The sequence below is a fragment of the Aethalodelphis obliquidens genome, unplaced genomic scaffold (genome assembly GCF_003676395.1).
Source record: "Aethalodelphis obliquidens isolate GAN/ISIS:26980383/991018 unplaced genomic scaffold, ASM367639v1 scaffold100, whole genome shotgun sequence".
NCBI lineage: Eukaryota > Metazoa > Chordata > Mammalia > Artiodactyla > Delphinidae > Aethalodelphis > Aethalodelphis obliquidens.
In genome coordinates this window covers 1,583,886-1,725,163 of record NW_020838044.1, presented here as the reverse complement: position 1 = coordinate 1,725,163, position 141,278 = coordinate 1,583,886, and the positions used below count along the sequence as shown (strand labels likewise).

The 141,278-nt window shown below is 47.5% G+C and overlaps 6 protein-coding genes and 1 non-coding gene across 10 annotated transcripts in view; 2 read left to right on the top strand and 5 right to left on the bottom strand.

Moving 5' to 3' along the window:
* The window catches only part of CELSR2 (cadherin EGF LAG seven-pass G-type receptor 2), a 23,615-nt gene extending 9,570 nt beyond the window's left edge, over positions 1-14,045 (bottom strand). The window contains 11 exon segments of the mRNA XM_027096289.1: positions 1-95; positions 361-527; positions 890-1,015; positions 1,178-1,341; positions 1,730-1,887; positions 2,267-2,355; positions 2,531-2,646; positions 3,056-3,278; positions 5,216-5,863; positions 10,273-11,596; positions 11,598-14,045. The exon segment at positions 1-95 is cut by the window's left edge and continues 193 nt beyond it. Of these exon segments, the coding sequence (XP_026952090.1) occupies positions 1-95; positions 361-527; positions 890-1,015; positions 1,178-1,341; positions 1,730-1,887; positions 2,267-2,355; positions 2,531-2,646; positions 3,056-3,278; positions 5,216-5,863; positions 10,273-11,596; positions 11,598-13,568 (5,081 nt within the window). The 5' untranslated portion in view covers positions 13,569-14,045.
* A 10,250-nt stretch (positions 14,046-24,295) lies between these two features.
* SARS1 (seryl-tRNA synthetase 1) lies at positions 24,296-39,731 on the bottom strand. The gene is made up of 11 exons (XM_027096328.1): positions 39,472-39,731; positions 35,448-35,518; positions 33,576-33,656; positions 32,258-32,416; positions 31,146-31,289; positions 30,252-30,407; positions 27,439-27,660; positions 26,347-26,476; positions 25,920-26,077; positions 25,058-25,187; positions 24,296-24,721 (listed from the first exon to the last, which is right to left on the bottom strand). The coding sequence occupies exons 1-11, from the start codon at positions 39,605-39,607 to the stop codon at positions 24,564-24,566; spliced, it is 1,545 nt and encodes a 514-aa protein (XP_026952129.1). The 5' UTR covers positions 39,608-39,731; the 3' UTR covers positions 24,296-24,563.
* A 4,072-nt stretch (positions 39,732-43,803) lies between these two features.
* Positions 43,804-112,874, bottom strand: ELAPOR1 (endosome-lysosome associated apoptosis and autophagy regulator 1). Of its 4 annotated transcripts, XM_027096240.1 has the most exons (22): positions 112,649-112,874; positions 77,739-77,859; positions 75,260-75,452; positions 69,629-69,776; positions 69,078-69,158; positions 68,044-68,149; positions 67,762-67,911; positions 62,089-62,177; positions 58,464-58,641; positions 57,601-57,729; positions 57,102-57,192; positions 55,161-55,266; positions 54,761-54,898; positions 53,505-53,768; positions 52,043-52,216; positions 49,305-49,485; positions 48,906-49,002; positions 48,333-48,434; positions 47,012-47,138; positions 46,756-46,934; positions 46,067-46,232; positions 43,804-45,104 (listed from the first exon to the last, which is right to left on the bottom strand). In XM_027096240.1, exons 1-22 carry the CDS (start codon positions 112,799-112,801, stop codon positions 45,036-45,038), a joined length of 3,042 nt encoding a protein of 1,013 aa, XP_026952041.1. In that variant the 5' UTR covers positions 112,802-112,874; the 3' UTR covers positions 43,804-45,035. The 4 variants fall into 4 exon arrangements, with proteins under 4 accessions (XP_026952041.1, XP_026952044.1, XP_026952042.1 ...); XM_027096243.1 differs by lacking the exon at positions 77,739-77,859 and having other exon boundaries at positions 43,804-45,135; positions 112,649-112,815; XM_027096241.1 differs by lacking the exon at positions 69,629-69,776 and having other exon boundaries at positions 69,078-69,151; positions 75,297-75,452; positions 112,649-112,801.
* Positions 112,875-113,967: 1,093 nt separating this feature from the next.
* Positions 113,968-118,957, top strand: CFAP276 (cilia and flagella associated protein 276). Its single transcript, XM_027096245.1, has 5 exons — positions 113,968-114,160; positions 117,037-117,179; positions 117,676-117,791; positions 118,342-118,469; positions 118,887-118,957. Exons 1-5 carry the CDS (start codon positions 113,968-113,970, stop codon positions 118,955-118,957), a joined length of 651 nt encoding a protein of 216 aa, XP_026952046.1.
* A 1,720-nt stretch (positions 118,958-120,677) lies between these two features.
* On the bottom strand, positions 120,678-121,097 carry LOC113614644 (small Cajal body-specific RNA 2). The gene has a single exon (XR_003430697.1).
* A 1,252-nt stretch (positions 121,098-122,349) lies between these two features.
* TMEM167B (transmembrane protein 167B) lies at positions 122,350-127,607 on the bottom strand. The gene is made up of 3 exons (XM_027096325.1): positions 127,476-127,607; positions 125,413-125,544; positions 122,350-124,857 (listed from the first exon to the last, which is right to left on the bottom strand). Exons 1-3 carry the CDS (start codon positions 127,483-127,485, stop codon positions 124,775-124,777), a joined length of 225 nt encoding a protein of 74 aa, XP_026952126.1. The 5' UTR covers positions 127,486-127,607; the 3' UTR covers positions 122,350-124,774.
* An 8,879-nt stretch (positions 127,608-136,486) lies between these two features.
* TAF13 (TATA-box binding protein associated factor 13) overlaps positions 136,487-141,278 on the top strand; it is a 7,575-nt gene continuing 2,783 nt past the window's right edge. Inside the window, exons 1-3 of the mRNA XM_027096324.1 lie at positions 136,487-136,571; positions 137,295-137,373; positions 141,166-141,263. Coding sequence (XP_026952125.1) covers positions 136,545-136,571; positions 137,295-137,373; positions 141,166-141,263 — 204 coding nt within the window. The 5' untranslated portion in view covers positions 136,487-136,544. The remainder of the gene's footprint in view (positions 136,572-137,294; positions 137,374-141,165; positions 141,264-141,278) is intronic.

Genomic DNA, 141,278 nt, shown 5'->3' with positions numbered 1-141,278 from the left:
CAGTCGCCATCATTGGCCCGGCCTGGCTCCAGCCGGAGAGACGAGGCCTGGAGTCCGGTGCCCTCCACGCTCAGCACCACGTGGCCCTCCTGAAGCTGGCACCAGAAGAAAAGAGGGTCAGCAGACTGCCTTAATGGGCTCTTCTTCCAGCCCACTGTCCTCCTTCCTGGACCACCAAACCCATCCTGCTGCCCAGCTGAGGCCAGAGAGGAAAAGGTATTATTTCCCTTGGGCCCAAGAGATGGCAGCAGTGATCCACCAAACGAACCTAGCTGCCTTTCTTTCCAGGTAAAGGCCCCGCCCAGCCATCTTTGACCAACCCTGGCCAGGGCCCGCCTGCTCCACCCCTCTCTGCATCACCTGCAGGGTGATGGTGCTGCGGCCCCTGGTGACAGCCTGCAGCAGGACGCCGTCGGCCTGGCGTGTGCGGAACATGAGGCTGAGGTGCCAGGGCTGAGAGATGGGCAGCGAGAGGCCATGCCAGGCCACCAGGCTGCTGCCCAGGAAGCGCTGCGGGTTGGCCATTTCTGGGGAGACAGATAAAGGCAGACTCTGAGAGGCGGAGCACCCAAGTGCCCCAGGGGGTATGATGCTCAGCAGGGGCGGCTCCCTGGGAGGCAGGGCACTGTCCCTCCTAGTGCCCACTCTCCACGGCAGCCCCGCCCCCCAGAGCATTCACCTGCCCTGGGCCCGCACCACACTGTGCCCAGGCCTGCCTCTGACTGGGCCCTTTGTCTCCCGTGCTACCCTCTCAAGGCTCTGCCCAGACACGCTTTTCTACCCACAGCCCAGCTCAGCTGGGCCCTGCCCAGTGCCTGCCCGGACCCTGCCAGTGTTCCCAGCAGTGCTGACAGCTCCCAGGCCCCGACCTCTGAGGGCTGCCCCCTACCCTGGGCACAGCTCTTGCCCCCGAAGCCCAGAGGGCACTCGCAGCTGAAGGCATCCCACTGGTTCACACAGGTGCCCCCATTGTGGCAAGTGTTGCTGTCACACACGTTCTTCTTGGCAGAGCAGCCTAGAGTGGAGAGAAGGGCGCTCAGGTGGAGGCTCCCAACAGAAAACCTGTGGCAGTGGCTGGAGGCGGCTCTGAGACCCGCCACGTGCAGGGGTCCCCGCAGCAGGCACACCCCTCCTCTGCGTAGGGCCCCTGGCCTCGCCCCTACCCCAGCCCCCATACCGGGCACGGTGCCGTTGTTGGCAATGAAGTCGGCCATGTCGACATGGCGGCTGTCCACCTGCAGGTTCCTCATGCAGCCCACGAAGTGCCGGGTTCGGACAGGGAAGCTCTCAGGCAGGTCAGGCACCCCGCCCAGCAGCAGGGGCCCTGTCAGGTCCAGAGACCTGGGGGGGCGAAAATGGCTGCGACATGAGGGAGAGTGGGGTGCTTCCGGCTCTTCCTCCTCCCTGAGCCCTGCCGCCAGGCCAGGAGCCCAAGGGGCCCTGCAGAGCAGCCAGGGGAAGGGGAGCCTCAACCTGGAGCTGCTCTCATCTGATACCCGCCCCTCCCCAGACCGCTGCACGAGGCCCGGCTCTAGTCCCCCAGTCTTGCCCGCTCCCGCCTCCCACCCCAGCCCCCACAGAGCGCTAAGCAGGGGCAGAGGGAAGCAAGGCGAGGGATGACCCCCGTCTGAACTGGTCCCCATTTCAGGGCCCCCAAAGGCCCCCCTACAACCCTCCCTCCCTGACTGGCCCACACCTCACCACAGCCCCAGCCCTCTCCCCTGCTTACTTCTTGCTGCCACCCTGGGTGCCCTGGGCAGCGCAGGAGTAGTTGCCCAGCACAGCTCCGAAGCGCAGGGCCACCCCTGTGTCACAGCCATCCACGGTCACCACAGCCACCTTCTGCTCGGATGGGCCCTGCGGGAGCCCTGTCTGACCCAACAGCGGCTGTGGACAGGGAAGGGCGGAGATGGGAAAGAGTGGGCAAGAGCCAATCAGGTCACGGGCCAGGCACTAACTCACCCCCTGTGTGTACACCCTCCCCCACATATACAAACACACATGCACACTGATGTGTGCTCACAGGACTTACGCACTTTACCTTCCTCAGCGTCTACTCAAGTTTCTGCCTACTAGAACAGGAAGGATCTACACCACCCAGCGGAATGGGAATGCCCAGCAAGATGGTAAGTTCCACCCCTCCCTTCCCCCATCTCAGCCAGAAGTGCCATGACCAGCCCCTGGGGAGGCAGCGCCACCCAGGTCTAGGTGAGCTCCTGAGCCAACGACAGAACCCTCCAGCTCCTTGACCGCCTCCCACACCCACCTTATTGTAGTACTTCAGCTGCACTGTGTGCCACTGGCCGTCACTGACCCCTCCGGACACGAACGGGGACACGGTGGTGGTCGACTCCCCTGGGGAAAGGACCCAGGTGAGCTGGGACACCAGATGAGGGCTGGGAATGGGGAGGGGATGCTCATGGTTGGGCTGGGCCCAGATCTGGCTGGGAGAGTGTGTGCCTTGGGGTCAAGGGCTGAGAGACACGGGGCCTCTAGGAGATGGGCAAGGACATGGGGCAAGCGGGATCACCTGCAGAGAAGGTGAGCTGGACCTGCTCCTGGATCACCTCGAGGGCCACAAAGTCATGCTTCTCGTTGAAGCGCCCATTGTACAACAGCAGCCCATCACGCTCCTTGGTGGCAAACCTGAGTAGGAGTGGGCGATGGGGGCACGCAATGGGGCACCCACCTGGATGCCAGCACCCCAGCCACCTAACCAGCCCTGATCCTACTCAGGACTCTCCAGAGGGCTGACTCCTTGGCCGAGGCTATGGGCCATGTGGCTAGAGTGTGGAAGATGAGCCCAAACCAGGACCAGAAGCAGAACCTCGGCATCCTAGCTCCCACCCTTGAGGGTGGGGTGGGAGGAGCGTAGACGGCCCTGGTGGGTGAAGGAGGCCTGCTGGCCAACTGCACAGGCAATTCCAAGTGCAGACCTGGCTCTGCCAACAACCTCTTCTGGGCACTTTTGCTGCCTGACTTCCCACCTCGTCTGCAGAACAGGAGGCACCAGACTCCCCCCCCCGGCCCCTACCCCCAGCACCCAGGAACTCACGAGAGGGCCAGGGTGAAGTGGAAGCGCTGGCGTAGGCCCCGGAAGGTGATGAAGGAGCGGGCGGGGAAGCTGCGCGTGGTCACCTGGCAGAAGGGCTTCTCAAAGTCTCCGGATGGGCAGTCGCACTTGAAGCCGCCCACCAGCAGGTTGACACAGGTGCCCCCATTCTTGCAGACACCCGGGGTGCAACGGCCTGAGCGGGCACTCACCTCACAGTGCTCACCTGGGCAAGAGGTAAGGCAGGTGAGCACCAAGTGCCTGGAGAACTGGGACTCTTTTGCATCGAGTGATCCCTCCGTGGTCTCCTGTGACCCCCATAATACCCCCAAACTCTCCCAGGCATCCCCACTTCCTCTCATGTGCAAACTCAGCCATTCTGTGCTGTGCGTGGCGCACTGGGCTGTTCTCACCACAATCCCATATACGGCTGTCCTGCGAGTTCCCTGAGGCTCCCAGTCCCTTCCATAGCCCTCTTTGGACCTCGAGAGCACAGGTCCACAAGGTCGCTGATTATAAGGGCCAGGTCCTAGCAGCCTTTGGCATCAGGGCTACCACGCAAGCTTAGGGGTGTTCCAGCCCCTTCAGGGGTGAATGCGCATGGAGGGAAGGGCCTGCAGGACAGCATGAGGGCTGCTGCCAACCCCTGCTTCCTCCCTCCCTCCCACTGCTGCTTTTGTCCCTGTCAGGCGCCAAGATCAGTTTCCCTCCCTGGGGATAAGACCAGGCTTCCACTTGGATTTGTCGGAGTTATGGGATGGTGTGGGCAGGAAGCTGGGGACTTTCCAGAAACGGGGCAGGGAACTCCCACCCTGAGCCCTGGGGTCCAGACTGAGGACCTCTGTGCACTTGGGAGATGCTGACAGAGTAGGGAACTGAGCCCTGGGAGCAGACCAGGATTCAATGGAGGAGATGAAAATTCCAACAATATCAGATGGAAAAATCCACCCTTTTCTCTCCCTCCCCATTCCCAGATTCTAGAGATAGGTTCTCAGCTCCAGTGCCTAGTGACAGGCTCTAGTTTCCATGGAAACTGTTGTTCGCCTACTCTAAGCACCCCCCTACCCCATCCTCCTGGACAAAGACTTCCCTCCCCTCCCCCAAGCCCACCCCTCTGCTCCCCACCCGCCCCTCCACCCACAGTAGCAGCTGAGAGGAGTCAAGTCTGGCAAGTTCTGGGCAGGAAGATGCAGCAGGGGTGGCAGTGGGGCTTGCCTACCACTGCTGGCAGAGCCAGTGGGCATAGCTCTGGAGGAGAGGGAGCAAGCCCTAAGGCATCTGGGAAGGAAGGGCCCATGGAGGAGAGAAGGGGATGTCCTGAGGAAAAGCAGGAGCCTGCAGGGAGCACAGGAGCACAAAGCAGAGGCAGTGAGCATCCCAGGGAGAGGCTTGGGACAGGATGTGTAAGGACCCCTGGAAACAGGCCAACAGGGAGGCCTCTTGGTCAGGACGCTGTTTTACACACCTGGGCAAGGGTGGGGCTATTCTGTTCAGGGTCACACACAGGTGCGATAATCTGAAAACCACTATCCCCATACCCAAACCCTCCAGTTTCCCCAGCTCTTCTGTGCCTTCCCCTCAATACCTAGGGAAAAAAGCACTTGCTGCAGCTCAGAAAGGTAACTCACTCACCAGTGGGGAGAGATCAGGTACTAGGCCCAGCCGCATCTCTAATCCAGATGAGACCTGGAGCAAGTCACCTGATCTCAGCGTTCCCTTAAATCACAGCCAACACTTCCTACAGGCCAGGTCTTTACCCGTATTAAATCAGTCCTCACAACCACCTTATCATGTGAATAGATTCATCATCCACTTAAAAAATACTAAGGCACAGAGAGGTTAAGTAACTTGCCCAAGGTCACCCAGCTAGTATTGTCAAAGCTGGGATACAAATGCAAGCCGCTTGGCTCTAGAGCTGACCTCAGTTACACCACCTGGGGGTGGGGGCTGGGTAGGTGGCCGAGAAGAAGGGGTCCCCTCTCTGCCTTCCTCAATAGGTGGTTGTGAAAGAGCAAGTGGGACTTGTGAATGGCCAGTGTACCCTGTACCTTACTCTGGAAAAGAACGAGGCCACCCCTGTCCTTAGCCTGATTGTGCTGGCACCGCGGCGCTAGCCCCCCAGAGCCGCCCCCAGGGGTCCCCCCTCCCTCGGTGAGGGCTCACCGGTGTAGCCATCGCGGCAGAGGCAGGTGTAGCCGCCTTCACGGCTGCGGCAGCGGCCGTGGGAGCCGCAGGGCCGCGAGTAGCAGAGGTCCACCTCCGTCTCGCAGTAGTCGCCCGTGAAGCCAGGCGGGCAGCGGCAGCGCAGCCCCCCGACTGGGTGAATGGGCCGGAAGAGCACGGAGGAGGAGGCGATGAAGGGCGCGGAGGAGTCGAAGCGCAGCACCGACACGCAGCGCATGTAGTTCTCGCAGGGCTCGCGCAGGCAGATGTTGTCGTCGAAGGGCAGCACGCGCTGCGCCGAGATGGCCGTGAGCAGACTGCGGTTGAGGTACAGGCGCTCCTGCAGGTCCTCAGAAGGCAGGAAGGGAGGCCCGCCCCCGGGCCCTGGCGGCTGGCCCACGGACAGGCTCACATTGAGGATGTGGCCGCCTGGGGCGTCTGTGTCCCGCTGCACGTTGAAGACCACCACGTGGTCTGGGGGTGTGGCCAGCGTGGCGGCCACGGCCTGGATGAAGAGACCCAGTAGGGGCGACAGGAAGCGCTCAGGCGACATGTCCTCCAGGCGCAGCGTGATGCTGTGCGTGAGCATCTCGTCGGTAATGATGGTGACGCGCAGTGCGCACTGAGCGGTCACACTGTGCACGCCATCTGCGGAGAGGTGAGACGGTCAGCACCTGGGGAGGGCAGGGTTGCCAAGCCATAGACCTGGCCCCGGGCAGGAGCAGCCGGAGGAGGGAATGAGTGCGGGCTGAAATCCCGCCTGCACACTCTTGCATTGCCTAGTTGCCAACAAAGGGTCCTCTTTTCTAATTGGCATAAAGGTGCCCTAGGAGTTATGTGTACCTCACCTGAGGGAGAGTCAATCCATGACGGCTCAGCCCGCATGGGCACTTAAGGGGATTGATTTTCAGAACTTCTTATTGCATACTTCCCAGAAACCCTCTGTTGTGAAGCACGGACACATCTTTTAATATTTGCGCACCTTTCCCTGCCCAAGCCACAGGTCCTGCTCCCTTATACCAGACCAGGTGCCTTCCCGCACAAGAATCTTATTTCGCCTTTTTCTTACCTTCCTACAGGGCCCAGAGCACCATGAGAGACCCACAGATATAATCCTTCTGCCCCCTCAGCCTCTATTTCTCAACACTACCATAACTCTGACCCTGGCCACGTTCCCCCTCCCCCACTGCAGTAGAGAATGGAGGGTGAACTGGGTCAGTGGGCCACCCAGTCCCCCTCCCACTGAGCCCCACGGCTGCTTGGGCTCAGGCCCGCTATCCCCATGGCAACGCCCCACACAAAGCATTCTTCCCGCCCAACTCTCTGGGCTGCAGAGGGTAGCCTGGGGGGCCCCACCCCAGGAAATCCAGCTGAGCCACCTTACCGGTGGTAGCACCACCCACTGGCCTGATGCTGTGGCGTTCTGGGGGTCAGAGGTGGAAGGGCCTGGGCAGCTCTCCACCCTGAGCCCCAGACAAGAGCCCCAGTGGGCTGACCTCTCCTCCGGCCCTAGGGCCTCTGGCTACTCATCGCCCACTTGGCTAACCGCATTATAGCCGAGTGCCTGCCACACCCCCAGGCCACACACTCACCTATAAACAGCTAAGTACTAACACTCTGGCTTCTGACTCCACCTACACACCCTAAGCCCCGAAATACCATATACACCTGAATGCACAAATACATGGCAATGGATTTTATTTAGCTCAAAATGAAAGCTGGAGGCCAAGGGGAGAGGGAAATGGCTTGGCAGGGCTATAAAGGATATTCATCTTTTTTATTTACTACAATGTCCTACGCATAGTAGGTGTTCAGTAAGATGTTCATGAGAATTTATTTGGTCTCCATAATGAAGAAAGGGCCTTTAAAACACAGCAGGAGGGGCCCGGGTAGCTATTAAAAAGGACACCCTAGCAGGAATGGGACAGGAGTTGGTATTTCGGGGGGGGGGTGGGAGTAGGAAAGGGAGCTGGGAACAGATCCTGCTTCTGTGTCACAGCGACTTGTGGCTAACTGCACTGGCGGCTGGGAAGGCTAAAGCCAGACACCCATCTCAGCCGTGTCCTCGGCCCACTGACACCTGCCCTCCAGCTGCATTGCTTGAGAATGCAAGGCCCGCCTGCTCTCACCAGCAAGCCTGTTTGTCATCACTCACTTGCTCCTCTTTCTCTTGACTTGCTGCTACTGAACAAGCTGTTCCTTCCTACCTGGCCTATCCAGACACCAGCCCACGGCCCTCCTGGTTTTCTAACCCGCTCTAAACTCACCTTTTCCAGGAAGCCTGCCCAGATTTATGACCTCAGGCTCTACTGTTCTCCCTCTTTCAGACCCCCCTGCACTTAGTTATGGAGCTGGCACAGGGCTCTTGTGTACCTGGTGCCGTTATTCCTTGGTGGGATAGTCCCTCCGGGCAGAATGCAGCCCAAGAATCCACACAGAGTACTTCTAACTAATCAGGGAGGGGAGGGGGCAGTCAAGAGAAACCTCACCACCACTCAGCCCTGGGAACAAGCACTCCTCCCTATGTCCCCCCTCCGTCATCCCAGGCTCCGCCTGCGCCCCTTGCCCAGTGTGTCTCTGTTGCTTCCCATCTGGTCCACCATCTGTGGCCACCTGCCCCCTCCGCTATTTTCCCCCATCCCAGCAGTCAACCTACTGCTCTCTGCTGCTTCTTTGTTCCTCTCTCCTGCCTTGACCTGGGTCACCCCTCAGGTGCAAAAGGTAACGGTGGAAACAGGGGTGGGGGGTTGCATTACCTGAGCCAGCCTCCTGGGAAGAAAAGGGGTGGGATGGGCCCTGACTCCAGGAAACCCCACCTGTGTCTAGAACCCAACCTGCCACACCTGGAAAAGTGCCAAGTCCCAGACTGTGGCAGAATCAGACTCCAAGCCCCTCTTCCCCTGGCAGATGTGCCAGTGGGAGTTGTAGGCCTGGAGGGGGTCTGCCACTCTGGGGAATGACCAGGACATGGACAGGAGCTCCTGTGTGTCCTAGCAGGGTAAGGAAGAGGCAAGGAGAATTCAGGCTTCAGGGGAGCCATCCGGCCCAAGCTGGGGCAGCTGCAGCCACAGGGAACAAGAGAGGGGGAAATCAGAGAGGCATAAACACAGAGACCAAACAGGGGCAGACAAAGGCCCAGGAAAAGAGCCAGCAGTGGAGAAAGTGGGAAAGCAGGAGAGAGTCACACAGGAGATGGGGAGAGGGCAATGGAGGGGGCCGTGCAGAAGGGCCCCCAGGGGCAGAGGCGGGAAAGAAAGAAGAGACAAAGAACAAGAGAAGGAAAACAAAGGGGCAGTAGGAGTCAATCCCCCTCACCCCAGCCTCCCTGAACTTTGGGGTTGCCGTGGTGACTGCCTCCAAGGGTCAGGGCTGAGGGGAGAGGGTGGGGCTAGGGCTGGAGGGTCAGCCGAGGCCTCCCCCTCTATTCTAGGGGAGCTGAGGTCTGGGGCTCTGCTCTGGTAGGAGCACGAAGGCTGGGTGGGGCCCCTGCCCATCCCTCTATCACCTAGGGCGGACTGGGGATGGACAGGAGGGAGAGGCCCTTCCTCTCCACTCCTTCCCCCTGCCTCCCAGCACAGAGAAGGACAAGATAGGGGAGCTCCAGCTCCCACTTACTCCTCCTGGAGAGGAACTGAGGCTTCAAGATGCACAGAGCCTTGTCCGTGACCTCTAAAAGCTCATGTGCCCTGGCTCTGATGGCCACCTGAGGAGTAGGGAGGGGAGTCATGAGTCCCCGAAAGGACCATGAGTGGAGGAGGTGGGGAGCTGAAGCCACACCCTGTGTCTTGCACGCCTCTCACTCCCATCCTGGCCCAGACTCCCCAGGGTGGAAGTGAGGCCCGGCAGGCTCTTCTCTTTCTCCCCTCCCTGATGTGTCTGGAGTGAGGGTACCCTGACCCACCCATCCCCAGGGCACAGCTAACAGTGAGCCCTCATGAGGGTCCCAGTTGTTCCCAGGCTTGGGGAAGGGGTTCAGCAACCTGGGGCTGGCCCCCTCCTTGCTGCTGCTCCTGCTGCCCACTCCCTGCAGCTGACAGAAGAGACAGGATGTCGTCCCCACACCAACTCTCCTCCCCCAGCCCTTCTGTCCAGGGAGTCTGCAGGCTGAGCGCTTGGCCAAGCAGCTGGAATGCCCGGCCTAGGTCCCGGCCAGGCTCCCATGCCCCAGGATTCTGTTCTCTCACCACTGGATCAGGGGGCTGTGCCCTCAGAGGCCACCAATCCCCTGGCCCATTGCGGTCCCCACACCCCATCCCCTGAGCCCTGGCTCTCACGGCCTGCGGGGAAGGCCTGGCGTCTGAGAACAGCCAGCCCGTGGGGCAGCAAGGGGACCCAGAAGGCTGCAGCCTGCCCCGGGCTTGCAGCCCCTCCCCCAAGCCGGACCCCGAACCACAACCTCTGACAGTGGGGTCTGTTTGGACAGAGACAATGAGCTGTGGCCTCACTTCCTGTGGGAGCTCTGAAGGGGGAGCCGGGCCAGGCTATTTCTGCCTGGAGGGAAAAGAATGTCCTAGACAAAGTCCCCCTCAGCCGGTCTGCGGCTCAGCCGGGAGCCAGAAGGGGCCCGACTGCAGGGTCCTGACCCCGAAGTGGCAACCCTGTGCCCCCCGGCCTCAGCTCTGTCAGAGGCTGTATGAGATCACAGGGAGACCCCGGTGGGCGGGCGTGAAGGGGCGCTGAACCGCCGGCTTGCCTCTCCTGGCCACGGTCCTCTCCATCCCTCCCCCAGCTCTCCCGGACCCCAGTCCTCCACGCGCCTTTTTTCACAATTCTTGGCAGCCGTCACCAGGGCAGCCTCACAACGCTTCCCCACCACGTCACAGGCTGGTAGGCAGGGGGCGGCCAACCGAAGCAGCCAGGTCTTGCAGCCCGGGGCAGCGGGCAGGGCCAGCACAGCTGCCAGGATGTCTAGGGCTCCTTCCCAAGCTGCTTCTCACCCCTCAACCGCCGGGCCAGTACCGGGGACAGAGGCGGGTCAGCAGTTCCGCCTTGAATGGCTCTCCAGGCCCTCCCCCACGGGCCACCCCCATCCCCATGTCACCTGGGCCCTTCCTTACCTGACACCAGCACGCTCATGATGGCCTCCAGAGGTCGGTTGTTGTCCAGTGCCCGACTCAGCCTCAGCTCGCCCGTGGACGCGTTGAGCAGGACCAGGCTGAGTTCGTTTCCCCGCTCGAAGCTGTAAGTCAGGCTGTCGGAGATGTCAGGGTCGTGGGCAGGCACCCGGCCGATGGCACCCCCGGGGAAGCTGCTCGAGCGGTTGGTGACGTAGTTGTTGAAAAGGATCTCAAAGTTGCCCAGCACCGGTGGGTTGTCATTGCGGTCAAGCAGGCGGACATGCACTGTAGCCCGGCTCACCAGGGGAGCCGACGTGGCCTGGATGACCAGGATGTATTCAGGCCGGTCCTCGTAGTCCAAGTCCACCAGAGCGGTCAGCTCCCCAGAGAAGATGTCCAGCTGGAAGACCTCAGGGATGTTGCCCTCCACGATCTGGTACATGATCTGGGCATTAGTGCCTTCGTCAGGGTCCGTGGCTGTGACGCGGGCCACAGCCAGCCCAATGGGGCTGTTCTCTTCAACAAACACATCAAACTCATCCTGCTCAAAAACAGGTGGATTGTCGTTCACATCCAACACAGCGACCGTCACGTCCATGGGCGTGCGAGCTGGAGGCATCCCCTTGTCCACTGCATATGCCCGCAAGGCGTACTGGGCCACATTTTCACGATCCAGCCTCCGCAGTGTTCGCACAATGCCTGACGTGGACTCTACGATAAAGTCACCATCTCCATCATCGCCTCCTTGGAAGGTGTAGAAGACCCTGCCGTTAAGGCCAGAATCACGGTCAGTGGCCGAGATCTGCAGGACACTGGTGAAGGGGGGCACATCCTCATAGACACTGCCCTGGTAGGAGTCCCGCAGAAACTGAGGGGCATTGTCATTCACATCATTCACCAGGATCTCCAGGTAGGTGGTGTCAGACTTCTGGGGAATGCCATTGTCCCGGGCAGTGATAGCCAGGGTGTAGGACACCTGGTCCTCATAATCCAGCTCGGCCTGGGTGGTGACAGCACCTGTATCTGCATCGATGCGGAACTGAGGGATGCTGTCCTCCATAAAGTAGGTGATGCGGGCATTCTCACCTGTGTCCTCATCTGTGGCACTGATCAGCACCACCGTGGTGCCTGCTGGCCGGTCCTCATTAATATTCACCGTGTAATGAGAGCTCTGAAACACGGGACGATGGGTGTTAGCGTCGGTGACGTTCACCACCACTTGTGCTGTGTCCTGTCGTGTGCCATCGGAGGCAGTAACAGCCAGCACGTACTGCCGCTCCAGCTTGTAGTCCAGCGGCAGGGCGAGGGACACCAGCCCCCCCCCCACTCTGGCTGGTGATGGAGAAGCGGTTTCGGGTGTTGCCGCTGGTGATCTGGTAGGTGATGACACTGTGGGCATCACGGTCCACGGCCGACACCGTCACCACGCTGGTGCCCACGGCCGCATCCTCGTTGAGCCGCACCGTGTACTCTGGTTGGGTAAAGGTCGGGTTATTGTCATTGACATCCAGGATGGTCACGCTGACACTGGCCGAGGCAGTGAGTGCTGGGGTGCCATGGTCGCGGGCTTCTACTCCAAAGCTGTAGAAGTCAACCTCTTCCCGGTCCAGCTCAGCAGCCACGGAGATCCAGCCTGTGCCATTGTTGATGGTGAAGGGGAAGTCATGCCCGACCCCCGCAAGGCGGTATTCCAGGCGGGCATTGTCACCAGCATCAGCATCGATGGCCTGGACATGGAGAACCAGGTAGCCTAAGGGGACACTCTCCAGGACAGTAGCCTGGAAGGGGGTGCTGACGAAGATGGGAGCATTGTCATTGATATCCAGGACCTGCACTGTCACCAAGCCGGAGACGTTGGAGAGAGGGGGGCGGCCGCCATCCTGTGCTCGAACCCGTAGGGTGTATTCCTTGGTCGTCTCATAGTCAAGAGGGCTCACCACGTCCAGAGCCCCAGTCTGGGCATCTAAGTAAAACTGTCCCCGCGCGTTGCCACTCATGATGCTGTAATGCACCAGGGCATTGCTGCCCTTGTCTCTATCCGAGGCTGTGACCCGGAGTACCGGAGCTCCTGGGGTCACGTCCTCCCGCACCTGGACCACATAGCGCTTCTCGCTGAACTGGGGGGCATTGTCATTATCATCCTCCACAGACAGGAAAACAGCAGCTGTGGCACTCCGTGGACCGGGGTCCCGACCCTGATCACTTGCTTCCACTGTCAACTGGTAGGATTCCACCTCTTCCCGATCCACAGGGCCACGGGTTCGTATTACCCCAGAGCGAGGGTCAATCTCAAAGACTTCAGAGGGGCTGCCCCCAGGCCCCTCCAGCAGGCGGTACAGAATATTGGCATTGGGAGGGGCGTCACCATCTGTGGCTCTGACGGTGAGCACCTCATAGCCCACCTCCAGGTTCTCCCTGAGGCTCTCCTTGTACTCCTGCTGCTCAAAAACAGGGTCGTGATCGTTGGTATCAGTCACCAAGATGGTGAGCGTGGCCAGGGCACTGCGTCGGGGCATGCCGTGATCCTGCGCCGTGACTCTGAAGACATGGGTGCTCTTGGTCTCACGATCCAGCTCCTCGGCTGTGGTTACTGCACCGGTTATTGGGTCCAGGGAGAAGAAATGGTTGGAGCGGCTATCGAAGAGGGCATCCATAGTGTACTCAAGCCGACCTGCCTCACCCTCATCTGGGTCGATGGCCCGCAGAGATGCCACAGGGGTACCTGCTGGCTGGTTCTCGGGCACTGTGGCCTGGTAGCTGGGGGGCTGAAACTGGGGGGCTGTATTCACATTCCTCTTCCGACGTCCACCCATGGACGCTTCTGCCGAGCTTTCCCCTGCCCTGAACCCTGGGGTCTGCACCAGCTTACAGGACTGGCATCTCAGCCGTGGGGCCTTTAAGCACAGGTGCTCATGGGGCAGGGCAAGTTTGCCCTGTGGGGAAAGGTGGCCTCCAACGCCCAGAAGACGACAGCTCCAGGGGCAGCCTTCGGGCGCTGGCGGCAAGGGGATGTGGGCCCCGGATTCTGGACACCAGACCCTCAGACCATCATGGTGGGGCACCAGATGGCCAGTCAGTTCCGTCCCCGCATCCCTGCAGCGGCTGGTGTAGAGCCAGAGGTTCGAGGATGAGGCTGGACAGAGCCAGCCCACGGGAGCGCAGGCCCCCGAGGAACCGCGTCCCCCGGGCCCCAGGGAACGACAGGGCCCCACCTGGTCTCCCAGTAGTGGCGGCAGCAGGAGCAGTAGCAGCGGCAGTGGTGTTGGAAGTGGGGCGCGGGCCGCCGGGCTTCGCATCTCTCCCTCTTCCCGGCCGGCCGGGTCAACGGCGGCGGCGGCGGCTCCTCCTCCCGCTCCTGCCCGCCCCGCCGCGCCTCATGCCCAGGCCAGGGCGCCAGTCCCCGGGGGCCTGCTCCTTGATGCCTCACCGGAGCCCGGGCTCCCACCGTTCCCTGAGCCGGGCCCGCGGCCCGGTCACACCGACCACCACGGGCTGGCGCCGCGCCTCCACTGGCACACCCGGCTCTCGCCACCTGCGCCCGCGGACCCCGCGCGCCCTTGGCTCTGCCGGCCCCCAGATCCTCGGAGTGTTCCTCGCTCCCGCGGGATAGCCCACCTGCTCCCGCGGAGCTGCGCACCCGGACCCCGGCCCGGCCCCGGCCGCCCCCGACGGCCCAGCGCCGCCCGCTCGTGCCCCGCGTCCCCGCCGCTGCTGCTGCTGCTGTCGCCGCGGCCCCGGGCCCAGCCCCACGCTCCCTCGCCTCCCAGGCGGGCGGGCGAGCTCTGCAGAGCAGCGGCGGCGGCGGCGGCGGCGGCGGCGGCAGCGGCGGCTCATTACCATAGACCTGCTCGCGCCGCCGCCGCCTTAAAGTGGCGACGCCAGCCGCACCGAAGGAGGTGGGCCCCACCCAGCGCCGTCCTCCGCACCAGTGCTGCAGAATTCAAGCAGTCCAGACCCCCTTCCCCCACCCCAATCCCACCCCAGGCCTGACCCTGGGCCGATGCCACATTCCTACAACAGTCTAGAGAGGAATTAACAATCAGAAGCCAGACAGCAAATGATAATAATGGTGGCAGTACCCTAAGTATGTTTAGAGGTTTTCAAAACCTTCTGAAGGGCTCTGGGAGGCCAAGTGCCCACGTCACGCCACCCAACAAGGCTGGACGCCGCTGGCTGCTGATAGGAGCCCTTGCTGCTGTCCCCTTCACAGGTCTGGGTCAGACTGAGCTAAAACGGCCCTGTTCAATAGTATAAATCCTCCCCCATATGCCCGAGAGACACCCCACTTCCCTGCAAACACACAGTGAGGTCCTGAGCCCACACCTCCCCAGACCCCTCAGCAAAGTTGTGATCTAATCAGGCTGCCCCCTTGGGGTCCAGCTGCAGCATACAGTACAGAATGACCTCAGCCTCAGCTTGGATGCCACCTGGGCTTTTCAGTGGGAGGTAAGCTGGGAATGTCAGAGCAAAAGCCAGCTGGTATAAACATGCTAATATTAGCAGGTTCTGAGGTCCAGAGAGGGTGAAACTTGTACAGGGTCACAAGGCTGGATAGGGGTGGAGCCAAGTTTTAACTCAGGCTTCCTGGGTCCTAGACCAGTGATTCTCACTGCCCCATAGGGCCTCTTGTCTGGAGACATGACCTCTTGCCCCCTGCCTCCTTCTCCATCAACGTCCAGCTGCCACTCCCCTCCTTCTACACACAGCTTTGTGACAGCAAACAGCCCTGCCCAGTGCATGGGGCTCGGGGGGCCTCTTCACAGAGCAGGCCTTCAGACTGGACGTGCCACTTGAAGGGGTGTGGGAGATTCCGGGGCTCCTGGAGGAGGTCAAGGCATGGAAGCTGGACCTTGAAGAAGAGCCAGGCAAGGGAGGTGGAGGATGATTCAAAGGGACTTCCGTCTCTCATACCCCAACCAGGGATCCAGGGCCAACGGTGTGACCAGCGAGGGGCTGGGACTGGTGGTCTGAGGCCTGGCCTGTGGAGGAAGCCAGGGCTTTTCCAGTCCCAGCCCACCACCCTCTAGCTGGGTGACCTTGGTCAAATGCTTGTGCCTCAATTTCCTTTTGTAAAATGAGGGGATCGAATAAGCTCAATAATTTCAAAAATTAATTTAACAGTGGAATCCTTTTTTCAATGAAATCTAAAGTAGAAGCCCAGAATATAAAGCAGATCGAAGTAGTGCTGCTGGGTTGAAGTGGGCATCAGGTCTTGCCACATCCCCACTGCTCCCCAAGGAGCACACCTCTGGGCCCCCTGTGGAGCTTGAGGGTCTGGAGGAACCCAGTTTGAAAAGCATGGGGCCAGATGCTCTCTTCCAACATGGCACTCTGGTCACAGCAGTGTCACTCTCAGTGGGTCACAGCAGGAGAGCTGTGAATCCCCTCTCAGAGGCCCCAGCCCAGGGATCTTCCGTGTGACCACAGAGTGATGCCAAGAATGAGAAATCAGCTTTCTTCTTTCTCCCCAGGGAAAAGGAAAGGAGATGAGCTTTGGTGACAGCAAGAGGGATTCGGGTTAGACTAGACTCCTGGCAATGGTAGTGGACTGGATGAGGAGAAGGAAGTGGGCGGGGGACCCACGACTCAGGGAAGTGCCCTCTTCTCTGACTGAAGATGAACAAGGCCAAGGGCAGCTCCAGACACAGAAGGATGGCTTAAGTGCCCTCCACGGGGCTCTGCCTCTCCGGACTCCCTTTGACTCTGTGGTTTGGGAGGATCTAGGGGCTGCGTAGGCATTTTGCTCTTCAACTAATAGCCATGTGGCGCGGAGAATGCTCGGAAATTATACCATCTGTTAATTATCCTTTGAATTGGGGTTGGGTAATGAGACTTATTTCTGCTGCAGGCCCAAGCCAACGCAGGCAGAAACTGCAGCCCTCCATTCATCTCTCTCCCTTTGTACTAAAATAAGCTTGCTGGGTAGGAGAGCGCAGCAGCCTTGGCTGGAGAACTTGATTCTGGAGCCTAGAGCGGAGGCGGCACGGCTGTGGGAAGCCCCTTTCCCTGCGAAGGGCCTTTCTGCCCAAGGACAGACAGGCTGGGGATGCAAGGAACCCCTCCCTTCATCTCCAGGCACGTTTGGCAGATAGTCCTTCATGGTCTCCCTGCCCTGCCCCCAAGGGGCACAGGACAGAACTGCCTCCCCAGTCCACTCTCCCCTGCTCAGCCGCTTCTCCCTACCAAAAGCAGGACAGAAACTTCCAGGTCTTCTACGCATCATGGTGTCTCAAACTAGGGCTTGTCTTGGTGGTGTCCTCCTTGACCCCCTAGGGGAAGGCCTGCCTATTTCATGGAACTTTCCACCTTAAGGAACCTTTAGATCTCCCTCCCACATGGGAGAAAACCAAGGTGCAGCAAGATCCTGGAGTCTGTTCAAATGGAAATTACTGCTCTTCTAGTCCAAACCTTGGGAGGGAAAGTGACCTGCGGGGAGAGCCCAGGCTGTCCTCCAGTCCCAATGGACTTCCTCACCCATGCTGCTTCCTGAGGGTCCCCCAGGTCTACGGAAAATACACACATGCATAAGATGTGGCTCTCAACTGAACAAGGTAGTGTGGGTGAAGTGCTCCAGGAGCAGCTGAGATAGAAAAGGCTAAAGGAATTCAGAGGAGGGAGCAGTGAAGGTTGAGGAAATCTCAGTCTGCCTCTTGGAGGAGGTAGGACTTGGGTTGCCTCTTGAAGAATCAGGAACTGCATTCCTGGCCAGATGAATTCATCGGCAAACTCCTTTAACCTACAGGCAAAGGGTTTTCTCCAAGGTTACACAGCTAGTAAATGGCAGACCTGGGATTGGAACCCAGGCAATCTGGCTCCAGATTAAGCTCCAGATTATCTGGCTCCAGATAAACTATGAATGAGTGAAATGTGAGTGTCACCGAAGCCAAGACTGGGGTGGGTGTGGGAATTCCCTGGCCATCCAGTGGTTAGGACTCGGTGCTTTCACTACCAGGGTCGGGGTCAATGCCTGGTCGGGGAACTAAGATCCCGAAAGCCGCATCGCATGGCCAAAAAAAAATGAAAAAAGATTGGGGCGGGTGTGTTGTGGCCCAGCACACTGAAGGGCCAGACAGGGCCAGACTGGGAAGAACCAGGTGATCTCTGTCATGGGTAGATCCTTGTGAGCTGAAATTCTGGGACCAATGGCCTGCTTGGAAGGAGAGGTGTGGAGGGAGGCTGCTGGTGGCAGAGGTCGAGGTGACCTTTGGTGGGTGGGCGGGGCAGTTTCTCTGACAGGAGAGAGGTGGGGAGAGGCCCCGGCTGCCGATAAAGGACCACAGGCCAGCAGCCCCGGTGGGGGCACGGGGGGCAGAACCTGCGTGTTCTCCTGTCCACACTCGCCTGCATGCCCATCTGCTGCCCTGCACTTTTCTTCACAGTGCGTGTGTTTCTCAGCCCCCATCTCCATGCCTGGCACAGAGGGGGTGCTCAACCAGAGTTGCATGGATCCTTCGTGAGGTTGCTTCCCCTCCAAACCAGTCGCCATTCAGCCACCTAAGTAATCTTTTAAACTTTTTAAATTAATAAACATTTTTTAGATTGAAAACACACTCCCCCAATTTTTTTTTAAAATTTATTTACTTTTGCTGTGTTGGGTCTTCGTTTCTGTACGAGGGCTTTCTCTAGTTGTGGCAAGCGGGGGCTCCCCCAATTTTTTATTTTAGAAAATATCTAGCATTCAGAAAAATTGCCAAAATGGTACAACATATCCCCCGGATACTCTCCACTCAGGTTCAATCATCGTCAGCACTATGCTTTCTCTCAGTGTTTGGAGAACAAAGTGCAAGCGAGGTGCAAACATCATGGGGCTTCCACCCTCGCCCCCTCAGCGTGCCGTGCCTGAGTCAGAGCCCTAGGGGACCGCTGCCACACCCAGGAACTCGAGTGATGATTCCGGTGTCATCTTATGTCCGGCCTGATACAAATTCCGTCTTGTCCCTCAAAGGTCTTTGATGGCTGTACTTTTAAACCAGAAGTTTATGCATTACATTTGGCCACATGTCGCTTTAGTTTCCTTCCTTCTTTTCTTCCTTCCTTGCTACCTTCCTTCCTTCTTTCTTTTCTGTGATATTGACTGTTTGAAAAGTCCAGGCTAGTTCTCTTGTTGAATGTGCCACATTCTGGATTTTTCCGATTAAAGGACTCCTCCTGGTGTCCTTTGGCGAGTAGTACTGTGAAGTATGAATCTGAGCATATCGCTCTCTTCCTAATAACCCTGCACCGGGCTTTCTGATTGTGCCTTGAATAAAAGCCAACTCCATAGGGGTCCACAAAGCCCTGGATGGCGTGGCCCAGCCCCTTCTTACTCCTCCCCCTTCACTCTGTTCTGGGCACCCTGCCTTCCTTCCAGCTGCTGAATGTGGCAGTCTTAAATATCCCCTCCTTTATGGCACATATTGAAGTTTGTTACTACAGAAAGTATTTATTTGTTAATTTTACTTGGTTAACAGCTGTCTTACCCACTAGCTGTAAGCTCCAGGAGCAGGGAGAACACGTTTGCCTTAAATACCTAGTTAGTATCTAGCATGGCACCTGATACGTAGCAGGCACTCAGTAAATTCTAGTCAAGTGGATGGATGGGTGGATGGATGGATGGATGAAGTGACGAATGGCATAGAGGAGTGACCAGGTGGTCCCTTCATTCCTTGAACCACCATCTGGGAGGCCAGTTGGGTCTGCAGGGTTCTCTTTGGGCGGCCCTGAACTCATTCACATTAATCACAAAACTGTATTCCCAATGCCAGCTGCTGCCAGGAGTTGTAAGCCTGATGTCCCAGCCAAGTTAGACAGATTTTCTTTGGGACTCAAAAGGTGGCATTGGATACCTTAACCCATGATAGTTTCAGCCCGCGGTGCTGGCACTGTTTGCGGAGAGTGGCTCAATAGGCCCAAGCATTCCATACAGATGCACAGTCCATCTAAGATCCAGTTGAGATCATTTTTGGCTCCTGAGCACAGATGGGAAGAGATGGAGCCTGAGATTGAGCTGCGAGGAGCAAATCCCAAAGCAACATCTGTAATAACTTAGTTAAGTTTATCAGAGCAGGCCGAGGAGAGAGCCCTGTCCAGCCCTAGCCATGCTCCAGGCACCGGACTAGGTGTGAGAGGGACACAAATGAACAAGACTCCAGCTCTGGCCTCAAGGAGCAACCAGTCTAACGTGGACAGAGACAAATGCTGTGGTAGAGCCGTATTCATTAATATCTCTGTGTGAGGGTGGAAGAAGTTAGAGAAGGCATTGTAAAGGAGGCGACATTTGAATCACCTTGAAGGGGAAGGAGGAATTCCAGGGACAGGCAGGAGGAGAGGCACTGGAGTAGAGGGAACAGCGTGAGCAGATAAGGAGGGGGCATTGCATGGTCAGTGCTGAGAGAGGTGAGTAGTCCCCTAGGGCTGAAGCAGGGCTCACGGTAGGGAAAAGAAGAGCAGAAGAGACTGCTAATCTGAACTGTGGCCACAGTTTGATGAATCCGGATCTGGCTGAGAAGTCTGGACTTTACTTCCTAGGTTGAGGGAGTCAGCTGAAGCGTTTCGGCGGGGGTGGGGGTGAGGGCATGACGTGGCTGTACCCTCGGCCACAGCGGGGAGGCTGCACCTGAAGGAGGGGCTGGGGTCTGGCAGACGCCAGGAGGCGGTTGTAACAGTCCAGGAGGAGGGGAGTCTGTGCTGCAGCTGAGGACTAGGCTGCCAAGGGGCCAGATCGGGGTGATGAAGAGATTCAGTGTGGCTGCTGGGGAAGAGGAGGGGGTAGTCCAGGGTGACTCCCGGGTATTTGTTTTGGGTGGCTGAATACCCAGAGGAGGGTGGGAGCAGAGGATCAGATAGGGAGTTAGACTTTGGACTTACAGGTTTGGATCCTGGTGAAGATGCTCAGTGTGTGTTGGGGGTGAGTGGGCCAGAACCAGAGATGTGTGAATGAGAGATGATGGATTTGGGATGTAGAGCAGGAGAGCATACAGAGATAGAGCAGCCAGAGGGAAGAGCCCCAGGAATCCAGCATTTCGGGGCAGGCCCTGTCTCCTCGTCCTGCCCACTTCTCTAGCCCCAACTCAACATCCCCCTCACCCTCTGCACTCCAGCTATTCAGGCTTTCTTCCTGCTCCCTCACGCTATTCCCTCAGTCTGGAACATTCTACCTTCCCTCTGAAGGGGTTGGGACTAGGAGGACCCGGAATGTTGATGACGTAGCAGAACCTACGAGTGTCCAGGGTTTATTTTTCTTTGAGGAAAAGGAGCCAGTTGGGATCATAATTTGACAGCAGAGGCTGGATGGCAGAAAGGCTGTTTTAAGATGGGGAAGTGTAAGTAGGTTGGTAGTTGAGGGGAATGGGTGGGGAGGGGAGGCATAGGAGAGGAAGAGAGAGGTTGAAAAGAGAGCTGGCTGAGGAACAGGGACTCAGGAATTCCCAAAGGCGGCGAGATCCAGGGCACAAGTACACAAGGCTGGTTTTGGAGAAAGAGTAAAAAAAAAGAATTTTTTTTCCCCCCTGAGACAAGATGGAAAGAGAGAATGAATGCTAATCTAAATGAGAGCTCAATTCTTCCCTTTCTTTGGGGTTTAATAAAAACAAAGAAAAAGAAGTGTCCTTAAAGGGTCACACCATCTTATCAGTAATTTACACCTCAGTAAAAATAATTCTCCAGACCATTTCTGACAGCAGGCTTGTGTAGGGGGAGTGAAGCCCTGGTCCAAGGAAAGGACCCTACCGCTCTCCAAAATGCAGGGCTCGCCAGCCAACCAATAAGAACAGCGCGAGAGAGGAACTTCCCCTCTAGAAAAAAGGGGTCTTCTCAGAATCTGAGGTTGCTGGGACCCCCTACCTCTGCCCGCAGGTCCGGGGACCCAGAGGTCGAGACTGGCAAGGTGGGCGTCCTGTCTCCTCCTTTCCGCAGACGGGGCGCCGCACTTGCTGGGGTACTGCAATGAGAACCTGCCGGCCGCACGCCCGCCGCCGTTGCGGGGGGGTGTCTCTTAAAAGGGCAACGTCAGAGGCGTCTATGCCAGCACCATCAGGACCTCCCTCCTCGGAGATGCAGGGTGGCGCCCCCTTTTGTGTGTATCTGGGAGGAGCTCTGGGGGAACCCTTTGCTGAGAAGTGGCTGGGGGAGTGGAGCACGCCCGTCATCCTGGCACAGGCTCTGACTTGCAGCATATTTCTCCAGGGTCCGTCCCAGCTCTGCCTGTCAGACTCCTCCTGGGAGTGCAGCCAGGGCTGCCCCAGGCCCCCAGAGGGAGGTATGGCGAGAGGCGGCGTTCTCAGGACCCTGGGTAAACCGGAACCGCTTCAGGGAAGGAAAAGCAGGACGGGTAACACGGAAGGTGTCAGTTCCCAAGCGTGGTTTTCCCCATTGGCGGTACTCGGCTGATAACTAAACTTCCCAGCAGACTGTGAGTTCGGGCAGGCCCCTTGGTCTCATGTTGGGTCCCCACAGTTCCTGGCTCTTTATATATTTCTCTCTAGAAGTCGGCCTTCTAGTTGTCTCTCTCTTGCTAGAAAGGCCTAGTGGCTCCTCTCTCTTGCCTGAAGCACTCAGACCTGAATCTTGGTCCCTGAATTCCTGGGTGTGGGAACCAAGGGTTGGTAAGAGACCCAGGACTCTGACTCACTCCCTGGTGCCCGTGGGGGCTGTTTGCTGAGGTAACCTGGGCAGCTGAGGTTGGAGATGGGGCAAGTCAAGGTGCCAGGGATGAGGGCATCAGCCGTGGGTTGTGGAGGCAACTGCCAGGGTGGAGTCAAGGTTATCTAGGCCCATTCCTGGTACTCAGCTTCCAGGCCAGCCTGCCTATCCTAAACAAGGTTCACATCAGCCCCATCCCACTGCTCCAGGGAGGGAAGGAGCCTGGAGGAAGGCAAGCCACACCTTTCCCAATGTCCGGGAGTTCCTTGAGAGCAAGGACTGTGTCCCATTCTTTCTGTAACCCCTGCTCCTAATCACACCTAGCGCAGGGCAAGCACTCAGTAAATAAGTGCCTATGTGCGTCTCCTGCTCATGTGTTTTCCACCCACAGGGAGGGACCTCAGCCACGGGATCATCCTTTCCTTCACCATTACTATTTTTCTGTCTTGTGGCTTCAAGGAGGTAGAGACTTTCAGCTAACAGACTACTCGGTGCACACAACAGCTATTTTCCGGGCCTCCACTCACTCCTTTTTACAAGCCAGCCCACACACTGGCCAGCCACAGGGAAGGCTGGCATGGGGACCTGGGCTGCTGGCAGCACAGGGCAGGAGGCTCTCTAGACAAACAAGCAGGAGTCCAGGTCCCAGGTGCAGCCAGGTCCAGAAAACTAGGCGGGTGAGAAGAAGGCGGGTCAGCCTGGGGGGGGGGGGGGGGGGGGGGGGGGGGGGGGTGCAGTGCAGGAGCCAGGCCTGGGCCCCCAGGGACTCAGAGCCCCAGCTCCTCCTCCTGCGGCGCTTTCAGGGTCAGAGAAAAGCAGTGCCTCCTGGTGGAAGGTCATGGGCGCCAGCAGCCAAGAGGGTAGGAAGGGGGAGCAGAGGAGGCAGCTGTAGTGACCCCTAAGGCTAGATGGGGGTGTTTGGGGCCACTTGAAAGTTTCTAACCCCAGAGCCCAATGAGCTTTTCAAACAGGGAAGAGCAGTGTGTGGTGGTGACCAAAACCAGCCTCCTGCTCACTGTGTAAACTGCCTTTCTTCAAACCAAATAGCTGAGGCTACAGGAATGTGAGTCATCCTTCCAAGTATATGGGAGCAGCTTGCTCTTTTGTTCTTTGGCCCTGGCTTTGTTATCCCAGAGCTGGGGCACTGGCTAGAGTAGAGGCAGGCTGGTGAGCCTGCCTGGGGCAAAAGGGTCACTGTGGTCACCTTTTCAGGTGCCCCGGTTTTGACAGTAGCAAGATTCACAGGCTCAGCCCAAGCTCCCAGTGGAAAACCAAGCACATGGGCTCTTTCCTGGGTGCTAAGCAAGCTCCAGCAGGCCTGGGGAGGTTGCTGCTTAGGGACTAAGGATGAAATCATGCTCCTAAGTTACAGGCCAGTTCAGAGTCCTGTTCTCATCCTTCCAAAGAAACACAAGCGAGCATCAAGCCCTGCTGAGGAGTCAGGACTCCTGGCTTCCACCCGGCCGTACTTTCTCATCTCCCTTACCCACCTTGTACTCTCTTCCTTATGATGGAAGAGGTATAATCATGTCCCCACCCTCCTGTCTGGGACTGTCACAAAGATAAAAGAGATCCTCTATAGGAAGTATTTTAGACTCCTAGGGGAGAAGCACTAAACTAACAGTTGGTGTTATTAAAAGTGTTTGTAGATTGCAGATGAAAGGCAGCAGGTAAATAAAGAGCCTAAACATCATCCTCCCCAGAGAAAGCGTGAACTGGCTATTGGGGCAACGGTGGAAGCTCCAGAGAAAGGACTAAAACCTTGTTCCCACTAGCCCCCTGCCCTGTGGGCTGTATCGATCCTCTGGAGTTGAGCCACAAGCTGCCAGGCAGTTGGTCTCCCATTTGGGGATGAGTGGAAAGAGAGAAGCAGCTGTGAGTAAGGCCCTGCCCCGTGCTCTTGAATCTAGGGGCTTTTCTGGATTAAATGTAGTCTCATCTACCCTGATGTCTCACCACCTCCTTCCCTCTCCATGGAGCCTTTCCTAGGGAACAGAAGTGCTATGAAACTTTTATTGTTTTGGCCACGCTGTGCGGCAGGTGGGATCTTAGTTGCCCTACCAGGGATCGCAACTGCGCCCCCTGCAGTGGAAATGCAGACTTAACCACTGGACCGCCAGGGAAGTCCCGCTATGAAGCTTTTTATATCAACTCAGGTCTCTAAGCTGGTCTTACCTAACTGCTTTAACAAAGCAGGAGCAAATTTACGAAGGAAGATCCTGCCCTTGCCCTGCAAGCCTGTGTGTCTAAGTCGCAGTTTTCACTTTCCCCTTGAGCCTTTACTAAATCTACCCCTGCCTTCACCTACCTTCTCAAAGGCTCTCTGCTAAATGGAACAACCTGCCTGATACAGCAGGAAAAGCAGAAGTGAATACGGTTCCAGGGAGAACTGTCAGAGACAGGGTTCAAGCCCTGGGCAGAAGACTGAGGAAGAGTCCTGGCCTCCCTCAGAGGTGCTTTATTACATGATTTCATCAGTCATTGGTGATTAGATCCTATGCCCAAGCGAGAAAAGAGGAACACTGCATTGTACAGGGCAGATGGTTCCCCTTTTGGCAATGCAGTCACACGGGGTGGGCGACGGGTGCGTGCTTGGCTTCCCTGCCTGTGGGCAGGCTCTGAGATTGCAGCTAATTGAAATGGAAGCCTGGTAAAGTGGGAGAAAGGAATGTTCAGGAATCAGTGACCTCCATATTCTGCAGCTGGCTTTCCAGGGCAACATCTCTCGCTGCCCCTTTCTTTTTGCTGCCCTCATGCTGCTTCTTCTGCTTCTTCGACGGCTCCTGGTCAATGGGTGCGGGCTTCACAAAGGGGATCAGTTCCTGGAGACCTGAAAGGAAACAGCCAACCAAACTACCCATCATTCCTCAAGAGTCAAAGCCCAGGGACCTCTGGGGAAAGTTACACAAGACAAAGAGGCAGGCACTGCTTTCATTTATTCCTTTTTTTTCCCAGCCTGAATTTTAGCTGCATTTAAATAGAAGCTCATACCGGCACTGGCTACTTTTCAACCTTGCCCCTTGCAATGCCCAGCACCAGAGGACAGGCAGAGTTTTGGGGGCCGTGTATGAACAAGAAAACTTGGTGCATTCTGAAAGGGGCTTACTATTTAGAAGAGCAGGAAGACAGACAAGAGGAGGAAGATGGGCTGGGCTGGGAGCCTCACCTGGTGGCATGAATTCCTTCAATTTCTCAGGCACAAGGATGCCCTTCTCTGTCTGGTAGTTCTCTAGGATGGCACAGATGGTGCGAGTTGTGGCGCACATCGTGGCATTGAGCATGTGGACAAACTCCACCTGCGAGGAGAGGGTCCCCAGAGGGAGCAGTTACACTCAACCCCTAGCTGGGCTTACTGATGACCAGGAACCATCCACTCAGCCAGACTCCCCCAACTGCAACTATCCAAATCCAAATCTAAAATCAAATAAAAAACAGGTTCTACCCATATTAGTGATCTCTAAACCTTTGAATTCTGGTTGGCTTATTAGATAACTTATGGCTTATTAGATAACTCCAGGAAGATTCCTCATGTCTCCATGAGTGACAAGTGGTAGGTCCCAGTATTTTGAGGAGAGTTGGGCCCTTTGAGGGAGGGAAGAGACTACTCAATGGCTTCTCCTTTTAACCCCTTTCAAGTCCCTGACCTGGAAAAGATTAGGGCCTGGAAATTGGGTTTGAAGAGATAAGCTTACAACCCAGACCTTCTTGGGTGAGAAGAGGGGAGACATTGCCTCCAACTTGTTCTGTGTAGACAAATGGGGATTACTCTTTATCTGGAGTTATGGAAAACAAAGCCAAGAAGAGAAAAGCTAGAATTACCTTGTAGAATAGAGCTAGATTCAGGTTTCTATCTAAAAGGACTCAGTCCTGATTCAGTGAAGTCACTTTCAGATTCCCTTTTTGGTCTAGACTGAGAAGCTCAGATTTTCCCATGACGCTGGGAAATAATGTCCTCCAAGGGCTGAGAAATAAGATGGACCTACTCTGAGCTGAAGGCCCTGCTTCCTGCCTCCCCAGGGGCCATCTACCTTGTCCATCATCTTCTTGGTTTGCCCGTATCGGATTCGGAGCCGGCGAGCCTGATAGTCTGTGCAGTTAGAACAGGAGACTAACTCACGGAAGGCTCCTGAGCCCGGAAACCAGGCCTCCAGGTCAAGCTTCTTACTGGCAGCGTGATTCAAAGAACCTGTAAGGAAAAACCCCTAGAATTCATGAAGGAGGGATGGTATTTCAGAAGGCTAACCTTTAGCAAACCCAAAGAATTCTTTAGTTCACATGTTATCCCCAGGAGGGAAATCACGCCCAGATATTCTTATCACCAAGAACTCCCAAGGGAAAAGAGTGTGATATTTTAATTAATGTGGGCAATTAATTGGATTGTAAGCTATTTCTTTGTGTGGCAGTTCAACTGGTCAGGGTGGTGTTTGTGGGATGCAGGAGAGGGAGGCTGATAACCTGAGACAATATTCACGATATGGTAAGGGATCCCCAGAGACTGGTAGAACTCCTCAGCGGTAGTGATCATCTCCTCAAACATCTCCCAGGACTTGTTGTCATGTGGCGATGAGTAGACAAACTGTTCAATCTGCAAAGAGGGACCCAAGGGCACAGTGACAAGGGGACGGGGTGAATAAACTGAAGGCTGAAGTGGGAATTATCCTAGCAATGAAGACCTATTCCTATTCCACTGAGAGTCAGGCGGGGCTGGGGCCCTGGTGAGAGATCGGGGCTGAACTGGACTGGCTGGGGCTGCAGCAAGAACGAATGCTTGTGTAGAGAGCGTCCCACATAACGTGCGGCTACTGTTCTAAGTACTTTCTTTCTTTCTTTTTTTTTTTTTTAACATCTTTATTGGGGTATAATTGCTTTACCATGGTGTGTTACTTTCTGCTTTATAACAAAGTGAATCAGTTATACATATACATATGTTCCCATATCTCTTCCCTCTTGCATCTCCCTCCCTCCCACCCTCCCTATCCCACCCCTCCAGGCGGTCACAAAGCACGGAGCTGATCTCCCTGTGCTATGCGGCTGCTTCCCACTAGCTATCTACCTTACATTTGGTAGTGTATATATGTCCATGCCTCTCTCTCACTTTGTCACAGCTCACCCTTCCCCCTCCCCATATCCTCAAGTCCGTTCTCTAGTAGGTCTGTGTCTTTATTCCTGTCTTACCCCTAGGTTCCGTTCTAAGTACCTTCCACGTGGTAACTGGTTTAATCCTCACAGTAGCCTAATGGGGTAGGTACTACTATTATCTTCCTTTGACAGAGGAGGAAACAGCACAGAGAGGTTAAGCAAATTGTTCAAGGTTACACAGCAGTAAGTGGTAGAGTTGGCCTTAGGACTCAGGCAGCCTGGTTCCAGAGTCCATGCTCTAGCCGCTCCACCATGTGCTTCTCAAGCTTTTCCCTAGAAACCCAGATGGAGGCAACGAGAGGAAAGACTGGAGCTGGGGTAGGCCTGAGCAACACAGATTCTATCTCTTCTATAACAGCCCTGGAGAGATAGAAGGGTCCCATCCCTCACCCTGATCTGCCTACTCACCTTCTCAAACTGATGGACTCGAAAGATGCCACGGGTATCACGGCCGTGGGAGCCCACCTCCTGGCGAAAGCAGGTGGACAGGCCGGCATACTTGATTGGCAAATCCTCTGGCCGAAGCCACTCGTCCCGGTGGAGAGCAGCAATGGGCTGTTCGGAGGTGGCAATCAGATATTTTTCCTCATAGGTGCTGTCATCAGACTTTTCAGTGCCTTTGCCAATCACCTGTCAGAGGAGGGTAATATTTACTAGTTAAGAGTGAGGGAGTAGGACCTCAGCTCAAGCAAGAAATCACAAAGATCACACAAATCACACAGAGAAGATCTGAGTGATGGGAGGACGAATTTTCTTCAATCCCTGCCCAGGAGTGAGCAGGTGATGCTAAAAAGACATGGGAGGGAATGGGTCAGTCCAAAATGGGGTCCCTACTAGAGATCAAAGAAATGCAAATTAAAAGAAGACAAACTATTCTTATACTACTTTTTTTTCCCTTGGCTTCACCATTTGCAGCTTGTGGGATCTCAGTTCCCTGACCAGTACCCAGGCCCCCTGCAGTAGAAGCATGAAGCCCTAACCACTGGACCACCAGGGAATTCCCTCTGATACTATTTTTACTTTATCTAATAAATGAAATACTTATAAATGATGTATAGTGGCCAGTGATGGCAGGTGTGCAATAAAACCTGAGCTGGTAGCAGTATAAATTAATCCACTTGACAAATGTTTGTGAGGCATGTAGTAAGAGCCAACTCCTTTTTGCCAATGCGGGGCAAAAGGAGATAGTCTCTGCTCTCTTGGTGCTTATGGATTGATCTAGGGTTGTAATCCTTGAAGAATCACTTCGGTATTCAGCTGAAGAAAGTAATGGAAAAGAAAAAAAAACTACAGACAGGACAAAGTTCATTGTAACATTACTTACTGATGGCAAAAAAAAGGGAGCCCCCTAAATATTCAACAGGGGAAGAGCTGGGCAGTCTATGTCCATGCCAGGTAATATTATGGAACCACTGATAAACGATGGTTACGAACACCATGTAGCAACACTGAAAAATGCTTCTGATATAATGTGAAGTAAAAAGGCAATCTACATATATTGTGATTAGAAGTATGAGAAAATGATACATGTATAAAAAAAGCTCCCACAAGAATATTAAAAATGACAATTGTAGTAGGTAATGTGAAAGAAGATGATTTCCCCCCACTAATTCCAAATTTTCTGTCATGTGGTATTACTTTAACTAAAAAAAAAAAAAAAAAAAAAAAAAGAGGGGAGGAAACTTCCTCTAGGCCACTGTTTGGAAATGTGGGAAACTACCTTGCTACCTAACAGTGGGAATTTAGCCCCGTGTGAGGCTAGTCACATACAATGTAAAAACAATAGGGCTTGCGGTCTCATATGGTATAGCCACTAGCCATACATGGCTATTTAAAGTCAATGAAAATTTAATTCCTTGGCTTGCATGAGCCACATTTCAACAGCCACGTGTGGCTGGTGGCTGCCACACTGGATAGGACAGATACAAAACATTTCCACTATTGCTGAAAGTTCAGTTGGACAGCCCTGCTCTAGAGAATTAATAAACTGAGGTTATTAGGCAAAAAGTGCCAGCCAAAATTCCTCACTATGGAGACCTGTGATTCTCCCTGCCTATGGCTCCAAGAAGCATCTGGATAAGAGATGGAGAATGCTGCGAACACGCAGAGCACCTGCTACCTAATATTTTTCATAATCCTCCATATAAGCTTCTCCCTGGTGTTACCTGCAGGGCATCCTTCTAAAGTTCTGTCAGTGATTATCCATCCAATCTTGGGAGTTGAGGTGAGAAAAAAAGGGAAAAGATAAAAACAGGTCTCATCTGATAATGCACGAGTTCCTCTCATTAACAGGAAGAAGAGGAGGACCCCAAGGTTGTACCAATGCTCAGTGTTTGCAGAGAGCATTTTGTTTCCCACTGCATCTTGAACTAAAACATACCTTTGAACTCACCAACAGGACCTAGTGGGAAGAAGGTTCTGACTGTTAAACTCATCTCTCTACATAAGATAAATCAGATTAGGCCAGGAGCAGTTGTCTAACTACCCGCTACATGGGTTTTGGGAGGAAACAGCCAATAAGAACAAAGTCGTTCCCCCCTGCCCTGGAACAGGGCTGAAGGAGAGGGACAGGTGAGAAGTGGACTCAGCTGCGATGGGCAGTCGTTAGCAGAGACACTAGAAATCCTGAGTGTTGGGCGTAGACTTCGGGTGGGGGGAGCTACAGCTGATGTTAAAGCTGGTTGATTCAGAATCACCTTCTGCACCTCAACTCAAATCCACTGGCTCTCCCTGAGATGGTTCATGATTGAGAAAGAGCCACAAACTGGAAGCCACATCCATCCAAAGGAAAGTACGTCTCCCCCTGTGGAAGCTTCCAGTCTGGGGTCAGGAGTGGGAGGACACGGGAAGATCAGCCACTTCTACAATTTCCTTTTGTCCAAGCTTAATAATAATATATGACCTTCTTTTCTAAGCTCATGGTGCTAAAGCATGCTCAATTTAGATAGATCACATAAACTATCTGGGGAAAGATAAAATAGGCTCTATGTCTGCACTGTCCAAATGGTAGCCACCAGCCACATGTGACCATTTAAATTAAAATTCATAAAGATTAAAATTTTACTTCCTCAGTTGCACTAGCTGCATTTTAAGTGCTCGATAGCCACAATATAGAACATTTCATCATTGCAGGAAGTTCTGCTGGACAGCATTGCTGTGTCTTTGAAGTTAAACTTCATACCTTTAGGAGTCATTCTGCCACACTGCCTCAGGCTACTCACCTTATAAAGTTCTTCATCAAACTGGCTGAGCTGTGCCACTTCCTGCATGACCTCCTTCCTCATGAAGAAGGGGGTATAAATGGGAGTGTAGCCTCGACTTCCCAATGTGCGAAGAGCATACTGGATGAGTGCCTGTTCCAGGAACACCAGGACCCCCTAAAGGAGCAGACACAGCACTGTGTGAGTGGGTTCTGCTGCCATCACGTTCATCTGCTAGCATTTACCCCCAGAGGCAACTGGGGGCACACAGGAGGCCACAAAGAGCATGGATCCAACAACTGACTCAAGAGACTCTTTCTTAACAGCCATGCACAGCACATCATCTGAAGAGCATTCCCTTTAAGATACCAATCAAGGGAAAAGGACTGTTCACCCAGGATGCGTGGGAGAGTCTTCCTGTGCTAACTCTTAAAACACTGGACTTATTTGTATACGTAGAACATACCAATATGGACAGTGTTTCCAAAACTACTTTACCACGTCCTTCTGGAAGGCTTCCCTGAGCGCATCTGCCCTCTGCCCAGCTAATCTGGGTGTGTTGCCTCCACCTACCCGTTCCTATAGCACCCTGGGCTACTCACACCAGAGCACTTATCACAGAGGGTTTTTGATTCTTTGTTACTTGTCTGACTGTCCAATTACACGGAGCTCCTTAAAGGCACAGACTGTTCTAATTCAGTCAGCAAAACATATTCATTATGGAGGATCACTCAGTGGCTTTTGTTCTAGGGAATCCTGATAAGCACTCTCCTGCCTTAGAAAGAGAATTGCATCTAATTGCCAGTAAGTTTGTAGTAGAAAGGCGGATTTGTGGGCCTTTAAGTGGGTTATGTTTTCTGCAATTTTTTTTCAGTTCTTTCTTTATAACCAACCTCACTGGCTGCCGACTCTTACCTTCAGGAAGTATCCTCGACTCCCAGCCACCACAGCCCCCTTTTCGCCTTCAAAGCCATCTACCATCACCACCAGGTCCACGTGAGAGTACTTCTTCCTGACGGTACAATCACCCCAAATCCTCTCTACTTTGTTGTCGGCGTCCTAAGCAAATGAGACCAGGAGACAAAGATGCAGGAGCTCTGAATTCTACAACCTCCATCTTTCCGAACCCTATTCCAAGAACGAACTAGAGCTTTGTGAAGTCACTGCTTAACTCAAACACTAGGTTTTGGCCCTTGTGTACAGAGACTAGAGAAGGGAATTTGCTAGAGAATCTGCGCTCAATAGAGAAATAATAATTTATAAAGTCCTAGAGGCAATTCTAGCCATGGAACTGAAATCATGATTTTCCAAAAGATCTGTAGTATTCTCTTGTTTTTATACCCGTTTAAATGACTCCTTGAAAATCCTATACAGGGAAAACCCTTCCCTGGACAATCTGCACTGCCTGGGGTACGGAGGGGAATGCAGATTTTTGTTTTTCCAGGCTCTCATTGGTCCAGGGCCACACAAGGGCGGGCTCAGGGCCCTGACCTCTTGAGTCTGCCACCCCAGCCCTCAGTGAGTTTAATGTCCCTTCACCAGGGAATGAATGAAAGAGGCACAGATGGGCCCTGCCACGGCTGGGGTGTCAGGGAACAAAGGCTGGGCTCAGAGCAGCTTTGTGCTGGGGAAGCTCCCACTCGGCAGGAAACTTTTATCATGCAGATTTCCCTTCAACCTGCAGCTTCTCAGCAGGGTGTGGGTGAGGGGTGAGGCTGATCTCGCAGATCCCTCCCACTCCACGAGATGAGCTGCTACCATGGGCAACACGCAATGGAGGACAGCAGCCTGATTTAGAAGAGATTTCCGCACCAGGAGTCTCCACCTACCTGCTGTCTCTGCTACTTCCCAATCAGGCAGGGATCTGACTCTTTCAATTCTCAATTGGTGGGCAGAGCGAATACACAAAGAGCCTGCTTCTATTATACAGAGCGTGCCAGACTTTCACTGTCCTCCTCCCACTCCGCCCCCTTCCCAAAGGAGAGGGGTGACGCAAGGCAGCCGTTCACTGTGGCACCGACGCCTACCTCATCATTGCTGATGGGCACAGAGGGGTGCAGAAGGTTACCAATCTCGCGAAGGTTCTCAAATCGCTCTGCTTCCAGCTTTATCCGCTCGGCATCACACTTCAGGATGGCTTCGTCGATGAGGAGTCGGACTTTTTTGATTTGTGAGACTTTCAGGTTCTGTAGATGAACAAGGCCAAGCCCGTCCAAGGCCACAGCAAGTCAAGGGCAGAGTAGGAAAAAGACTGTTGCCCCAACCTTGTTGGGCTCTAATGATAACTCTTGTAATAGCATTTTAAAAATTGACACTGGAGGCTTTCAAAGAACTGAGATTTATTTCACACAGGGATATATACAGTTTTGCCCGACAAATCCGTTGGCATTTTCTTTCAGGGTGCCTAAGGCAGAGGTGGATCAATTCTGGCCACTCCTCTTGTCCCTGTATATCTCAGGAGTGTTAATACCATAGCTTAACTTGCACTTTCTGATATTCCTGATTAAACCAATTCAGCATGCTATTATATCCTATATGTAACTGTTCTCTAGGAAGATTATAAATTTATTAGGAGCAAGAGACCTTGTCTTAAGCTCATTTTGTATTCCTTATTGCAGGTGTTTCAAACTGTACTCTGATTTCCTGGGGGGACCCTTAGCAGGTAGGGCAGGGCAGGAATAACACCCCAACCTTGCCCTTCAAGCACAGCAACTCTGCTTTTTTGGGTTTATGCTCTTGCTATTGTTGCAGGGTTTTTTTGTTTTTGTTTTTGTTTTTTAAAGATTTTTTTGATGTGGACCATTTTTAAAGTCTTTATTGAATTTATTACAATATTCCTTCTGTTTTATGCTTTTTCAGTTTTTTGCCTGTGAGGCATGTGGGATCTTAGCTCCCCGACCAGGGATCGAACCCTCACCCCCTGCAATGGAAGACAAAGTCTTAACCACTGGACCACCAGGGAAGTCCCTGTGTTGCAGGTTTTAAGAAAGGGTTCAGTGACTAAAAAACTTGAAAATTCCTGCTCTAGGCCCATTGTAGTGAATATTTACTGAATTACAAAAAATTGAAAAATTACTGACTCTGTGGAAATAGAGTTATTAAACCAAACATATTTCAGTTCCTTTTTTCTCTTCTTCCTACTCTTGACTTTTCCATTCCACCTGTCTCCATCTCTGCTGTCTAATACTCAAGTAGTGAGATTAACAAGAGGGGATGGGGACATGTCCCAGCTGCAGAAATTCAAGGATGCCACAGTGCTGTGTGGAGCAGAGCGTCAGGACTTGCTTGTCTAGGAACAAAACTAAAAGAACAGAAATCCTAACCTGGAAAAGGACAATAACTTACAGTTAAAGTGTCTGCAGTGAGGTCATCGAGATTTAATACATCTTCCGGAATGGACTCATCATTTCCCGTTGGCTCTTTTTTCTATGGGAAAGAAAAACAAACAAACAAAAACATAACTAATTATAAAGAAAAATTTCTGACATAGTTTTATAAGTGTACACCAAACTAATATATCATATAAACTAATTACAGAACTTTCTACATAACTTAGTCTCTAAAAGATGCAACGCATGGGAGAAAAATTAGTGAACTGGAAGCAAGAAGTTAACGTTCCAAGTCCCTGTCCTGACACTGTCTAGCTTTCTGATCCTGGACAGACTGATTAACCAATCCAGGTCACGAATCCGGGGCACGAACCCGCGTCCCCTGCATCGGCAGGCGGACTCTCAACCACTGCGCCACCAGGGAAGGCCCCAAGGGAATCCTTTTGTTATGGTCTTTCCAGGTTCAGGTTCCTAAATTTCATAATTTTTTGGTTTATTTTAGAGGTTTACAACTTAAAAATGAGACAGATTGTAGGGTGCATTAACATGTTTTTTTAAAAAAATGATTAAGAGGCTAAGAGCGTATTTTTGAAGAAAGATTAAAAACTAATCTGGTGGGCTTCCCTGGTGGCGCAGTGGTTGAGAGTCCGCCTGCCGATGCAGGGGACACGGGTTCGTGCCCCGGTCCGGGAAGATCCCACATGCCGCGGAGTGGCTGGGCCTGTGAGCCATGGCCGCTGAGCCTGCGCGTCCGGATCCTGTGCTCCGCAACGGGAGAGACCACAACAGTGAGAAGCCCGCGTACTGCAAAAAAAACCCCACCAACCTCCCCCCTCCCCTGCAACAAACTAATCTGGTTACCAAAGTAAAGCTGAGCTGAAACTTAACATTCTTCAAGGACAGGAAGGATATACTGGATGAAGGCCAGTACTACTTGCCATTCACTATTACTCTCAATAGCTAAATAACTACAATGTTCCAGGCACTGTGCCAGGTTTTCTATATTAGAAATTTTCAGTTCTCACAATTGTATTCTAAAGGTTAGTGTCAGAACTGTCATTTCATAGACAAGAAAACTGAGGCTCAGAAGTTAACTTGCCTGAAGTCACATAACCAAGAGTCTAGGATTTGGACTCAATATCTGTGCTCTTTTAAATAAAGAGCACGACTACACTGGGATAAAGAATCTGAAATTTATAACAGGAAAACCTCTCTGGCACTGTAGGTTGAGCTCAAGAAATAACTGGAAAGGATTACTGGTGGAATTCATTTTATTAAGAACAGAACAGACAATGAATGACTTGTACGGCAAGAATCTTATCTTACAACAGACTGAACGTCTGTGTCCCCCAAAATTCATATGTTGAAACCTAATCCCCAATGTGATAGCATTTGGAGGTGGGGTCTTTCAGAGGTGATTAGGTCAGGAGGGCAGAGCCCTCATGTATGTAATTAGTGCCCTTATGAAAGAGACACCAGAGAGCTCCCTGCTCCTTCTGCCATGAGGACACAGCAAGAAGACTATCTATTAACCAGGAAGCAGGCCCTCACCAACCTGCTGGTGCCTTGATCTTGGACTTCCCAGCTTGCAGAACTGTGAGAAATAAATTTCTGCTGTTTATAAGCCACCCAGTCTACAGTATTCTGTTACGGCAGCAAGAACGGACTAAAACATACCTGCAGACAGAAGGTGGACTCACTGATCCTTGAAAATGCCTCTTAGTTCCCTCCCTGCCTTCCTCTCTTTCTTTTTAAAATAACTTTCCCCCTCTGGTAAGAAATCCAGTAGCTCATGGAATTAAACACTACGTTAGAAATTATGAATTAACTAAGAATAAGATTAAATACCTCTGCTCAAGCTCTCAAGGGTATTAGTCAGTTCTCTTACCTTCATTTTCTCTCCAATTGTCTTGCTGCATAGGTTCTTCAGCTTGTTCAAGTTGTCTGCCTGAAATCTGCCTGAAGAATAAAGAACCCAATATACCAAAGATAGGCACATAACTAAGACACCTCATTCCTAATCTTGGCTCCTTAGGACTGATCTCAGCCCAAGGCCAAAATACAGGCAGAGCTAAAGGATCTGCCTCACAAAGTTGTGTTATTCCCCAGCATTTGGTGACAATGAAAAGACCATTCTGGGGCTGAAATTAAAAAGTATCATAACCTGGACGATACCACTGTAGACAGAGTAACACATCTGAGAAAACTGGAAAATACTCATATAACTATAACCTGTTCAATTATCTTAAAATTCACTTAAAGAAACTATGTGGTATGCACCAGGATCTAAAAAAAGGCAGTCAGTCAAGTTTCTATTCCCATGAACTTGGTTGCTACTTCTCTGTGCTAGAAATGGTTAATGTTATTTCCTTTGCTTTGATACAACGCTCATCTGGCAGCCTTGAGAAGAATTCAATTTCTTACACTTTGGTTTCTTTGGGGGAAGACAGTGCACTAATCAGCCTGCATAGGTATTCTGGCCCAAATTAACATCTTGGTGTTGTGATTCATCAGTCTAACCTTGATTTGCAAAAGCTGGACCTCCTGAATCTAAGCTTTAGCAACAATATGGTAAAAATTAAGCTTTGGACAGGTAAAATGATGACTAGAGATGAGACAGCGCCTAGACATGGCTATTCTTTGAAGTTTTGCCAAACTTTAAATTTAAACTAAACTTCAGCACAAACTATATAACTACTTTCTCATTCACTTATTCACACTGATTACAGAGATGGAGAACAGATGAGTGGTTTTACATGTACTCATTTGCATGTGCCTGTAGTTCTGTGTGATATCTCATGTGTAGATCTGTGTAACCACTGCTACACTCAAGATACGGAACTGTTCCATCTCCACAGAGATTCCTTTTGCTATCATCCCTCTGTAGTCCATTACCTTTCCCCTGCCCTGTCTAACCCTTGGCAACTACTAATCTGTTCTCCATCTCTGGAATCAGTGTGAATAAGTGGCTAAAATTAAAAGGACTGCCAATATCAAGGGCAAGGTTGTAGAGCAAATGGAGCTCTTATATATTACTGATGGGAGTATCAATTATTACAACCACTTTGGAAAACTATTAGGTAATATCTACTAAACCTAAACATGTGCCTACTCTATGACCTAGCAATTCCACCCTTAGGTACATACCCAAAAGAAATGAGTGCTTACGTCCACCAAAAGACACAATGTTCCTAGCACATTATTCATAGTACCCTTAAAGTGGTAACAATCTGAAAGTCCATCAATGAAATTGGTTGGTATGTTTACATATATGGAGTACTACACAGCAATGAAAAAGAACCAACCACTGCTACACATAATAACATGGAATAATCTTACAGACATAATTTTGAGACAAAGAAGTCACATGCAAAATTATATACTATATAAGTCCATTTATATGAAGTTCAAAATCAGGCAAAAGTCATTTATGGTGATAGAGGACAAAATACTGTTTTTTTGGAGGAGGGAAGTGACAGTGAAGGGGCATGAGGGAGCCTCCCCGGAGAACTGCAAACGTCTTAGATCTTGATCTGAATGGTGGTCACATGGGTGTATGGCTTTGTAAAATTCATCAAGCTGCACATTAAGATTTGTGCACTTTACTGAACCTACTGAATACATTACATCTCAATAAATTTTAAAAGGTTGTATATAAAAATAATATAAATGCCACAGCAGAAATATATAAGATAGTATATGGATCATATGTCCTAGGTGTGGCCCTGGACTAGCTGAGACTGGGGTCAAAGGAAGCACTTAGAAAGTTTTTCCAATGATAAGGGCCTGGTTTAAGGCATGTGCAATAGGGTTAAGAGGAAGTAACAACTTCAACTGATAATTCCTGTAGTTAGTGGCAGATTTCAAGATACATGGAAATCTACTGACTTTGGAAGTAGTCAAGACAAATGCTTATTATATGCCCAAATGTGTCCTCATTATATTACTCTGAATTAAAAGAAGAAATCACAGTTTGAATCCTTGAAGTTACAAGAGCTGTGGTAAACTCTGATGTGGTGCTCTGACTCCAAGTCATAGCAGATTCCTGTGTTCTACACAGAGCCCTAAACCTTGAAGGTCTACAGACGGACAAATGGGTATAGTTGTAATGGAGGGCCTTTTGAAGCTTGCTGTGTCCTCATTCAGGGAACATGGTCTGATTTCTTAATGTGGCTCTGGGTTGCAGCTAAGGATAGAAGAACCCTAAACTCTGATCAGAGGTTCAGATGTAAAAGAATCTTGAAACAAAATCTGTCAATGTCCACCTTCAGCAGCCAGCAATGGGAAAAATCATTAACTCCCCGTAGCTGCAAAGAGAATACTGGTTAGGGATGTCAAGTAGAAAAGAATCAAATCAATAAATATGTTGAAAATAAACTACATCAACTGCTTTTCATATGGAAGAGCACAGTACCCTGAACACAGAAGATATTCATGACTTCAACAAACCTTTGTCAAGCCCTTAACAAGGACCAGGTGCAGTGCTAGGTACTGGGATTATATGTACACATGTGTATATGTATATCCTGTATCTATATGTATACCCTGGGTACTGACACACAGATGAATAAAACACAACCTTGTCCCTGAAGAATTCATCCCCTCAGCACATATCCACTCCTCAGGTAAAAAACAGAACTTCCCACAGAGGTGTACATTATACCCAAGAGACTAGGTAACACATTCAAAGTCATTTAGCAGCTGGGCAATGGCTAGAGAGAAACAAAAATCTGATACTTCTGACTTCTGACTCAGTAAAACAGTGTCCAGTCTAGTTTTTTCACTCCAATTTAATTTAATTCCATTGCAACTCAAAACTTCAGATTCAGATTCAGGTGGTGGGATCACCACCACACTGGGCTTGACTGTGATGTGCAGAATCAGCAAACAACCTGAGCTAAGCAAATATTCTCCTGGTACCCAATACCAACTCTTCCTTCGACTCTCTCCCTACACGGGTGATACTTATAATATTTAGGAAAATCAACTTTCCTAATATAAATCCATGCTTTTGGACAGCGAATGCCTATGCAGTGCGCTGTCATAAACCTGTCTCTCTGCGGGTGGCAGACCTATTGCATCAGACAAAAAATCACGTGTTTGACAGCATCCGGCCAGTTAGTGACTACTCCAGCTAGCCTAGGCAGAGATTGATAGGCAGAGGGTTCTATGGTTTTATTTAGCCTCATGAAGATGCCCGGTCCAGTTCCAGGATCTAGCCCAACTCTGCCAGTGTGTTCACTGGAAAACTTTAAACAGCCTCAATAATTACAAGATTTTTCTTGCTTCACCGCACCCCTCTGCCCATGTCTGAGCTACTACGTAAGACTATTCTCGGTTCTTAAAAGTTTGCCCACAGTTCAGGGGGATGGCCTTCCCAAAAGCTCCGGGATCACTGTTTTTAGCCAGGAGCGGCCTCCACAGTCCCAAAATGGTTCCAATATGGACGGAGTGAACCTACTGTGCTGCAGATGTGACTCAGTCAGGTTGGAACCTTTGATTCTATCAAGATAGAGGGAGACCACTCTGGCCTTGCTGAAGATGAGAAAAAGACAGGAGGCGACCAAAGATAAGTGCTGGAAAGGAGAAACCCCCCAAACCTCCTCCCTGGCTTTCTTCCGGCTATCCTTGAGGCTGAAGGTTTGACAGCTCTTGATGCGAACGCGCCATGCTCCTTTCCCAGACTCAGAAGCAGCGACCCGCACCCAGCTAGCCAGGAAGGGAGGTCGCAGGGCCCGGACGGAGGAGAAAAGTGGGTCGGTCCGGCCCCCCGGGTGGACAGGGACAGCTTCGGAGCCACCGCAACCTAGGAGGGGGTCTTATGAAGGGTGGAACCTCAGGAGCGGTAACTAGGTCCAAACAACGAAGTTGCGGTTGGCATCCGGGGATACTCCGCGCGTCCCGGTACTTACATCGTCGCCACTCGCTGTCTGCCTTCACCAGCTGGTCCACCAGTCCCGGGTCCTTGAAGCGCTTCTCCTGCGACTCTCGGATGAGGGCTGGGTCCCCTCCTTTATCCACCCGAAACAAATCCAGATCCAGCACCATCGTTCCTTCTCCAGGGCCAACACTAAGAGAAGGGAGGTTAGTCCCACAGCAGCCGCCCTGTTACTGCCGCACTGCACCGGCGCGCTGACAACCCGCCCCCCCTCCCACTTCCCGCGCAGGCGCAACGGGAGCGTGCAGCCCGCCCTCCACTCTGGGCCGGAAGCGGCTGCGTAGGAGGCGGGGCCGCGCAGAGGAGGCCGGGGTGGGTGGGCGTGAGCTCGCTGGATGTGTTCAAGTCAGCCCCACTGGCGGGTTGTGCCTCCTCGTGTGCGTTTTCTCCAGCAGTGCCCGCTTCTCTAGGGGCTCTAATTGCCCCATAGAAGAAAAATGAGTGCCTGTTTCTGTCTCATGTTAAAGGGCATATCTAAGACAAGGCCTGTCAGTATAATCACTGGCTTGGAAGCTGGTACCTCCCATAGATGCCAGTTTCCACCTTACAAGCTTGGGTCCTAAGACTGGACCCTCTCTCTGAACCTCTGCTCTCTTCTCCGTCTTGAGACAAGAGTGTGGCTACATGTTTTAGTCCCCAGATTACCTCAGTTCAAAATACCTGCTCTCCTGCCTCAGAGTTAGGATACCTTTCTTAATCTGATTATTGGGTGAACCAAATTGTCCCTTTATCAACCCTTAAGATCACAGGGTTGGAGAATCTTTTAGAGAGACACTTGAGTAGACTTTTCCAAAGGGAAAATATTTAGGAGATTTGAAGGCAGTTTAAGATATTGAGGTCATGTCTTGTATCTATTTGAAAATTCCTAGAACAAAGATTTCATCATATTTTAATTTTATAATGTTCAGGCCTTTACAGGGAAATATTCTGGTTGATGACTGGAGCCAAAGTTATCCAAGAATCTCCCTGATAACAAGAGCTTATTTGAAGGATTTGGGAATAGGCATACTGTTCCCCATCCTTCCACTTTACCAAGAGTTTAGAGACCCATCCACCATGCCCCAAAGCTAACTGTGCTAAGACCTTGGTCTTCTGCCACTTGCTTGTGCACCTGTCATGAGGATATGGCATTGCTATCCTACTCCCCAACAAGGTTCTGCCAAGCCAATTCTGAGGTGTAGGACAGGGCTAATGACAGTACTGGAGCTGACTAGTAGAGACCCATAGGGAGGCTTAGGAAAGGCATTTGTCTGGGTTTGGACCCCCTAGGTTCCTCTTACCGAGAATGTTAGGTTTAAAACCAGTGGAAAGGGGGACTTCCCTGGCGGTCCAGTGGTCAAGACTCCGTGCTCCCAGTGCAGGGGGTGCGGGTTCAATCCCTAGTGGGGGGAACTAAGATTCCTCATGCGGCACAGCACGGCCAAAAAAAAAAAAAAAAAAGATAAAACCAGTGGAAAGGAAGTGTTGGGAGCTACAGGCTCTGAAGAAAGCATGTAAGAAGACTGTCCTCAAAGGGTTGGCTTCCCTGAAATCTTCTGAGGGCAAGTCTGTGGTGGGAGCTGTCTGCTTCAGTCAATGAAGGCAGTGCCAAAGCGTATTGCTTGCTAAGTTTCAAAACAGTGATGGGTGTTCCTGAGGCTGCAGGGGGCCCAGGCCTAGGGGAGGAGGGCCACTGAGCTAATACTTTAAGGAGGTCATCAGTGTAATTGGAAGGATGGCCTTAAAATTCTGACCTTTCCAAATTTCCTTAGGAATTTTCACCATTAGTTTTATCGTTAGATTACAGACATCTTCCTTTAAAATGCTCATGCTACCTGGTAAGTATAACAAATTAACATAATAGAATGACAGAGCTTATGACTGAGGGACAGTAAAAACTTCAGTGTGGTTAGAGTATAAGGATGTGCAGTTAGGGTTAGTGTGTATGCCATATTACTAAATCTGTTGGAGATGCAGTTTCCTCATTATAGTGGGGCTAGTACCTGCCTCTTGGCCTGTTCTGAGAACCAGGTGAGCAATGTTATGAAAGAACTTAGTCCAGGCTTGACACATAGAAATGCCAAAGTAACGTGAGCTTCCTACTTTCCTTCTTAAGAGTTTCGATTTGATCCTATAAGCAGGGGTGATATTTAAAATATTTAACCACCAGTACAACCCAGGTACCACCCAGTCAAAACAAATTTGGGTCACAACTAATCAGCTGAGGGAATTCGTTTTAGGGGATTAAGTGCCCTCAACTAGAGTGAAGGAAAGCACGGAAGTGGGAAAATCCAGCTGCTCTGGGAAATGGTGGGTCCTTGATGTCCTCTAGGGTTTTATCCACATCTAGTCCATAATAATCCATGTCATACCCAAATAAGCTAATTTTACCTGTCTTTGTAGGCACATTGTTATATGGCTGGCCTCAGTGTCACCCAAGGGAAAACTGAACTGGAACGGAATGGAACTGACGTTCCAAGTGTTTTATGTGTTCTCCTTTTCGATCCTCACCCAATCTTGGGAGGTAAGGCATCATCAGGTGTGTTTTATTATTGTGGAAACTGAGGCTTTGATTGATGGCTGATTCTTCAGCAGGTGGTGAGAGGCTTCTAGCATAGGTCCCTATTGCTCCCAAGTATGCTCTTTTCTCTGTCACTCTGGGGTTCCAGAATCCTTCTCTTCAGTTTAAGCTTCAAGGGCATTTACCACTTCTCACTCACCCATCCAGCCATCCAACCTATGTTCAAGAAAAACAGCTGAAAGATATGCTTTTATTACACAAAAAAGTGTGACATGCGATACCCATCCCCTAACAATCTACGAACTCTTGGAATACAGAGTAAAAAGGAAATCCAACCAGCCTTGATGACACAAAAACTTGATTTCACAAAGCTGAAAAATCCATTACAAAGTCTCTGTTGTATAAATATAGTCAGTCTTATCTTTAATGTAGAGTGAGACCAAAAAAGAAAAAGTTTTGTTGGCATAAGAAATCCCTGTCCTTGAATACACCACAATCTTCGTTTGTACTCCCAGCCAAATACAGGTGACACCTACATGATGAGAGTTACGTGTGTGTTCTCGGACTCTAAGTAACCAAATGGGATTTAAGTATTTTGTCTCCTGAGCCCACACTCCCTCCTCCAATAGCTTGTGCAAAATGTTATAGCCTTAGTTTGCTAAAAGCTTTTCCCATATAAAATAACATGTGTCTATTCTAAATTTGATTGTAGTAATGGGTGTACAATTCTGTGAGTATACTAAAATTTATTGAATTGTACATTTTAAATGAGTGACTTGTATGGTATTTGAATTACACTTCAATAGAGCTATTAAAAAATATCTAACATGTGTCTAAGTTGCTAGGGGAGCAACAGATGACCCCGATAGCATAACTCAGGAGTTCCTGGCAGGATGCAGGGAAGATCTGCAGAAGTCGGTACACTAAGGGGTGTAGAAAGGAGATCCTTAAAATATTATGATTAAGTCAATAGAGTTTGAGTTTGCTCTAGGGGCACTCAGATTCATGATGTCAGAATAAAGAAGTCAGTGGGGTATGTACTTTTTCTGAGTGATTCTAGAATAGTCTAAGAATCTTCCATGGCCTTTGTCACAAAAGAAATTTATTTGGTGGAAAGGCAGTTGCCCGGGGTATTGCTGAGGCTACAGAAAACTTCAGGCTGGAGCTTGGAAGCTGGCTATCTGCATCCACTGGGAGAAATTCCAGCATGGCCACAGGTTCTGAGAGCCTGAGTCCCACAGGAGGAGGGAGAATTTAGATACCAAAGAAAAGCTTCTAGATTTATTGAACCAAAGGGCCTGCCTGTCTTCAGTGATGCGGTTGTTGGCCAGAAGTTACAGCAGGGTTCCAATTCTCACTGACCCTTTTATAAGACAATTGCCAAGGCAGCAGTGGCCAGTCACATCAGCACACCATCATGTGGCAGACAAACCACTTACAAGTGCCATCTCCATTCTTTACCTACCATCTGGTCACCAAATGGTCACTTGAGAAAGGAGACAGGCACAAACCATGGGCAACAGGGCCCTTGAACAAGGATGGTCATTCTAGCCTGACAGTGAGGCAAGGAGAATAGCCATTAGTAGAAAGAAAATTAGTAGAAAGAGAATTTAAACTCTTGCTCCGGTTTTACCATTTCTAGTTACTTAAAGTTCATCAGTTATACTTGTTGTGAAAGTGGAGAAAAGGGGCACAGAGAACATTCACTTTACTCACCTTTCAAAACAGATGCTGCCAGAAGGTGGGGCCGGAAGTCTTTTTAGTTTTTCAGCACACAAAGGAAATGAGAACAGGAGGAAGAGACGGACAGGGGCATGAAAATGCAAGGCTTCCCAGTTTGGTGAATACCTTGTCCAACTCCCCTAGTGTTTCCTCCTTGAAGACTGATCTGGATCTACTCACTGCTGGGGCATGGGCTACAAGTCCATGCCTTTCTTGGCCAGCCTTGAGGTTGTCTATTCTGTGGCTGAATTAAGTTTAGAAGCAGACATCATGGCCACCTCAGGTCCATCCCATTGTGGGCTGACTCTCCAGTAGGGCCCCATTAAAATCTTGACTTCCTTGTGTTCTTTCAAAATACGACACACCTGTTCCCTAATATGGCCCAAGCCTCTAGGAATGGGGCACTCAAGGATGAGGAATTTTCCTCACTGGCAATGTTTGTCATTTCTGGGTAGAAGCAAATAGAGAATAAAGCTAGAACATCTGGGATTGGGGCTTACCTGGTTCCCTTTAGTGTCATAGGGAGATGGTGGGAGGTAAAAAAAAAAAAACCAAAAAAACAAAACAAAATGCAGTGGGTTGTGGGGAGAATAGATCCATCAGGGCTTTCCCCATTTTCTCAAGGAACATTTTCCTTTGGCTCCAGTGAGAATAGTTATAGCTTACTCAAGGAAAGGGAATGAAGTACCCAGTTTAAAAAACAAAATAAAACCTTCCTTTATTGCCTCTTTGTGCTTATCAAGCCCTTTCTTACCCAGGGCTTACTCATCTGGCCCTCAGCCTACCCACTATACCAGTTTGAGTTGGTTATCCAGGAGAGATGAATCCAGGCAACCGTGAAGATGGTTCATCAGGGGATGCCAGTACCCTCCTCACCCAGCCTCTCTCCTAAAGAGATCGTGAGCTGAGGGCATATGATCAGGGAGACTCCCAGCTGCTTGTGCCCTTAAGTAAGAGGACAGGGGAGGGAGTTTCTATACTTAAAAAGAGAGAAATACTTTTGTTCCAGAGCTATAAGAAATATGAGCAGATGAAGCTATGGCTCCAATGGCTGGTCCATTTGGGGAAACAAGATGCAAGCGAGGGAGTAATATATAAACAAAGTGTGGGTATATTTGGCAAGTTTGAGGCAAGCAGAAAGGAGGGTTTGGGTACTCTATAAAAAAACAAAGATCTGAAATTCAAACTTCTTCTGATAAGGCCACAACGAAGAGATTTCCAGCAGTGGGTGTTGCAGGAAACTGGCACCCACATTGTCACAGGCTTGCAAGGTGATGTGCCCAGGTGAGGAGGCAGGTGAGGCAGGGCAGTGCCCCTCACAGGTCCATGTCTGGGCTTCCTGAGGATGTCTTCAGTGGCACCGAGTCAAATCCATCAGGAGTCCTCTGAAAGAGAGATGGTGACGGGAGCTGGCTGCTGCACGTGGGCAAGTTTGGGGAACAAAGGAGGGAAATGGAAAATAGGTGACAGAAGGAGCCCTCATGAAATTCCTGCTTTCAGTGGCTTTGTGGAAACATGGACCTAAGATATCCTCTATTCTTCTTGCTCCCTTCAGCCAGTCAGAGGGTAAGAATTATCTTTAAAACCCCTTGCTCTGCATCTGTGTTGAATTCTAGAAGTTCCAGAAAGACTCAAGCGTCCCAGGATAAATTGTTCTCCCATTAGTTAAAAAAAAAAAAATTCAAGGTCTAAGGAGGCCAAGGGAGTCACCCTGGAAGATCAGCACAAAGGGAATGAGATTCAGCCAAGTAAACACCTCCCCACCTTCCTTTCCCCGCCATCCCTCCCCACCCCATTTGGATGAACTGGTTCAGGGCAGCAGTGAGCTGTGGGCACTGGCAGAGTGGGGCTGCAGAGGGCAGCGGCCCTGGAAGAGTTGCCTGAATGTTCTCTGCTTGCCCCAGGCCCAGGCCCAGACATCCATGGGACAGCACCCTCCAATGGCCAAAGGAGAGCCGCACTTCTATCGGAAGTTGATCCTAGAGATCACCTCTTCCCCTCCCTCCAAAAAAAAAAAAAAAAAAGGAAAAAAATGGCAGGGGGGAGGGGGTCATGAATCTTCTTACAACATGGGTGGTTCAATACTTCTGGAAGTTAAAAGGCCCAAACAGTCCATCCACTGGAGTGCATGTCGGGAGAGAAGCAGCCTTGGGCCCCAGGGGAAAGAGTATTGGTGTGGAAACACAGAAGGCAGAAGCCAGGATTCACAGGGTGGGGGGATAGAATAGTATGGAGGATGGGGAGCAGAGTAGTGGTCCCTGAACAGTGTGGGGTCACTCAGTATCCTAGGACTGGTATCTTCTCCAGCCCTCCAGGCTGACCTCAGTGCACTGGCCAGGCTCCCTACCTTGGAGGTGAATGATCTGATCTTCCCAAAGAGTGACTTCTTGCTGGTGAAGATGAGGTCATCCTCCACATCCTCGCCTTCCATGATGGCACAGCTGTCGGCTGCTGGCAGGTCACAGTCCTTGAGGGTGGCATTCATCACCAGCTTGGAGTATTTGTACTCTAGCCTATGAAACAAGGGGATGGGAAAGACAAGACACCAAAATGTGGAATAAAAGGGAAAGGGAGAAAGGCTGGGCTGTAAAGAGATATTCCCGTACCATGGGTAATGGAACTGAAGCATAGCAAAATGGTGTTGGGCTGGGCATATAACTAAGGAATCCGACTCCCAAGTCAGGGATCTTTTTCCTCAAGTATAGGTGTTTCTGTGATCTCAAAGCTTAATAGAAATAATGGAATTGTAAAGTCATTATTTTTATCATTAATAATAACAAATTAAGAATTCTCTTTGCTTTTCTTTTGAGAATCTAACAGCCCTTCACAGACTGCCATGTGATACCATCCCTGTTTAGGAGTCAGGATAACCAAGGCATACACTGGATAAGTGGCTCAACACATCTCTGGCCAGAGTCACAGGGACTGTGGCCAATGCCAGAGAATAGCCCCATGAACTTATACTCTCAGATATTCTCTTTCCAGCTCAATGATCCAATCCTGGCCATCCCCAAACTGCAATACCCCATCATGTACTTTTGATTCTTTTTCCAAAAGTAACAGGTCAAGACGGTGAGCAGGATAGCAGTGCAGGTGCCTGCAGAGATGCCCACTTTCAGCCAGAAGTCTATCGTTTTGCAGATGGTGACTCTCTGCTCAGGCAGGGAGATGCCACGCGAGCACAGCTTTGGTTCTCGCCACACATAAGTAGTCTTCTATCGGGGAGAAAAACACGGAACTCAGATATCACATTCCCTTGTCTCCTGGGAAGTCCCCAAGCAGAGACACCTACCTGGATCCCGGCCACGCAGCTGCTGACGATAGCGTGGTAGTCAGCAGCTGAGCAGAGTGGGCAAGCGGCCACGCTCTCCCACAGGAAGTGGAAGTTACAGCCATCACAGGTCCCATCGGAGCATGTGCTAGCAGAGCAGAAAGGAGACATGAGCGCACACTCGCAGGACTGCTGGGAAGATCTGGCTGGAGTCCTGGCATCTCATAACTTGCCTGATCTGTCCTCTCCTTGCCAAACTGTTAGCTCCATCAGGATCCTTCCAACTAGTCCTTAACCCAGTATCGCTCTCCGATTTCCCTGATGATAAGAGGCCTTTCTGGCCTTCACCAGGGCTCCCACCCTCTGCCCGTTTGTTTCTGCTGACATCCGATGAGAACCAATGTAAGCTGTCTGAGCTCTAGCATAGCTGCCCAACTAACCCCTCAGAAGCTCCTGTCCAACCCATGGACATGTGACATTTTGCAAAAGTCACATGCAGCTTCCTGCAGAGGGTGGAGGTGGGGGGCAGGGTTCAGGAATGAACTTCAGGTCACTGCTATCTGCAGTGTACTTTACTGTAACGTTTGCAACAAGAATAGTGATCTTACACTTTGACAACACTGCTGGGTCAAAATGTGCTGCTGGGCTCCCCATCTCCCTGATCAGTTGTTGTCTAGGAGCAGCATTTCCCAAACCATCTTCCTCAAGACTGGTACCCCTCAAGATGTTAGTGTTATGTGAAAAAAAGGAAGGTTGGCGGGGGAAGGGTACTGTAATCAAATTAGTTCAGGAGTCCTCAATTTAGTGCACTCAGCTATTAAACTCAGAATAGGGTCTTCCAGCTGTAGAGAGATTCCTAGGATTCCCTAAACCTTTACTAATCCTAATGATAATAGGAAGTAACCACATCTGAGAAAGACATCTGGGGAAGTCCTCAAGTCTCATCATCTCATTTAATTCTCATAACAGCCCCCTGAGGGAATTTATTACTATCCCCATTTTACAAATAAGGAAGAAGAGGCCTAGAGAAGATAAGAACTGTATCCATAACAGAGCTGGTAAGTGGAGGAGGGGAATCGAATCTGGCTCTCAGCCCCAGCAGTTCGTCACTTTGCTAGGCAGCTGCCCCTATAATGGTCTGTGAGTGTGAGGGTAGCTTTGACTCTTCCTTCTGCTCCATTCTTGACATCTAAAGACTGAGGGTTTGGAGCCATGACTGTGTCCCCAAGAACCCATTAATGGATCTCACATGGTTTTCTCTTTTGCTCTTTTGCAGTACTCTTTGTTTGGTTCTTGGGACGTTATGAGGCCAAGGGAGGGAGACTTTGTTACATCCCTTTACCTTGGCAGCGACAGACTTCCAGGAGCAGGTTTCAGCAGACTGCATCTGACGCGGATCGTGGTTGATCTCCCAGAACTGCAGGACTGGGTCACATCATTGGACCTGCAGAGAAAGCAGCCCCCATGGGGGAACGAGTCACTCATCTGTGTCATTGGAGAGCCACTAAGTAAAGTCAACATGGAACGGTTCCCTCACTGGGGAAGTCTGGACTTGGGCTGTGGCCTGACACACAGGAGAGTGTTGGGGTCAGGGAGATCTGGTCAAGGGGAAATGCACTGGTCTAGGAAAGGCTAGCAGATGCACAGCACTGGAGCCTCCCTTAGGCAGGAAGGGTAGTCCGCCACAGGTCATCCAGTATTCCTCCCTGCCACCAGAGGCAGACCTGCCCCAGGAATACCCAAGAAGCTAGGATGGGGAAATCCCAGCCTTTAGTGCTCATTGCTGGGCAGGTCTGCTAGACCTTGGAAGTGGTCTGGCTTGATAAGTAGTAGGTGGCTAGAGAGGGAGGGACACCACAGAGATTGCGGAGGAGCCCTGGGTTTCACTTGCATTAGCCTGGCCTCTCATTTTCACCTATAAAAGAAGATCACGTCCGGTATTCCCAAGGGCTCCGGGTGGAAAAGTTCAGCTGGGGAGGTGATTCCGTCCAGAGTCATATCTGTTGTCACCCCTGCCAAATTAGAGCTCCTAATTAGTCCTCACGAGTAGCATTTAGCTGGCAACCACTTCTGTTCTTTCAATACCTGTCCACATCCCACCTTCCTTCATCTCATCACATCCTTGAGTGGCTCATGAAAGGGCGAAACAAAGGTTTGTCAGTGGCCGCAGGGGCATTTCGTACCCCAGGATGGAATAGGAAAACAGAGGTCAGGAGGTTGGGCCCCTCACCTGGGGCCTTTTACCTCAGAGCCTGGTAGGCTCACTCTCTCTTACAGACATGCTCAGACAGGCGAGAGCAACTGTGTTACTCACCGATAAGCCGATCTGCGAGGCTAACAGGCTGCGAGGACACTCCGGCCTTGTAGCCTGTCACCTCCGGGGGAATGATGACCGCCTGGCACACGTAGGCTGTGATGGATTTGGAGAAACCTGACTCACCCTCAGGAATCCGGAGGTCAGTGACATTGTCGGTGCACACGGACATTTTCTTACCCTGGGCAGGGGGATGTGGGGAGGAAGTAGGAAGGAATGAGTGATCACAGAAGAGCTCCCAGAAGGGAACAGGGAACAGTTTTTCCGTGTCTAAAATTTCAACTTTCTAAGAGTGTGTTGCAGTGGAACGATTCATCCCAGTTCTAATTACAAGACAGATTTTAAAAGATAAAAAGTTAAGAATAAGGACTAGGTGTCCTAGTTTCCGGAACTCTGGTTCAGGGATCCCCAGTCTTTTGTTTCCTTGGAGTCACCTGGGAGCCCTATATAAGCAGTGCTGTGAAGGCGGCAACTGATTTGGAGATCTAATCTACCAGCCCACCCGTTAAGGGCCTTCCTTATCCTAGTCAGTTTTCTAGGCAGATACTGAAATGTGTAACTAATCCCATGAAATTTATCTGGACCTCTGGCCTGCTTCCCATTCCCTTTCTGTGTCTTCCTTGGAGCTGTGATTCTACCATACTTACTTTGGAAGCACCTTCCAGAGTGTCCTGGGGGTTAAAACAGACCCCATAACCAGCCCTCTCCCTGCCTTGAGGTAGGACATCTTAGGATCTACTGGACCCTATTCCATTTGAAAATATTTATTGGGTTTCCCTGGTGGCGCAGTGGTTGAGAGTCCGCCTGCCAATGCAGAGGACATGGGCTTGTGCCCCGGTCCGGGAAGATCCCACATGCCGCGGAGTGGCTGGGCCTGTGAGCCATGGCCGCTGAGCCTGCGTGTCCGGAGCCCGTGCTCCGCAACAGGAGAGGCCACAGCAGTGAGAGGCCCGCGTACCGCAAAATAAATAAATAAATAAAATATTTACCAACAGAAGAAAGATTGTTTCTCTTCCAGTCTTTAACAACCCATACTGTATAGAATAGAACTCTGGAAGATGGAGGGAATTGAAACTCCTTCCTCGAGATTTTGTAATAGAAGAGATATTGAGATACTGTTCCTTTAAAAATTCTTCAAATTTGGGCTTCCCTGGTGGTGCAGTGGTTGAGAATCTGCCTGCCAATGCAGGGGACACGGGTTCAAACCCTGGTCTGGGAAGATCCCACATGCCTTGGAGCAACTGGGCCCGTGAGCCACAGCTACTGAGCCTGCGAGCCTGGAGCCTGTGCTCTGCAACAAGAGAGGCCGCGACAGTGAGAGGCCCACGCACTGCGTTGAAGAGCGGCCCCCCGCTCGCGGCAACTAGAGAAAGCCCTTGCACAGAAATGAAGACCCAACACAGCCAATAAATAAATAATTCTTCAAATTTATGAAATATGAATATATAACATGTTTGCTAATATAAGATCATTTGTTCAATATTTTAAATTTAAGTGGACCAAGCATTTAGAATGTAGGATTTTCAATATGATAAATTTTATTACAAATAGAGCTAAGTTGCTAAATCTGGTATCTCAGTTTATTTTCAAGATTGTAAGAAATAGGTAAAGAACATGAGAACAGAAAGGAACCTTTAGATTATATAAGAATAAGGGAGCAAAGAAAAGAAAACTCACAGACTCCGCAAATTCCCATCTTCTCTCTCCCAACTCACTGACTGAAACTTTTGCTGCATGGGTCTTGCTTTAATCAGTCTCAATTCCTGAGTTATCACTGTCACTTCTGAGGCTTTAACTTCTTCAAAGACTTCTTAAAAACAAGATAGAGACATCTGTCTCTAATCTTTCACAGATTAGTTTATTTCTTGGCATGTTCTCTCTATAAACACAAATCAACTTTTTTGCATGCTGCAGAAGATGGGTAGAAGCTGTGTGGTATAAAGACCTAACTTCCACACACAGTCACAGACTAAATGCTCAAGACGCTTTTTATTTTGCAACATTTGAAATTAACTTTCCAACCGCTAATCCTGGCCTGTTTGTAATTTAGTCAAGTGCAGTGGTGGTATGATTATCCTTTACATTTCTGCCTTTGAATTTTGCATCCAAAATATTTGCAGCAGCCCGAAATGCTGATGGTAACATGTACTGTCAGCAAAGATACATGTAGATGAAATAAAGAGTAATTTATTTTATTCAGCCTCTAGAAAAGGAAAGGCAAGTGTCGTGATTACTGAAGACTGCTTTCTTAAGGAAAAAAAATCTTTCTCCTGCATAGTTTTTTTTTTTTAATTGAAGTATAGTTGATGTATGTGCATAGTTTTTATATAATCATTTTGAGAGAATAAAGGTCAGGGAGGAGTAAATGTACACCTTATTTTATTTTATTTTAATTTTAAAAATTTAAAAAAATTTTTTCGGCTGCACCACACGGCTTGTGGGATTTCAGTTCCCCAACCAAGGATGGAACCCGGGCCCTGGCAGTGAAAGCACGGAGTCCTAACCACTGGACCGCCAGGGAATTCCCTACACCTTATTTTAAACACGTTCGTTTTCCTAAATGTTTATAATCCAGATGATTTGATTTTAGAGGAGAAAGTCCTCAGGGAGAGTAATAATCATTAAAAAACCTTTGAATCTCCTCAGTCCTCTGCGATCTGAACCTCCCGTGTCCTCTGGCCTCTGATCCGCTGGCGCCCCCTTTCCGTTCTCACATGGTCAGTACCTGCACAGCTTACCTGGTTTCCGCAGAGACTGAAGGTAAAGTGGTGGAAATATTTCAGCCCTTTGGAAGTGAAGCTTGGCCCTCCAGCCAGAGAGATGGTGTTTTCCAAAGCCAAGAAGTTGTAGTCAAAAGTCCTGGTCGGAGTGCTGACTGAGAAGGTACAGTCATTGTAGCACAGGGAGTGGATCTGAGGGGAAAGGGGTCCATCAGGCCGGCTGCGCAGGCAGGGCCTTGAGGAGGCTGCACGGAGAGTGGCAGTCTCTCTCCCCAGCCTGGTCCAGCCCACGCAGGGTGAGAGGAGGAAGCATGGATTAGGAGTGGGCATTAAAAGATGCAAAACAGGGGCTAGTGTGGTTTATGTACATCTTGCCATTCAATTATTAGCACATATATGATGTACAAACCCAAACCTCTTATTTTTCAGTAGGTAGTTGGGTCAGATTCTGTAGCCTTGTTCCTATGCCTAGATTATAAAACTCTCTCAAGACACGAGATAGCCCTTCTTACTTTCAAGCAAAAGACAACAAGGTGCTAACTGGAAGAAGGGTGTCCAAGATGGCAGAAGAGAAGCTACAAGCCTGGTCCCCCTCCCCCATTTAAAACTCACTGAACCCCAGATTACTTTTTCCCAGGCTCTCTGTAGGAAACTGAGCCATAAACCCCTTTCTTGCTCATTTTAAGGTCCCCAGGCAGCAGCGGCCTTATACAGCTGTCAATCCCTCCCATGGCAGCAGAGGGAGCCCTGGGGGAGGAATTTTGTGGCAAAAGTCCAGGGTGCCCCAAAGAGGTTGCCAGGGGTCTGCAGAATTGATGCACTTATTGCACAGCTGAACTGAGCAGCATCTGCAGACTGTGTAAACAATGTCTTACAAATGTGTGTCCATGTGGTTGTGATTAGTAAAATTCAAGTTCACTTAAAAGCATTAATGAATAACTAAGAGCTTTTGGTCATAGTATTTTCTTAGATTCAGGAAGTGCATGGGGGAAACAGCACTGCTGCTCCGCTTTAGAAGAAACCCCTGGGAAAGGAGACAGCAATATGCCAATTAACTATATGTCCCAGCAAAGGTGGGTTACCCTCCCCACAAAGAGGAGGCAAATTCCCATGATAACAGGCTGGACTGAAGTAGGCTGAATTTGAGCCACAAGTCCCACTACTCCTTCCCTTCAGGTCTCTGCACAGATGTCAAATAACCCTCTGGACCAGATGGTCACAGATCTCCCTTACCCATCCCCTGAAGATGAGACTCGCTCATGACTGAGGCCCAGACCCTGAAAACCAACCACTACAGCTAAGAAATCTCCATCTATGGTCATAGCCTGGATGGGTGTCCTCTAGGATGCCAACCTGGGCGTATACTAGGGGGGGTGGTCCTTGGGTATTAGCCCCTCAAGAACCCCACCCAGGACCCGGCACCCTCTGAGGTGGCCCATTCAGAGGGCCAAGGTTATGATGTATGGCCAACTGCTGGCACCTTGTTGCTCTTGGTTCCTGGACCGCAGGTCACGCAGGCCTGGGCGCCATAAGGCTGGTGGGCTTTCAGGATTGTGTTAGGGGGGCAGGAGCGGCAGGTTCCTGAATCTCGATCAATATAGTAGCCAGCAGGACAAGAGGTGCAGGAGGAGCCTATGTCAGAGGCTTCCAGGGCACAAGGACGGCAGTAGGAAGCCACGCCATCCATGACATTGGTGACATTGATGGAGTAGATCTTGGCGACATCACTGGTATACTTTCTTCCCTGGAAACAGAGACAAGAGGAGAGTGGGCCAAGTTCTGAGCAGTAGCAATTGAGTGCTCTGGAAATAGTAAGAGTATGACTTAATACTTCTTATCCTGTGATACTTGAGAAAAACCTTTAGAAACATCCTATTCTTTTTACTCACTTAACAGTAACTCTTTATGTACATTTTGTGTCATTTTACAATAAGACTGAACAACTTAAATGACATATAAAAATATTAAGTACCGTGGGGAAATATGCAGTAGATGCTCATATTTTTTAAAAAAGCAGTTTTTTTCCTTATAAAAGAAAAATAGTATTTGTGGAGAAATAAAGACTGTATAGGAGATACTTCATATGTTAACTGGGTTATCTCTGGGTAGTAGGATTATGGGGGATTTTCTTCTTTTTGCTTATTTCTATCTTTTAAGTTTTCTCGCAACGAAACTACATTATTTTGAGTTGAGAAAATACAACAAAACCGGAGTTATTATTATTAAAAACAAGAGCAGGGACTCCCTGGTGGCGCAGTGGTTGAGAGTCCGCCTGCCAATGCAGGGGACGCGGGTTTGTGCCCCGGTCCGAGAAGATCCCACATGCCGCGGAGCGGCTGGGCCCGTGAGCCATGGCCGCTGAGCCTGCACGTCCGGAGCCTGTGCTCCGCAACAGGAGAGGCCACAACAGGGAGAGGCCCGCGTACCGCAAAAAAAAAAAAGAGCAGGACTGAACAGGGTATACCAGGTCAGGAACCACACATGTCCTCAGGGCAGGTCTGCTGAGGAGGGACAGGTAATTTTAAGAGTTTAGAGTGTCATTTTCCCCTGGAAGTCATTTGGCTAAGGCTAGGTGCTCCTCAGGGGCTGGAATAGGCGTTCTTTGCTTGACTCCTTAGGAGTCTTCTAATCCCTGGATTCTGAAGCTCAACCTCATACTTAAGCTAATGCAGGAATCCTTCCAGGTTCAGAGGTCTCTTCTGGGCGCTGAGCATCTGAGTAAGGGGAGGAGCTTACTGTCTCATGAAAAGAGGTTCTCTGGAAGGCCCAGGTGAAGCTCATGGTAGCGTTCTCCTCAATGATGTAGGTATAGGACTGTTTGCCTTTGGAACCTCTCCACGTCTCCACGGGACTGTTGGTCCTAGATTTCATACCCTGAACCCAAGACAGATAAGTGAAGAAGACATGATGGCTGGGTGGCTGGTGGGGAGAGGATGCCCATACCGCTGCCATCCTGGGGGCCATCACAGGGGGTTAGACCCATATTAAACGGTGCAGTCCCTGACAGACAGTCAGGCCCTTCCTCTGTGAAATCACTGTAAGCAAGGGTGTCAGTTATATTGATACCCCGATAGGGCAGAGGGGCCAACACTCCCAGTAGTCCCTGGAAGCCCCAAAGCAGGCAAAGAAAACATACCACCATGAAGTAGAGCTCGCAGTTCACAGAACAGATGGTCTCAAAGACAAACGTGATCCTGGCCACCTCTTTATTCTCTGTGTCTGCCATCACTGACTGTGGAGGTCTGTGGGGCAGAAATCAAAAGTCGGTTCCAGAGGCAGACTATGCTTATTGAAGAGCCCAGATGGCAGCAAAGGGTCTGCTGGGGGACAGGATTAAGTTCTGAGTATGTTGGAAAGAGCATAGACTAAGTCCAATTCTGCCACCCTAGCTGTGTGAACTTGACCTAGACAAACTATAGTTTCCTCATCTGTAAAACGGAGGTAATAATCTTTCTTATTTACCTCCCATCATTGTGGTAAGATCCAAAGGCATAACAGATGTGGAAGTGCTTTGTAAAATGCTGTATAGCCTCACAAGCAGAGTGCGGTCTCCAGACCCACTGAATCAGAATCTGTGCATTAACATGATTCCCAGGTGATTCATATGCACGTTAAAGTTTGAGAATCATCACTATCATAAGATGTCAATTGTCTGCATTCGCTCAGCAGCTCTCTCCCAGGGATAGTGGGGTTTTGCCTGGATCGAATTAGCAGGTACTTCAACTTGTTTCTTTTTTTTTTTTTTTTTTTGCCATACGCGGGCCTCTCACTGTTGTGGCCTCTCCCGCTGCGAAGCACAGCCTCCAGACGCGCAGGCTTAGTGGCCATGGCTCACGGGCCCAGCCGCTCCGTGGTATGTGGGATCTTCCCAGACTGGGGCACGAACCCGTGTCCCCTGCATCGGTAGGCGGACTCTCAACCACTGCGCCACCAGGGAAGCCCTCAACTTGTTTCTTTAACAAGGTTCTCAGGCTGGTCCTTCTTTGGAGAAAGAGACAGCCATGCCCGATGGGTGGGGATGGTGGGGGGGATAAGTGGGGTGAGGAAATGCTTTACTGCTATAATCATATTTGCAAATTGAAAAGTACTTTGGGGAGTGTTACCTCCCAAAAGTCTAAAAAGTTTGCTTACCTCATAAACATGGGATATAGCTGTTCGGCTCTGAGTAATGTAAATTAAGGGAAGGGAAACCTTTTGAGCAGCCGCTGTGGCTGAGCACTGTGCCAGGGATGGAAAGGAGGGAGCTTGAAGGAGGGAATGGAGAAGCCAAATTTGCAACTGGGACGCCGATTCAGTGGTTCCCCCGACCTCTAAAGCACATATAGGCAGAAGAGTTCACTTTGGCTTTGGAAATCCATTTATGGCTTTTCTTTTGGCTTTGGCCATTTGCTTGAATTCTGAGGACCTCCAGTTCCTGGCTCCTCCCTACACAGTGGTGCTAACCGATGGGCTAGAAGAATCATCTCAATCTGAGTTAGTCCAAAATCACAGACTGTCAATCCCTCTTGTTTTACAGACAAGGAGCCTAAAGCCTATAGGGGCACAATGGCTTTCCCAAGTTCACCTAGCCAGTAAGTGGCAAAGCTCAAGTGCCCTATCTCCCAGTCCTGTGTTCTTTGCACCGTACCACCCTGCCTGTATTTTTTTTAATGGCAAACAAATTGCTTATTATCCTAGGTCTTCTTGGGATATGGGGATAAATATGAGAAGAGCAATCCCTCCCAAGCTTCTTGCCCCAAATAAGGATGAACTGTCTATGGGCACCCCTGGCCCTATTTTTTACAGGTTTTTAAAATCTTATCTGATGCTGTGAGGAGGAGGAATTCAAGTAGCATGTGGCCAAATGATGGGAGAAGCTAGACGGGATGAGAGAGCAGTAGGTAATCAGCATGGGCAGCAACTAAGAATGAGTGTCAGCATTCAGGTTAACTTTATCAGACCATAACCATGATCTCCTCTGTTCTGAACTGACGCTTCCACAAGCCAGAAGCCCTCTCCTCTACAACACTCCTAGCTATGTGGGACCTGGATGTGGCCAAGGGTGGTGTGGGCTTCCCTTTAGCTTTGTACTCCTCACCTAAATCCTGGCACAACCAGAGTGAGGATCATGAAGTCATTGTCTGAGGCTCCAACAGCTGTATAAATGTGATCACCAGCCACCTCCCAGCCTGGAAAAGGAGAGGGAAGAGTTAATGCCCAGTGGTCTTGGGTGCAGGGCAAATGTGCACCCAGATGACACTCTGGAAGAGAGAGAACACCGTCCTTTGAGGCATTCAGAATCACCGCCAAACAAACCATGTTACTTCTCTGGCTACTTTGGTCAAAGTCTCTGAAACTCTCAGAGCACGGCCTTTGGAGTATGTACACATTGTTTCTAGTTCTGTTTCTGTCTCTAAAACAAAGGCTTGGCAGAATATATATTATATGCCCATGGGCAGTGGAGCATGCAGGGGAGTGCATGGCACGATTAGCTCATTTTTCTCCAGACATCCCTATTATGAAGAAACGTGAGGTGGGAAGAGCCCCTGTGGCAGTGCATCGAGCTGAAAGCTCACAGTCAGGAGGGAGGCAGTTACCTGTCATGCCCTTGTACTCAAAGTTGATCCCACTGAGGACGGTCGTTTCCATGTTTGTGGGCAGCGTGTTCCACCATTTGTATTCGAATCCCACGGCAGGTTCGGTCCCCGCTGGGCAGTGGCTACAATCTGGGGGAGCCGTAAGATCCACGCATTCAGCAGGAAGGCCACAGCCACCCTTACTGGAGCTGCTGTCACACAGACAAGTGGCAACAGGGGTGGGCAGCCCAACAAGAGGTGGTGCTGAGCACCGTTGCACAGTGACATCAAGCTGACTTGAAAGCATTCTGACAATGTTATTTAACAAACTCAGGGTGTAAACACTGACCCTTCATTATCATATTCCAATTAGGCTACTGGCCCATCAAATTATTCATTTTAAAGCTTAAACATATCCTCTGGTCTGGTACATATAGTTAATATTGTTTGTCACATTGTTATCCTCAAATGCCTTCACATTCATAGGTATACAAAACCCCCCAACTCCCTTTTTGCAGAGTGGCTTACAAATCCTGATTGTGTCAATGTGGCCATCCCAGCTCCCTAAACCTTCTAGGTAGTGTCCCTGCCACATGCTGGAAGCCTCTGATGTGAGGATTGGGTCCCTTCAGGCCTGAGTCACATTCAAAGTTGGAATGAGGAGGAAGGTCGGCAGTTCTCAAGTATGACTCGGACCTACAGACAGGGCCCACCCTGACCTCTCTTCTCCTGAGTATAGACCTCAGAGGTGGCCTGGCCCTTCCTGCCTCCCTTGGAAAGACAGAGCCCGTGTTCAGCTGACACTGGGAGTGCCCACGTGGCCCACCCATGTGGGTGGCGTGGGAAGGGACGCGAGGCAGGGAGTGGGGTGGGGGAGGGGTTACCGGAGCCATTGGAATAAGAGCCATAAGGGCAGGGCTCGCAGGTGCTGCTGTTGGTCTTGAAGAAACCAGGGTTGCAGGGTGGGCAGCGGGTCTTCACGCCAGAGGCGGGCAGCTTCACTGCCCCCTCCAGGTCCTCACTGCAGATTTTCGGCTGGGCCCATTTGTACATGAGCTGTGTCTGCAGAAACAAAGCACGACTCAGCCTTCCTGCGTGGGATTATCTTCAGGAATTTACCTTGAGAGTGGGGGGATTCTGGGCTCCAGTGAAAGCTCCACCACGGTGGGGCACTTTGTTTTGGTCACCGATATACCCCAGGCCCGTCGCCTAGCGCCTGGTACATGGTCATGCTCAATAAATATCTGCTGAATGCATGTTGACTGAATGAAGAGGGATAGACCTAATGAGGACTCGTGTGTCGGATGGAATGGGGGGACCAGTTGCCTCCAGAGAAAGCTCTGATTCCAGTGTAGAATCTTATTCCTACCAATGTCACAGGAAAAGCCGCCGGTGAAAATCCCAGAACACGAAAAGGCATGGAGTAGAGGTGGCTTATGTAACCTCTGGGGAGAAGAGAGGTTGGCTGAGGTGCCCCAGTTTGTCTTCCAAGTGTTTTCTTTGCTTTTTCACTTATTCAGTAGGCATCTATAGCAAGTCTAATAGATCTATGTGACTCAGAGACGAAGGACGTGGCCCCTGCCCTCAAGGAGCTCACCGTCTAGCAAGGGCACCAAGCATATAATAACAATCCCCATGGGGGTATGGACACTACGTTCTCTGGGACATCCAGGCAAGAGGAACGATGTTGGTTAAAGAACACAAACTTCCAGTTATAAGATCAGTAAGTTCTGGGTATCTAAGGTACAGGTGATTAGAGTTAATAATACTGTATTATACACTTGAGAGCTGCTGAGAGAGTAGATATTAAACATTCTCACCACAGAAAAGAAATGGTAATTATGTGACCTGATGGAGCTGTTAGCTAGCTCTATGGTGGTCATCATCTTGCAGTATGTAAGTGTATAAAATCAATACATTGTACACCTTAAACTTACACGATGTTATGTGTCGGTTATATCTCAAAAAAACCAGGGGAAAAAGGCAAGAGGAACGGCCAGCCACCAAGTCAGTGAACAAGAGAAGCATTGTATCTGTCACTTATTAGGGTCGTCCCTAGTCTTTTGATGGAGAAATTGGATAGAGAAGAGGAGATGAATTACAGGAGGGCTTGGTGAATCAGGGGTGAGGTTGGGCAGTGTGAAGCTTCCCGTGTGGCCCTCGGGCAAGTCAGAAACAAAAGGATTGCATTGAGGTGATGATGCAAATGCTCTGTGTAGCATACCATACATGTGAAAAGGTGGGTGAATAAAGCATCGGTCCATTTTATTAAGGATAAGAAATGACAGGGTCTTAAAAGGGTCCCGTGCTGCCTGCATTGAAGGTGAGCCCTGAGACAGACAACTCTTCTCCCTGCTCAGCTCAGCCTTTCTCCCTGTGAAGAGCAGCCAGTGACCAGAGACCTGGACTAGTGCTCTAAACTTATCTCAGCTGGCTTGTCTCCTTGAGTCTCATAGAGAGAAAGGTCTGGGGAGCTGGTAGACTGACTTAGGCCATCTCCTGGAGCAGCACACTCAGCAGCCCTAGGGGATCGGCCATCCTGGTCCCTGAGAAAGCACTGAGGCACAGCAAAGGCCATAATAGGAGTCCCTTGATTTTAAAATACAGCTTAGAAAACAAAATCCCAAGCAGAACCAGTGTGGGCCCGAGGGCTGAGGCTTCTGTAAAGCACTCCTGGTGACTGCATATCCCTGGGCACTCCTCACCGTGTATACTCCAGGGCTCCTCCCTGAGCTGTGCTTTGGCGGGGCTGCAAGGTGCGAGCACTGGCTCTGGCCCCACTCAGCATCTAAGGACCCTCAAGGTGATCAGGGGAGGGCAGGCACCCAGGCTTGCAGGCATCAGAGCACACTACGGATCTAGAATGCCTTGGTCTAAGCCGGGAGGGGAAAGAGTGGGGCAGAAGGAAGCAAAGACAGCCACAATCGGCCACATGTGATGCCCTGGAGGGAGAAGAGGGGCAGGATTGTCCTCATTTAATCAGTGGGTCAACTGAGGCCAAGGAAATGACAGTAATTTTTACAAGGTCCTGCAGAACACCAGACACTACAGAACGGGGTCTAAGGTGCAACTGACAAGATATGTCATTTCGCCTGGCTGCTAGGGAAGGGGATTTTGCTCGAAACATGAGGGTGGGGTGGGGCAGTGCGGGGGCAGTAAGAGATGACTATAGAAACAATCACCGTAAAGGATTGGACTTTATCCCATGCTTAATTAGCAAAAAGAGGATTTGGCCAGCGAGCCAGCCAGGAAACATTTATACATCCTAATAGCCAAGCATATGCTTAGCGCTGAATGATGCAGAATTCCCCACTCCTATTTCCTGAGAGGCTCTGATTTAGGGATATAGGCAGCAGTTCATTCAGAATGTCTAATCTGAGACAGATCCCTCCACTTGTGCCCTTGAGCCCTCCCTGCTCATTTACTGTTGTTCCTCGAAGTCATCCGGCACACACCTGCCCCCTCTACACCTGCTGTGTGCCCCCTGCCTGGAGAGCTCCCCTTCACCTCACTCAGATCTCTGCTCAAATGTCACCTCCTCAGAGAGGTCATCCTTACCCTCTCTAAAATAGCCCTGTCATTCTTTATCTCCCAATCCTGTTTTATGTTTTTCTTCCTACCACATACCACTATCAGACGTATTACTATACACCCATTTGTTGTCTGTCTGTTGTCTCTCCCTCCACTTGCTCCCCAACAGGAATTAAGCTCCACGAGAGTACACGTTCCCTTGGTTTTGTGAGCTGCTGCACACCTAGCGCCCAGCACGGTGGCTGGTTGTACATGTGAACAAATGACCTCCTCTGAAATGCCTTCCCTGCTCGCCACCCCCCATCCTGGTCAGTCCTCTTCTGGGTTCCCCCAGTGCCCTGCACACCGTCAGGCTCATCTTCCTTGTCCCTGCCCTCCCCCACAGGACTGTGAGCCTCTGAGGGCAGGAGCCCTTCTCGCTCAGCTCTGATTCCCCAGCTGGAGCACAGTGCCAGGCACAACAGCTGATGCTCAAAAAATGCCTGTTGACTCAATGGCAGAGCAGACTACAAAGGAAAGTCTTTCTGAGGCAGAAAGCCTGGGGGCAAAGAGGGAGCCAGCAGAGACGCAACAAGTCAGGCCATTCTCCAGTGAGCCAGGAAGTAGGAATCATCCTCTTTGCCAGCCCACAAGAGCAGCGCCGAGGGGACAAGTCTGATGAGTTCCGTGAAGAGATAAGTACTCGTGGACAGGCAGCCATTGCCCCGGGGGTGAAGCAAATGGAAGAAACCGAGGAAAAGAAAATGAAGGTGTTTTTCGAAACAGAGCCTATGTGAATAAGCAGCAGAACAAATGTGGCAAAAACAGCTTCTGACCTGAAAATAAATGAGGTCATCTCGTTTTACTTCCCCACTGGCCCCAGGGTCACTGCAGAGGGCTGTGGGGTTTTCTGGGGTGCCAGCTTCACTGGCCGCTGGAGGTCCGGATCTGGCAAAGCCCAAGGAGCAGGCAAAGGGGCCCCATGACCGTACTACCCACCTCTCCACTGGCATCACAGGCCGTGTGAGTGTAGAAGTAATCTTTGTCTGTGCAGGCTGGCCGCACTCTGCAGGTGGAGGATCCTTTTTCTAAATGGCAGATGCAAGGACAAATATTTGAAGTTAAAAAAGCAGAGCTCTTGACCACTTGCTTACGATGCTATAACGCCCAAGACCTTGGGGCGAGGCACAACACAGACATTGCAGAAAGTAGACAGTCCTGCACACCCACCTTCCCTTTGCCTGAGCAGCAACATTTTCGGTCCCTAAATCCCTGCTCAGATACACCCTTTGCGCCTCTCCCTGGTGCTGATGAGAAACCACTGGGCCTGCCCTATGGAGCAGGGCATGGAGAGGTGGACTGGCCAAAGGACCAGCAAGGAGGGAGGTAGCCAGAAGGAGCATCTTGCAGGTTTACCACCAATTCCCTGGAACTCGCCATCTTCCAGGTGCCTCAGAACCCTGACTGTGCAGGTGTTTTTTCTACTCCTGAAGGGTTGAAGCAAAACATAGGAAAGCTAGGACAGTGCTTCATCCTCTTACTCCAATTCTGTCTCTGAATTGTCTCTTAATATACGCCTAGAATGAAGGGCTTCCACCTCTGTATTTCCCCTTCTCCATGCAACGATCCGGCTGCGCCAGGTCTTAGTTGTGGCATGTTTAATTGCAGCATGCGAGCTTCTTAGTTGCAGAATGCAAACTCGTAGTTGTGGCATGAGAACTTGTAGTTGTGGCATGAGAACTCGTAGTTGCGGCATGAGAACTCATAGTTGTGGCATGCATGTGGGCTCTAGTTCCGCGACCAGGGATCGAACCCAGACCCCCAGCATTGGGAGTGTGGAGTCTTATCCACTGCACCACCAGGCAAGCCCTTCTATATATTCTTCTTATATCTAGGTTAGTTCTGCTTTAACCCTATGAACCCCTGGATAGCAAGAACTATTTCAACGAATCCCTCTTTAAAGCAATGGATTTCATCTTTTTTGAATTACAAACCCTTTTGAGAATTTGAAAAAAAGACCTGTTTCCTGTATCCTGTAAAATATACATACTCCATGCAAATAATTTTTTTTTAATTTCCAGGAGATCTACTTTCTCCAGAATAAAACCCATTGCTTTACAGAGTGCCAGTACAATACTGCTTACTACTACTGTCACCACTATTTCTAATGTGACTACTGTGTTACCTGCAGCTAAGCAGGTGACAATGGTGAGACCTCTTCTCTCTATTACCTGACAGGCAGTTTGGTAGAATGGAATGAGATTTTTAAGTCAGACAGATCTGGGTTTGGATCCTGCTTAATCATTTAGTAGCTGCATCACTTTCGGCAAGTTACTTAACCTCTCTGAGCCTTTGTGCTCTCACCTGTAGAGCAGGAAGAATAACATCTTCTTACTGGAGCTGGCACATACCTGACACATTGTAAGTAAGAATTTGCTAAGTGCTGGTAACTATTATCACCTGGGTTTGTGGGAATTATTTTTATTTGGTAGCTGTCATGGGATTTTTAATAAGGATTAGAAGTCCCCTTTCTCTTCCAGTTAAGGCTTATTTCTCAACTGGTCCCTTCTTCTTCCCAAGGCACCAAATGAGTTGCTAGATCGGAGAATCTCCTAGTTACCGCCTTGTTGGCCTGCATTGGGGAGTTCCCTCAATCACACATTTCCATGCCTCTTCTGTCCCCATCTTAATTAGCCTGGGCAAGAGGGAACTACTGGCTGAGAAACAGCTGGGGTCTTCTCAGCTCATTTACTTGGTTAACAAACAAAGGCCTATTTCAACATAGAGGGATCCAGGGACTCCTGGTTTTGACAGACTTGGCCAGGAGAAATTTGGGGGGAGATGCTGAAAATAAGCCAGTTCCCAGGCCCTTGCATACTAGATCTAGCAAATTGCAAGTTACGTGTTAGAAAGTGCATTCCACACAGGGACCTCTCTCTGCTTGTCAAATATTTGTTCAACCTGACACCCCAGCTCTGGGTTTCAGCAAAAAGGGTCCAGCTGTTTACACACTGACAACTTCTAAACTGGTTTTAATAAATGATTAACGCAAATGCTGAGCCAGACCTCACTTTCCCAGCTCAGGTTTCATCAAGGTGTTGAAACTGGAGACTAGTCACGTTCGAAGGATTGGCCTAGATATTTGTTGAGAAAATGAAAAGTGATGCCTGTAGGACTGGCCCTGGGTAAAACTGTTTGTAGATAAAGTTTATCTTGGGGGCTCCACCTGCTCTTTCTGCACCTTCCTCCTCCTTTCCGTATCTTCCCCCTGCCTCCGGAAATACAACCTTCTCGTTGTGATCCTTTTTATCCAAGGAAAACATTTCCCCTGAAGATTTCAGTACCGAATGAACCCAATGCCCAGCTCCGACACCACCACAGACTCTGGGCAAATCCCTTAACCTCTGTGAGCTTCTCCTAATTCATTTGTAAATCGGGAAATCACCCCTTCACTATGCTACGAGTAATGAGAAAATGTTTTGTAAACTGTAAAGTACTGTACAAGTGACTTATTATTGTTACCTATGCCCAGAGTGGTTTCACACCACAAGAAGACTGCTGGGACAGGCCTTAATGTAAATGAATAAATAAAATCAGTGCTTACTACATGCCAGACACTGTTCTAAATCTTTACCTGTTTTAATCCGTGCACACAATGATGCTATGAGGTAGATACAATTATTGTCATTCCCATTCTAGAGATGAGAAAACTGAGGCACAGACAAGTGATTTGCCCAAGGTGGCGCAGCTAGGAAGTGGTGGAGCAAGTATTTGAACCTCAGTGACTTTGTTCTGGAGTCCATGCCCTTAAACCCTGTGCTGTTCTATTAGGAAATGAATCCCTAGTATTAAACATAACACAAAGGAATTAATCCTAATCATCAAATTTAATCTCTCAATGAGAAAGATGCTTTCAGTCAAGCCTTTGTCCCTGACATCCTCATGCGCATGAGCTCCTCGTTAGTCTAGGTCCTGGATACGGGCAATGGCACCTGATGCAAAATCTTTTGACTGTAGCTTCTGCCTCCAGCTCTTCCTTTCCTCATCCATTTTCCAAATGGCAACCAGAATGGTCTTTCAAAGGCACAAGCCAGATCATGTCATTCCCAGTTTTACATTCTTTAATGGCTTCAAACGCTGATAGGATCAAATCCCAATTCTGTAGCAATGGCACAGAAGGGTTTAACAGTAATCTGTTCCCTGCCCACCTCTTAGCCTTGGATGCTAATTCTAAGTAAACTCCAGCAATGCTGAGTTACTCCCGGATCCCTGAGCCTTCTGGCCTTGGCTCACACTTCTTCCAGAATATCCTGCCCCCATCAAATCACCAACTCATCTTTCAAGATAGCTTATCTTTCAAGACCACAGCTAGTGCAGCCTTTCCTCCCTCCCCAGAGAGGACTGACCACTTCCCCCTTTTGCTTCCACCGCACACTACACTCAGTACTCCTATCCTAGCACCTCCTGTACCGTGGAGTTATTACACTTGGTGTTTCTATAACCACATTTCCACTTTTGACACAAGCTGGAGGGCAGCACCAGCTGTAACCTTAGCATCAAGTCCAAGCCCTGGCACCCAGTGGCCACTCAGAATATATTTACAAATGAATGACTAAATGGTCACAGGGCCTCCTGCCACTCCCTTTATGTACATTCCATCATAGGCTCTCATCAGACTCTCTCTGCATTTTCCCAGTCTCCCACTGACCCTGTATTCTGGAACAATCAAGTCCCAAAGAAATGTGATACTCTTTGTATCCCAAGCTGAACATATTCTTCATAGTAAAATCTCACTTTCCATTTAAAGAGGTGGATGGAGAAATCAGTGGCAAAAGGAGAATAGACTCCCAAGAATTCAGACTCCCAAACTAATACCTTCCTAACCGCTCTCTGGATAGAAATCAATTTACATAGCATTGATCAAAACACTCTGTAGGCAGTTCTTCTAGAACCACCTTGCCATTTAAACCCTGTACCGCAGCGGGGCTGGAAAGGGAGCTGGAGAAAAAGACTAACAAAGGCCGCTATTGATAGAGCAGGGAAGAGGAATACGAAATTCAAGTGGAAAAACGGGAATTTAGACTTATAGGTAAAAACTTCCCCCAAGATCTAAAAATCTATGTTCTTGCTGAAAGCTACACTCATTTGGCAAGATCTGTGTAGATAAAGAGAACTTCTATTTTAGGAATGGTGTAGAAATAAGCAGCTCACAAGGTCAGTGGCGGGTCTCGGCTGAGCAAACACGTACTGTGATGCCTGTGTGAAGGGTGGGTGTGTCTGTGTAGGGATGGGCGTGTCTGATTAAGAGAGGGCCTTGAGCCGGGTTTGTATATAGTTCTGTGTAAAAAAGGAAAAATGGAATAGTTATGGGCATTTGCAGGGGAAGGGAGGGGACTCTTTCTCTCTCCCTACCTGTTTGTTTCAGAACCTGTCTTGGAGATTGGTTGCTGTGCCAGTCATTGCACTGTCTAAGCACAGGGCCCTCTGGGGACACTACCCATCTTATATCAGAGCCCTGGTGCTGTCGAGATCCTCTCAAATAACCAGGTCCCGTTCTCAAAGTTGGGCTGTTTTAGGAAATTATCCAGGGACTGCAGAAATAGGCTGCTTCCCACTGTCCTCTTATTTTCCCTTAGAGCAGTGGTTTTCCAACTGTGTTCCAAGGATCCCTGGATTTCCTGACAAGGCCTGCTTTGAATTCAATGGATGCTTTGAATTCAGTGGATGAAAGATTATAGCTTCTTGCTATCAAAATGTTTTGAGTAACAATACGACCTCATGGGGCTTCCCTGGTGGCACAGTGGTTGAGACTCTGCCTGCCAATGCAGGGGACACGGGTTCGAGCCCTGGTCTGGGAAGGTCCCACATGCCGCGGAGCAACTAGGCCCGTGAGCCACAACTACTGAGCCTGCGCATCTGGAGCTTGTGCTCTGCAACAAGAGAGGCCACGATAGTGAGAGGCCCGCGCACCGCGATGAAGAGTGGTCCCCGCTCGCCGCAACTAGAGAAAGCCCTCACACAGAAACGAAGACCCAATACAGCCAAAAATAAAATAAATAAATAAATAAAATTAAAAAAAAAAAAACAATATGACTTCATGGCTCTTCTAAATTAACTTTGATAATAATTGTTATAAATTAAAATGTATAAATTTATGCCTCTTTTATCTACTGTATATATTATTTATAATTCCAATCTTAATTAAGGTTTCATTAAAAAACGATTGCAACCCCTTTCCATAGCTTTCCTAATTCCTCTAATTCTGAGCTGCTTTTGCTTTTTGCCGTGGTGCCCTGCACTTTTTGCTATCTAATACACTATATAATTTACTATATATTTATTATTTAGTTATTATAGTTATTATGTATGCCATTTACATTCCAGAATGTAAATTCCATGAAGACAGGGACCCTTGTCTATTTTCTTCACTGAAGTATTCCAAACACCTAGAGTAAAGGCCTGGCAGATAGTAGAGGCCTGATAAATACTTACTGAATGATTTCATTTCAAGAGTGATTGGCGGATTAGGTGGGCTCTTCCAGGGCCCAGAAAGCAAGTGCTTAAGAAGAATTGTCTTCAGCTTGGCCAAAAGGATGGTTCCACTTCCTGTCTGTCCCTGTGTATATGTTGGTACCCCCCCCACCAAACTCTTCCCGCCCTCAGAAACATCACCTGAATATTTGTCAGGGTCACACTGGTGGCAAGAAGTCTCTCCCTTATTGGAATAAGAGTTAGCTGGGCAAAGTTTGCAGCAAGAGGAACCCTTCTGGTCTGCGTATGTGCCTGGTTTGCAGGGGAAGCATTCTGAAGTGTAGGCCACTCCTAGGGAGGACGAACAACATAGGAAAGCAAGAATTGAGCCTAGAGACTGAACGACCTGAGGACTAACCCACACCCTCCCTGCTGAAGTCAGCATCAGACCCCAGACCCAACCCCATTCTCTGTTCTCTGTACCTGTTATGGCGATGTTTCTCACCAGCACAGGCTTAGAAACTTTGGACCACACTGAGAAAGCTGTGGTTCTCCAGTAGAGGACGTTATTGCCTCGATTTAGTTCGACCTAAAAACCACAAACAGGAGTTAGTTCAGTCACAGAGACAGGTATTGCTAATCCATTGCATTAGCCTCCTGTTGGGATCCCCCCTCTTGCAGTCTGCATGGCAGTGCCTATTCTGCTCCTCTCCCTCAACTTCCTCAGTGTTGCCCTTCCTCCCAGCTCCTCTCTCCTTCTTATTTTCTTTTTATAAATTTATTATTTATTTTTGGCTGCATCGGGTCTTCGTTGCTGTGTACGGGCTTTCTCTAGTTGCGGTGAGCAGGGGCTACTCTTCGTTGTGGTGCGCGGGCTTCTCATTGCGGTGGCTTCTCTTGTTGCACAGCACGGACTGTAGGCGTGCGGGCTTCAGTAGCTGTGGCTCACGGGCTCTAGAGCGCAGGCTCAGTAGTTGCGGCGCACGAGCTCAGTTGCCCCATGGCATGTGGGATCTTCCCGGACCAGGGATTGAACCCGGTGCCCTGCATTGGCAGGTGGATTCTTAACCACTGCGTCACCAGGGGAGCCCTCCTCTCTCCTTCTAAGGCTCCTCTTACAACCCTCTCATGCCCTCTCCCACTTCTCCTTCAGTCACATATACCATGAGCATTTCTATGTTGAGACCAATGAAGGGACCTGAGGGTACTGACAACAGGGTGGCTGAAACTCCCTCATTCTTCTCTGGTTGTATTTATCCATGCCCCAGCCCCAGAAGACTGGGCCTTTAAAGCCGGAAAGCTGCTGGTCCTTGGGGTCAAGCCAGAGGAGCAAGTCAGTTCACATCCACATTATGTCAACTCAAGAGGGGAGAAACTATAGCATCCTCATGTTGTCAGACAACTGCCCTCTAGGGAGAGAAGAGTGGAGGCCCAGATGGGGAGGACGCACTCTTTGGAGGAAAGGCCCTTGGTCCCTTTTCTGGAATCTCCAGGGAGAAGGCTGTTCTGATACTCACACTGTGCAATTCCCATCCTTTCTCTGTGGTTTTCATCCACCTCGAGTCATCTGCATTGGGCTGGCACTGGTCATTCTGAACCTGAGGCAGCAGGAATTTGAGATCAGGGTCTCTCAGCTTTCTAAGGAAACGAATTGCTTACCCCATGATGCCCCAGCCCTTCAGAGGGCCCTTCTTATGGGAGAAGGACTGAGTTCAGAAGTCATGAGATTTGAAGTATGGCAGGAGCTAGTTACACACACAAGATGTCAGTACGTGGACACTAAAGAAATTATGTGTTAACTCAGAGCTGTTACGTGCTGTTTTCATGTCTGAACAGGGCAGAACACCTACGAATCTCCCAGACTCTATCTACTCTTCCCCCCAGGGTCCTTTGACTTCTGCCTTTCTCTTTGCCTTTTGAAGCCTCAGCTCACTTTGACCACAGTTCTCTCCAGAGGGAAGACAACTGTGAAAACTTCCCGAGCAGGACTATGCGTGTGATTCCTGTAAATGAATGTGAGCCTCGGAGGGCCTTTACCTCCCACCTTCCCCCTCAGCCAGGGGCTTACAAAAAACTCGAAGATGATGCTGGAGTCTGGGTAGTAGTATTCAAAGTTAACAGTGCCAGACTGCTTCAGGTTCACGGCGTACATCAGCGTGGCCGTGCACTCATCCGTGTTGGAGGAGATATAGTCACCCAGAGGAACCCACTTGGACCTGTGAGGGAACAGGAGCCAAGTTCACAGTCAGGAGCCCAGCCCACCAGAGCTTGTGCGATATGCAAGTCTCATGTCCTGCTAGGTCTCTGCAGAATTCCAGACTTGTGATTCACAAGTGGAAGCTTACACCTGAAAATGCTCAGTGAAGAATGACCTCCAAGTCAAGGAGCCTGGCGGTACAGCCAAGAGGAGGACAGGTAGGTGTACCTCCACATTATGCAGAGCTATCCAGAAGATAGACGGCAGGTAAGGTTGTGGATAGGGGGAGGTAGATAATATTTATTGGTTGCTTACTAGCTCCCAGATGATGAACTACATATGCTACATTCATGATTCCTTTCTATCAGTAAGAGGAAATGCAATTTTGTCCCCATTTAAGGGATGACACAACGGAGGCTTTTTGAGTGCCTTGCCCAGTATAACACAGCCAGCAAGTGACAGGGCTGAGATTCAAACCCAGGTTTGCCAAACTCAAAGCTCTCAAAGAAAGTTAGTAGATAAAGCTATTCTTCAGAACTCAGAAGTCCATCCAATCTAATCCACCCATTTTTTTGGTTTTGGTTTTTGTTTTGAAATGTCCACTTTTAGATGCTACTAGGACCTGGTTTTTATGGGAAGAGGGAAGGGAGAAGGCATGTTGATTTTGTTTTCTAAATACCTCTACTGTGTCTACTCTACCCAAGGGCTCTTCCTTCTCCTCCCCGCATGTCCCTCAGCTCTGAATCAGCCCCAACTCGCCTCCCTGCATCCAGTCCTGCTTCCTCCAATCCCTTCTCCACAGTGTGGCTGGAGAGAGACTCCAGAACAAAAATCTGATCCTGTCACTTCCCTGCTTGAAACTCTGACTCCCTGTTGCCCTTAGGATGGGGTACGAACTCCTCACCCACTCTCTATGCTCCAGCCCTACAGCATTTCTTTCAATTCTTCTGCCAAACTTTCTCTCACCTCTGGGTCTTCCCACACACTGTTCTCTCTTCCTGGAACAAACTTCCTCCTCCCTCCATCTATTTAATTCCTACTCGTGTCTTAGAGCAAACGTCACCTAATCTGAGAAGTCCTCCTTGACTCCTTTACCTGCCTCTGCTACGTGTGCCCTCAGCTCTCACAGTTCCCTTTCTCATAATCACAGTCCTCCTGTATTTCATTTAAACATGTTATGAAATATTTAAGACCCGCCACGCTGCTTATGAAATGCAACACAGCAGAAGTGTTGGTGTACCCCTGGCTAATCTCAACCCCCTCCGCATCACACACACCTTTCCCCACTGTCAAGTAATCACTTTCCTGAATTTGGTGCTTGACGTCCCCATGTGGTTCTCTGCCCTTCACTAATTATGTATGTATTTCTAAACAATACACTGTATGACAGCATTTTGCACGTTTTTATATCTTACGTGCTCACGGATTCTGAAACTTGCTTTTTTTCCCTCAACACGTATAATGATTGTGGGATTCCTCCATATCTATAGTCACACGTGAATAACAGCTCTTCTTTCACTTTTACCAGTATATAAGATTGCTTTCTGTGGTTCGCCCATATTTATTCATGCATTACTTGTTGACGGACATCTAGATTGTTTCCAGTTTTTTGCTATTGTGCGCACTCTTGTTAGGAACATTCTCGCACGTCTCCTTCTAGGCATATTTGAGTGGAAAGTCTGGGGGTAGAACTGCTGGGTCACAGGGTATGTGAACCTCCAACTTTACCAGCTATGGCCACGTTGTGCTCCAGAGTGGCTGCCGGCAGCTACACCCACCCGCAGCGAAAGACAGCTGTTCTGGCTCCACAACCCGCCCCCCCTCCCACATCTGGAACGATCAGACGTTAAAATTGTTGCCAATATGATACGGTAGGACAGAGTGTCTCAGTGGGCTTTAAATCTTAGTTCCTTAACTATAAGTGAGGTTGAGCATCTTTTCTTAGTTTATTTGCAGTTTGGCTTCCTCTTCGGGTCATACTTGAATTCTTCTTGAATTGCTTGTCTTCCTGCCTGGCTCATCGATGCTGTGAGGGCAGAGACCAAACTTAACTTGCTCACTTCTGTGTCCCTAGCGCTAAGCCCTGGACCTGGCACATAAGAGGGACTCAGGGCATTAAACAGCTGAATGTGGGAAATGGGTGATCAAAGACAATCCCACTATTTCACTGCTGTGCCTGAGACCAGCCCAGGTCTCCAGTGATTAATAATGGTCAGTTCAGGGGACCTCAGATTAGTCCACTGTTTTCCCCCTGTGTTTGTCAGAATAACATGGTACTTCCAGCTCTTCAACAGTTAGTGTTATTCTCAAATGGAAGCATATCCAAAATACCTAAGCTGAGCTCATCCAAGATACCCAGCTAACCTAACGGTACTGATTTCTCCTTGTTAAAAGAGACAGCACTTAAAGCTGATGTGCTCCACAGCATCAGCTATAAATAACTCCTGAAGGTGGATGAATAATTCAAAGGATGCCATAAGTGGATTTCATTTGCAAAATGCGTCACAATTCTGACTTTTGTCAGAGCTGTCCCCGGTGAAGATCGTTTCACGTTCAATGTTAACATGTCTTGATTGATTTCTAATGCCAGGCATCGCTCCGAATCTTTACAAGTATCATTTCGTTTCATCCTTACCACGGCCTCTAAGAAGAGTACTATTTTTATCACTGGTTCTTAGAATGAGGACACCAAGGCATGGAAGAGATTAGGAACCTGCCCCCGGTCATTTAGCTGTGATCTGCTTATACCTGCTTTGTTTTGCCGTGGCCCTGGGGAAAAGGGAGGCAAGTTTTCAAAGAGGAATTCTCACATGGTGGCCACCCAGACACACTGCCGAGCTCACACTGGGTAGCACTGTTTATAAATTCAGGTTAGAAAGAAGAAACTGTACAGGAAAGCTTAGAGGCTTCCAAAGTTTGAGACCCTTTTTAATGCTTTCTCTCATTCTTGTTTCACCTTCACAGTATTTGGTGTTCTGTTCTTCTCCGTGAACGTACAGCATCCTTTCCACGACTCCCTTTTCACTCTTATTCCCTTTTGCTTATCCCAGTTTTGGATCTGAGGACTGTTTCCATCACTTTAGTCCTGAGACATTTACCCAGGAACCAAGGATGACCCCCTGAAGGCTCAGGAACCTGCCATGGAAACTCCATTCAGTTGGCCTGTTGTGTTTTCAATTATTTATTTTGTGTCTGCTTTGTGCCAGGTGTTAGATACTGGAGACACAGCAAAGCACAAGACAGCCCTGACCCCCTCCCTCTTGGAGCTTGCATTCTATTTCTAGTGGAGGAGACAGAAACTTATCACGCAGTTAATAACATAGTAATAACTATGGTAAGTGCCATAAGGAGAAATACAAGATGATGTATGTGTGTGTAACAGGGGCCTGTGGGGTCAGGGATGGCTTCTTTGAGGCAGTCACTTTTAGGCAGAGACCCCAGGGTGAAGCAGGAGTCAGTTGGGGGAAGAGTTGGAGAAGAGTGTGTTAAAGGCGCCAGGAGGGCGGGAGCATGGTGGCCAGCTGGCTGGAGCTCTATAAGCAGGAGGAGAGGCACTGGAGAGAGGCTGGAAGAAGGGGCAGGGGGCAGAGGCCCTGCAGGCTGTGACAACGTATTGGATTTTATTCCAGTGGGAATCCACAGAATCCAGAGTTTTGAGCAGCAACGTACTGTGATTGGGCTTGTGTTTAAGAAGATCAGTCTGGCTGCTGAGGGGACGGTGGCCTGCAGGAAGCTGGGGGTGGAAGCGGAGACCAGCTGGGAGGCGCTAGAGGCAGAGCAGGTGGGAGGCGCCACTGGCGGGGGTTAGTTTGGGGGCAGTGGGCTTGGATTCAGGTAAATACACAGTCGAGCAGGAAAGCCAGACACTTGGTGACGTGATAGCCGCTGTTATTGCCTTTCTGGGGCACGGTGGGGAAATCACAAACCCTCTCTAGGTGGCCATTTCCTCTCCATCTCTCCTTTCTCCCCCTCCCGGGAATGTCGTGGGATGCCTTAAGATCCAGGCCCTGAAGCAGTCTGTGCTGTGGAAACATCCGGCCTCGCTGAGAGAGAATGATTTCTGGACTTTCACTGCTTCCCCAGACAGGGAGAAAACCCTGCTTGCACACGCGTGGCGACTGACCGACTGAGCCAGGCCTGTGCCTTGTCCAGGGTCAGTCACGTTCTCTGTTAGGACTAAAATGGGGGTTGATTGTCTTGAACCCACACATGCCCTCTCCTTCCAGCTTGAATCCTCTCCAGCTTTATCTCTGCTGCCAACATTGTCATGCTAATGATTTTGACTCACAATATTGAACTCTGAAACAACATTAAAATTGGACTGTTAGAGGCCTCCTGCCTGGCTCACACAATGGTGCTTCTAGGAGATTTAAGTATAGGAATGGGAGACATTGTTCCCAACTTTAGAAATCCAGGTGTAATACAATTAATCCTTTTTTTTATCATTTTGATTGCTGGGTATAAGAGAAACTTTCATGTACTTTTCTCCTGTATTCTTTGTCAATATTTAACAGAGAGCAGTGGACGATTACCTTTTACATCTATGCATCCCCCAACTTTTCCTCTCTAGGACTGGATATTGCCTTGCGTGCACTAAATGTTATTTGAAGGTGGCAGCATGGGGCAGTGGAAAGCTTGGACCGGGTGTGAATTCCAGTCTCCCCAGTTGTAAGTTAGGTAATGAAGGACAAGTCACTGACTCTCACTGAGCCTCCAGTTCCTCATCTGTGAAATGGGAACAATAATACCTATTTCACTGTCACAAGGGTTCTTGTGAGGATTAGAGAAAATAATATACGTAAAGCATCCAGAATAGTGCCTGAACTATAGAAGGCACATCATTTAATTCCAGGGATAGGATACTCCCATCCCGGGAATTAAATATGCAGAGATTTGATAAGGATCGCTCACCCGTTCTGTAAGCACCCTGGGCTGAGCCTTTCAATTACTGAAAAGATTTCCTTCTGAGCTGGAGAATTCTCTGGTCATCAGGATCTCAAAGGGTTTGGAAGATCTCAGCCGTCACTGACCAAAGCTCTGGTCCCACTTTATCCTCCCAAACCCATAAACTCAGACCAGTTTTAGAAGCTAGCGCCAAAGCCAGGAGGATACCCAAGGCTTTGCACGTGGTGTTGCAATCAAGTTGAGGAAGTTTATTGGCTGATCCAAAATTCCACAGTGGAATCCAGTTGGATTTTGTTTTAAAGGGACGGGGCCATTTAACCCTTGTTGATCTTATCCACCTGTCTCTATTTCACCGTGTTTTTCACCTGTCACAAATACCTGTCAGTCGCTGGTAAGCTTAGGTCAGTAAGGCTGGGCTGATGTGGATGTCATGTCCAGCAGTCCAGTGGGGACCTGCTCTAGCCCTCACCCCGAGGAGCAGGAGAGGAGGCTGTGAAGTGCTCCCTGCAGCCCCTTCCCCAATATGGGGAGCAGGGAGGTAAGGGGGGCGTGGGGCTATGGGGGTGGGCGTGGAGTGTGGGGAGAGGGGCGACTCACGAAGTGCAGTTCTCAGTGGAATCTGTGGTGCTGTCCTCGATCTCCATGTTGGTTGAGAGGCTGGCAAAGCCATGGGGCAGCCCGTCCCACTCGTCAAAACGGATGCCTGTGCCAAGGGAGTAGCGGCCCTCAGCACACGGCTTACACGACTGGTCCTTCATGTCCAGAAACTCCCCGGCTTTGCAAGAGAAGGCTGGAACACAGAGCGGGGACAAGGGTGGGTGGTGAGGCTGCCGCCATGCAGGAGAAGTGGGTGGGTTGTGTGCATCCTAGGGGGAGGAGCAGAGGATGGAGACCTGGGAGCTTCCCCCACTAAGATGGGGAGCCATGGCGCATCTTGTGTGATTCCACTTCCGTGGACTGTCCAGAATAGGCAAACCCAGAGAGACAGAATGAAGATTTGTGGCACCAGGGACTTGGGGGGAGGGGGCATGGGGAGAGATTGCTAATGGATAGGTTTCGTTTTGGGGTGATGAAAATGTTCTGCAGTTAGATAGTGGTGATAGTTATGCAACTGTGTGAATATTTTAAAGCCACTGAGCTTTATAACTTACGGGGTGAATCTTCTGATGTCAATTATATCTCAATAAAGCTGTTATTTTATTCTATCTATCTGTTTATTTATTTATTTATTGGCCACACCACACGGCTTAAAGGATCTTAATTCCCTGACGGGGGATTGAACCTGGGCCACGGCGGTGAAAATGCCGAGTCCTAACCACTGGACTGTCAGGGAATTCCCAAAGCTTAAAATTTAAAAAAAAAAAAGATTTAGGGCCTTGTTGCAGGACTTTGGGTTTGTCCCTGTCAGTCTCGTTTCCTAAGGGGTCTAAGGGGAAGCCTCAGCCATTCTGAGAGCTCTCCAGTGAAGAGCATGGTCTCTCGTGCTGACCCCTCTGAATGGCACCTAGCCCTTCAGCCTTGAACTTCCCCCTTGAGTTTCTGGCCTCTGTCTTCTCCTTTCTGGTCCCACTGCCACTGTACTAGTTGGGATTCTTGTGACCTGTTAGTTCAACCATTGCAATGTCCTCCTAACTAGTTCCCTGTTTCTTGTCTTTGCTCATTCGGTGGTCAGAAGTATCTTTCTAAAACACTCATATGTACTATTATTTCTGTTATTTAAAAAATAATCAGGCACCATCCCCACTTTGGGTTATAGAATTAAGCTCTCAGCCTGGCATTCAAATTCTTCCCCAGTTTTCCCCCAACCTAACTTTCCGGCTTGATCTCCCACTACAGACCTTTCTCCACCCTACTCCCATCCATCCCCTCCCTGTGTTGCCTCCACCCCAGCCCAGCTCTTCTCTGAATGTGTCTGATGTTCTCCCACCCCCAAGCTTTTGCTCGAGTGGTTCTCCCAGCGGTTCCTGATCCCTAAGTATCCATAACTCCCATTCTTTTCACCTCATACAACACATCATATTGATGTGTGCCTCCCACTAGGCTCTGAGCTCCTCTAGGGACGGTGGCTCAGCGACTGGCACAGATATAGCAGGGGCTACATAAAGGTTTGCTGAAAAAAATGAATGGATGAACGGGTGTCTGCTCCTTCCACCAGACTGTACGCTTCTGAAGGCGGAGACTGTGCCTTATTTATCTTTGTGGTTCACATAGCAGGTGCACGTAGTGCTCAAGAACGCTGGCCAAGTTTACCGAAGATGCCTCATTTGTTTCCATGAGTCACACCTCAGTTCTACTCAGATCTTAGCAATATCCATTCATGGATTTAACAAGTACTTATTTGCTCACCTACTGAACCAGGCACTAGGCTAAGCTTGTTTTAGATTTTAAATGCCCTCAACCTCCTTTCCAAATTTTCAAGTATTCCTTGATTCTAGTTCCTGATTTTTATTGTTATCCACTGCCCGCCTTTGCATTTCTAAAAAGAACAGCTCAGGGGGAATAGCTGCCAGTGGTAGCAAAGTTGTAGCTGCAGAGTCCCAGAGGTGGGGTGGGAGCTGCAGGGAAGTCACTGCCTTTCCGGCTGCACGGTCAGCTCCACAGTCAGGGAAGATTCTTGTTCCCTGAAGTAATGCCCAGTGCATTTTAAAGGTCTGTCTCTGCAGAAAGTCATCTTCTCTGGCTTCTTTTTCAAGAACGACTGCAAATCACAATCTTTCCTAAATGAGTGACTGTGGCTAGTGAGTGTAGGTTGGAGAGAAATGCACAGCCAAAAAAAGAATATGTATGCAAACAGAGAAAATATCTAAGTGGCACACAGCCGGAATTATTTTTACTTTATACCCTCATGGGATTTAAATCTGAAAATAAAACAAAAGTAAATTGAAATACCCAGTTTGCATCCACGAAATAACACTTCTGCACCAAATCTCAAGAGGTTTGGGGATGAGGACTGACCGGTGGGAGGGGGGCGGGGCGAGATCTGATTCCTTAAGGCAGCCACACTGTCAGGAAGTGCCTAACTTGGATGGCAGGAGGCTTGGGGCAGAGGCCAAAGCTGAGAGGCAGGGCTGCTTACAGCACTCGGTGCCCTTGACGGGGTCAGGGAGGCTGGTGCACAGGCCCGGGGTATGCGGCACGGCGACCCTCCACCTGGAACCCAAGCTGTCACACGCAGTGTACTCGTAGTGGTACTCAGACTGCAGATGAGAGAAGAGTGGGGAAAATGTGCATTAGTAGCGGTCAAACATTAACAGCTTCCTACCCACTTCCTGTCCAGCACGATGGCTACTGACACTCATCATCACAGTAACGGGCCCTGGGACCCCGGCAGGAAACAAGGCATCATGGAACCAAATGATTGTTATCAAACACGTACAGGAGCTACGGTTATTGGATCATTCCTCTCCACTGGCCATGGTCTAGTCCCTAGAAACCCCCCCCCCTTTTTTTTTTTTAATGACTCTCTTTGCGGTTATGTATAAATGTCCTGATAGGCCAGAGGAATGTGAGAAGGTAACCAAAGAACAGGCTACAAACAGGTGGAATTTTTCTTGTCCCAAACTGCAGAATTTATGAGCAGGGACAGGTCCATGAAAAATTTACAAAGGATTGTGACAAAAGCTGTATTTCTGTTTCCCTGATTTCCTTGCATTCTTCATGCTCTCTCCTTTTCTCCAGAAAAACTATGAATTCGCACCTCGAATTTTATGAAAATGTCACATTTAGCCCAGGCAGGTGATGGGGTCTCATCACATGAGCCTATTCATGCCTAATTTCTCTGTGCAATGGAAACTCACAGCTCAGTTGCTTTACCTGAACTAAGAATAAACTGAATAACAACAACAAAACTGCCAAATCAAGCATTAAATAAAACAGCAAGAGCCACAACAAAAATCACAGAAAGCACTACTTGGGAAAAAGAAAGCACAATAAACGTGCCAAATACTCTTCAACATTTCTTCCTCTTTTAAATCTCATAATAAACAACAGTCCATAGAATTAACGTGAATTTGGGCTTCCCTGGTGGCGCAGTGGTTGAGAGTCCGCCTGCCGATGCAGGGGACACGGGTTCGTGCCCCGGTCCCGGAAGATCCCACATGCCACGGAGCGGCTGGGCCCGTGAGCCATGGCCGCTGAGCCTGCGCGTCCAGAGCCTGTGCTCCGCGACGGGAGAGGCCACAGCAGTGAGAGGCCCGCGAACCACAAAAAAAAAAAAGAAAAAAACCTATAAGAATTAATGTGAATTGGGTTCTGATAAGCATTTTACAATCCTTACTTACCAAAAACTATATTCAAGCCCTGAAGTACTTTGTATTACTGTATCCATAAGAAAAATAGAATTAATGTCCCCCTTCTACCCATATGAAAGGATGATTGCATAATATATAAATGCAAGGAGCTGGGGCTAAAACTGAGACAGTTTGAAGTTGGCTAACCTAAGAATGTATCAGAACCAAAAAAAGAAATCTTTACTTTTCCGAGGGGTTAAATAGACTGCCTTTCATCTCTTCTAAGATGCATATTTCTTTCACATTTTAACATCTGTGAAATCAAGTTGTGGCTTATAACTGACACAATTAAGGAAGCATCGTGTCATGTTTTAACTGATGGAGTTTTTCCTTTCTTCTTGGTACATAAAAAACAGTTCTGTTTCTCCTGTGCTAGCTTGGCTTCTCGCGGCTTCCATGGAACCGTAGACACACTAGGGGTTCCCTGTACCTTATGCTATTCACTCCAGGCCCATCTACTAAGCATAGGCTTTCTTTTGGTCTTAGAAGCAGTGTTATTTCAGATTTGTGGAAATACAGTAAACATGTTGTTTCTTGATTTGTAGTTTCAGAAACTTAGGGTGCTGAGAGAACAATTGTGGAGCTCCATTTTTATTGTCTTCTATTATAAATATTTACCAAATATATATTGTCTGCCCAGCACTTAGAGGTACTAGATGTTGTGTCCAGTGTGGCTCAGGACAGCAACGCATAAACTGGGCACTTTCATCCAGAGGGAGCAGATGCGGAGTAGGAGGAGGAGTTGGGGGAATTGTGAGCCTAACTTTTTTTTTTTTTTTTTTTTTTTGCGGTACGCGGGCCTCTCACTGTTGTGGCCTCTCCCGTTGCGGAGCACAGGCTCCGGAGGCGCAGGCTCAGCGGCTATGGCTCACGGGCCCAGCCACTCCGTGGCACGTGGGATCTTCCCGGACCGGGGCACGAACCCGTGTCCCCTGCATCGGCAGGCGGACTCTCAACCACTGTGCCACCAGGGAAGCCCGAGCCTAACTTTTGATGAGAAGCTTTGGCTTTAGATTAGATGTCAGTGTCATCTAGGAAAGAAAGAACATCTGCGAGGGAATTCTTTGTGCCCTTGAGCTACCATCACTCTGTATCTACTTTTCCTCTTAATTCCATTCTTTTCTTCATCCCAGAGGACTCTGAGGATAAATAAGGCAACTACACATATATCAATTCAGGTCTAAAAATGATACTCTCCAAAGTGTTTTGCTGCAAGAAAGAGGGGTAAAATCCACAGCATGTAAATTAAATGGAGAACTGAGTGAATCAGGCAGAATGGATTCAATGTTCTGTCCGCGAACGTAATTATGCCTGTCATCTGCACAGTGCTTTTACATTCCCAAACACCATCTTATTTGATCTTTAAACTCCCAGAAGGCAAGCAGAGCAGGGGGCGTTTCCTCCATTGCACAGATGAGTAAACACTCTCCAATGGGGTGAAATGGCTTGTCCAAGGTCACACAGCTGGTAAGTCACTGAGCTAGAACTCAGGCTTTGCTACCAGGAATCTTCCACCCTCGTAAGTCCCATCAAACACAAACTCACACTGGGAGCAATTTAACAGCCAAATCTAAAAATTAAGCAAGGCAGTGTTGGTTGTCTGCCAGCAACCAGGCTCGCTTCTGAGGCCTGAGAAGTGGTGTTAAAACATCTAATCTGGGGCTTCCCTGGTAGCGCAGTGGTTGAGCGTCCGCCTGCTGATGCAGGGGACATGGGTTCGTGCCCCGGTCCGGGAGGATCCCACATGCCGCGGAGCGGCTGGGCCCGTGAGCCATGGCCGCTGAGCCTGCGCATCTGGAGCCTGTGCTCCGCAACGGGAGAGGCCACAACAGTCAAAGGCCCGCGTACCGCAAAAACAAACAAACAAACAAAAAACACCTAATCTGTTCGAGCAGATCATTTCAGTCACTCTGACTGCATTTGGCCTCTCGGAGACACATGGGCCAAGCCTGCTTCTCTTTGCATCGTCTTTCATTTGGTGTCCCCTGGGTCCCGCCCTGGTGGGAGGTTTGCCGGGAAAATGCTGGTTCCGAACCTTAGAAAGTTTCCCTTTCAATATGTGCTACTTTCCTTCATGTCACTTGGGGATATTTACACCACCCAATGTGGCTGGCTCTGCTGCAGCTGTTTCAAACCTGAACTATACTTTGCGATCTCACCATCCAAGACATAGGCTTAGACAGACAGTTAAATCAGAGACATAACTGGCAGCGCTCCTCAATTATATTCAGAGTTCTGTGAACAAATCAATTCCCCCACAGTACCTCAGTTTAACCAGTGATCTGTCTTTGAGAGCATACAGTCTGCATAATATACAGATTCACAAAGGAGACACACGAATAGATTTAATTCGTATGTCCAGCATACAATTCCTTGTTCTCCCCATTCACAAAGATATGACACAAATCACAATTTTGAATGGGGCACAGGAAGCAGTGGCTGCTGCCTGTTCATCGAGGAAAGAAGGGAAGGGTTTGAAAACGAGGGGTGGGCATCTTACTTAATCTGCCCTCCCCTAAGTCACCCAGCCACATGTGATGCTCCCAGGGAACACAAGAAATTAGAGGGAAAACCCCCAAAGCTGGCATCTGCTTTGCCAAATATTGGTAACGCTGATCTTTCAGCTCCAGAAGAAGGATTCACTCAGACCCACAAGGTTTGGGGTCCTTGCTGTCTGGGTAATGAGTGGACTGCTGAAATGAAAACATAATCACCAAGCCAGGATGGTGCCTGGATGCAAATGTGTGCTTCTTTCCACCTTTCCCCCTTCTTTCAAATAACATGTCTTAGTTTTTTAGATGATTGTCCAAGTAATAGATTAGAGACTAGAGATTGGTATCACCGGTCTACAGATTAAGTGCTAGAGAGGCATGTGGTCGCTATCTACTGTGGAAGATGCACAAGGTGTAAGCTGATGAGCTGGTGCCAAAGGGATGTGGTCCACGGCACAGGTGGTGCTTGGCTTCTTTGGCACATGCACTAAGTAAATAGGCGAGCTAGAAGGGATTCCACACCCCATCACCACATGGGGCTCAACTTCTCTCAGCCACAGCTGCCTCATCTGGAAAATGGGGACACACAAGTACCTGCCTCTCCAGAAAGCTGCCCCTCAGAGTGTGAGTAAAGTTGAAATCTAGCTCAAGTTCTTCATGCTAGGCAGTGTGCCCAGAAAGGGGGTGCCTTTTTCCCATGGGTAGTAGGTTGGTTGTGATCATAAATAAGATGATACAGGTCAAGCACTTACAGCAGTAGGTTTTTCAATCTTCAAAACATCTTAATGGAGTAGGTATTATTATTTTGCCATTTTACTGATGGGAAAACTGAGGCGGGCGTCAAGAGGTGAAGTTACCTGCTCAAGGCCACATAGCCTGGAGATTGCCAAGCTAGAACCGAACCCAGGCAATCTGAGTCCGTAGCCTGTGTTCCAGGCTGCTGGTGTTTGAGGGCAGCCTGTGTGGGCTATCACACTCAGTGAAAGTGTGTCTGGGGCCCGGCACTGACACTCAAGCTGCTGAAAACTTTGCAACAAAGGCCAAGGCATCAAAACCTTTGTGAACAGGGCCCAAAGGGGAAACAGTCAAGCCTGGCGCTATGTGGAATGGGAAGGCTGAAAGGCACTTAAACCTGGTTGGAGGACCTCCCCGTCAGGGACGCCTGCGGTTCTTGCCTGCCCACTATCCACAGCTCCCTTCCATGCAGCAGAGCCTCTTTGGAGGATACATCCCTTCCTTATTCTATTCCATCTAGGCGGCATCGTCAGAAGAGGTGGCCATCTGTCCTCTGCCAAGGCATGGACACACGGCCCACACAAAGCAAATCAGAGGCTCTCTCCGGGTAAGCAGGAGATGGGACGAGGGGGTGAGGCCACTTCGCCGTGAGTAGGGACCTGAAGTCATTGGGAACTCAGGGAAGGACGAGGCAGGAAAGTGGGCTAGCTGGGGATAAGCCCCTCCTTACTTCTCAGCTCTACCTAGGGCTGGCATTGGTGCCCCTCCCCAGCCAAAATCCACAGCAGTCATAAAGCTGAAAATTATGCCAGGTGAAATAAGCCAGCCACAAACGAACAAATGCTGTCTGATTCCGCGTATGTGAGGCGCAGAGTAGTCAAGTTCAGGAAAAGAGAAAGCAGAACAGTGGGTGCCAGGGGCTGGGCGCCCGAGTACAGAGTTTCAGTTTTGTAAGATGAAAATAATTCTGTTGATGGATGGTGGCGACGCTAGCACAACAATGTGAATGTCCTTAATGCCCGAACCGTACACTTAAAAATGATTAGGATGGTACATTTTATGTTATGTGTATTTTATCACAATTTTTAAAAAAAGTTATGCTACAGGAACATGCCCAATCTCTGACTTATCCTAATAAGTCCCCCAGAGAGTAGAAGCAGGATCATCTGGTAGTCTAAATTTAAGAAATATCCCCCAAATAAGATTACGTATGTCAGCTAATTGGATGGCCAAGTTCAAGAGGGAGGAGTGGAGGAAGGAGTGGAAGACAACAGATGGAGTGGACATCATGACAGTCTCCCTGGAGATGCCCATGGTCGTTCCCTGATGCTTATGTGTTTGCCATTGACAACTCTTTGAAGCATTGCATTGCAGGTGTGCAAATAAATATTAATGCTAAAAACTACTTTTTTTCAAACATTCTGCTCTTTTGGAATTAAAATGTTTAAATTCTGGAAATACTGTTAACTTGGAACCTGTCAGGTCTTCTATGTTCTAGGAAAATGGTGTTCACTCATTCCATGTTCAACAAGTGTTTACTGAGGGCCTATTGTGTGCTAGGTTCTGGTGAAGCAGTGTTGTCTGAGACAAAGTCACAGCTCTCAAGCAGCGTAGATGTGTATGAGGCGGGGAATGTGGGGCAGGGATGCACTGGGGAGGAGACAGACTATAAACACTTATGCACGTGCTAATTTCCAGTATTCCACTGTTCTCTACAATTATTTGTCATTGTACACTCTTGCTGGCCCCACTTTCTCCAGAGAAGGAATGTTGAAGCGCTAAAATGATGGTATTTGTAGGTGGAGCCTTTGGGAGATAATTTAGTCATGAGGGTGGAGCTCCCATGAAGGGAGTAGTGCCCTTAGAAGAAGCGAAGCAGAGCTAGCCCTCTCTCAGGCCTGGAAAGGATATAGCATGAAGACGGCTGTCTGCAAACCAGCAAGAATGCTCTCACCCGATACCGGATCTGCCAGCACCTTGATCTTGGACTTCCCAGAACTGTGAACTTTCCAGAGCTGTGAGAAATAAACTGTTCACATTTTAAGCCACCCAGTCTATCGTATTCGGTTTTAGCAGTCCAAACAGATGAAGACAGTGTCTAGGGACTCTGGCAAAGACCGCAACATGTCTCTGACTCCAGCTTGACACGAACCATTGAACCACACTGTTTCTTTTTCAACTCATGATGGTTTGAAAGTCATGACAAGCCAGACCTGACAAAAAGATAGCCTAGCTGCCTAGAAGTAACCTCTGCCACAGCAGAGAAGACAGAGATGGCCAGCTACGACTGTCCGAGGGAGAAGCACTGGTGATTGGGTGGCAGTGAGGTCTAGAGTTTCAGTGGCCTTCTTCCTGCCAGGGCATTTCTCCAGCCCAGCTGGCCAAGGACACTGGCAACGGGTGGCCCAGACTGACTGGAGAGTCCAAGGGCTGCTTCCCAAACAGGGCCTCCAGTTGTTAACATTGTGGGTATGGCACAGGCTGCAAAGCTCCTGGGGCCATGAGGGCTCAGTGAGCTGCTAAAACAAGCAGTCAGAGAGACTAAGAACAAATGGCTTAGTTGGGCATTCGACACTCTGGGCCTCGGTCTTCTCATTTGTAAAATGAGGAAGTTGGATTTAGGCGGTTTCTAGCTTCTAAGATTCCTTCCAGTTCCAATACCTCATTATGTTATGGTTGGTGTGTGCATGGAAATCTGTTCTTTCCACCTTTTCCCCTCTTCCTTCAAAATGGCACTTCTGGGCTTCCCTGGTGGCGCAGTGGTTGAGAGTCCACCTGCCGATGCAGGGGACACGGGTTCGTGCCCCGGGCCGGGAAGATCCCACATGCCGCGGAGCGGCTGGGCCCGTAAGCCATGGCTGCTGAGCCTGCGCGTCCGGAGCCTGTGCTCCGCAACGGGAGAGGCCACAACAGTGAGAGGCCCGCGTACAGCAAAAAAAAAAAAAAAAAAAAAAAAAAAAGGCACTTCTCAGTTTTTAAAATAATTATCAAAGTAATAAATGTTAATTGTAGAAGAGCTGAAAATACAGGCTAGAATTAAAAAGGGAATTAAAGTCTGCCATAAGCCTACCAAGCAGAGATCACTAGTTGTAACGTTTTATTGTATTTCTTTTCAAATTCATTTTCTATACATGCATATGCATTTTAAAAAACAAAATGAAGGGGCTTCCCTGGCGGCACAGTGGTTGAGAATCTGCCTGCCAGTGCAGGGGTCACGGGTTTGATCCCTGGTCAGGGAAGATCCCACATGCCGCGGAGCAACTAAGCCTGTGTGCCACAACTACTGAGCCTGTGCTCTAGAGCCCGTGAGCCACAACTGTTGAGCCCACGTGCCACAACTACTGAAGCCGCACGCCTAGAGCCCGTGCTCCACAGCAAAAGAAGCCACTGAAATGAGAAGCCCGCGCACTGCAACGAAGACCCAACACAGCCTAAAATAAATAAATAAAAAACAAAATGAAGATCATATGGTATGTGGTTTCTTCTTCTGACTTTTTTTTACATTTTAGGTCACAAGCACTCTCCTGTGTCTTTAAGGTTGCACCATAATTTCCCTAACCATTTTCCTGTTGTCAGACATTGAGTTTTGTCCAATTTTTCCTTATTTTAAATAGCACTACAATGAAGCTTTATGTGTATCTCTGATTATTTCCTTTGGAGAGATTCCCAGAAGTGGGATTACTAGGGTAAAGAGTATGAGTTTCTTTAAGATTCTTGATCGGGGAGGATATTTCTAAGAGAAAACAGACATTTCTAAGTCTTTTTTATTTCTTCACTTTTTACTACAATAAATTTCAAATATATTTTAATTTTTTAATAAATTTATTTATTTATTTTTGGCTGCGTTGGGTCTTCATTGCCGTGCGCGGGCTTCTCATTACGGTGGCTTCTCTTGTGAAGCACGGGCTCTAGGCGCATGGACTTCTTGTGGCATGCAGGCTCAGTAGTTGTGGCGCACAGGCTTAGTTGCTCCATGGCATGTGGGATCTTCCCGGACCAGGACTCGAACCCGTGTCCCCTGCATTGGCAGGCAGACTCTTAACCACTGTGCCACCAGGGAAGTCCCTCAAATATATATTTTAAAAAGACAGAATATGATGACCCCTATGTCCCCATCACCCAGCCTCCATACTTATCAGTTTCTGCCATTCTTGCTCATCTACCTCTACGCAGTCCTCATTTACTTCTATCCACTCCTCCCCACTCGAAGTTGTTATTTTTTCTAGGTTTTTTTTTTTATTTTTAGCAAAAATTTATATACATTGAAATGCACAAATCTTAACTTGTTCAGTTTGGATAAATGGCTACACTTGAGTAAAACAAAGAATCACCGCCCAGAGAGACTGCTGGGGAGAGCGGTAACCCCTCGGCCACCGCCCCCCACAGACAGAACAGACAGAGCCAAGCAGAGTCTCAGATCCTGAGTCTTAGAGTCACCAAGCCAGTGCTGCACAAAGTCACAGCCACCAAGGAAGCAGGCGAGCAACACAACTTGGGTTTGTCTTGGCTGGGACAGGGCCTGCGTCAAGAAACAGGTTCTTAAGTAAACCCGGCTTCTGACTAGAGGTCTTGGGGTCTGGAGGAGGCCCCCTCCTGCTCTTCCCCCAGCTGCAGGCTCAGCCCCGTCTCCTCTCACCATCCCTGAAGGGCAGATCCTTTGGGGAGAATGTCAATATGGGGGCCGGGTGCACCAGGCAAACACCTGAGCTGGTACAGTGGGGCCAGTAGGTATTTGTTGGTTCAGCTGCAGATGCCACTTTGCTTGGAAAGCCTCTGACCTAGACGGGAGCAGATCCCATTAAACAATCCTGACTGTCAAGGAGAGACCAGCCCTTCGCTGGGAGGGAGGAGTGAGCTCTACTTAGCACAGAACACGGAAGACCACGGTGAAATGTCAGAATTTGAACATCACGGCCCCAGAGAGACTTTCTCTGTGGCCTAGCCCTAGCTGGATGGTTTCCCAAACTCCTGTTCTTCGTTCTTTTGGCTTCAGAGTGTCCTCACTCAGGTTTTGGGTGGATGGTCCACTGAGGCTCAGAGACACAGTGACCTTGACCTCTCAGGACCTTTCCTATTGTTCGCTAGCCATCAGACTGGAGAGACTCCCTCTTTCCTCCCTTCTCTCCCTCCCTCCTTCCCACCCTTTTAAGACTGCTAACTCAGTAGCAGTGTCTCCTGGGCCCTAAAGGCCTAGACATACCAGCCCTCAACCTCTGGTGCCTACATCTGTCTGATTATCACAACCGTCTGGAGATCACATTAAAAATACAGATTCCTGGGCTCTACCTCCAAGATTCTGATTCCCCACTAGATCTTTTTCTCCTTCCGCCCTCTTTCAAAACTCATTCTTCTATGCCTCAAGACTTAAATATTTATCCCATTTGGAAGCAAATCATATAAATACATCTCACACAAGACAGGGACCTTTAATCTAGGATCCTGGACCACTTTCCCCATAAAACCAGATACAGAATTTTAGGTATATGCATTTTTCTGGGCACTGTTTTCATCAGATCCTCTAAGGAGTCTATTATCCATCCCCTCACACACAGGAAAATCATTGAAATCTATAATAATGCGTTCTTAATTTTTAAATGGCTTAATATTTTTACCCCACAACAGGCTGTTCACTTTTTAACAGGGGGCTGAAATATTTTAACCCAGGCACTTTCAAATTCTGGTCCAGAGTCTAGGGGTTTAGAAAGCCAGACCCTTCAAAGGGGAGTGGGGATTCCCCACTTTAATGGAGCAAGGTTGTTTTTAAAAATCTGTTTAACATGCTAGTCTTCTCAGTTTAGGTTTTGTTTGAATCGGAAGTTCCACACTCGGGCTTCCCTGGTGGCACAGTGGTTGAGAGTCCGCCTGCCGATGCAGGGGACGTGGGTTCGTGCCCCGGTCCGGGAGGATCCCACATGCCGTGGAGCGGCTGGGCCCGTGAGCCATGGCCGCTGAGCCTGCGCGTCCAGAGCCTGTGCTCCGCAACGGGAGAGGCCACAACAGTGAGAGGCCCGCGTACCGCCAAAAAAAAAAAAAAAGTTCCACACTCAGAAAAAGTTTAACACCAATCTTTACTTGAAAGAGAAAATCCCTAAAGGTGAAATTGCAGGCATGAGGCAGAATCACAGAGTTAAGGATGCCTTTTTGGCCTTCTCTTAATCCCCCTACATAGTCAGTTGTTACCTCTACCTACAAGCGATGCCCCCTCTCTCCCAGAGCAGGCACCAGCTGACACACCTCAAGCAGGCTGACCCCTGCCAGCTGTCCTCAATCTGTGTGCTGTTGCCTAGCAACACGGTGTCAGGAGCCCTAGAGATCTCAGGAGTATGGGGGAGCCCTGGTCTTACATTGCCCCTTCTTTCACATTTTCTATTCTACTCTGGAATTCCAGATTCCATTCTGATCAAATACAGCAGAGATGGTGCTTGGTGTCCCCAGCAGGACCTGCCCTGCTGGTTTGGCCGTGGACACAACACACAAAGCAGATACGGGGTCTCTACACCCAGCTGGGGCAGTTTGTGGCACCGTGCTCTGGGCCAGACAGGCCTCTGACCCTGAGGTCTAACCTGTCTGTAACTAAGCTGCTTGTCCATTTTGGGCACAGTCTTGGTTGGGGGCTCTTAAGGAGACAGGACTGGTACCGTGATAACAGCTGCCGCTAATGAGGGCTTATGACCACCCATGTGCCAGGCTCTGGACTGGGCACTTTACATGCATCTTCCCTTTAGTCCCACAAGCCTCCCTGCTATTATCCCTACTTCCCTGACCTCCCTGTTTACAGTTGTAATCCACTCCCCTCAGTCCCACTGATCCTCAAATCTTGAATGACCTTTTTTCCATAGCACGTATCACCTTCAAACACACTTTATAACTTAGTTATTCATTATATTTATTGTCTATTTCTGCCCCTGCCCTCACTGCAGATGAGATGTAAGCTCCAGAAGAACAGGGATCTTTGTTTTTGCTCACTGATGCAGCCAAAGAGCTCAGAAGAGTGCCTGACACACAATAGCTATCAATAAGTATTTGTTAACAAGGTCCTACTGTCTAGCACAGGGAACTATATTCAATATCCTGTGATAAACCACAATGGAAAAGAATATGAAAAAGAATACATAGATATGTGTAAATAGTCACTTTGCTGTACAGAAACTAAACACAACATTGTAAATCAACATACTTCAATAAAATTTAAAAAAATAAAATAAATGATAAATATAAAACAATAAGTATTTGTTGAGCGACTGAATGGTGAGCAAAGGCATGACTTGAGAGTAGCTCTGGAGCTGTGCAGACACTCCAGATTACAGCCAAAAGATCTAGACTCTCATCTTGGCCTGACACCCCCAAACTATATGATTATGGGCCCATTATTAAATCTCCATGTACCTCAGTTCCCTCCCCCATAGAACAGGGGTGCTAACACTCTGCTAAGATGATTAACAGATTCCTTCCCCCTAAACTGACTAACATCAAACTATCAAGACAATTAGGAGATTAGGTTCAGGAATGCTCTTTGTAAACTGGTTAAAGAAGAAGAAGAAGCCAGCTACTGGTTAAAGAAGAGAGGGCATGTGGAGGGGTCACCCAGGTCCTTCTCTCCTCTTTCTGGCAATAGGACAGGGAGAAAGGAGCCAGGTGACATTTCTGGCCTAACGGCAAAGATGACAGCAGCAGTTCGATCCTCCTAGTTTCCCCTGATGTTTACCACCCACGCTGACTCACCCTCTTCTCTGATCCTAGTCTACTCATACATATGAAACAACATCTGTCCTTTTTCCCCCAGCAACTCCCCCAAAGCTAATCTCTCCAGGAGAAAGCCTGGTCGTTGACATTTATGACACTCGGTAACAGCGGCCAGTCCGTCAGGTGCAGAGGGCTTTTCATATTGCTTGTAAATATCCCTAGGATTGAAATGGCTTTGTAGCCAGGAAACAAAATGTCCCCTTATAAATTCTAATCCCTTTCTGATAGGTGAGAGTTTGGTACACACATCTGTCTACAAGGCAGGGCTTTATGAGATTGTATTTCAAAGATGTGCCTTTCTTGGTTTTTAATGAGATCAAAATGTTCCATTAAATGTTTTCACCTAGGCTTTTAATCATGCCTGAAAGAAACAGGCCATCTAGGTCCTGGCTTATGCAAAACTCTCCAAGGATAGCTTAGTGTTTGGACGTGTTAGCTGTTTAGGGTGGAGAGCTTGAACCTGGAGGACAGACTTCTAGCCTAGAGAACCAAGTCAACAGACAAGGCTTCTGTAACTCCAAAGGAACAAATATACGTGAGCAGCTGCAACACCACGATCTCCTAGTACACTGTTTTTCAAACTGGGGTTTAAGAGTCGTCAAACGCTTACTCATTAGCGGTCACTCACCATCTTCCCAGCCCCTGGATACCACAAAGCTACTTTCTGTCTTTATGGATTTGCCTATTCTAGACATTTCATATAAATGGAATCCTACAATATGTGGCTGTTTCCATCTGGCTTCTTCTACCTAGCGTATTGTTTTCAAGGTTCACCCATGTTGTAGGATGCATCAGTACTTAATATTATGGCTCATGAATGTTCCATTGTATGGATGTACCACATTTTATTTATCCATTCATCAGTTGATGGACATTTGGGTTGTTTCTATTTGGGGGCTATTATTAATAATGCTATTATGAATATTCACATGCAAGTTTTTGTGTGAACATATGTTTTCAATCTCTTGGGAATATACTTCGCAGTGGAGTTGCTGGGTCAAAAGGTAACTCTATGCCTAACTTTTTGATGAACTACCGAACTGTCTTCCACAGTGGTTGCACCATTTAATATTCCCCCCAGCAATGTATGAAGGTTTCAATTTCTCCACATCCTTGTCAACACCTGTTATTATCTGTCTTTATGGCAGCACCAGTGGTTCACTTTATCTCTCTTTTTTAAAAAATTTATTTATTTATTTATTTTTGGCTGCGTTGGGTCTTCATTGCTGTACGCGGGTTTTCCCTAGTTGTGGAGAGCGGGGGCTACTCTTTGCTGTGGTGCACAGGCTTCTCATTGCGGTGGCTTCTCTTGTACGTGGGCTTCAGTAGTTGTGGCTTGCAGGCTCTAGAGCGCAGGCTCAGTAGTTGTGGTGTACTGGCTTAGCTGCTCTGCGGCATGTGGGATCTTCCTGGACCTGGGCTTGAACCCGTGTCCCCTGCACTGGATTCTCAACCACTACGCCACAGGGAAGCCCGACTTTATCTCTTAAATGGATCCTCCACTACCGCCTGACAGAATCCTCTGTTTCCATCAGGGCCACATGCAGCTGTGGACTAGAGTTCACTTGTCTGAGTTGGCAAGAGCTGACTGTGCTCATCTCTTCCCAACTCCATGCTCAATGACACCGATAGCTTAAAATTGGCTATGATGCAAGTATCCACACCATGGAAATCAGCAAACATTAAAAAGTCGAACTTCCCTTCCCCTCCCTAAAGAGCCAGTTGTTAAACGTTTATCAGTACATCACTAACAGCATCCACTTACTCCAAACTCCATAGCTTTCTTTGACTTGCTCTTTTCTTCAGCTTGCAAATCCACCCTTCTCCCTACACATCCTCTAGTTCAATTAAAATCCTAGTCTTCTCTAAGGTTCAGTTGAACTCTCTTATATGTAGAGTTTCAATTGCCTTCATGGACTGATGATTCCAAGTTTCTATCTGGAGCTCAGCCCTTACACTTGAGCTCCCAGTCCTTATCTAGTGTAACTGCCTGATGTGCCTCAAGCACATCAGATCCAACATTTAAAATAGTTCTCGGGCTTCCCTGGTGTCGCAGTGGTTGAGAGTCCGCCTGCCGATGCAGGGGACACGGGTTCGTGCCCCGGTCCGGGCAGATCCCATATGCCGCGGAGCGGCTGGGCCCGTGAGCCATGGCCGCTGAGCCTGCGCGTCCGGAGCCTGTGCTCCGCAACGGGAGAGGCCCGTGTATAGCAAAAAAAAAAAAAAAGTTCTCAACTGCTCTCCCCACTGCTGTTCTGTATCTAACTGAATGGTGCCATCATCCACTTTGTGATGGCGATACTGGTCTTCAGGGGTTTTTGAAATTAATTTTTATTGGAGTACAGTTGATTTACAATGTTGTGTTAGTTCCTGCTGTACAGCAAAGTGAATCAGTTATATATATATATATATATATATATCCACTCTTTTTAAGGTTCATTTCCCATATAGGTCATTGCAGAGTATTGAGCAGAGTTCCCTGTGCTATACAGCAGGTTCTTATTCGTTATCTATTTTATGTATAGCAGTATGTATATGTCAATCCCAATCTCCCTATTTATCCCTCCCCACCTTTCCTCCTTGGTAACTGTAAGTTTGTTTTCTACATCTGTGACTCTATTTCTGTTTTGTAAATAAGTTCACCTGTACCTTTTTTTTAGATTCCACATATAAGCGATATCACATGATATTTGTCCTTCTCTGTCTGACTTACTTCACTCAGTATGACAATCTCTAGGTCCATCCTTGTCACTGCAAATGGCATTATTTCATTCTTTTTTATGGCTGAGTAATATTCCATTGTATATATGTGCCACATCTTCTTTATCCATTCATCTGTTGATGGACACTTAGGTTGCTTCCGTGTCCTGGCTATTGTAAATAGAGCTGCATTGAACATTGTGGTACATAACTCTTTTTGAACTATGGTTTTCTCAGGGTATATGTCCAGTAGTGGGATGGCTGGGTCATATGGTAGTTCTAGATTTAGTTTTTTAAGGAACCTCCATACCGTTCTCCACAGTGGCTGTATCAATTTACATTCCCACCAACAGTGCAAGAGGCTTCCCTTTTCTCCACACCCTCTCCAGCATCTATTGTGTGTAGATTTTTTGATGATGGCTGTTCTGACCAGTGTGAGGTGATATCTCATTGTAGTTTTGACACTGCTACATTTAGCACCTCTTCAAGCCAGGAACCATGTCTTTGACACCTTTCTCTCTTAGGTCCTGTGTATAATCACTGAGACCCTATCTATTTTCTGCCTCCAAAATATCTCTTGCATCAGTCTCCCACCTGCACTGCTACTAATGAAGACAAAACAGTGACTTCTTGCCTAGAGGAGCCTTCTCATTGTTCTCCCGGGCTTTGCTCCCTCCTCTCCTCCAAGACACTCTACAGGCTACAGCCAGAGTGACCCATCTGAAATGCAAATCAGATTGAATCACTGCCCCACTGTTGCCCTCAGGGTTGGCACCAGACTCCTCGCAAGGTCTACAAGTGCCTTCAGGCACTTCCCTGGCAGTCCAGTGTTTAAGACTCTGCGCTTCCAATGCAAGGGGTGTGGGTTCGATCCCTGGTCGAGGAACTAAGATCTCACATGCCATGTGGTGCGGCCCAAAATATATAAATAAATAAATAAAAATAAATAAATACAAGTGCCTTTACTCCCTGGCCCCTGCTTACTTCTCCAGCCATCTGTCGGTTTATTCCTTCTGTATGCCCAAGGCCATAACACTTTGAGATGGTGCCTTTTTACCTCAAAGTAATTCAACTAAAAATATGCACTAAGAATATGGTGAGGGGATACAGATATGATCAAGGCAGTCCTGGCATTTATAGGGACCACTGTGTACAGCTGAATAGGTTGTACACTGCACAATCCCAGAGAGTGCTATTCACATAATAGTCTACTAAGGTACTAGTGTATAAAACACATACAACAAAGTAAGAATATTCTAAATATATACAGAAGCATAATATCAGGGAGAAAGTGACAGTTGAGAAATAACATGCTTTAAGAATCTAAAAAAGAAGTGATTTCTTTAATGCTTCCTAGCTATCTTTTTACCTCCAATCCATGTCTATAATCTCCTGGTTTATAATATCTGGCATTCGGTCCCATTCTGAATAATTAAAATTAATTTAAAGGAACCCTGCATGATACCTTGCTTTTGTGACCAGCATGTTGCTCCATGAGCATTCTCTTGCCCCTGATTTTATTCTCCTAGAGAGAGAAGCCTATGGTCAGTGCTGCCATCATGTCTTCTGTGTGCCACCAGGGCTACAGGCTGCCCCAGGAGTGCAAACTAACTTCAGGAGTAAGTCTGAAGGCAGCAGGGATCACTTCCTGGCAGGAGAACTAGGTGGTGGGGGACAAGGGTGGGAGGGACATTTACTTTTGATTCTGTACCCCTTTAAACTTTTTGAATTGATTACCATGTGGGTGAATTACCTGCTAAAAAAAATTTAATCAAGTTTGCTTTTTCTTAAGCAATGCCTCCCTTAGAGGAAAGTGGTTTTGTTTTGTTTTGTTTTGTTTTGTTTTGTCAGTATTCTTAGAGCTGGCAGTGGAGGCTGAAGCCATATTTTACCACCTGGGCTGGAGCTGACATTGTCATTGTGTTTCTCTTACCCATGGGAATACGTTCTTTAGAGGAAAAATTAGGAAATCAGGAAGTCTCAGCCTGCTGGTGGAGGGAGGGTGACAGGAACAGTTTCTTTTATTATGTTTGACGTCTTATCTGTGTCTCACCCAGGGATCTTATCAGCTATGGGCACTGATGAGGGTGATGTGTGGATGCAAGAACCAGAGAGGCTGAGTAGACACCTGGGCAGGTGCCTCTTGTCCTGTAAAATGAAAACTGTGCTGGTGACTGGTGTAGCTGTGGATGTATTGTTTGCAAAAGTTGTGAATAAAAATCCCAGACTCTTCTCTGAGACAGTCTCATCCTAGGTCATTGCCACGTGTCACCAACAGAGATTCTGACCCAGCCTCCTGTCATCACTGGGGAAACTGGAGATGGGTGAGCGGAGAATCAGCTCTAGAACGCCTGGCCTCCTCTGTTCAACCTGATCCTAAAAGCAAACAAAATGTTGGCTCTTGCTTAAGCAGACTTGGCTGCAGCCCGGGGTCCAGATCTGGGGGCAGGAGTAGCTGAAATTGTGCTGGGGCAGGTGGTTTTAGAAATGACTCCCAGCAGCTGACCAAGTTTCTGCACCAGCAGACTCCAGTCCCTGTCCCATAAAGCGGCAATCTAGTCATCCTGGGCCTCAGTTAACTTAATTTTCATTCTAGAAATAGCTAAGAAATCAGACAAGTCTGTACACATGTGAAGGAGAGAACGCAGATCTTTCTCGTGTGCCCTTTATACGATTTGAATTGCTTATCATGTGGCTGTATTACCTGTTCAAAAAAATAAATTTAAAAATAAAATATTTTTTAGGGCTTCCCTGGTGGCGCAGTGGTTGAGTGTGTCCGCCTGCCGATGCAGGGGACACGGGTTCGTGCCCTGGTCTGGGAAGATCCCACATGCCGCGGAGCGGCTGGGCCCGTGAGCCATGGCCGCTGAGCCTGCGCGTCCGGAGCCTGTGCTCCGCAAAGGGAGAGGCCACAACAGTGAGAGGCCCACGTACCGAAAAAAAAAAAAAAAAAAAAAAAACTATATATATATATTTTTTTAATGTATCACCCTGCCTTTGTCACTTATTTCTTCAGAGTGGCCTGGGTTTACAACTGATCTCCAAAATAAAAGAGTCAGAAGAGAGCATTGTACTGTCTCTTCCGACCCCATAGAATCCCCTGCCTAACCCTCTTCACCCCTCCAGTCCCACATGAAGCACCCTTTCCTAGGCCTTCAAGAAACAGTCTCGATCCTTCTAGAAGGTGAGACCTCCATCCTTCACACCACTCATGGCGTGATGATCATCAACTGCCTTGCTCTGTTGTTACTTCTCAGTTCACCTGGTCCCAAAGATGGTAAATTCTCTGACTCATATTTCTGTGTCACAACCCCTAAATGAATAACTGTGCTTTGCCTGCAACAGACACTCCCCAGGCATTTTGGAAAATGTCATATTATTGTAGATTGAAGTGAGGTCTACTAATCTAAACTCCAACCTGGTGCAGACATCCCTGAGTGACCTGATGGATGGTAGAGAGGTTGGACAACTGAGAGATTCAACAGATCTAGAGGCAGAGGAGTGTACTCTTCAGATTATTTAGCAGTAATTATACCTACACTAAAATCTTTTTTTATTTTTTAAATTTAATTTAAAATCTTTTAATTATCAGCATGTTTATATAAAAATTCAAATAACAGAGAGATGTATGGATAAAAAGTAAATGTCCTCCTTCACCTCTCCTCACTGCACCCATGAATGATGTCATATTAACCATCACAGGACCTGCATCAATCTGCTAGGGCTACTGTAACAAGGTACCACAAACTGGGTGGCTGAAACAACAGAAATCTACTCTTTCACAGTTCTGGAGGCTAGAACTCGGAAATCAAGGTGTCAGCAGGGTTGATCCCTTCCAAAGCTGTGAGGGAGAATCTGTTCCACACCTCTCCAGCTAGCAGTCCTTGGCGTTCCTAGGTTTGCAGCAGCATAACTCCAATCTTCACGTGGCATTTTCCCTGTGTATGTCTGAGTCCAAAATTCTCCTTTTTATAAGGACACCAGTCATATTGGATTGGGGCCCACCCTAATGACTTCATCTGAACTTGACTACATCTGCAAAGACCCTATTTCCAAATAAGTCACATTCTGCTCTAAGGTACACATGAATTTTTGGAGGGCACGATTCAACCCATAACAGTGCCCATACCTCAGATTTTCCATCTAGACAAGGAAAGACTCATAGCTCTAAGTTCCATGCTGTGAAATTTGAGAAATTTCCCTTTTGGGACCAAAAAAAAAAAAAAAAAAAGTAAAAGCAGAATTATGTTGCCTCCTTCGAGAGAAATAAAATTAATCCTTATTATGCATCTTTCATGGTCCTCAAACTTCGCAAATTTCATCTCTTTAGTCTTCACAACCACCCAAAATTCCTTGACATCAAAGACTGTCCCATCCATTGTCATATCCCCACTGTGTAGCTTAGAACTTGGTGCTGCAACAGTTATAAAACAAATATTTTTTTGAGTCAATGAACTCTGTGGGGTTGATGTTATTTCCTCCATTTTAAGGATGAAGAACTCAGTGCAGAGATGCTCAGACACATGTCCCAAAGTCACACAGCTGGTAAGGAAGCTGCAGGTTTGGAACTCAAGCCCAAGCCTGCCTTTCTTCAAAGTGCATGTCATTTCCATTATACTTAAGCCAATGGTTCTCGAAGTATGTTCGCAGGACCAGCAGCCCCAGCAGTGCCTGGGAACTTGTTAGAAATGCAAAGGGTTCCCCTGGTGGTGCAGTGGTTAAGAATCCGCCTGCCAGTGCAGGGGACACGGGTTCGAGCCCTGGTCCGGGAAGATCCCACGTGCCACAGAGCAACTAAGCCCGTGTGCCACAACTACTGAGTCCACGTGCCACAACTACTGAAGCCTGTGCACCTAGAGCCTGTGCTCCGCAACAAGAGAAGCCACCGCAATGAGAAGCCCGCGCACTGCAGAGTAGTCCCCGCTTGCTGCAACTAGAGAAAGCCCGTGTGCAGCAACGAAGACCCAACACAGCCAAAAATTTTTTTAAAAATTAAATAAATAAATAAATAAATAAATAAATAAATATAATAAATAAAAAGTTGCAAGTTACCCATGCTGTATGAAAAAAAAGTTAAAAAAAATACAAATTCTTAGGCCTCTTCACCGATCCACTGAATCAGAACCTCTTGGATGGGGCCAGCATTCTGGGTTTTAGCAAGCCCTCCAGGTGACCCCAGCAGTTTGGCAGCCCCTGTGCTAAACCGGGAAGCAACTGGGAGAAGTTGAGAGTGGGTGTGACCTTAGAGACTGGCTTGGTCTTTTTTTTTTTTTTTTTTTTTTTTGAGTTGCCTATGCAGTTCCAGGATTTCCAGAAACCTTACCTTCTATTCCAACCATTGTTATTTTTTGATGCTGAAAAATTACATTACCGCACTATTTTCAGAAAGGAGGGAGGAAAGAGAGATAAGAGTGCCCAGAGGTAAGTATTCAAATCTGAACTCTTTCTTCCAGTTTCTTTCCTCTGCTGCAAATAATGAGACACCCTGGGAGAAGCTCAGATGAAAACACCATGAGAACTCTCAAGTTCAGCTTCAGCTTCACCCAGAAAAGAACACTGACAGTCCTCTCGAGGATAAAGTTGGCAAGATGCTTTGAGAGCTGCCAAAGGGCTTCCAAGGTGAATGAAGTAATTGAAGGTGGAATGAACTCAGCTCTGCAGAATTTCATCCACACAATCATGAAAGAAGAGACCAGAGCAGCAGGTGCAGCAGCCGGCTGAGCAGATATCCATTTCTTATCTGTAAACCAACAGGGCACGGTCATAAATCTTAAGCCAGCTGTTCACTGGATGGAGGGTTGGGACTCAGGAACCGTTTGCAAGAATGACCTGTTTCTTAAAGAATGGCACTTTTCTTCCCGAGGATCTGGATGGCAGAAGAGGGTGGCAGCTAGATGGCAGCTGGAGGGGAGAGGCCTGGAGCCCTGTGAGGTGAAGGCTTGCGTAAGGCCCAAACCAGGGTTCTGCCACTGGGCTCAGCCTGGAGAAGGTTAGGAGGCTTTGCAGCTTAAAGCAAGAGGAGGGAACTGTGCCGCTGACTCGCCAGCAATGTTCTCCTTTGGGAAACTGTAATATTGTCCATTGTCAAAAGGGGAGGTGGGGCTGGGGGAAGGGGAGCTGGAAGAAAGAACAGGATCTAAAGCAGAATGCTCAACTTCAAGCCATTTGCCTATGTTCACTTTCTTGGGTGTCTTCTACAAGATAGAAAAATGAAATGCTCCTTTACACGCGACCAAAATTGGTCTCAGCATTCCTCTTGCCCCTTCCACGTCCTCCACCCACAGCCAGGCACCTGACAGTGCCAGAGGCTCTGGCAACCACCATACACAGTCATTTCCAAAGGCTCCCCTGGGGCAGCCTGGGCCACCATCACTGGGAACAGAGTCCACATCACCACCTCTTGCTTTGCCAAAGTAGAAATGGCCTGAGTCCAAGAGTGAAATTTGGTGTTAGAAATTAAGGCAGGATGCCATTCTCTCTAATTTTCAGGAAGACCTCAGATGATGCTCCTGTTTTTTCAGCAGCCACAGGAGGAAATAGGACAAACCTTCCCATTTCTTTATTTTTATACCTACTGATAAACTGCCTCGTTTTTTTCTCCCACTCTGAGCTGTGCCAACTTCTATAATGGTTAACAGATGGTAATTAAACATCAAGTTCCCGGCTATTTCAATTTGAGACCAAAGGAAATTGGTTTTAAAACTAAGATTCTTGGGACTTCCCTGGTGGTGCAGTGGTTAAGAATCCACCTGCCAATGCAGGGGACAAGGGTTCAATCCCTGGTCCGGGAAGACCCCACATGCCGCAGGGCCAGTAAGCCCGTGGGCCACTAAGCCCGTGCACTGCAACTACTGAGGCTGTGCGCCACAACTACTGAGCCCACGAGCTGCAACTACTGAAGCCCACGTGCCTACAGCCACCACAATGAGAAGCCCATGCACCTCAACGTTTGCCACTAGAGAAAGCCCGTGCACAGCAACGAAGACAAAATAATAAATAAATATTTTTTAATTATTAAAAAAAAAGATAAATAAAAACTAACATCCTCATTCCCTCTCTCTCTCTCTCTCTCTCTCTATATATATATATATATATATATATGATTTATATTTCAGATATAAATACAGCTATATATATATATATATGTAACTATAAGTTCTCTATAAACAATGCCTGGCACATAGTAGGTCTGTGATAAAATTTGTTGAAAGACAATTAATTGAGTGAATGAGTTCATACATACATACACATTGGCTTCTCTCGTTCAATTTATTTCAGTTTTCCAAAGCATGTATCTAAGCATATAACCACGCTGCTCAAAAAACTTCTCCAGTGGGTTCAGAATCAAGTTCAATCTTTCTCCTTAACACAGTCTATTCTATAAGAGCCTCCAAGACTGGCCTCAATCCACCTTCCCATACCCTTTCCTCTCCCCTCCACTAAAGCCACCCTGGACAACCTGAAATTCCCCCATACAAGCCCTGCATATTCCCATCTCCTGGCCTCAAATGTCTTTCCCTGGTGACCTGCCCAAAATCTACTCTATACTGGGGTGAGGACTAAGCTTTGAGACAGGCCCTCAGATGCTACCAGTATACCCCCAAAGCCTTCTCTGATTTCTTCAATTTCCCTCTTATAGTGCAAACCAAAAGCCCTTTGTTTATATTCAATTTTATATAAGTGCATTCTATTTATGGACATAATCCCTCTCCCCCACTAAACTGTAAACTCCTTGAGGGCAAGCATTGGGCCAATTCATTCCACATTTGCATCTGCAAGCACAGTGCCTGACACATTTGGAGTGCTCAAAATAATTACTGTATTAATAAGTAATAATAATAACATGGAGATTTAGGAACATCAAATTCAGGAAAACTAGTCCAACAGTTAATGGAATGGATGATTTCATGATACACTGTGATGTGGTGGTTTTAAAATATGTCCACATAGTCTCTGATGTTTCTCCCTTCAAGAGGAAGATAGAGCTTAATTCTCCTCCCCCGAGTGTAGGCTGGACTCAGTGACTTGCTTCTAATAAACAGAATATGGCAAAAGTGATGGTGTGTGACTTTTGATATTAAGTTATAAATGGTGTTGTGGCTTCTTCCTTGCTCTCTCTGATTCCCCGCTCTGGAGGAAGCTGGCTGCCTTGTCATAAGGACACTCAAGCAGCCCTCTGGAGGGACCCATATGCGAGGAACAGACTCCTGACAATAGCCACACGAGTGACCCATCTTGGAAGCTGATCCTCAAGTTCTAAACAAGCTCTTGGGTGACTGCAACCCTGGCCAACATCCTTTTTTTTCCTTTTTTAATTTTTGGCTGTGTTGGGTCTTTGTTGCTGCACAACGGCTTTCTCTAGTTGCAGCGAGCGGGGGCTACTTTTGGTTGTGGTGCGCGGGCTTCTCATTGCGGTGGCTTCTCTTGTTGCGGAGCACGGGCTCTAGGTGCACGGGCTTCAGTAGTCGTGGTTCGCGGGCTCTAGAGGGCAGGCTCAGTAGTTGTGGTGCACAGGCTTAGTTGCTCTGTGGCATGTGAGATCTTCCCGGACCAGGGATCGAAACCGTGTCCCCTGCATTGGCAGGCGGATTCTTAACCACTGCGCCACCAGGGAAGTCCCCTGGCCGAAATCTTGCTGGTAACCTCATAAAGACTCTGAGCCAGAATCACCCGGCTAAGCTCCTCCTAAATTCCTGACCCACAGAAACTGTGAGAAAAAATTTTTGTTATTTTAAATCACTAAATTTTAGGGTAATTTATTATAAGGCTATTGCCTAATAGATAATAGATAACAATCCATTCCCCCCAAAAAGGTACAGTTTTTCATTCTTGTTGGACCAAAGGAGATTCCTGATTTTACAAGGTTAATAACTCTGTGTTAAAATACTGATACGCTCTTCTCTTCACCTGATACACCCTATTACATCTTCAGTTCTTACCTAATTTTACCACCTCTTTAAGGCCCTGCTTGACTCTCTCACTTCTTCCGCAAAGTTCTCTTTAACCACTCCAGCCCACACTGAAATAATTTTTCTGTTTATACTTTGGCACTTGATAACTATAATTGCTCCCACCTATGGAGTCCTTACTATGTGCCAGTGTACCAGGCTGAAGAGTGTCCCTCCAAAATTTGTGTCTACCCGAAGCCACAGAATGTATAATCTTATTTGGAAATAGGGTCTTTGTAGATGTAATCAGCTAAGATGAGGTCGTCCTGGATTAGGGTGGGCCCTCAATTCAACGACTGGTGTCCTTATAAGGAAGCCATGTGAAGACACAGAGAGACACACAGGGAGAAAGCCGTGTGACAAGGCAGGCAGAGTTTGGAGAGATGCAGCTGCAAAGACAAGACACGCCAAGGATTGCTGGCAACCACCAGAAGCTGGAAAGGGGCAAGGCAAGATTCTCCCCTAGAGCTGTCAGAGACAGCGTGGCACTGCCGACTTTCTGATTTCAGACTTCTAGCCTCCAGAACCGTGAGAGAATAAATTTCTGCCACTTTAAAACACCCAGCATGTGGTACTTTGTTACCGCAGCCCTAGCAAACTAACACAGCTAGTTAATGTTCCCATCTTCTTCCTCATTCCTCATTTTCACGACAATCCTTCAAATTAAATATGATAAGCTCATTTGGTAAATGAGTCCCACAGCCAGGAGCACTTCACCTGGGCTATGAACATGTGCTCTGCCCACTGCCCCTTCCTATCTGGCCTCACTGCATCAGGCACTTGATCTCTATTTGTAACTGCTTGTCCTTTGAAAGGCTGTACGTGCATCAGTGTTAGTTTCTTGTATATAATTCTTCTGTGTCTCTTTCAGTCCATTATGTTCAATAAAACTTGATGAATGAATTATTTTAAATTTCAGTGGATTAAGAAAATTAAATAAAAGAGAAAAGAATAAGTATTTGGTGCAGAAAACATAACAGTAGCCCACAATCTAGAGGAAATCTGTCACTAATGTTTTCAGACTGTGAGTACTGTGATGATACCTGCTTTCTGGGACCAGGTATCAGTATGGACAGTATTGTGAATATTCCTAAGAGAGACAAAAAACAGAAAGGGCATAGGGTAGAGGAAGTAAATGTCAGAAATAATGACATTTATAATAGGTAACCAGTTATGCTGCTTAACAATTACAAATTTAAAAGAATACTTTTTGCCCCAATGATATGGCTTAACTCTAGAAATAGTGAGCTTCTCATTACCCAGGGTAAAAAGTTTTTGTTTTTGTTTTTGTTTTGGCCTCGCTGCGTGGCTTGCAGGATTTTAGTTCCCAGACCAGGGACTGAACCCCAGCCATAGCAGTGAAAGCGCTGAGTTCTAACCACTGGACGGCCAGGGAACTCCCAAAAGTATTCCTTTTTAAACATTTGTAATTGCTAGGCAACCTAACGCACCTGAGGATAGGCACCCGCTCCGCTATGTTAGGGAGCTGGTGAAGATGCCTTAGGTGTGAATGATCACTGAGACCCACCCTAACACCAGCACTTTACAAGGTCGCAATTTTATATCTAAATGACCTAGATTGCACCAACCTGTTGATCTCCTTGCATCCTCTGAAGATCTCCTTGGTCCTCAGTTTCTGCAAGTATCAAATTAAGATTTATACCTGAAACTAGCACAATACTGTCAATCAACTATAATTCAATTTTAAAAAGAGTTTCATAAATTTGGGATGATAGCAATCTAAGGTTTTTAAAAACCTTAAATTTTCAGTTTTTGAAAATTAAAAGGATGTCTCCTCTTGCAGAGAAGCTCCTGAGAATCTATCTGCATCCTCCCAGTGGTATCACCTTTATCTGCTCATACTCATTCACGTCCCTGCCCTTCAGCTACTCATCATCTAACGTAAGAATGTATAAGCAATTCCTGCATCAAAGACAACCAAGTGCACTGGCCACTATCACACATTCCTCAGAAATCATACATGGCCTGTCTCTACATGGGAGAAATAAGCTGGTGAATATAAGAATCAGGGGGTAGCCTTTTAGACAGTCCAGGACTAAAAGTCTCTATGTTCTTTTTAAAATCTGACTTTCCCCCCCGCCCCACCATAGTTCTTTGTTTTCTTCTCATGTCCTGCTAACCTGTTATTTATTTTATATTTGGACACAGCTCCTTCTTTTCTTTTACAGATGATTTACACAGCTGAATTAATATTTGTAAATGGAGGTTCTGGCCCTAATCTTTTAAAATTTCTTTACAAGGAAAATTAAGTTGATCCATTAACTCAAACTGTATGGAGCATCTAGTCTGTGTGTAGCACAGTGCTTGACATGCTGACTTTTCTCAAGTGCTATCCTGAGTCAGAACCGTCCTTAAAATTCTTGTAAGCATGGTTCTCCTAAGGAAAAGTCAGATGAACAGATATAACTGATGCTCCCTTTATCTTTTCTCTTAGTGGCTTACTAGCCACCCTTTTATTGTCATATGTTTCCAGTTTCCATTGGAGACTGAAGTCATCAATTTCAAGCAGAAAGCTAGCCAATTTCAGTTTCCTTTCTAGTTCAGAAACAGCTTTATTGTTCCGCATGGGGTGAGAAGAAGGATGCTCCAATTAGCATGCAGGCTTATTAAAGTCCATATATTTTTTTGCCTTTTATTTTGTATCATCAGTAAGAATCAGACCTGGACAATCACATTCTGGGCCTATGAAACTCAATTTATTTATTTTGTCACTCAGCATAGTTCTCTGGGTCTTTTTTTTACATGCCTTTCATGGTACATGACAAATCAAAGAAGAAAAATAGGTGATAACCTCATATTAGGCTTCTCAGACTTCAAGGAATTTGAAAAGTGGAGAGCCTAGGAAGTACGATAAATATATTTTCTTTCAGCAGCTGTCAAGCGCTAACTATAATTATCTGTTCTGTGCTTTATCTGCTATGACATAGAAGGAAAGTTTAAGAAGAAGTGTGACAAATGGCCCAATTTTTATCACTTACCAGAGGGACAGTACAGACTGAGGAAAAGCTACGAGTTTGCCCAACTTCTTTTCAGAAAATTTGGCAGAATTAACATCAGGCCCGGCTGCCCTGCCTGGGACAAGCTGGCAGCTTGGTAAGGCTGACAGGCTCTCCGGAAGGGCCCTCCAGGTCTCTATGATTCCCGGGTGAGAGTAAACTGACTGCCACCCTCACAGCCAAAGCCTCCCTCCTCCTCCATTGACTGCAGTTGGAGAAAACTAATGCTCTTTGAAAATCCATGCTGCTTGGGACGTCCCTGGCGGTCCAGTGGTTAAGACTCTGCCCTCCCAATACAGGGGACCCGGGTTCAATTCCTGGTCAGGGAACTAGATCCCTCACGCCACAACTAAAAGATCCCGCGTGCGGCAACTAAAGATCCTATGTGCCGCAACGAAGATCTCACTTGCCATAACTAAGGCCCGGCACAGCCAAATAAATAAATAAATATTAAAAAAGAAAAGAGGGCTTCCCTGGTGGCGCAGTGGTTGAGAGTCCTCCTGGCGATGCAGAGAACATGGGTTCGTGCCCCGGTCCGGGAAGATCCCACATGCTGCAGAGCGGCTGGGCCCGTGAGCCATGGCCGCTGAGCCTGCGCATCCAGAGCCTGTGCTCCACAACAGGAGAGGCCACAACAGTGAGAGGCCCGCGTACCACAAAAAAAAAAAAAAAGAAAATCCATGCTACCAACTTGACACACATCAATCAAAATGTTAAACACTTAGACTCTTTGACCCACTATTTCTATTTTTAAAAATTTGTCTGCAGATAGACTCAAACAAGTATGCATCAGTATGTACTCCTGTAGGAGGATATTCACTGCAGCAATGTTACCATATAAGCGGCTGGAATCAACCTATTCATCAAGTTTCTGTTTCAATAAATCACAGTACACACATATAATGAATCGCAGTGGAGCTATAGTGATGAAAACAATAAAATACAGAATAGGACAAATATTTTGATCTGATTTGTACAGGAAGGGCAAAAGAATACACGGATGTGCTTGTATAGGCAAAAAACATTTCAAGAAGAATATATTTAAGCAAGTGTTGACAGAGGTTAGCCTTTGGGGATTTGCAGGTGGTAGGGAAAATTTGTACTTTTCAGCTTATACCCTCTGCCTAGTTTGGATTGTTAACATGGACAGGCAGGAAATACGGTAGTTAAGAGCTCAGCTGCCTGAGTTCCTGCTCCTTTACCAGCCAAGTAACCCTGGGCAGGCTAATCTCTCTTTGCCTTAGTTTCATCATCTATAAAATGGGGATTCATTCAGGGCAATTTTTGAGTATCTACTATATCTACTATATGACAGGCAATGGAAATATAGAAATGAATAAAACATACAAGAATACCTGCCCTCCGCAGTGGTTAAGAATCCGTCTGCCAATGCAGGGGACAAGGGTTCGATCCCTGGTCCGGGAAGATCCCTGGTCTGGGAAGATCCCACATGTCGCGGAGTAACTAAGCCCATGCGCCACAACTACTGAAGCCCATGCACCTAGAGCCCGTGCTCCGTAACAAAGAGAAGCCACAGCAATGAGAAGCCCTAGCACTGCAATGAAGAGTAGGCCCCGCTCGCCACAACTAAAGCAGCATCAAAGACCCAACACAGCCAAACATAAATAAATAAATAAATAAATGTATAAAAAAGAAAAAAAGAACAGTACCAAAAAAAAGAATACCTGCCCTCGTAGACTTCACAATCTTGTCAAAAGAGATAGACAATTAAAATATACATATATATGTATGTATATGCACACATATGTACATATGTAAAATATATGTCAGATAGTAAAGAGTGCTATGGAGAAAAATAAAACAGGAAAGAGGAGAGGTAATGGTGTGGGGTGGGATATTAATAGGACCTACCTCATAGAGTAACTGTGGGAACTGAGTTAATGCATGTTGGTCACGTAGAACACTCAATAAATATGAATTATTATTATTGCTATGAGCATATATTACTTTAGCATGTAAAAGTGAATGATAATTTTGTTTTGTTTTGTTTTGTTTGCGGTATGTGGGCCTCTCACCGTTGTGACCTCTTCCGTTGCAGAGCACAGGCTCCGGACGCGCAGGCCCAGCCGCCATGGCTCACGGGCCCAGCCGCTTCGCGGCCTGTGGGATCTTCCCGGACCGGGGCACGAACCCGCGTCCCCTGCATCGGCAGGCGGACTCTCAACCACTGCGCCACCAGGGAAGCCCCTAAATGATAATTTTTAAACAAACCCATGCCCCCAGGAACCTTTGACTAAAATCTCACCTCTTTCTTTAGTAGTTTCTGAAACTTCAAAATGGGGATATACTTTTTCATTTATGAGTATAAAATCATGTGGTCCAGCCACACTGGCCTTCTCCCCATCCCCTAAAGCACCAGACTCTTTGTTGTCTGCAAGCTCGTCTGCACATTTTCACCCACCAAACTCCTCCACATCCTCAGCTCGCCGCTTAAACTCACTCCTCAGAGAGTCCTGCTCCAACCTCCCTGATCTAAGTCAGATCTCCTCTCATAATCTCTCAGCCTATCTTTCCCTTTTCTCTCATAGCACTCAACCAAATGCATAGGTCAGCTGGGGTGGTTATTTATGAATATCTACTTTGCTTTTCAAGCCAAAAGAACTCCTTCCCAGTGACCACCTAGGTGGGGAAATGTGAAAGAGAGGAGAGGGGAAGCCAGGCATAGCATGGGTGGGCAGAGTTCTCACTCCAGTTTAGGTGGAGGGGGAAGCAGCTGAGAAGGGATTCAGAATAAGAATGATCTGTAGGGATTTTTATATTGTTTGCTATAGAATGAGCAAGCATTTTACTTCTCAGTCACAGTAAGAGCATCCCAAAACACTCTGAGGTCACTTAGGAGCCATAGATGGGATCCTCCTTGAAACACACAGGGTCTTTCCACTATGAGCCAAGCAAGAATGAAGGGGTGTGTGTGTGTGTGTGTGTGTGTGTGTGTGTGTGTGTGTGTTGTCTAGTGATTTATCAAAATTTGAAAGGATTGATGGTTGGTTTGTTTTAATTTATTTTTGGCTGTGTTGGGTTTTTGTTGCAGTGCACGGGCTTCTCATTGTGGTGGCTCTTCTTGCTGCGGAGCATGGGCTCTAGGCGTGCGAGCTTCAGTAGTTGTGGCACGTGGGCTCAGTAGCTGTGGCTTGTGGGCTCTAGAGCACAGGCTCAGTAGTTGTGGCGCACAGGCTTAGTTGCTCCGCGGCATGTGGGATCTTCCTGGACCAGGGCTCGAACCTGTGTCCCCTGCATTGGCAGGTGGATTCTTAACCACTGCACCACCAGGGAAGCCCATGATTGATAGTTTTGCCAAGGATGTGAGGAAACGTGCAAAGCTGATGGGAAGCAAAATTGATGCAATTTCTCCAAAAGAGGATCTCATAATATGGAACAATATAAAATATATGTGACTTTTGATCAAGGAATCCCCATTTCTAGAAATATAACTTAAGGAGTTAACTGAATGATCTTACTCTCTCATCCAACAATTCTATTTCTAGGAATTTATTCCAAGGAAGTAATGACAGATGTGTTGGAAAGAATATGCAAAAAGAGGCTCATCTTAGCATTGTTTATAATAGTCAAAAATTAGAAACATATGTTAACATATGTTTCTAACATATATGTTCAATGATGGGGGATTGGTTAAATAAATTTCATCAGTGGAATATTATTAATCTATTACATTAATTTATTAAGGGCCCACAATGTGCCAGATATTATTTTGGGTGTTGGAGACACAGCATTAAATGAAACACAAAAAGCCCTGCCTTCGTGGAGCTTACGTGTTAGTGGGAAAAGACTGAACTAAGTAAAATAAATTAAATATAGAGCATGTTAGAAAGTGGTAGGTTCTCTGGAGAAAATAAAACAGAAAATGGGATAGGAAGTGGGAAGACATTTCAACAAAAACTTGAAGGGGATTAAGAAATAAGCTGCACATCCTGGGAAAGAGCCTTCCAAGCAGAGAAGATAGCAATTGCCAAGACCCTGAGGGGACAGGTTACCCCACAGTTCTGAGAAAGAGTGAGGAGGCTGGTGTGACTGCAGAGGAGGAGGTGAGGATTGTACATACAGCCTTGTAGGCCCGTGTAAGGAGCTGGTTTCTACTTTGAGACAGGAAGCCTTTGGAAGGTTTTGAGCAGAGGAGGGGCAATATCTGTCTTATTTTCAGTAGGTTTACTCTGGCTGAGCACTAGACAATATGTGGGCAAGGTGGAAGCAACAACTAGGATCCAGTGCAGCCAAATAAATAAATAAATATTAAAAAAAAAAAAAAGAAGAAGAAGGTGAGAAGGGGTGGGTCTAGTGTGGATGGTCAAAGCGAAAGGGTTGACATTAGGGATTAGTCAGGATAGGTAGTTCATTCCGTTCCTCATTAAAATGGTGTTATGCAAGGCCATCTAATGACTTAGAATGATGTTCTATTACGTTTTCTAAAAGCATATTTACTGAGCACTTACTCTATGCTCTGCATTTTGCAAAGCACTTTAAGCATTATCTTGCCTAATTCTCCCAGTGATCCACCTGACTCCTTCAATCAGTAGCCAAATCCTCTAACTTCTACCTTCGGCATGTTTTTCTCATATCCAAGCCTTTCTATTTATCCCACTGCCACCATCCCAGTGCAGTCCCTTTGTTAACCTCCTCCTTGACCTCTGTAAGATCTTTTGAACTGGTCTTCTCGCCCCCATCTCTCTGCTCTCACCTTTTGGCCTATCTCAACTTAGTTACTTCATATTCATGCTAATCCACTACCTCTGCTAAGAATCCTTCAGAGATTCTCCACTTAGTTTCCCACTTTCCAATCTTGATTTCTATGGTACCCCACACCTACTCCACATTTCAGCCACGTGGTCTACTTGCAATTGTCAGGATCTTTTCCTTGGTCTCCTTTCTCTATCTAGAAATCATGCTCCCCTCATCTCTGCCTGTTGAAATTCTGCTGATTATTCCAGAAGCAGGTCAAGTGTCAACTGTTCAAATATGTTTTCTTCTTTTCCTATCAACTCTATATTATATGCCATTCCCGCATTGCTTACCACATGTTAACATTATGTCATCATTTGTACGTCATTATTTGTGGACTTATCTTTTCTGCCTACCAATATTTCTGAAGCCCCTATGACATGTCAAGGATATATACTAGGCATTTTACATGTGTTATCCAATTTAATTGAATCCTCACAATAGCCTTGTGAGATAGGTGTTACCATCCCCATTTTACAGATCAGGAATCTGAAGCTGTCAGAAGTTAATTAACTTGCTCAAAGTAGCATCCTTACTAAGTGGCAGAGTCATCATTCCTTCACCAAATTTTATTCTAATCCATGTCTGCCAGATTCCTAAGCCCTCTGGGCTTTTCAACACAGATTGGGATGTCCCTTTGGGGGCTATTAGCACTGAAGCCTCAGGGCAATACCTATCTGGGAAAGGCAGTTTTCTCTTCCTCTCTCATTTGATTTAGATTCGTTGTGCTATAGAAAATGCTCCTTTGGCTCTCAGTCAGCACTTAGCCTGGGCTAGCACAGACTAAAGAAATGATTCATGAAGACAAACGCCACACAGGATGTTTAGTTCCACCGGTGACCCTGATTATTGTAAAACTGTGAAAGGAACGCCAAGCCCCAGCACACGTTTAGCAATCTAGAACTCCCAGCTCTCTGCCTCCTCAGTTTAGGCTTTACCCTAAACCTCTTTGTTCCCTGATTCGATCCAGACGGATGCCTCAGATTTCAGAAACAAGGCAGGAACAGCATTGTTGTCATGAGGGTCAGCCTTGGCCGATAAGACTCCCTGCCGTTAATACCCAGCAAAGACGCACGAGAAATTCACATGAAGAGTAAGAACAGGGAAGGGTTAGTCTACCCTGAATTGTTTTTTTTCACCATTTAGGACTGGAAGCCCCTAAAACTTATTGGGTCAATTCATACTGCCAAACAAAGAATATTATAATAATGGGTTTATTCTCTTCCTTATTGTTTTGGAGTCGAGGGTGTTCAGCAGCCACTGTTTGCTCAAGAAGAGTGTAAACAGGACTTGCTGACGCCCGTGGCCAACATAGATGACTCTTAAGCCACTTTCACTCCGGCATGGGGTGTGGATCTAATGGTAAAGAAGCTGAATGGGAAAGAGAGTTAGATAACCCTAATTTGTGTTTTATTTGTATTTTCTCTTTCAGTCCTCAAAGCAATCTTTTTTGAGGTAGGTGTTATTGAAATACCAATTCTACAGATCCAAAACCTGCGTGGTAAGTAACAGGCAGGGACTGGAACCCTGGTATGTTGAGTTCCACAGCTTTCCACTGCCCTCAGCTTATGCTCTGTGGCAAGGCCTTTTGCTTAGGCAAATGCCAATCATTTAAAAAGGACTAAAGGCAAAATTTCTACACAAGTTAGAGCTCTCAAGTATCAATATTCTTCCCTCCCTCCCAAGCAAGATGATACAAAGTGTTTAATTTCTTAACCGGCTCGTATTTTCCATAGTGGACAAACATATCAACAAGAAGTGGTAGTTGAACGGTAAGATTGTTACCTTCCACACAGGGGGAGTCCTATGTTGGATTCTTAGGCAAGTGAGTTTGCTTGATGGAACTCACTTGGTTGGTTAGACCACAGGCCACCAAGGCCAGTAAGCAACACTTACTGACAAAATCATCCTGTTCCCAGCCATCTTTAAAACAGGTCATACAGTGACTGGGTGAAAATGTGGATGGCCCAGGGCAGGACACTGCTGGTACTGATACAAGTTACAAAAATTTCCACTGACTGGGGTCACTTGTTCATATTCATGAATGAAGTGAAGTATCTTTATTCACACAAAAATTCTCTTCTCTCTTCCCACCCCCCTCACTTCTTCATGATCTGTTTTGTCATAGATGGTCTAATGGTTAGAATACCGTCATAATAATACATTTCCATATGGGACGGGGTTATGGTTGCTAATCACTAGTTAACCATGACAACTTATAAATAATATTTCAACCTCTCAAAACCTTAGCCAAGTATGACATTTCAGATTAATTGTACAGGGCTAGACTCAACGTATTACAAAGTCTTTCATATTTCACGTAGATAACAACTTTATTTGCCTTCTGCCATGAAGTTCTTGTAAATATGTTATTGCTGCGTCTGCCATATGGTTTTTAAAAAGTTACTCAGAACACAACCAATTATTGTTATTTCAATACCATAGAAACTACTGAGTTTTGTTACTCCTTTTTTGTATCCCTCCAAAAGAATGTTCAAAGGCATTTTTGGTTGGAAGACATTCACTACTTATTCTCTGAATTATGTTGGCAACATTTTAGAAACACCTTGAAAAAGACTTACGACATATGTCAGCAAAAGTCCAGAGAAGGAAAGTAGAGATTGGCTGAAAGTGAGATACTACAGAACTCAAAGTCTGGCCAAAGGTGGGTCATGCACTGTCAGGTACACTAAAGAAAGCACACCGGGGGAGGCAAACTATAAACAGGATCCACATTTAGCAGCCCACAAGGAAACTGGATGTTTAATACCAAGGGAAGAGAGGTGATGGGATCCTTCAGTCCCCCTTGCAGACCTCCCATTTTCATACTTTCTTGAAGCCATGATAAAATCACAAGGATTCCCACTTCGATCCATTATTTTCCGTTGGCCTTCCAAACTCCTTTCTTACCCCACTTCTCCCTTTTCCCACTTTCTATTTTGCCCCTCTGTACATAATCTTTTGTTTTCAACCACTTTTAAGGTAATTTCATCCCAGCTGGGAAACAACCCATGTCTTCTCCTTCCCTCATTCCCAAGTCCAGGCACTCAGGTCCCTCCTGAGGTCCTTGGAGCTGGGACCTTTCCCCTGAGCTCAGCAGCCCAAGCTGTGAGGCTGATCTGTTTCGTGAGTCCTCCAGTGGGCTGGCTTCTCCATGACGCCAGTCTACTCCTCTTCCTCCCCCACCCCCCATCCCCAAAGAAACCTAAACTCCGTGGCTTCTGAAACTGTCTTGCGTGGGTCCCAAGATCCCTGCCGAGATCCAAGATTTTCTGACCTAAGTGGGGTCGGGTCGGGAGGAGAGTACCTCTTTGCAGGCGTGAAGCTCCGGTCCCGCTCCCTGAGTCACCTGGAAGGTGGTCCCAACCCAGAGCAGCAGCCGCAGAAGCCGGAGTGTGCGCGGCTCGGTTCTTCCCCTGCCCCTGGCAGAGGGATGGAGGCTGTGCCCAGGCTCAGCCATAGTGTTGTTCTGAGCGAGCGGCAGCAGCGGTTCAGGTGCTGCGGCTGCAGCTACTGCTGGAAGAAGGCGGAAAAAAAGGGGAGGGAGGTTCACAGGGGGGAGGATGCAAGGGGCTGGGCCCGCTTCAGTCACCTCCCTGCGGCTACGCCTAGGCAGCCCATCCTTCCTCCTCCCTCCTTCCTCTTCTTCTCCTCCTACCCACGTCGCCTTGGCAACCGCCTCCTCGTTCCCTCCGCGCGGGTGGGGCACCGGACCACTAGCTCCTCTGCAGCTCACCTGCCGGTCGCCATGGCAGCCGCCGCCACTGGCGCGCGCGGCGTGGGAAGCGAGTGCCCAGGGTCTGCAACCGTCCCAACAGGCGCTCACAGGGCTCGTGTAAGGAACGCGGTGGAAACAACCTCCAAGCCATCGCCACCAAATTCATTATTTCGTAGCCATCGGCTACTTATGAACACCTCTAATTTTGCAGACGTGGCGTTCTATATATACTTATTAAGCACCTCCTATGTGTGAAGCGATAGTAAAATGATTGAGATGCCGTCTCTTCTCCAGAGCTTATAGCCTGGAAGAGTGGCCCCGGCACGTGTCACCTACTCTAACAGCCTCTTCTGGAGATCTTACTTCCACCTCGCCAAATCCATCTGTGCCTTTACAACCGGCGCTATGCTAAGCCCTGAGACTCCTTTAAGCAAGGAGAGTTTGCCTTAGCCGGCAATTTTCCAAGCACGACACCTGGACTCTTCCGTCTCTTGACATCCCCATTCTCTCATCGCTTTGAGAAATCCTTTGGTTAGATGCCAGGAGGAAGGACATTTCTGGGCCACCTTTTAGGAATACTTTCTTTAACTGAAGTCTTTTGCAGAAGACCTGTTCGGCGTTTTTCACCGAAGTCTCAGGAGTGCCAATCCAGGGCTCCCCGGTACACTCAGCGGCGCTTTCCCTCTGCGTTCCCAGTAGCTTCTTCCCGAGGGGCCTCCCGCGTTGGACCGCCAGGTGGCGCCATTCTCGGAGGGAATTCGCCTCAGTCATAGACGGCGGGGTAGTTGCCTGGCAACTGAAATTGGGCGTGCCAAACAATTGGGACCCCGGCTCCTCCGCGTGCAAGATTGTGAGCGGCTGCGCGGGCCTCTCATCACTCTTAAGAGTGTCTCGCTCGGCATTTTACCATGCCTCTCACCCGAGACCCTTTCCAGCATCCTACGTTGGAAAACGATGATTCCTACTTGGGAAAACTGCGGGCTTCCAAGGTACTGAGGTTTCTTGCGCAGATTCCCAGTAGGGTCGACCGCACTCTTCTTTCTGTCGGCGCGACAGGAAGAGATGGTAACTTAAAGGACTATGGTGAGGACACTGAGTCAGGTACCGGAGAAGTCTGTTCTCTGCCTTCCTCCATGTCCCCATATTCAGGTCTGCCAACATTTCACAGGTGCTTTTGAGCAGAGGCAAGTGGAGTTCTAGTCCAGAGGAACAAGAGGCACTCACAGCCCTAAGCAATGATTGCCAAAATGGGGCTTACCCAGGCCCAGGTTCCACTTTTCTCGTAGAAGTATTTGAGATGTTTGAAGTGGTGAAAAATAAGGTGAACTAAATGGTAATTGTGGCTTAATAACAAAATCAAAGCACTCCCTTTTGTTTATTCAACATTTATTATTTACTGTATGCCGGGCGCTCTGCTAAAAACTGAGGTTGTATAGACACATTAGATTAGCTCCTGTTCTCAGGGAAATCTAGTATAAAAGCCAGACTGACAACAGCAACAGCAAAAGTGCTTGCACAGCAGCACATGTGTTGTGACAGTTATATGTGGTTTCTCATGGGAAACAGGAGCTTAAAGGAAAACCTCCCAGAGCAGGTGAGTTTTGACATTCAAATATGAGTCAGCTGGACCAGGGGAGGGAGGAGGTGGAATGTAAGTTAGGAGGAAGGAAACAGGAACCAGACATTCAAGGCAAAGGGAGCAGCAGGTGCACATACATGGAGAGGAGGATGAGGGTGGCCTCTTTGGGACCAAAGAGTCCAAAGTGGCTGAAGCGTTGGTGTGAAATGGAGCAGTGGAGAGGGTGGAAGCTGGAGAGGTGACCCTCCTGGGGTGGGTGTGCTGTGTACAGCATGCTAGTGAGCTAGGTTTTCATCCTGGGGAATCATCTCAGGACTGTAAGTACTGCAGTGGCATACTAGATGGGTGTTGTAGAAAGCACAAGTGGCAGCGGATTGGACAGGATGTTAGTGCGACAAGAGGGATCAGCTACGAGGCTGGTGCAGCGATCTCCAGGAGGAGTAACGGATGTACAGCAGTGATGCAGGGGATGGCGGTAAGATGCAAAGGGCAGGACTGATGGGACTTTGTGGCTGACTGGACATGGGTTCAAGAGAGTGGATGAGTCAGGGAGAGCTTTCTGAGGGCTTACCTGATACCATTTACTGAATGAGGCATCCAGGGAAAGCAAGTTTGGGGAGAAAGATGTTGAGATCAGTTATGTAGCTGTTGTTTTCGTGGTGCCTGTGGGACATTTCCATAGAGATGAAGAGTAGGCAACCTGGTTGAGAGCTGTGGGTTGAAAATGTCTGGAAGCCACAGTATTCATCTGGTGGTTGAAGGTATAGGAGAGAATGAACTCATCCAGTGAATGTGAGAGTCAGAAAGGCAGAGACAACCCCCCTGGAGAATACCACTAAGGGACAGAGAGAGAAAGCAGAGCTGAGAAGGAAGCTGAGAAGTAATAGCCAGAGGTAGGAGGAGAACCCGGAGGATCTGGACCCACATAGGATGGAGAGAACATTTCGTGGAATCAGAGTCGTGGTGCAGAAACCGCAGAGGTCAGAAGGTCAGGACTGGAAAGGATCCACCTGACCTAGCCACAAATGTCAGTGGTCACCAGCAAGAGTAGTTTCAGTGGGTGCTTGAGGCAGAGGCCAGACAGCAGTGGGCAGAAGAGGGAATGGGAACGGGGAGGAAGTGGAGGTGGCAAGTGTTGACTCTTTAAGAAGGCTGGCTCGGTAGGAAAGGTCATGGAGTGGGTAGCTAGACAGTGACGAAGGAATGAGGAGAAGCTGGGTACAGGGGCTGGCAGGATAGCACAGGGCCCTAAAGCACCAGGAAGGGCTGGGTTCAGGGAAGGGTGATTCTTGAATAAAAGGGACTTCCCTTTCTCTGAGATGGAAGGAAAATGGATGTGAAGATGGCACTCACGCTCGACAGGCTCGACTTTCTCAGTGAAAGACCGTCTCAGCCTTCTGCTTATAGAGGCTTATGCAGCCTTCGAGGAATGGGAAGAGAGCTGCCTGTGCTTGCATCATATGTATTTGTAGTTTTCCCATTTCCTTTTTCATCTTTCTTGGTGACAGTATACTGCCTGGTTCACACCACTCAATTAATGCCTAATTGAGCTGAGTCACACAGCACTGTGTTATATACAGGGGAGGAGGAGGGTTCCTACATCCAATAGGTTGAACGAGATTTCTACTAGGTTGTAGTTGTACTCACTGGAACTCAGTCATTGATTCAATCAATATTTCATTTTAGAACACCATGTGTTAGGTCGCTGTGCTAGGCACTGGGGATACAGTGGTGAATAGTATGGCATTTTACATGTAATGAAGAAATCAGCTGTGTGCTTTTCATATTCGTACTTGTGGGGTTTTAATTAGAGGACTGAACATCCAATGAACTTTTTGACATTCCTGCAGACACAATGACCCTTCCCTGCTTACTGAAATTTTCTCACCTGCCTAGACACTGCTCTCTCCTGATTCTCTTGTCTCTGACTGCTCCCACCACCACCCCCATTATAATACTGTGCAGTCCTCATGAACCGCCTCTTCCTTGTTGGTCAGACGCCTTTTTGCAGGCTTCAACCACCACTTCAGGGGGATGACCCCCAGATCTCTACTACTTGTTCTGAGCTCTCCTCCAACAACTGTACACCTCCAATTTCCTACCTGTTAATTGCATTAGGATATCTTCTCTCTTCTTCAAGCTCAGGACTTCTAAACCTGAGCTCATCTTGCCTCTCTGCTCCCCACCCTTCACCTCCTGTCCCACTTCACCCCTTTCCCTGTATTCCTGGCCCATTTCTGTCAGTTCTGAGATTGAAAACTTAGGAAGATCAGAAGCCTGGGAGTCTTGCCCCATTTCATTCTTCTCTTTTAGATGTTTGCGATTCAGTTAAAATGGGATGGGATAAGGGGATGGATGTCACTGACGCTATCACATCAGCAAGGCCTCTGGTAACCAGGGGTCGATGTGGTTTCTCTTTTGCAGAAACTGCCATATAAGAACCCAACTCACCTTGCTCAGCAACAGGAACCCTGGTGTCGACTCAGCTCAACTCCCACAATCACGTCCATGAGGCAGGCTGTTTATTTTTTTGATCCTGAGGTACTAGCATTGAAATGCTATTTCTCCTTATATCCACTTAGGACTAATTAATATCCTTTTTGACAGGTAGTCTGTCCCTGACTACCTTAGCATCTTTATCTTGTCCCCAATCCAAGATCCTGCCAAATCTAAAACCAAATACCAACTTATCAACTTCCTCTGGGAAGTCAGAAGGCTTGGGTTTTGCTGCAGTTGATTATCTGGAGCAAATCATTCTCTCACCAGACTTCTCATTATAACCATGAATGAGGTAAGGCCCGTTAAGCTCAAGTCCAGCTCCCCACTCCTTAGACCTAACCATGAGACAATTCTTTATGGACAAGAGTTAAGAAGTCATCATGTATAGTAATTTGGTAAGTAGGGAGTTGGTGGATCTCAGGCCCAGAAAGGGTTCACTCTGCTTTGGGGCAAGAGTAGAGCCCAACAGAACCCGACTAGAGCAGGTGCAAATGTGGCAAGTTAATCCTGGGAGTGGCGGGGTTGGCTTCCTCCGCAGATACCGAAGGATGATCTGGATTTCCGATTAGCAGCCTTGTACAACCACCACACAGGGACGTTCAAGAGCAAAAGTGAGACACTGATACACCAGGAGACCATTCAGGATGCCCATGGGTAAGTGGTGGAGGCGGAGCCTCTCCCTAAGTACAATGCCAATCAAGTAAGGTAAAGTGTCATCTGGGAAATAACAATCAATAGGTTCTTGTTTCTATAGATTTCTGTTATTTTTTACTTCTGTAATACAAGTTCTGTTTTTTTATTTTCTAAAATGAACAGAGATCTTCCAGGATTGTGCTCATCTGTAGCACAAAATCTTTGGTTCATTCCAGAGGGTAAAAAGGGCCTTCAGCTGCTTTATTTTTATTTTTATTTTTTTGCGGTACACGGGCCTCTTACTGTTGTGGCCTCTCCCGTTGCGGAGCACAGGCTCCAGACACGCAGGCTCAGCAGCCATGGCTTACGAACCCAGCCGCTCCGCGGCATGTGGGATCTTCGCAGACCGGGGCACGAACCCGTGTCCCCTGCATCAGCAGGCAGACTGTCAACCACTGCGCCACCAGGGAAGCCTCAGATGCTTTAAGGTTGCATGCAACTCTTTCCCTCCTTACCTTTCTTCTCCTGATTGATTTCACTCTCCCGTGTTCTTCCCCACACCATCTTCTAGAATCAAGATCCAATTCTCTGGAGAATCTTTATCCCCTCCCCAGCCACCCGCCATCACTTCCCAAGCTAACATCAGACACTGGATCAACCCTAAGAAGGAGTCTATTCACAGCATCCAGGGATCCATAGGTAAGGGTCAGAAGACTGAGGGGTGGGAGGCAGATGGATGGTGCAAGAGTTTTTCTAAATGGTCACAGGAATCAGGGGGTTGAGGTGATTGGCTATTAGGGAACATCAGGGATAACTGAGAGTCTGGCACATATCAGACTAAAACCAGGGGACATGCTGACTGTAGAGCTAGGAAATGAATTCAGTTTTTCAGAGCCACTACCTCAGCCTTAGGTCTAGCGGACAAAAATTTTCAGCAAAGGGCAGAAACCGGGGAGTGAAAGACCTATAGCTACCTCCCATCAGTCCTCTATATGCCAGTTTCCTCAGCTGTTAGAACCTTCTCCATTGTCCCCATAAATGTATGGGCGACAAGTTCCCAGAAAAGGCAAAGGATCTGAAATTCACAGCCCACTCCCTCTTCTCTTGTCTCCACAGTGTCCCCTCACACTGCAGCCAGCAATGGAGGATATTCCCGAAAGACTGATGGTGGCTTCTTCTCCACCTAAGTGTTGACGGGCCCCTGGACTAATTAATCATAGTGGAACATCCTGCCGCCCATCTCCATGAAATAGATTTGTGTAAGATGAAGCCTGGAGTATCTGTTACCCATGGACTACCAGTTGCCACATGACTACTCTTAAAATATGGAAGTTTCTCAACTTCTAGAAACTAATCCTGTTGGGCATATTTGCAACTCGGAAAGTCATCTTGCTGAAAAGATACAGATTTAGGACAGAACAGCACTGTTTTTGGCAGGAGACAGGTATTCACGTTTTGTGAACTGGAGTCATTCGAACCATATCCATTCAACATTTCTTGCAAACTTTTTTTTTTTTTTGTGGTATGTGGGCCTCTCACTGTTGCGGCCCCTCCCGTTGCAGAGCACAGGCTCCGGACGCACAGGCTCAGCGGCCATGGCTCACGGGGCCTAGCTGCTCCGCGGCACATTGGAGCCTCCCAGACCGGGGCACGAACCCGTGTCCCCTGCATTGGCAGGCGGACTCTCAACCACTGCGGCACCAGGGAAGACCCTCTTGCAAACTTTATGTGTCAGGTACTGAGCTAAGTGTCGGGAAAGCAAGAATGGACATAGTCCATTCTCTTGAGCTTACAAACACTAATTTTAGTAGCTCTTTGTGGCATTAACACTTATGCTGAGGTCACGCTTAACAGATTTCAGACCTTCTGGATTTAGTCATTTGCTGAGCTCTACTTTTCCATGAGGGCTCCATCTCCCTGGCTCCTTGCCATTGTTTATTCTCTTAACTCTGCTACTGTCTCCTTGCCTGGGAGTCAATTCTCTTTTCTTTGCCTTGATTTGTGCTGTGATATATAGCCCCCTATTCTTGGAAACAGCGTTCAACAACCTGATCCTAGGGTCTGAAGGTACCTAAAAACTGATACAGTAATGTGGTTTCTAAAATTACAAGCCACTCACAGGAGCCTGCTGTTAAAATGAGCAAGAAATGGCAGACCTTTTCGAATATTGTACACTAAGTTCCCATTTCTAAGATTGGACAGCATATGCATTGTTGAATAAATCAGATATGAAAGGGCTTCTTCCTGGTACTCAGGTGCAGGGTCAATACCACCAAACTATTACAGCCCCTCTTCCACCGAGATACTCCAATCGGTGCATAGTGTTTGCTGCCCAGTGGCAATATTTTCAGTTCTCTTTATTTAGAATAGCTGAAAGTGGCAGAGTGGGTGACTTTCTGGGATAATCACCTCATGTGGGTTGATACTGAACATCAAAAAATTTATTACTGCGATCCATGCATGGAGGCTTTAAATAATATAGGTTCCTAGACAAGCCCCCCCCCCCCCCCCCCCCCCCCGCTAATTCTAATTCAGTAAATCCGGTGCGGGTCCCTGGAATCTGAATTCTTATAAGGTCTCCAAGTTCTCTTACAGATACATACACGTATACAGACATGCATATATACATATATCCCTTCGCGGCAGGCGCTGTATAGTGCCTTTAGACCGGGGGCACCAGTGTTGGTTCCATACAAAAGAGTCATTATGACAAGTCGGGTCTAAAGAAAAAAAGGGAGGCGGCTACAAAACTGCAGGGGGGAACAAGGCCTCCATATCCTTTCAGCTCCCGCTCCCGCGGGCGAGGCGACGGCTCATTCTACCTCCGTCCGCCAGCGCCCGGGGCCCGCAGCCGACCGTTGACACGTTAGCCTCAACGCCACGGGCGGCCGTGCCCTGGGCCCGGGCTCAGATCAGAATCGCCTCGATAATCAGTGGTCCAGGACAAGCCCAGCCTCATCTATCTGATCAATTCATCACTTCTGAGCGCCGGGCCTCATAGGACCAGATCCGGGACCTCCGGGACCGCGGCGTTGCCACCGCCCAAGGGGCCTCGCTGCACAGCGCCCCGAGGAAGGGGCTTCGCAGGAGGGGAGCTTTTCATTTCGGGTTGGTCCGGCGGGGCGGGAGTCACAACCCGATCAAATAAGATCAAGGTGTAGGCCGGGGGAGGGGCACGGGGGCGGGCGCACGCACTCGCCTTGCACGCACCACGCGCGCACTCACACATTCTCGCGTCCACTCACACACACAGCCCGCAGGCGCCTTCCACACACCTCGCCACACTTCTGACCAGCCTCACCCCATGCCGCTCTCCCTCCGGTGAAAGAGCGGAAGTACGCAAGCTCCTTTAAAGCCTTCCGCCCCTCCTCCGCCCCGGAGGGTTCTGGGAGGAACAACCGAGCACAGGCCCTCGCCGAGTGCGCACTTTCCTGCCCCCACGTGGCTCGGAGGGGAACCAAGGGCCCAGGTAAAGGCGGGACAAATTCCCACAATATTGAATCGTGATTGTCCTTGGATCTCTGTGCAGCTACACATTTATATCCATATCTGTAGTTTTTCTTTGATCTTTGATCCAAGTTCTGGATATAAGATGATTCAATCTCAAGAGACCTCTAGGTGAATGATTTCTTTCCCAGGGAGAAGGCAAATTCTGGTCATTACCAACATCAGCTTCCCTAGGAGCTCCTTCTCCCTTGGGAGAAGGCAAACATCATTTTACCAAAGGGAAAGGTAAGAATAGATTACTTAAGTCCAAGGACTAGGTAGTTAGAATATAGTAACTATATATACTACTAATATACTACCTAATATACACTAGCTAGTAGTATAAGTAAAGGTAGGAAGACATATCCCTGTCCCCACAGAGCCCTCTTGCTACCCAGAACTTGCTGTCGCAGTCATATTGCTGAATCTTCATTTACTTTCATATCCGCTAAAATAAATCTTTCAAGAATGAGTGTAAGAAAAAAAAAAGGAACAATTATGTAAGTTAGAATTAGCTCCTTTCACATCACAAAGCACAATTTGAATGTCTCAGTTCCTTCTTTTTCCTTTTTCAAGAAATACATATGTGAGGGGGGAAGACAAATCAGAATTTTGTTATCATTTGTACTTGTGCCAGTCCCACCATGTACTTGGAATAAACAAATTGGGGAAAAGTGTCCATTGTATGTACCAGAAGCCCAAGGATTTTCTAGGTATGTGGCTGGGTAACCTGATAACCTCATTTCACTGAAGAAGTTTATGGCTTGTAATGGCAGTTGATACTTTTAATAGCTTTGGTAGGTAAAATGTATTGGAGAATGTTATCTACATTGTTTAATACACCTCAAAATGTGTGTGTGTGTGTGTGTGTGTGTATATATATATATATATATATATATATAATTAGTTCCCTCAAAGATATACCCTCATAGATTCTGAACTATATCATACATTCAGTGACCATCACAAGGGGTTAACAGGATTGATGATATTCACTAATATAAACTAAAAAGGTATACTATGGGCAGAACCCAGGGGAATATTGAACAAAGTTCAATAATTCAGCATGCATGTGACAAAATGGACAAAAACAGTAGGGAAAGAAACTTTATTTTCAAGGATTTGTGCAGACAATGGTGAATAAAAAGTCTTATTTCAACTATAAAAAGCTGACTTCATTCCACCCTGGCATACAGGGTTTATGGTTACGCCAGTTTGAATCTGAGGCAATACTGCTATCCCCCTTCTTCCACCCCTAAAAGACTCCCTTAGAGGAACAACTTCCTACAATTTTCAGTCAAAAATATATGACACATCAACCAAAGTGATGAATTAAACAAGTTTCTGCTTATCTAAAGTCAAGAAATGAAACAAGCTGTGTATTTGTTTCTTGCTGTAAATTACCTTCACTCTGTGTACTTTTTGGTACATTCTGGTATGAAAACATCTCAAAATATAACAGTTCAAGAGCTTAGGTCAAGATGACCCACCCAGGAGGCTGTAAAAATTGATCTGAACTGTGAAATGGGACTAGTTTAAAATATGAAGCAGCTCTAAACACCAAGCTTAGAGATATTAGCCCTATTAGGAAACAAAAGTCATTAAAGTTACAAAATAACAAGTGCAAAACATGCTGAACCTGTATTTCCAGAGAGTGACATTACCGTTGGCCAACAGGTTCCAAACTCACACCCACAAGGTGTAACTCTTCTTTCTGTTCCACTAGCCTTCCTTTCTCTTGTGTGAAAGATCCTCAGAAATGACAATGAAAAATATATGAATCATTGAAATTTACCCTGTGGACCAATTCCTGAAGAGACAACAGCCATAACTCTGAGATGATTAGACATGTAGTGTTTACTTGATGACTTTCTATACTTCTAGGAACCATCAAAGCACTAAACTGAATGTTTCAGAACCTAAACTTCCTAGCAGCTTTTGTTCTTTTGGAATAAGACAAAAGACAATTTACTGCCACACTGGGGTCAACCACAGCCAACTTGTCCACAGTCAAGTTTACTTTAGTGAATAATTCCACTGGTAGACCTATGTCTCTGCTTGCTCTTTACAATAGTTTAATTTTAGACCAATTCTTTTTTTTTTTAATAGAGAAGTTCTAGGCTTCAGAAATGCAACAGTTGATCCTTTTGCAGATAAAAGGAGGAGGGAATGGAGAAGTCTTCACTTCAAATGTAGAGTCATCTAAAATGATTTGTTCAGGAGTTCCCATACTCCATGGAAAAGCCCATCAATCTCAATTGCGAACCTCTGCTTTCCTTTACTTTAGAAAACACTCTCATTTTATTCATGGATTCTATGAACTGTTCAAACATGCCTATGAATGCCATCAACTTCTCTCATTCAAATTTCCCATGTTCTTATAATTTCCAAGAGACAGCTAAATACTACAATATGAAGAAAATTAAAAGTGGGCCAAGAAACACAAGTAATCGACTGAAAATTGCCATAACCCAGATTTAAACAAAGAATAAGTTTGTATGTTGGTTAACATGACAGAACTTCCATCTAACATCACAATAAATTCTAGGTGACTTTACTAGTATATGAATTAATATACTAGATTTATTTATTTCTTCTACCCCAACTGCAAATTATTTCTTCAATAGTTTCTCTTTCCCCTAGTGGTGGCATTTAAAACTGAGTAACAGTATTTAGCACTCAGTAATTTAGAAAATATTTAAAAAGCTTTAGGAAAATAGCAACAGTTTCAATATACCATTTGAGGGGGTGAAGTTTCCTTTTGGGAATACTGGTGAATAGAACATTGTTTCTTGTCTAAGTTACTCCTTTCTGGTCTCATCACAGACAATTTCCAAATCTTATGTAGGCCCAGATTCTCTTGGCAAAACTCTCTGGCTACCAGCACACAGCACAGCTATTTCGTCTGTTCTCTTTTTGCAGTGAGGATCATGCCTCTCTCTTATGTTCCCAGACGGGTATATGAAAGATAAATTTCCAAAGCCAAAAAATTCCTTGGCATTGTTTAACTCCTATTTCCCACCCAGCCTCCCCACCCCAGCCTCCCAGCCCCCTGCAATTTGCCAAATCCAAATCAAACACTAAAAAAAAAGTCAAGTCTTGAAAATTATCTCTCCTTCCAAGAAGTTTGAATACAGCTTATATCCTCCCCTAATGAGCCTCAGTGTGAAAAGTTCCTGATGAGGGGCTGAAGCACAAAATAGGTGACAGATTTTTAAGCAGGAGGTATGTAATCGTATCACTGAGGGGTGTAATTCATCTGGACATTATATGCTCTCTGCTGAGGACTGATTTACACACAGGTCAAAGGAAGCTGGCTTTCTGTAGTCCCCTGAAGCATAAATAATGTTTGTAACCACGAGGAGTTTTCCCCACATAAGGTAGGGGCAGATGCTGTGGTGTCATCCTGGGGACTTTGATGATTTTAGCTGAACTCTCCTACGCTGGGCCCAGGCTCCTGACAGGCTCTTCACCTTCGTCCCCTTGGTTGGTAGTTGATGAAATGGATGCTTTGGAATTCATTTTATAAACAGGACGTAGAAGGCCATTACAACGCAGGCGATTGCTACAGCAGCATGCAGCCTAGTTCCAATCACAGCAGCTAGCAGGAAAAAATAAAACGAGAAAAGAAGTCAAACCCTGCCCTTCATATAAGTCCTCACTTTCAAGATTTGAAATCTCTAGTCACAGACAACGAGACCTATCAAGGGTCTCAAGAACCCACCCAGGAATGTATTTAAATACTACCCTTAAGCCCTAGGTTCTAGATGAATATACTGTTAGTTTATATTTTGCCTTATTTTGAAAAAAGATCTAGGTAAGTAGGATTCCAGATGAAGATGCCCAAAATAAAAAGTAAAAAAGCATCTGAGTTAATAAAATCAATACTTAAAAGAGACTCCAATAAATTCTTTCCAGAAATTCAGAAAAAAAATTTTCACTGGGAAAATATTCCTTCCAACAACTCTAGTCCAATTAAAATTGTTTAATTTATATAGTTTTACTCCATGGAGAATACTAAAATTACCTTGGAGCTAAAATAAACAATTATGTAAAAGTTGAACCACATACAATTCCAGCCTATCCCACCCCCACCTTGCAGCACCTCACTGTCCAGAGATGGCAATCTCCTCTCCCTGAACAGATATGATCTTACCTTTGTAAAACACACCCCAAACTCCCTTCTTCTCTGAGAGCAGCCAGCTTTTGAGACGAGGTACTTTCTTGAAGTAGGCACAGGTGCAAACAAAGAGCAAACCAAACACCAGAATCCCATCCAAGGAGTACACTGTTACAGAAAGAGAAAAAAACCTTTGGTGCTAATCCAGTTTGGGACAGGTGATCCCCCTGGAGAACAGAATGTGATAAAATATCAAGATGATAATCTCAACTGCAGTGCCAGCCCTGACAAGAGGAAGCCAAGGTCCCAGGACTAACAAGGTTACCTTTCTGTTCCCCCAAATCACTTGTAGACAACCCCCTTACAAAGATTTCACTGCCCCCTTCCCTCTCCTTTCAAGAAGTATAAATTCTGAGAAGAGTGCATCACTTTATGTGGAATCAGCCTACCAGGAATGGCCAGTGTTGGCATTAGGTTGAGAGAGGCATAAGAATCCTTCGAGCCTGAGCTGAGAGAATGAAACATGTTCTTCCTATAAATCACTCATGTGATAAAGGAGAGGTAGATATTTGGCCAAGTCTCTCAGATCTGCATCTGTTGGTGAAGAATATGTTAAGGCAAAAGTAAAGCTTAATGGAAATTGCAAGAGTTAGAATCCATATGACTACAATTTTCCTATGCTTATCTTACACTTCACGCATGATACTCTACTTACAAACCAAATTTCTGCCTGAGTTAACAGATTCTTGAAAACAAACAAGCAATAAAAGATCTGAGGCTTCAACAAGGTGGAACAATTGTGGGGGAAAAAAGCTTTGAACAATTAGTTCTATTTCTTACATTTGTAAACCAAACTATGTCTTGTAAGCGCAAAGAATCACCTAAGTAGAAAAAAAAATCAGACCACAAAAGGGGAAAGGATGACTAAAACTTACTTATTAATTACTATGTGTCCAACTGCTCTCTTATTTCTCAGTTCAGATTATTTCTTCCTCCGGGTGATGTCCCTTCTTGTACTGTGCCTACTAACCTCAGACCTCTGACTGCCCAGGAAGCTCCAAAAGGATATTTTACACAACTGGCATCTGCCAGTTCTGGGCCACTCCATCTCCTTCTCTCCCTCCAGTAAAACTATCTCACAACTAGATGTCACACAGGAAAGGGTCCAGTAAATTAATACATACACCAAGTTTTATGATGAACAATACGTGCTAGTCTTTTCTCCCGTAAGTTTTTGCAAAGCCAAAAGTCACAAGGAAGTGAAATTTGAAACTTTAGTACCAGGCTTATGAAGAAGGTACTTTTGAGAAATGCTGTCCTATGCCCTTCAAATCATACTGCCTAAGAGGTCTTGTCATCTTTTTTCCTGTAAGATCGACTCTAAAGACCACAAAGTCATCGTTTCCTGCCCTTCCCTGGAATTCAGAAATCATGTCTATAAAATGTTTGAAGACGCCTGGAAAATTAGGTCAGATAAACAGGGTGGCAACTGCCACATCATCTTTGGAAAAGGCAGTATCTAAATCCAACCCCTGCAACACTAGCCACGGTCTCCAGATGGGATCGCCCAGGCAAGACTTTAGAATCAAACACGAGAAAGCTTCCCGACATTTTAACAAAACAACGAGAACTTTTTTTTTAGGATCTACATTCACCCCCGCCCCCCCACAAAGTATGGGGTTTAAAATCCTGTGTGATTCATCGATCATCCCAACGAGCCTACTATCCAATAAAGTTTGAGAACACAGAGAGCTGTGAGGAGGCTCCTCTTTTTCCTGCTGCTAAAGCAATAGTTCAACTGGGACTGGCCTCGCGAAGTGGCTTGTAAGGGTCAGAACGAACTTCTAGGAAGGGAGAAGGGCACAGTGTGGGAACCAAGAACTACGGGTGTGGGCACAAGAGGCACTGGGGGTTCTATACGGGCACGGAACGGGGGAACCCCCGGAGGAGTATAGGGGACAGGAGTTGGGGCACCGAGAGGCCAAAGGGGGACTGGGCTGGGAGGGGGCGGGGAGAACGGCCACGTCAGTCCCGGCTCCGCCCGCCAGGTTTCCACTCGCACTGCACTCCCATCCTCGGCTCTGAGCAATAGTTCTCACCGTTCGTCATGGCGGCTGGGCCCGGGCCTGGAGTTGGGGTCCGGGGGTCAGCGGTGATAGCGGCAAAGGCGGGGGAACCCAGCTCCCGCTTGACACTTCCCGATCCGGGCCGCGGCGACGGGCAGGCGCCGTAGTACGCAGGTGCAAGGGCAGAGAGACGAGCGCAGAACGCAATCAGGCGTGGCTAGCAGATTGCCGAGCTAGGTACCTGCGTGGATGGAGCTCGCGTGAGTGGAGCTCGCGTGAGTAGGTGTGTGTAAGAAGAAAGCTAAGAAAGCTATCCGGGAGGCTTCCTACGTGGCCATGGTAACCAATCTTTTCTGGGTGCCCCTTTAGTTAGTGTTGGGGTGTAACCTGACCTGCTCGAGTTGTTGTGTTTGAAAAGGTAAAGGCTTGCAATTTTGTTTTTTTTTAAATAAATTTATTTTATTTATTTATGGCTGGTTGGGTCTTCGTTGCTGTGCACAGACTTTCTCTAGTTGTGGTGAATGGGGGCTATTCTTCGCTGCAGTGCGTGGGCTTCTCATTGCGGTGGCTTCTCTTGCTGTGGAGCACAGGCTCTAGGCACACGGGCTTCAGTAGTTGTGGCACACAGGCTCAGTAGTTGTGGAGCACGGGCTTAGTTGCTCCGCGGCATGGGGGATCTTCCCGGACCAGGGCTCGAACCCATGTCCTCTGCATTGGCAGGAGGATTCTTAACCACTGCGCCACCAGTGAAGTCCAAGGCTTGCAGTTTTGCACTTTGTTTTCCGCTATGGCGGCAGCTCTGTTTGTGTGTGTGCGTTTGGTGTGTCTGTGAGGAGCAGCCCACCTGCAACAGAGGCCTCCGTCTCAAGCTTCCACGTAAGAGAACTCGGACAATAGGGGTCTAGAGGCCGTCCCTGCGGCCTCCGGAACTGCAGAGGATCTTTCTTACTCCTTATGGAAATCTGGATAGTGAGGCTGTGCCTGAACTTTCAAATGAAATTAGGAACGCTGTAACAAAAACAAGTCGCAAATTTCATATGCTAAAGCTACACGTTGTCGGGAAACGCTTAGGTAATTGCCTATTTGTATGAATTTTTCTTTAAACTATCAGGATAGTCTCGATTGACTCCTGTATTTAGTTAAAGTGGGGTCACCTCGGCCACTTTAACTAGGAAACGGCGATATCGGGATAGCCCTTCTCACAACACTTTCACAACTTGACGATACCTTCAGTTTAATGGTGGCCCAGGATGGAGGAGACAAAGCAGCAGATCCCATTTTGTACATTGAAATTCTTAATTGCACACAGCTTGACCTGCTTTATTAGAGTCCGGGCTAAAGTGCAACTGAGTCGTCCGAGGCTGAAACTGTAAAGTTACTAGTCCGCAGTTGTTGTCAGGTCCTAAAGGGACCCTCTGCCCCTCTTGCTATAGTGCCATCTGCTGGCTGTGGCCTGCTTGGTTACGCAGAAGAAAAGCTACCAAAGCCTCCTAGGAGCTGGAGTAGAAAGGCAAGCCAACAAAAGTCTGATGCAGGACAGACTCCTTGTGAAAATGTGCTTAAATGCAGAAACAAACAAAAAACCAGGGAAGACATACAGGACAAAATAAGACAAAGCAAATAAATGTGTGCAAATACATACACAGACGAATCTCCCTGCCCAAAAGAACTGCTAAGGACTACTCAAAAACAAAACAAGACAATAAAAAATCCCTAATTGTCTTTGCCTTTGAACTTTTCATCAATAGTTATCTAAAACAGTATCAGCACTAGTATCATCACTGGCAACTGTTAGTTCCCTACACCAAAGCTGGATAAAAGCCCCAAGATACTCTAACCAGGTCCTAAACAAATTCATGTTCCCTAATTTAGACTGAATCATGTAGCTCATCTTCATCTAAAAAAATTCTCCTTTCTTACATACTATGGAACTGTGCTATCCTCCCTGACCCGCACTTCGTTGTTCTCTTTACCCAGGCTCTTTTTCCACGTAAACATAGACGTTCCTAAGATACCCTCACCCACTTTTTCTCATTATTAACCCTTACTTGGTGACCTATCATGTCCCCTGGCTTCAACTACCACCTCTACGAAGAGTTTTGTTTTGGTTTTGTTTCTGGCGAAGTGGCCGAGCCCTCCGCAGTGAAAGGGCGGAGTCCTAACCACTTGACCGCCAGGGAATTCCCCGTGCAGAGGTCTTAAGTTGATGTCCTACCCAAGCTCCAGTCCTACATTTCTAGCAGATGTTCTTCTGACATTTGAAATGTTTAAAACAAAACTCACCCCCTTCTGATTTCCCTGTTTCTATGGTTAATAGTCCTTTTCCCCTAATCACTGAATTTAGAATTTGTAAATTATCTTCGAATCGATTAACTCCTTTTTCTCCAAAATGTTGTTCCAATTGCCCCCTTTTCATTTCTACATCCATCACTTTAGTAATTTTACCATTTCAGTCTTCAAGCATCAATTAAATCCTCACAACAGTGAAAAGTTATTTTTTTAAAACTGAATTATGCCTCAATTTATTCATTGTTTTATTTCTTCTATTTTTTGGTTGCATTGGGTATTCGTTGCTGCGTGGGGGCTTTTCTCTCTAGTTGCAGTGAGGGGGGGTGGCTACTCTTCGTTGCAGTATGTGGCCTTCTCATTGCGGTGGCTTCTCGTTGCAGAGCACGGGCTCTAGAGCACGGGCTCAGTAGTTGTGGCTCGCGAGCTTAGTTGCTCTGCAGCATGTGGTATCTTCCCAGACCAGGGATCGAACTGGTGTCCCCTGCATTAGCAGGTGGATTCTTTTTTTTTTTTTTTTTTTGCGGTACGCGGGCCTCTCACTGTTGTGGCCTCTCCCATTGCAGAGCACAGGCTCCGGACGCACAGGCTCAGCGGCCACGGCTCACGGGCCCAGCTGCTCTGCCGCATGTGGGATCTTCCCGGACCGGGGCACGAACCCGTGTCCCCTGCATCGGCAGGCGGACTCTCAACCACTGGCAGGTGGATTCTTAACCACTGCGCCACCGGGGAAGTCCAGTGAAAACTTACTTTTCTATAACATTTTTACTTTGTAAGGTGAACACACACACCTTGTCATATCTTATTTAATCCTTACAACTGCCTTATCACCCCTATTTTAGAGGTAATCTAAGGTTTAGGGTAAGGACTAACCAGTATCAGACTTGAACAATAATTCTGGTCTTCTGAACTCAGAACTAAAACATTTTGCTCCTTTGTTTCCTTTAACAGCAGCGACTGTCTGCTGAACATATGTTTAACTCCTTACCCTGCTATTCAAGGCCTTCCAGCAGAATTTTTCACTGTTCCCATAGGCAGACTTCAAGCTTCAGCTGCGAAAACACTGTTCAGTGTTCTTCAAATGTACTCTTTGCTTTCACATTTTGCTCATGCCCTCCTCTTTTGGAGATAACTTTGTCTCCTCGTCTTTTCACTGGATGGAAACCACTCCAATTGTGTCATGCTCTGAAAGATAAGTCTTTCGTCCCCTGTCACTCTCGGAGTTTAAGAATAAAGATATCACAGTTGAAGAACTGGGAAGAGTAATTAGTTTTCTACTTATTATTTCAAAGGACAGTGATAGTCCACAGTATCTTACTGTTTCTTCTTTTTCCATGTGTCTATCTCTCTTTCTTCTTCCTACTCTTTCTTCCCATTTTTACATTTATTTCCTTCCTTCTTTCTCCTTCCACTGTATTTTTTCATTTCCAGGTTTTAAAAAGTATTTTACCAGGAATTCCCTGGCGGTCCAGTGGTTAGGACTCTGCGCTTTCACTGCCAAGGGCAAGGGGAGCCGGGTGCCGTGGCCAAAAAAAAATATTTTTTTTTACCTTTTTTATTGATTAAAGTGAATCTCACCAGATTTTTATTTCAAAACTAGTTATACCAAGAATTTCATATTTTTTAAATTTATATTTTGCTTTCTTTCTGTAAAATTGAGTCATAACGGTTGCTCCTTTGTAGGGTTGTTGAAGGATTAAATAAATTACTATTTACAACAATATCTGGCATGAAGTAAGTGCTCCATAAATCTTAGCTTTCACTGTTGTTGTTCATTTGTTTAAAAAATATTTACACACTTTGCTAAATTTTGCAGGCGTAGAGGCAAAAAATGAGTCCCTGACCTCAGGGTACAAACTATATTGGCGAAGATAGATGAATAAACACATTTTAGTAGAGCACAGGCATTGTATGTGTAAAGACATTATCTTTGATCTTCACAACTGTTTTGCAGAATGGTTTTTTGGTGAGAAATCTGAGGCTCAAAGAAGGCACATGGGTGAGATCACAGAGCTAGTCTGTCTGACTTCAAAGCTCCCTTCCCCTTGTTATCACACTGCCTCAAATTAGGATTCTGTCCATTGATATTGATCTTTGATGATTTTGTTCCAAGCATTAGTGTTTCTGTTGTCCTGAAAAGCCCCAAAGCCTCACGCCAAAGCCTGGGTCACTGTCTCTCACAGCCCAAATGCAAGGGATAAATAGAGCCCCACTGCATGGGGACTCAATTCAGACAGTCCTTCCTCAGTTCATTTCAGCCTCCACTGGAGGACGGGCAGTTGTTGCCAAACGCCTGTCAGTCAAGAACAGTTGCCCGTTTGTTAGGGTTGTTGCAGTCCCTGTGGCAAACACTAATCAGTCATGGGGACCATGACTATGGGATTGTGGTTTAACCAAAGAGTAAGTTCAGTGCCAAAGGCACAGCTTGCAACAATAGCTTCATTGAATTACAACATATTTGAAAAGGGATGTCAAACAAGCATTAATTTATGCTACAAATATTTGTTCCGGGAGTCTGAGGAATGTGCTAGCCTTTGGGAGCTCAAAGGTGAATAAGAAACAGACTCTTTTCTTAGTAAGTTTTAAGATTTAGTGTACGAGACAAGCTGTGTGTATAAGTAATCAGAAAATACATTAGAAAGAAGTGTTGAAGGAAAATGAAAAGTAAGTGCTGGTGGGAGTATAAGGGAGAAAGTGCCTTCAGCTGGAGCACTCAGGGAAGGCTTGATGGAGGGGCAGACGTGTTAGCTGGGCCTGAAAGACATGTAGCATTTCAACAGAAAAGAAAGGTATCCTAGTGGGAAAGGAGTAGTGTAACCATAGGCTTGAAGATGGTATAAGTTTGGGGCACAGCCCACTTTCCCCTTCCTCTTTCACTGCCTAACTCCATTCATCTCTCAGGTCTCAGCTCAAATGTTATTTGCACAAGGAAGTCTTCTCTGACCTTCTTGGGTCCCCTTTCCCCATCATAATCTTCCAAAGCATACAATATCTATTTTATTCATGTCTCCCTGCTACATTGTAAGGTTCATGAACCCTGAACTGTGTATTTATGTTATCATTTTATCAACAGTCCCATAGTAAGTGATGTTCAGGTGCTTGATAAATATTTGTTGCATGAATAATTGAAAGTGGCCTTGTGGAACTGGATTATAGAGTTCATGAAGGTAATGCTGAAAAGTAACTTATTGTAGTAGGTATTTATTGAGAAAAATCCATATATAAGTGGACCTACACAGTTCAAACCTATGTTGTTCAAGAGTCAACTGTATATTCTTCCCTTCCTCCTCCCTCACTTCCTCTTCATTTTTCTTCTTTTATCTTTTTCTGCCTCTTGGACCATTTCTTCTCTCTCTGTCCCGTGATGTACTGTTTCTGAGGATCTGCCCGTTGCCTCCCTTCTCTCACTTTTGTTTCTGTGCAGTGTTTAAACTATTGCCCCCGCATTGATGTCTCCCATGCCATTTTCTCTAGTCCTGATTTCTCTGGATTTCCAGACCTGCACCTCCATCTGTCTACGGGACACCTCTAGACTCTCACACTCAGACTGAACTCATTTCCTTCCCTCCCCAGTTGCTTTTCCATTTTACTTTCCAATTCATATTAATAGCATTCCATCTGGATATAAACCTCTCTCTCCATAGCTCTCAGATTCATTCAGACACAAAGTCCTGTGATTTCTGGTCCTAAAATGCCTTTGTCTTAATTCATGTTCTAATCAGCTCTCATCCTAGGTGGTCTCCCTGCTGAAGTGATTTTTTATTTTAAAGATGGGTCATGTGACTCTTCTGCTTAAAGCCCTCCCAGGCACTCTGCACTTTGAATGAAGTTCAGTCTCTGAAGAGAATATTCAAGGCCTTTCACAAACTCAAACTCCAGTTTCATTCCAGCCTCATTTTCTGCATCTCCACCCAACAAACTTGACTCTGGCAACCCAACTGAAACATCTTCTAGAAGCACACCATGACTTTTCACTCTCTGGGCTTTATTTCTGCTCTGCTCACAACACTGATTTTTTTTTCCTTTACGTTTTGGATCTCAGGCTCAGAATGTTGAATTATTCACACTCCACAGTTCATGCCATACTATTGTAATTGACCCTTCCCAAGTCCTTCACTTGTTATGTATCTTATGCATTCTCTTTATCCCTATTCTTACGTCTCCTACCCTGTAACCTTCCTAATGTATTTGATGTCTATGCTTTTTTTATACGTTCCTGTAAAATATGTATTTTTTGTGTGTATATGTGTTTAATATACATAAACGGTCTTTTGTTATAGATCTCATATTTCTTACTTTTTAAATTTAGCCCTCTGTTTCTAAGCTCTATCCATGTTGCTAGTCTATTGCTTCTGATTGTTGTATAGTACACCTTGGTGTACATCCAGCACATTTTACCTATCCATTCCCCTGATAATGGACACTGTGAATATTTTATACCTGATTCCCTGGACAAGGCCAGTGTTTCATTACTACCTAACATAGCAGTTCTCAACCCTTTCAGACCCAACAAACTTCCTTAAATAACAAATATGTCTCCTTTATTATTCTGAAATGAAATTCACAAATAATATAACCTACTATGGTAGGCAGCCTCTCAGATAGCCCCCAGTGATGTCTGCCTCCTGGTATTCTCATCCTTGTGTAATCCCCTCCTCTTGAGGGTGGGCTGCATTTATTGATTTCTGGTGAATAGCATAGGGCAAAAATGATGGGATGTCACTTCCAAGGTTAGGTTACCAAAAAAAATGTGTTCTTGGGTGTTCTTCCTGGTTCTCTCCCTCACCTGCTCTGAGAGAAGCCAGCTGCCCTAGGAAGTTGACATGGCAAGGAATGGAGGGAGGTCTCTGACAATAGCCAGTGAAGAACTGAGGCCCTTAATGTAACCTGAAGTAGCTGAATCCTGCTGACAACAACATGAGTGATTTTGGAAGCAGATCCTTCCCCATCAACACTTCAGATCAGACTGAGGCCCAACCAACACCCTGACTGCAACATAAGGGACCTTGAACCAGAGGCATCCAGCTAAACTGTGCCCAGATTCCTCACAGAAACTGTGTGATAAATGTTCATTGTTTTAAACCACTAAGTTTTGAGATAATTTGTTTCAAAGTAATAATAACTAACCTAACTACCCATGTAACTATAAAATATAATGTCCTAACTATAATGTAAAGTAAAATAAAGACAGTAAATTATAATAATATGTGTTTCAATATGTAAATGCTCAGGTATGACTACACTAGTGGGTATAATGATTTCAGATGCTTGCACCTATATGTATATGCAAGCATATGTATATGCTTGCACCGTGAATGCAGGAGCTAAAATGCAGACTGATTCCAGTGAGTTTTGGCTATCCAAACTATTACAACTGATACAGCCTTTCATGACATTGTTTCCTGAAATGTTTCACAGCTCTTGATAAGTTGCAAATAAAACAAAGAACTATATCTCTCCAATTTCAGGGTAGTTACTGTTTGGGGGGAAAACTCTCAGCTTTTTCCTTCCCGTGTATCTTTCTCCTTTACTTTTACACTGAACGCTTCACTTATGACACTTCTCATGACCAAACGTTTACCAGTTTATTAAAGGGTATGGTAAAGGATACAGATGAAGAGACACATAGGGCAAGGTCTGAGAGGATCCTGAGCACAGAGCTTCTGCCTCCATGAAGTTGGGGGTGCATCACCCTCCAGGTAAGCGGATGTGCCCCCCAACCTGAACGCTCTCTGAACCTCCTACTATTGGAATTAGTAGGCAATACAGGGCAATTGTTATGCCTTGTATAGGCATGATTAATTACTAACTCCATTTCTAGTTTCTCTCCCCGCTCTGGAGAGGGCTGAAAATTCCAAGCTTCTAATCATGGCTTGGTTTTTCTGGTGACCCAGCCAGAAGCCATCCAGGAGCCCACCCAGAGTTGCCTCATTAGAACAAAAGATGCCCTAGTGTTCTTATCACTTAGCAAATTACAAGGGTTTTAGGAGCTCTGTGCCAGGAAGAGGGGTGGGGTGGGTGAGCAGAGACCAATACATACACTTTCTACTATCTCACAGTTGCGTTCCTAGAAAATTCAATGTACCTTAAAAGCATAGGAAAATGCTTTGTGTTTATATGTTAACAAAGTTATGTTCTAGGCCCAGCTAATTATGAACAGATTTTTCACTCACAGGAATGTTTAGCAGGACATTCAGAAATAGTCTATTGTGGAACAATCTTTCCCTGGTGACATCATCTCTTGCATTGCAGAACACCTTATATCCCTAGCTTTAACCTTCTAATGTCCCTGGTTTTCCCAAGCACTGTTCTGATTAAAAAAACAACAAACAAAACTACAAAAATTAAATCCTCAGTCTAAGGGGAGATAACATTCCCTTGAGAACTGGTAGCGAAGTACAATATCCCCAATAACGAATAAGCTTGGCAATAAATCATAGTGGTACTCTAAGTTGTTGAAATTGTTTACACCCCTGGCTAGCCCCTCAATGATCCAAAGCTTCGCAGTCCCGAATAAGGAAGCGGTGATCTGATACGCAGAAGCAAGTTCAAGGAGACAGCGAGATACACGGCACCTAGCCAGTGATTTCCTTTTCGTTGCTAATTTTTAATTCCTTCTTGCCAAGACGTCACCCTTCCCTCCCTTAGTACTGCTGTGGTTTCACCGCTGGGCGGGACGCGCACGCTCCACTTCCGCAGGCGGGTTTCCAACTAGGCCCCGCCCCACCTCCTCGCGTCACCGGAAGTGAGGCCGCGGAAGTAGTAAAACCTGCTCCATGGGAGCCGGGCGCGCCCTGGAGGTGGTTGGCTGCTGGGATGGCAGATGAAGAAGAAGACCCCACGGTGAGTGACCGCCTCTGTTCCAACCCACTTTTTTATTCACTCCCTCGGGCACCGTAGCGGAGGCCGAGAATCGGGTTTGTTTTCCTTAGTGAATTCAGCCGAGAGAATCGGGGACTTCACCCCGTGCTAGGCTTTTTCTTCCGATTAGTCGTAGGACGCGGGGCAGGAAGAGTAGGAGGGTGGTCCCCTGCCCTTTGCTTTTGGTCCATATTTGCCAGACACCCTTTGAAACACCTAGAGAATCATCAGAGGACAAAGCTAGTATTTGTTCTCTGTGAGCAAAGTTATTTAACTTTGAGCCTCGGTTTTCATGTCATAAAATAGGCTTAAGTCTCACTTGAGGAAAGTTCTTAGCACTGTGTAAGCAATGCTTAGTAAATACTAGTTTTGCTTACTTTTATTCAATATCAACTCTTTTAATAGTAAAACTGTCTAGAAATAGGCCAACTTTGTTGGTTAAAAAAAAGAATGTATGGTCGTTGGAACTGCTCCAGGAGAGGCAGTACAGTTGTTGTGGACATTGTAGAAGCCATTCCTGTGTGAGTCTGAAGTTGGATAGGATAGTTGTAAGGCCCCTAAAATGCTAAGGTTTCATGGTTTTTTGCTGCTTGCTTTATTTAGGCTTTCTGGCATGACATCAGTGTTGAAGATGGAAAAAAATGTTAATTATTAAAAAGTCAAAAGCAGTGCTTGACGTATCTATATATACATTTTAACTTCTAGTTTGAGGAAGAAAGTGAAGAAATTGGAGGAGGTGCAGAAGGTGGACAGGGTAAAAGAAAGAGACTTTTTTCTAAAGAATGTAAGTAGTATTTGACAATGATTTTTTATAGATAAAAACTTCTGGGTATGTCGGTTCAAAGTAGATTTATTGTTCTGAATGTGTTTCCTTGTAGGGACAATATTCTCAGACTTGTGCATAAATTCTGTTTAACCTGTGAATCACAGATAGTAATAACCCTAACCCCAGTTTATGTATTTATATATATGCGTGTATACACACACACACATACACACACACCCATACTTTTTTTTTTTTTTTTTTTTTTAAGTAAAGAGATGTGATCAGTGTTTCAGTTCAGGGCCTAAGAACATACCTCCGTTACCTCCCCTGTCCCTTACCTTTCAGCAGTAGGAGCAGGGACTCCTTTGACTGTAAGCCAAAGGTTCTTTTGGATCCTGGAACAGGTGCTGAGGGTAGGAATTAAGTTGGGGCTTTGGACTAAGGCAATGGACAAGGCAGGAAGATGATGAACAATGTGAGGCAGTCCAGTGGCATAGAGATTATAAGGTTTTGGTTGTCTAGTCTGTTCCCTCAGTAGACCTTTTGTGGCAGCAGCAAGGAGAGCTGCTGCTACTACTGATGTTCAAGGTCAGCCCCTTTAAGGCACCGTGAGAAAGTGCTCTCCATCTCCCAGTCCTGAGAAGGCGACACATCACCTGATTTATTTATGCTAGTTCCGATGTAAGCAGTTCCCAAATGCTCTTGAAACTACAGAGTCAATATGTGGGGTTTTTTTTTTGCCATTCAAATCCCTTCCTATATCTCAATTTCTCACCTTAAGTTTACCACTACTTATTCCATCTCTGATGTTATTTACTCCATTTGTACGTGGTTTTACCTAAGTCGGCATAAGAAGGGGATTCCTACACCAGAGCATCCCAGAGTGATGACAAGAATTTGGAATCTTCACAGCCTTTTCCTTGTCTTACCTGAATCTTCCTATGACTTACTGACCAAGATCTGTTCTCCTAGACCTTCTTTTTAAAAAAAAATTTTTGCTAATATAACACAAAATTTCAAAGCATTCACTTTTATTTGTTTATGTCTTTACAGACCCTTTAACCAAATGCAGTTCACATACTTCCTGTCTAATATGATTTTGCTTTTCCAGTGAAGTATATTTCCCTACTGATGAATTCTCCCCATCAGAATGTTAATGACAAGGTATCTCCCTCAAAATATTTAAGGAAAAATATTAAGTTTACAGTGGAGAATCCTGGCAGACATTACTTTAGCCAAGTGATCAAAGTTAATAAGATCACCAGTAATATATGTTGACATTACATACCCCTGATATGACGCATTAAGAGGTACATCATCACTGTGATTCCCTTTCTAGTAATGCATAACCATAACCTAATCATGAGAAAACATCAGACAAACCCAAACTGAGGGACATTCTACAAGATAACTGACCAGTATTCTTCAGAAGTGTCAAGGTTATAAAAGACAAGGAAGGGCTTCCCTGGTGGCGCAGTGGTTAAGAATCCACCTGGTAATGCAGGGGACATGGGTTCGAGCCCTGGTTTGGGAAGAACCCATATGCTGCAGAGCAACTAAGCCCGTGCGCCACAACTACTGAGCCTGCGCTCTAGAGCCCACGAGCCACAACTACTGAAGCCCGCACGCCTAGAGCCCGTGCTCCTCAACAAGAGACGCCACTGCAGTGAGAAGCCTGTGCACCACAACAAACAGAGACCCCCACTCACCACAACTAGAGAAATCCCGTGCGCAGCAACGAAAACCCAACGCAGCCAAAAATAAATAAATAAATATATAAATTAAAAAAAAAAAAGACAAGGAAAGTCTGAGGAACTGTCACAGAACAGAGGAAACTAGGGAGGCATGACAACTAAATATTGTGGGATCCTGAAACAGAAAAGGTACACTAGTGGAAGAACTGGTACAATCTGAATAAGTTACGTATTTGTACCAGTGTTAATTTCTTAGTTTTGAGAAATGTCTTTGGTTGTGTAAGATGTTAACATAAGGGGAAGCTGGATATAGGAATTCGGGAACATTGTGCTGTTTTTGCAACTCTTCTCTAAGTCTGAAATTATCTAAAAAAACAAACAAAAAAAAAGCAAACAAAAATTTCAGAATCCAAAAAACACAGAGGGGAGAAAATATTGGCTCCTGTGTTTGTTTTCTCCCTCCTGTATCTGGACCTAAAAGCTTTTGCCAGAATAAACCCTAGGGGCACTTCTCTATCCTAGTCTGACTTCTAGGTCACCTGTTTCTTTTCTTCCGCAGGCCTGGTCTACTGTCTTCTTAGTTCTGCCTGCTTTTGCTTCTCCTAAATGGAAATTATTCTTAACGTACTCATTCCTACTTTTAGAAGTGTTCTAGGAGTTCGTTCCATTTATTTCTTTATTTCTTTATTTAATTTTTTTTTTTTGCGGTACGCAGGCCTCTCACTGTTGTGGCCTCTCCCGTTGTGGAGCACAGGCTCCGGACGCACAGGCTCAGCGGCCATGGCTCACAGGCCCAGCCACTCCGCGGCATGTGGGATCTTCCCGGACCGGGGAACGAACCCGTGTCCCCTGCATCGGCAGGCGGACTCCCAACCACTGTGCCACCAGGGAAGCCCCGTTCCTTTTTTTTAAATGTAAAACTTAAATACAATAAATTGCACTAGTCTTCATTGAACAGCTTGATGAATTTTCCATATATACATATACTTGTAACCACCAGTCAGATCAAGATACAAAACATTTCTAACATATGACAGAGTTTCTTAGTATTTCTATACCCCTTTGAGAATCTGCTAAGAGTTGATTCTTCTTCCCAGAAAAATGCACACACAAATAAGGTATAAAATTTTTACATGTAATTTCAGTAGGGTTCCAGGACTTCTCAAAACTTGTCCATGGACTGATTGGGAGTTTATAGGCTATAGCATAAGAATCCATATGGATCTCATCTGCCCTAAATTACCAAGAAGTGTAATAGTGTTGTGGGTAGGAGTATAGACTCTGGAGCCAGATCATCTGGGTTCAAATTCAAGTTCCATCTCACTATCTGTGTGACCTTGGGTAAATCACTTAAACTCTATGCCTCAATTTTCTCATCTATGTAGAAAGGGGATAATAGTAGTTTCTACTTCAGAGGATTGTCCTGAGGATTAAATGCGCTTACAACAGTGCCTGGCATGTAGTAAGGGCTATATAAGTTTTAGCTATTAGCAGTTATTTTCATTACTCTGTAGACTTTTCTTCTCTTTTGCATTTCCTATGGTTCCTTCAGATGAAGACTAAAAGGGCTTTGCTGGCAGTTGCTTTGATCCAGGGAATAAAATGTCAAGATTCTGTATAGTAAGCCCTTTGCTTTCTCCTTTTGATTAACCTGTTCTTCCTATAAGAAGGTAATTGGAGCACTTTCTCTCATGTCCTCTTCCTTATGGTAGTATCAGAAAGGATTTTGCCTTCTTTTTTCCAAGACCTCCCCCTCACCCCCTGAAAACACTCCCAGTAAAGGCTAAACCATTGCTACTCATCCTGTTCCTGCTACGAAGTTTCCTACTTAAAGGTATTCTGGGGTTGTTGGTGAGTAGATAATAGAGATTAGGGAAGGAATATTGATATCAAGGTTCAGTAGCTGGGAGGGAAGGGGAGTTCCTACCTAGGGAAGGCTAGGTAAGAACAGTTGGTTATGTGCTAGTGGTTAATACCTTTTACACCAAAATCCATACTTGGAGACAAGAAATACAATGTAAATATACTTTCATACCAATATCTTCTATAGCTTAGTTCTAATTTGAAAAAGTATTGGTCAAGTTTGTTTAAACAAAAATGATTGTTCTTTTTACAGTACGGTGTATGATGTATGGGTTTGGGGATGACCAGAATCCTTATACTGAGTCAGTAGATATTCTTGAAGACCTTGTCATAGAGTTCATCACTGAAATGGTAAGTTTTTTTTGT

Excerpts from the sequence above, each read along its gene's own strand:
- SARS1 (XM_027096328.1), bottom strand. The coding sequence starts at position 39,607 with ATGGTGCTGGATCTGGATTTGTTTCGGGTGGATAAAGGAGGGGACCCA. Across the intron at positions 27,661-30,251 it reads TTGATGAAGAACTTTATAAG|GTGATTGGCAAAGGCACTGA; the intron begins GTGAGTAGCCTG and ends CTCCTCTGACAG. Across the intron at positions 26,477-27,438 it reads GAGTCCATCAGTTTGAGAAG|ATTGAACAGTTTGTCTACTC; the intron begins GTGAGTAGGCAG and ends CCCTCTTTGCAG.
- ELAPOR1 (XM_027096240.1), bottom strand. The coding sequence starts at position 112,801 with ATGGCTGAGCCTGGGCACAGCCTCCATCCCTCTGCCAGGGGCAGGGGA. Across the intron at positions 49,003-49,304 it reads CCTCGCAGATCGGCTTATCG|GGGTGACAACAGATATGACT; the intron begins GTGAGTAACACA and ends CTAATTTGGCAG. Across the intron at positions 47,139-48,332 it reads GGAAGTCTGTCGCTGCCAAG|CACATGCTCCGATGGGACCT; the intron begins GTAAAGGGATGT and ends CTGCTCTGCTAG.
- CFAP276 (XM_027096245.1), top strand. The coding sequence starts at position 113,968 with ATGCCTCTCACCCGAGACCCTTTCCAGCATCCTACGTTGGAAAACGAT. Across the intron at positions 114,161-117,036 it reads TGGTGAGGACACTGAGTCAG|GGGTCGATGTGGTTTCTCTT; the intron begins GTACCGGAGAAG and ends TCTGGTAACCAG. Across the intron at positions 117,180-117,675 it reads TTTATTTTTTTGATCCTGAG|ATACCGAAGGATGATCTGGA; the intron begins GTACTAGCATTG and ends CTTCCTCCGCAG.
- TMEM167B (XM_027096325.1), bottom strand. Across the intron at positions 124,858-125,412 it reads TTGGGGTGTGTTTTACAAAG|CTGCTGTGATTGGAACTAGG; the intron begins GTAAGATCATAT and ends TTTTCCTGCTAG.